This window comes from Idiotropiscis lumnitzeri, chromosome 9 (genome assembly GCF_059441095.1).
Source record: "Idiotropiscis lumnitzeri isolate Australia: NSW breed Sydney's pygmy pipehorse chromosome 9, RoL_Ilum_1.0, whole genome shotgun sequence".
Lineage (NCBI taxonomy): Eukaryota > Metazoa > Chordata > Actinopteri > Syngnathiformes > Syngnathidae > Idiotropiscis > Idiotropiscis lumnitzeri.
Window position 1 is genome coordinate 9,721,439 of NC_142399.1, and position 142,619 is coordinate 9,864,057.

Here is a 142,619-nt window from a genome sequence, read left to right on the forward strand (position 1 = left end):
ATAAATAGAATAGGTAAATGAAAACATGCAGTGTTAATGAAAAAATGTACGTTTGTTTTACAAATTGTATAACCTGAAGTAAGTGAAAGGGAGCAGATGCAGTATTTATATGCTAGAAAGTGATCTGAAATTCAGAGGAACAACAACCACATAGCTTTGCTTTAGATAAGTCTTTTTAGCCTAATGCAAACAAAGATAAACGATGGGCTACTGAATAGCTTTGTTGTTATGGTGTTAGAAAATAGAAGATATTCAAGCACAAATGGTGGAGCAAAACTTTTAGACAGCAGACAAAACAATATTAACAAGAATATATTCTTTAGGATAGATATTTTTTTTTAACTCAAACAATTCTTGAAAAAACAGAAATAAACCCCCAATAAGCATTTTCCATGAAAAATGGGGGTTTCCCCCCCAAAAATATTTAAAAAATATAAGAACCACCACAAATAGGTGAATCTGCATTATCCAGGAGTCCACTGTGTTTGTACCCTTAAAAAAAGTCAAATAAAAACCAGTACACTTGATAGGTAGAATTTGTTGTGGTAGTGAACTTTTCAATGATTGTAAATCAAAGTGTATAGGTTGTTAACAACTGTAATTGAAGTCAGTAAATTGAGTGTCTTTCATATTAATTTGTGGTTTATTGCATTTATTTTAGCATAAGCCTCAAATATTAAGACCAAAACATTTTTATCTAATTATAATTGAATATTGTTTATTGTAGTACAGATTTATTTATCGCTTGTGTTTGTTTTAAAAAAAAAATGCAGGGGAAGAGGTCCACGATTAAAGAATTGCTTGTTAAATCGCAATTACAATATTCAGGCGGGAAAAAAAAAAACTCAATTAGATTGTTTTTCACAGCCCTTCCGCTTTTTTCCTGCTGTATTTTTTTTCAGGCGTTGTCTTTACAACACAAGAAAATGCACTTATTATGAAAGTTAAAAACTGGTCGACCGTGTGAATAGTCTTAAATAATTCTGGCCTTCATCAGACGCATTGATTAGAAAGGCACGCGCTGCATCGGCGTTGAGCACGTGGGCCTTCTGGCTCCAGCTCCATAAGTCTATTTTTGTTGCTCCTCGGGTAGGTTAGCGTGACTTTTGATTTTATTTATTTCAAAGCGGCCAGATATTGATTATTTCGCAGAGAGGTGGGGAAAAAAAATGACAAATGGCAGCGGCGAATGACACGGTCAGCAGGTTCTATTAGAGAAATGATAGTGTTGCCGGCGCTTTGTTAAAAGCTCCAGTTTAGCTACTTTATGGGTTTACATCCATCACGCTCTAATGACCTGTTTGATGAAAAACACGCGCTTGGCTGACATCGGCCGCATGCAGCCAACTTTGCAGTGTAATTGCCCCCATATTAAATATAGATTTTTGTTTTGATATCTTGTGAGAATTCCTTCTGTGGGTGATGGGAAAAAATGTGGCTAAAGCTTGAGAAGGAGAAAAGTGGAGAGTATGATTTTCATATAACGGAACAATAGGAGTGTTGAATTTTAGCATGACTAGAGCAGAAAGTATTCAAATGCATTAAAAAAAAAAGATCGCTATTATTTATTTTTGGTCCTATAGAAAAAAAAAAGAAAAATATAAGTCAGACCCAAATGTTGTTGCGCAATACAACATCAAATATAATAATAATATAAGGATAATCTATCCACGGTAGATATAAAAAGTCTACACACCCCCTGTTCAAATGACAGGTTTTAGCAATATTAAAAACCAAAAATTCTTAATGTGACCTATAACCTGTAGAACACAATTATAACAAATTTTCGATAGACAAATTAAAAATAACTGAGACCCGAGACAACACACCCTCTCATAAATGTGGATGTGGCTATATTCTCAAATAACTGATGACTTTCAAGCTTATGTTGAAAAGGAGTCAGAACACGCCTGCCATAGTGGTTCTAGTAGGCTTTTGCTGACATTTTTGTAGTTCTTTTTTTTTAATCAGAAATTGTATAGCTCAAAACAAAAGTAACAGCAAGGTTTGCAATGAAATCTCTCAAAGAACACTTTTTTTTTTAAATTAAAGGCAGCTTCTTTTACCAGGTGCATCCATATCATAGGGTCAGAATGTCTTTGTGCTCTCGTAGACAGTCAGTAAAGTTGACAAAAATGGCCGCTTCCTCAGTGGCTGCAACATCGATTGCAAAAAGCCACGCGCCCCCTTTGTCCTTCTTGCACTTTTAACTGGGCCACTCCAGTCGGGACGAGCCATTAAACCCATGAAGGCCACGCGGAGATTGCTTCGATTTAAGTATTGCATTTAACTTGTAAAGGAATTGGTGGCCCTCCGCTGACCCGGCGCGCTTTAATTGGGATTTTGCGCCTATCGATTGCCGAGTGGCCGAGCGAATCTTGAATTACGGCCCGATTAGCTTTTACCTCGGCATCTCGCGCCGGCCAGTCGAAGGAGTTCGATGTCTTGTAGGGCTGAAACGCTTCAGCTTGATTGCAGGAAATCGGGTTATTTCCTGTGGAAACAGCAGAACGAGGATTTAAGCGGCGAGGCATGAGGCTAATGTGTTCAAAAGTGCTGTCTTGAAATATTATTCAATGACAATGAAACCCTTCTCGCTTGCTCTTGTCGTGGTTCCATTTTAGCTATCGATAACTGATCCATTGATTCTAAAGAATCTGATTGATCGTGTGGACTTGATCGCGTTTTGAAGCAGTTGAAAAATGAAGCGCAAAAGCAGAGACACTGTGAATTTAGTCTCACCTACTTTGCTTTATAAAGAAATCAAAATGATGCAGCATCATGCTTTGGAGCTGTTTTTTTATTTATTTATTTTTTTTTTTTAGCCTTAGTCAAGGTAGAGGGAATTATGAATAGGGTGAAATAGCATCAAAAATTAGCGCAAAACTCTTGCGCAAGATAGCATGAGGGGCGAGGATAGCAGGAAAAATTGATCAATCTGAAATTGACCCATTATTCCATTTATTGTAGTTTTAGCTTCTCTCAAAAATGAAAAATAAAAATTCAAATGAGTTGTACAGGTTATAAAGAACACATTTTATGGTGGGAAGTATTGAAAGGATTTATCTTGATCTTTTTTTCTTTTTTTTTTTAATATTTTGTAATTTGACCAGGGGTGTGTAGACTTTTTATATCAATGGTATGTGTGTGTAAATTAAATTGTAGCTGTCCTTCAAGTATTTTGCACATTTTGTGACTCCGGGTTGGCGCGTATCTGTGTGAAAACGTACACAGTCGCAGCAATATCCTGCGTTGCTGAGTTCTGTGTAAAAGGCAAAAACTATACTACTCAGATGTGGTGTGAAAAAAAAGTTCTTAACATCCACTTCTTCCGGCATCTTGCCCGCTTGTGTGATGAGAATAAACAAGCACAAATAAAGTCCCGATCAGCGTCGGACTGAGATCTAATCAAGAAACTGTCAAACGGGCCGGCGACCCAGCGCGCCATCAATAAAGCAATTTCTGGTGTCATAACAGCGCCACAGTTCCCCAAGCCAACCTTTCCAAAACTTTTCCCACTGCAAATCGCCGCTGCCCCGCCATCAGAGCCGCGCCTTGTGAATTTAATGGATTCTGTACAAATAATATTCCGCCATAATGGAAAAGGTTGAAGTCAGCGAAGACAGATGAAGCCATAAACACGTATAATTGAGAATCAAAGACCGATAAATTTTAAACTGCGAGCCATTCTCTCTTTTTAGATGATGATCTATGTTGCGGCGGCAGCAGGAAAATGGAAGAGATTATGGGGGGAAATTATAACAATAAATTTTCTAAACATACACCTTGATTATGCTTCGATTTTTCGGAGGGGAGGAGGGCGCAGGAGGGAAGACTGGGCCGGCTGATGGCTCGCTGGCAAAATGGCACCATAAAATAGGCCGGGCTGCTCTTTTGCCTGCAGAGCGTCGGCATGCCTGGAGGTGCAATGCCCCCCCCCCCCAACCCCTGCCCCTCCTAAATGGGGGAAATGAATTGTGTAATTTATTGCAAACGTGCACACAGTGAGATTAGATCAGCATATCCCATCAGAGGAACAACAATCAATCAGCCTCTAGTTAACAGCTTGAAACACATAAACCAGGGCACCTAATGGCTTTCCAATTTAACAGATTGATAGACTTATCCGCTCCTAAGGGATGAATTAAGAAAATCGAGTACTCTCACACAAGTAATGGCACTTTTGACAGGATCTTTTCACCCTTTTGGCACAGTTGCTATCTTTACTGCTTCATATGACGACAAGGCCAATCTGAAAATGACAAAAAAAAAAGTTGAGTTGGTTTTCCTTTTTTTTTTTTTTTTTTTTTTTTAATCTTTCAGTTTGAGAACGCGCTTGAAGAGCTGATTTGTGATTCAGATGAGGGCCGGGGTTGGAAGTGTGGCACATGTGCGGCGAGAATGGGCTCATTTTTAATGACCTGATTATCGCGGGTCATTTGGAAAGTGTGAAATCAAGGGAGCCATTGAAAGCCACTTAACAATATCAAATGTGACCGAGGGTGAGGTACTCAACCAAAAAGCTGAGTTGCGCGACAAAAAAAAAAAATGAACTTGTTAGTCTAATATCACTTGAAACACAACATTGATTTTAAACTAAATAAGCAACTAACAATTTGGAATGATGTTTCTCAACGCGTTGTATTTACACGTCAAGGCCTGCAAAAGCGGAATCTTTTGTGGTCTAAGCACTGTTGCGTATCAAAGTTTTGGGACTTGTGTCTACTTTATCAATTGCGTTATGAGAAGACTGCTTAAAAAAAAGTTTACAAAGTGGTACTTTAAAAGTTAGCAAAAGAAAAGTTTTTTGTTTCAGTTGAACCAGAATATTCCGTTCATTGTCGCCAAAGGTACAATCCGAGTGAGTTAATGCGCTTTTTGGTGCAGTAAATCCTTGTTGCGGTAGTTTCCATGACGACCGTCGTTGTTGATCTTATTCGTCTAAATGGGAGATATAATGTTGAGAAGCAATAAGCAATGCGAATTTAAGGTTAAGGAGGGAAAACGGTCAACTGATGGAAATCCCCCCCCCAAAAATATGCGTACTTCTCAACAGGGGATCTTTGGAAATACAAGCTGGAGCAAAATTCTTCAAATCAGCAAGTGTTCCTCCTTGCCAATGACTCCACATTGACACTTTCCTTCTCAAGCCCAACGCTCGTGTCGTCTCTGTCGACACAATATGAGCAATCCGATTGTTTTGGTCGGTGGGTGTCAAGTGCCCACCACCTTCACCGTGACAGACGTAATTGGCGTTTGTTTGTTGCGTTATCTCCATCTGTTTGGCCACACTATGGCTTGTCTCCCGACCTCGGCAGCTGTCAGAGCGGAACTGGGCCTCAGGCGATAGAGGCCCGTGCACGCACTCAATTACACACTCACACACACACACACACACACACACACATATATAAACAAGCACGCGTGATTTGTAATTCATTTGTTAAATATACGTCTAAATTTTGGCTTATAAGACTTTTTTATCCTCACTTTCTCTCTAAAAAAAGAGCCCAAAACAATTTACTGATTGAGACTTGTTCATTTTCAAGCTAGCAATATGGCGTTTGCTCATTTCCTTTCTTTTTTTTTTTTGGGGGGGGGGGTGTTATGAATGATCGGAGAGTTAAATGACTTCTAGTTATAACAAAAAAATTAAAATAAAAATGAAAAAAAAAAAATTCATTCATTCAATCATTCTTCAATAAGGGAAAAACAGGATCCTATAACAGGGACCAGCACAAAATCTAAAGGGGTCTCTCAAAACTGCTTTCTTAATAAATCAAGCATGGAGAGCAGAGCCGTGACAATTCTATCTTCCTCACATCTTAATGTCCTCAAAGGCCCGGAGGGCACGCAGGAAAATTAACCATCTAATAGCAATAAATAACCCGTTCTGACTCAAGGGGACTTTACATCAGTCGAGGGCGATCATATCAGCCACGCATATAAATAATCAAATAGCAGATGTGACACCAAAGGGCCCAATCGAATATTTTACGACTGAGTAACAATGCGATCGACATTTTCCAGCGATTAGCACAAAAAAACAACTTCCAACATTTAAGCCACCCTGCACAAAATTTTATCTTTTCTTTTCCATCAATGCCACGTTCATTGATGCCGTTCACTTCATTCTCAGTCCTCCCTCCCCCCTCCCCAATGATGTATTTGTCAAAAAGCAACATATTGATTATGTGTAAAAACATAAGTGCAAATCAAATCAACTCTGTTTTCCGATGCATGGGAGACTGCCTACCTGTACGCACGCAACGCAACGCGGGCACTTATTGACCAATTGACTCGATGTGAAGAAGGGGCATTCTTCTCCCTGCAGTGTAAAGACCGAGAACGTTAGGCTAGCGATCAGTGTCCAACTACAGTAGCTCTAATTCCCAACTCTATCAGCACTCAAGCGACCAGCGTATGGAAGTCTTCCATCAGTAACGCTCCATATTTGGTTTTCTACTTTCCGTTGATAGCGGCGAAACCTGCAATATCCGCTTTTACGCGCCCCCTGGCGCCATTAGAAAGCCTGCTGTCATGCTGGTTATTTATGAAAAACTATTTCCCGCTTACTTCCGCTGCCTGCTTATTTCTTCCCCCGTGACCTGCTGTAGATCCATTCCGGAAAGCCTTAAAGGTAAAGACATATTGTCAGTGTCCACAGGTCAGCCTTCGCAATTGAGCCTAGATTGAATACCAGTCTGGAGCGGGAAAGGCATGGTTTGGCCTTTATTGTGTCGGGAGAGAGGGAGTGCAGGAAGCGGTGGAAGGGCTCATTTCAGGATGATAAAGACTCGCGCAGAAAATAAGAAGTGATGCAGACTGTTCGGACGGAAATCGGGCCAAGAAGGAGTCAGCAAATTGGCAGCGTAAGCAACAACACAGAAAGTGAAATACAGTATCTCAAACCAGCTATGTTTCATATTTGTTCCACAAACACGTCAAATGCAATTGCCGGTAGGCTTTTGCTCTCCACTTTCCTGGCTGTTATAGAGTGGGGATACTCCAAAGTATCGGAACAATCCATCCCTTTTTTTTTTTCTGTACAACACAATTCCTCAACAAAGAAACTTGCGAGGCACACATGTTTTTTTGGCTCATTCATTATTACGAAGTTCAGAGTTGGGCACACCAAAACATATTTGTTGCATTATTTCTATGCATTCTTTGAATTCGGTTGGTTCACACTGCAGCTGAAGTGAACCAAACTGTTCCGGAATTTATCAAGAAGTGGACCGAGAATACGTCAGTCTGATTGTGCGCAGAAGAGCAAAAACTGCAGAATGTGATTTAACCAGAGTAAGCCACACGTCACTTCGAGGCTTGTTGGCTTTTCGGTCACAGAAAACAGATTTTCTAGAATAATGCAGTCAGGACGGAGGCTTTCAAAGAGGATTTTTTTTTTTGTCACTAATGGTTGTTTTTTTTCCTAAGGCCAGGTGTTGTCTGCTTTTCGCTCTTTTACTCAGTTGCGAACCTGCACAAGATAAACGATATAGAAAAATGTAGAGAAATTTCATAAGTACTGTTAGTTCCGATTTCTGAGATTTTTCTTAAAACTGTGTTGATGTTTGCTCACCCCAGAAAGTGGCAGCTATGCATTTTTAAAGATGCTTTTGATCCAAGCCCCTCATAAAGTGCGGCGTGGCCAGGCAGGTTTGTCACTGTCACAGGTAAATGATGTAATTAATGAGTGTGTGGCAGAGTGGACGTGCACCAGGGCGTTAGCTTTTAAACACCTCTCCAGCTGACTGCGTTTGGGGAGGCCCAGCTGGACGCGGCCAGCGGATCGATGGTGTGAGGGGTGGGGGGGGGGTCAAGGGTCAGTAAACCCTTCCATTATGGCCCCAGTAGCTCTCATCATCATCTGGCTAACGATGCCTGCGGGAGAGCCAGGCCTGTCTGGAACAACAACTGGGGTTAGTTTTAGTTTTAGTTTTAGTTTAGCTTTTTAAACAAATGACAGCATGTTTACTTTCTGTTTAAGAACCAGAACTCAACAATAGCTGAAGACAAAGACCTCGAAAACAATTCATGAATGAGCCAAGAATCCATAAAATGGCAAAAAAAAAATGGCTGCTGTCCTGTCCTGTCCTGTCATTTTGATACCACAGACTCAATAAGTGCTTGTACTGATCCATACAGAAAACATAGCTCATTTTCCAGCCTTTACACCGTGAGTGCTCCAAGGACATGGCAACATTTTTGTCTCGTGATGTTGATGCATTGCTAATATTACAGCAGGGGGGGGGAAGCCTGGGAAATCATTCCCGCTCAGATTGTGCTTGATCAATAATCTCGGGGGAACGGAGGCCTCATTAATCTCAAACTTTAACTCACATTAGCTCCACGGTGGATTTTTGTTCAATACATTCAAAATCTTTGCGTGATAATTAAAGGCATTCATCTCATACGATATGAAAGACGCGAAGGAGTTTACAGTATATGTGAAATGTTTGACTTGAATCAAATGCTAAGCGCTGTATGAATTACACATGTGCTAGTACTGAGTTTTAGTGTACGAAAAATATCTTGCTGGCATAAAATGGCGGATGAGTGTGTCTGTTTTTTGTCCCCAAACTTCCTATTTGGAACTGCCATCATCCATTAGGTCACGTCAGACCTGAGCATTCCGCACAAGACCGCCGTTCAATCAGCTGTAAGCTACGTGAAGCAGAACCACGTTGAAAACACGTGTTTGCAAAGTTAAGGCAGTGCGTTGTTGGTTGAACTTTTTTTTTTATGTATGTGTGACTTGTGAAGAATATTTGTCATGAAAATTAAGGAAATAAAACAAATTTACTGTTATCATATTTTACTTGTGGTGATCGTGTTTTAACATGCTGGACAGTTCTGAAAGTTACATTTTAGGCTCAAAATTTTATCATTTATCAATGGAACCTGCTGAGTAATACGTTTTAATGAAACATTTCAAAAGCAGAGTTCAAAGCAAACGTGGTGCATCAGTAGTTAGTGGTTATGCCGCACAAAAATGCAAATTACATTACATTACATTGTGAAGCACATTGAGTTATCTTCTGTACGAAGTGCGCTACATAAATAAAGCTGTCTTACGTTTCCATTTAAATATTCAGAGGCCAAGCTAAAACATGAAATTGCTATATATAACCCAACAATGTAAAAAAAAAAAAAAAAAAAAATTCTTGTTTGTTTTCGTGAAGCCGAAGAAAACACAACCCACATGAGAGTTGTTCACGTGATCACAACCCACTTCCGTGTGAGGATGGGCTCGTGGGCGCACTACATTCTCATCAGGACGACAGGCTCATCCATTCCGGGCCCTGTTGAGGGTGCAAGTGAAACGCCGGTATTAGGGCAACTGTGCGTTCACACGCATCAGTCAGGACAATGAGCTACAGCCACAGCGTGACAAGCGCTAGGGGGGGGGGGTCGTGCTGGGGGTGGGGGGGCGAAAAATGGCGCCACTTCTGCGGCCGTACAAATGACGTTTGACCGCCATAACTCACCGCCGGACACTTCATTTCGAGACGCTGAGCGGTCAATAGCGACGATGCCATCTTCTTTATTTGTAGCGGCCGCTTTTGGTTGCAGGGGCGTCGAATAAATACTCCTAAAATGCCACCGGGGGAAAAAATATTGGCCAATTCTATTTTTTTTTTTTCTTTTGGAGCACTGTGACTTGCTCCAGATTGCAACCTGTTTGTGGCGGCATAAAGCTTCTACAGTCAGCCGGACGCAAAAAGGCCATCAGTCATGCCGAGTGTGATTATGACTTGGATATTCCCATCCATCCATTTTCTGTAACGCTCGTTCACATTAGGGTGGCGGGTGAGCTGGAGTTTGTCGCTGCTGATTTGGGGTAGGAGGTGGTGCACATACAGAAAACAACTCACATTCACACTTTTAAGGCATTGAGGGAACCTAATGGGCATGTATTTGGAATGTAGAAGAAATCTCTGGAAGGCATTTTTTCATGAAATATTGGTTGCTGATTTAAGTTTACTCCACACTTGTTTGGTAGAATTTTGTGAAGTTGTCGTGGTGTTCAACTCTAATTTAAGTAAATAAATAAACTGTCCTTCATATTAATTTATCAGCTATTATTTTAACATAAGACTACCCTTCAAGACCGAAACTTTTACATGCAGCACGTCTGATATTGTTTATTGAAATACAGATTAATTTATTGCTTACATTTGTTTAAAAAATTACATGAGAAGAAAAATATTCAATAAAAAAAAAAAAATTAAATATTGACATATTAAATCTCAATCGCAATATTAAAGCTAAAAAAAGAATCGCAATTAGATTATTTTTCAAAATCATTCAGCCCTCCTCTCGTCTGTGATGCAGACGTGATAACCACGAGCCCAGCATGCTGCTGATTTGTGAGAATTAAAGAAAGAGGCTAATCGCAGCCTTTCTCTACGCTCATTGTAAAATGAATTGATTAGCAATCCATCACTAGGAAATGCCCCCCCCCCCAAAAAAAAAAGACTCGAACAAATGGCTATGAATCCATTTTAAGAATCTATGAGGAGTAATAGTATCATTTGTCACATGCGACGGTACACCTGATTGTTGACGATATTTCAACCATATGGGAAGGAATTGCTCCTGCGCGTGTGCGTGTGTGTGTGTGCGTGAGTTTGTTTGTCAAGTGGTGCTTGAACAGTGTAATAAGGCAGTCATAAGAACAGTTCCTGGGTGACAGCGGCTTTATCGCGCAATGCCTCATAAAGTATCTCATATCTATTCACCGCTGCTATTATCAAAATTGCTGTTTAGCACTCTTATGTCTTTGTGGTCGCCAACCAGTCAGTCGGCCTCGTCGAGGTGAGGAAATGCAGAAAGACGCTGTTCGTCCTCGACTTCTTACATGGAAAAATAAGACCCGTCTCGTGTCGCTTTACTCAAGTGGAACATTTCTCTCTGGGCCGCCTTAAGGACCAGACAGCTGTGGTCAAACTAAGGTCAATAAAATGTCCGTCTGTCCATCAAGAGATAAAAGTTTGGTCTCTCGGGGAGGGGACCCTCTTCTGCGAGACACTCAGGAAATTAATCAAGGAAATTGGGTTTTTGCTGCGCTTAGATCACATCTAATCTGTCCCTTTGTCCACATGTGGCAGGCTCCAAGCCCCGCCAATCAAGGGAGACACGCTGGCTTTATGAAAAGCCACTTGTTCCTCGCATAATTGGGGGAAGACGAGAGGAGGGGGCGTCGTCGCCGAGTTAAATGGGAGCTGGAGGTGGACGGAGGGGGCAGTCTTGTTTGCCCATGTAAAGTGCGATCCAGATAATAGCCTGCTCATCAAAGGCGCCAATTACATTCATGACAAAGCGGCCAGGCGCGCCTGCGAGGAAATTAAGTGGTGAGAGGAAAGAAAAGCTTCATATAGAACTCCTTTATGCTCGTTCACACACACACACACACACACAGACGCGCACACACGGCTCTTTTTCTAATGCTCCACGTGGAGACTTCCAAGAAAGAAACAGTCTCATGTCTAATCCCCCCTTCACCTTTTCCGCATGTCCGTCGTTACTACGGCCGCACTTGTGTGGGATTAAAAAGCTTTTACATGCGGATAATCTTCCAATGAGCCCAACAACAACAAAAAAAGGACGCCGTGCCTTAAGGAGGCCACTTCTCCATATTCAATTCCAATTTGAGGCGCAAATTAGAGCTGAACAATTAAATTGAACTCAAATCAACATTATAAGAGACTATGTTTTTTTTAAAAAAAAACAGTTGAATGTATTGCGTTTGTTTGTAAAAGAAAAAGTGCACAGGAAGAAGACTTTGAAAAAAATAATTGCACATTAAATCACAATGTTGAGCATGGGGGGTGGAAAAAGTGCAAATGAGACAAACAGCATGCAACTGAAGTGGTTTAAAAGATTTCACGGAACCTTTTCATTGCGGTCGTCCAAATGGGATAAAAGGCGAGTTCACCACAACGCAGCCTCCTTAAAGACAGGTGTGACACTCAGCTTGATTCATAGACGCACCTTTGCAAAATGGTACAAGTCATTTCAATCATGTCTGCACTACTTCTGAAATAAACAGTTGAGTTGACAAATAGCACATTTGAGTGCAGTGATGTCAGTACGAGATCCACGAGTGGTACGCGGGCTTGTTTGCAAGTGAATCAATGGCGCGATACAGTTCAGTTGTATTTCACTTTTTAAAGTTCATTACATTTAGCTACCGATTATTTTTTTCAACTTTTATGCAGGTTCACCATAAGAGGTGAAATACATTTGGGCTTTTTTACCCTATGTTTTCACTTTATTCTCATAAATTAAAAAGGTTTTTTATGGAATATAACAACTTTACTCTTCTTTATTTTTTTTCAATGACTTTGATAAATCACCAAATGCTAATTTCACTACTGTATCATCCAGTAAGTGATTATTCCCTTGTAGAAAGATATTACCACACCTTCCCCTTCCCTCTTCATTATTTGTCTATCAGGTATCATAGGATGAGTAGTTTTACTTTATTTTTGTTTTATTGTGTTATACTGCAAAGTAAGTGTTTATCATCTCTATACTTGCATGACTATAATTAAGCTTACTTAAAACAACAAAAAAGCAATTTAACATTACTTGCTATGGGAAAATTTGGTCAGTTATGAAGTTTGAAAACTTTGGAAGTCAAGCAACATCACAACACACACCATGTTTGACTTTGCAGGTCCCACTGTACGGCATATTAACAAATCCAGCAGTACAGCATATACTGCATATTGAACTAAATTAGAGCATGTTCCGTCTTTTCTAGCCAACAAATCATTTTGTCGGTGCGTTAATTATTCAACAGGATCCGGGGCCCGCTGGAAACCTGTGCATAATTAAATTGCAATAAAATAACATAAGTGCGGACAGGCTGTTGGGAGCTCATGCTAATTGGCTGCTAAGACGTCTCCTGCGAGCACGTGAATGTGCATGCTGGTGATGTGTGGGATATCATTGATCAATATTGATCATGTACCTTCCAAAGAGCTTCCTTTGCACATTGGGGATGGAATTCACATAAACGGATGTTTCATCATCAAGACATGTGCACCATCTTGTGTCCACTTGATGTAACTACATGAAAAGGTGAATATTTTTTTTATAGTGTGTTAATCTCCTGTCTTTGGACACATTCCCATTTGAACAATCCCAGTTATTATGCTGTAACACATTATTGGAGGATGCATTAACCACTCATGTAACACTGTTGGATGACATTACTGGACTGAACTGTAATACACTTGACCTGTTGTAATCCAGTAAAGGGATACAGTGCTCTCACTCCACTCGTGCCCATTTGTCATCTTCTCCTTGGCAGGTTTTCCTTTAACTTTGACTTTAACAAAGCAACGTGATCTTCTTCTTCTTGCGTGGCGCTGAATTATTGAAGGCGATGAAACCTGAATGAGACGATAACTTTTTGGAAGTGTTGTGCCTCGTTTGCTACTTGCGCCTAATGACATGAGGTACATGTTAAAAGTGTCTTATGTCATGATGGATGTGATTGGCTCAGTTAGCTAATTAGTCGGCGAGACGGGGAACGAGGTTTCACATATGAAGTTGTTTTAAATAAACAGCAAATCAAAGATAAACATAAAAATATGATAGATGACTCTTATTTTTAAATGTTTTCTTTAATTGTTGATAAGGGGAAAATGTAAATAATTCTGATTATCAGGCCGAATTTTTTAATGTTCATTTCCCATCCAATCTGTCTAAATCTGATAGTGAGCACTTTTCCTTTGTCACAGGTGTGGATATCAAAATGCCAGTTGGACAGCAAGATTAGCGCACAGGTGTGCCTCAGGCTGCCTATACATTAAAAGGCCATTCTAATATGGCCAGTTTTTTAGGGTGTGTATGTACAATTGGTATGCTGTCCAGATCTGTTTTGGACCTTAACACTAACACCATCAGGTGTTTCAATGACAAAAAAAAAAAAAACATTTCTTAAATGCACGCCAGCACTGAATGCACTGTTGTGTTTTGTGAGTGATTATTTTCCAACTGTGGAGAATTCATGGGCAGACAAAATAAAAATCAAGAAATCCCACTTAATGGCCTTTGTTACATGAAGCACATCCAAACTGCACAGTACAAACAATACAATACAGGCAATAATCAATCTTTATTTCTAAATAGAACAAGTCTGTGTGTAATGGAATGGAATACGGTTTTTCAATGCAGAGGTTTTCAATTCACTGCAGCATTGTTTTGTGCCAGTAGATGTCATTGTAACTACTGCTGCAATATATAAACCCTTTTCGAAACAATTGGTCCAAGTGGTTCAGTGCTTCACGAACGCTTAATCTGCCCATCACGACGATTCACGAACAACGAAACGTTTTTTTTTTTTACGTCAAGGACGATAAAGTGAAACATTTCACGTTTTGTGCTTTGTGTTTTACCGTAAAAATACTATTGCTATTTTAATACTATATGTTTTTTAAATACGATTGATTGTTATTTTGGGATTTTCGTCATTTTAATGAGTTGAACAGTCGGAACAGTTTCCTCGTGGGCCATTTGTGTGGCTGTCGGACCGTTTTCCCTGAGCACAACTCTGTGAACTTTCACCTCTCCCAATCAGTCGTATTGTTTTGCTTAAGCATTTTGGGCTTTAAATGTGAAATTCAGCGGAAGCGCTCACTCGTAAATACACGTGACGGCGAGGACAATTTCGCAGAAATCACCCGTACGCGAGAAAGAAAGGCGACAATGTCGCTGTCAAGACGAAACCGCCTCTCCCGCTGAAAAAAAAAGATGCTTGATGTAGCACGATGCTAACGTTAGCTGTCAATGTAGCGTACTCACCTTAGGTGTCAACATGGCGGTGACGAGAAGGGTTGTGTAGCATTCACCAACCAGACACACTGGATGTGTCCACATTTTGTTCTCATTACTGGCCTGGATTTTTCAAACAAGCATATAAAACGGATGTAAGTATATAAACTCGCAGGAGCTTGTATTGCACATTTTTCAAATGATTTAATTCATCTGTATTACTTGAGTCCTTTAAGTGCCAGATATTTCTTTCTGTTATGGCAATGTTTAGTGACCTTTTGAGCTTGATGAGACGTACTTTCTATGTGCCGTGACCTTCGCAGTGGGCACCACTATTAAACAAACCCTTCGAAACTATTTGATATGGCAGAATGATTGAGTAAACATGTCAGTGGCACGAATGATGCTTCTAGACATTATAAAATGGTCTATTATTTTGCAAATGTTGTTGCAGTGTTGGATTTTTCCATTCCTTGCTTCCAATGGGCGAGGAAAAGCCAGACACGCTGGACTTTGTGAAGGATTTCCAGGAGTATCTGAGCCAGCAAACCCAGCATGTCAACATGATATCAGGCTCCGTCAGCGGCGTCAAGGAAGCAGATGAACTACCGACCGGTAACGTTGACGTTTCTTCTGTTTTCTCAAGAGTCAAGCAATCATATAACAGTGAACCCTTGCTATTTGTGACGTGAGCGACCAAGAATACGGTAGTAAAAATTAGCGCACCATAATGCCCACTCGTTTCACGTTTTGCTCTTTACAAATTATCCTGTTTTTCGGTGGAACCTACCCTTAAAAAAAGCTTCTCTTCTGCTAGCATGGCGCATCGGAAGGAGCTATAAAATGGGCACAAAAATATGTCCAAGCTGTGAACACAGAAACATTTTCAAGTTGGCGAGCTTGCAAATGGATGACCATATATCCCTCCATGTTTAGACTGCAGTCAGAACGGGCTCGATCGCCCGGCGGTGGACATGTGCCTGGAGGACAGCTCTGGGTTTTTGATGGACGGTTTTGAGAGAACTTTCGACGGCAAACTCAAGTGCCTGTACTGCAGCTACGCCACCCGAGGCACAGCGAGACTCGTTGAGCATATTCGAATGCACACAGGTATGTTTTTACCGTTGGATTGCACTTCTACTTTATTTTACAGAGAATTTTAAGAGAATTTCCAGGTGTCTTAATGATATATTTGAGATTTGCTTTTGTGAAATTTCGCAAGGGATCAAAAATTATACCACATTTTTATGCCCTTTTGTCTTGCTGAAAGCACCTCGAAAAAAGACCCCTGTCCTGCACAAAATGATACAGAGTCAGTAAACACAGGAAAAAAATTACAGGTCAAAACTTACCAAATTTCTACATGAAAAATCACTCGATTGTTTATGTAATATAATTTCTTTCCATGGTAAACTAGTTTTTTTAAAGACAGTAAAAAATGTTCATCTATTATAAAAATTAAAAGCATCAAAGATTTTACTCTGCGTCCACAGGATTAAGGCAATTTTGCACGTGACAGCTGCTGTTGATTATTATTATTATTTTTTTTAGCTGCTGTAGATTAAATGTGACGCCAGGGATGTTTTTGCCTCTGACTCTGACAAGTTATCTAAAATTTTAATTAAGTAAATGTAGAACGTGACCCCCGAACCTATTTATAAGCTTGTGTTGCCTCCATCCACCAGGAGAGAAACCTCACCGCTGCCACCTGTGCCCGTTCGCCTCAGCCTACGAGCGTCACCTGGAGGCCCACATGCGCTCGCACACGGGCGAGAAGCCGTACAAGTGCGAGCTATGCTCCTTCCGCTGCAGCGACCGCAGCAACCTGTCGCACCACCGCCGGCGGCGGCACAAAGTGGTCCCGAAGAAGGACGCCCGCTCTCTGACACACAAGAAAATGCTGAGCGTGCTGCAGAAAAAAAACAGCCCGCTCAACTACGGCCGCCGCCTCCTCATCGCCACGTGCTCTTCTACCACGGCAACGCTGAGGGCCTGTGACGTGGACGACTGCTCCCGTGAGCTGCCACACGAGGCTTACGATGACGCCGTGGGCGAAGATCAGCCTCAAAGCCACCTTCCGTCCAACTTGATCATGGAGAACCCCCTCAACCAACTGTCCGTCCTGGCAGGACAGTGTGCCAGCCTCCCTCCTTCACTGCAGCCCGCCTCATCCCCAGGAGCACAATCTGTCGCAGACGAGAAGCCCCTCCTGATCCAACACACGCGCACCCCCTCCTCACCGGTCACCCCCGAACCGCGAGCCCCACCACAGCTCAGCAACTGCAGCCCGTTGGGGGGACCCTGCAGCGAGCACAGCGGGCGCACCAGCACCCCCAGCGCCACCAACAGCCAGCCCGGCACCCCGACTCCCGGCCAGACGGCCCCCCAACACGCTCTGCATCGCTGCCAGCACTGTGACATTTACTTCCCCGACAACATCCTCTACACCATTCACATGGGCTGCCACGGCTACGAGAACCCATTCCAGTGCAACATCTGTGGCCACAAGTGCCGGAGCAAGTACGATTTCGCCTGCCACTTTGCTTGTGGCCAGCACAAGTGACGGATTTTAAATGAATAACTTTGCAGGATCTTTATTTATTGATCATTTTTTTCTTCACCCACTGGCCTTGATGTAGCATTTAGCTTTCCAGGAAGATGTCAACATTCAGATGGATCCCTTGTCCACAATGCGGGGTAAGAAGTCCGAATTGTAGGAAGGAGTCATAGGGCCACATTTCGGAATTTAATTTCACATTTGTAAGTGAATAATTTGTACTTACACAAGTTTACGAGAAAATGCCGTCATTTTAAAAGTTGCAATATTACGCCAGTCAGCATAGCAATGAAATGAATGAATGTCATTTGGCTCGAAAAAAGTCACTCGTAGATTTCTCAGTCAAAATAGAAAAAAAAATATATTTATTTTATGAATAGTTGTGAATATATGTGGAAAAAATGTTGAATATTACAATTAAAAAAAGCTAGATATTTTACCAAGTCAAAATATAATTAAACGTGAAATTTTAAGAGAATAAATTACTGATATTGTGAGAAAAAGAAATGTAAATTAAATGAACTAAGAATCTCATACAGTATTTCAATAAAAGTTTGAATATTGTGGGAAATAATTTTACGAGAATGAAACTGTCATTCTACAAGAGAAAAGTGATTGCATAAAATGTAAAATAGTTGTAATAAAAATTTTTTTTTTTACAAAACTAAAGGTGTAATTTACAATAGGAAAGAATCAGAATGTCACATGATAAAATGAAACATTTCCGAAAATATGTCATCAATTTATGACCATAGTTACAGTATTGCAAAAATCTTTTTACAAGAATCTAGCTGTCATTCTATGAGAAGACAGAATTTTATGACCAACAATTATTTTAGGTGAGGGAGATTTTCTGAGAGAATATAACTTGGAAAACAAAGGTATAGTTTATTCTTTTTTTTTTTAAGAAAAAAATCTTGATGATAAAACCTCATAAAATGAGAATAAAGTAGTAATCCTCATATGAACATTTTATTTGTATTATACAAACTTGTTTTCTGGGGAAAATATGACTCTTGCCTTAATATTGCAACTTGTTTGAAAAATTATTGGAAAAAAAATTTGCCCAAATTTTTTTCCTCTCACCTTTTTTTCATGAATGTCCTTAATACTCCTTCATATAATTTGAACAATTCAACTCACAAGAATTTTTTTTTAAATATATATATATATATATAAAAGTATTTTTTAGCCTTGAGTCTTTTAGAACTAAACCTTGGCGGTTGCCTGAGTAACACAACATTGCTTCCAGTGATGTGGTGTTGAAATAATGCCAGTATTTCTTTGCAGTGCCTGACATTTTGACATTGTGAGTGAACTAGCAAAGTATCTCCTTTATTTTGCCAAAATCCTCCTTCATGAATGCTGCTACGATTCTTTGGAGTCACTTCCAGCTGCGCCGCAAAACGATGAACGCTGTGGCAATGTTTTTACAGCCCGGTCAGCCGTTGAGGTGTCAACTGGATTTTAACTTTTTGGTGTACTGTAGTTCCCCAACAAACCTCAACGGGGGCCCCCTGGGAACATTTCATTTTAGTAACCTAACACACTGAACTTTTTTGCTATTGTCTGAAGTCACTTTAAAAAGCGTTATTATCCCCGTGGCCTTACAACCTTGGTGATAAGCAATTCACAAAATGTATTTGCCCGGTGCTTTTTTTTTTTCCCCTCCTTGAATATTTACTTCATATTCTACGTGGTTGATTGGATGTTCTGTGTTTACAAAAACAAAAGAAGAATTAGTGCGGGGTATGACATACCTACTTTTTAAAAACATTTTTCAAATGTGAGAACTTTGTGTAGATTCTTAAGTCATCACAGTCATGGGCTTTTTTTTTTTGTGTGTGTCAAAATCGTGAAGTCTTTGGCTCGGCTTAACTCACCGTTTTACTGCACACTTTTGTTTTTTGCAATCATAAATATTGCACAAGTTGTCGGTACGTGTTTATCTCGCTAAAGTGTCCTACTTTAGCAAGTTTGTCCAATGAGTCAGCTACTGTTGTCTGTTGCAAAGTAGCGTGTGTACAAATGGTGACTTGCCTTTGTGCCGAGCAGCACAAGGAGAGATTGATGCCTTATGTCGTCACGCTGTTGTCACTTGTTGGCTATCGTTTATGTCAAAAAGCCCTCTCATCCTTTGGGATGCTAATTCGTGGAGATCATTTATAAGTAAAAGTGTTTTTCTAACTGAGATGGGTGTCATCTGATAAGTGTAAAGAAAAGTAACAGATTGTCTTTCTTGCAGTTTTTAATCAAAGGTAAGTATGGTTCATTAATGATTTGGATTACTAGTGCAAGTGGAGATGATCTTGTTAAACAGCATCCTCCTTTGCAGATCCTTTTTTCTTCCTGTCAGGGTCTAAGGACGTGAAAAGACAAGCACGGATAATGTCACGACTGAGTTCCTTCATCGGAATCAAACTTAAGTGCCACACACCGAAAAGCTGGATGGGACCCAGGACGAGAGTCTGGCTCTGGTGTTTGGCGCCCACGTCTCTGGTCCTGCGCTTGCGGCATCCGCGGCGGCATCGGGAGTTCCAGTCGTTGGCTTGACATATGAGGACCTTGCACTGGATGTAAACCTGCTCAGTGTGCCGCAGGAACTGGAAGGACTTGAAGGAGAACCGAGCGTAGCTGGTGGAGCCGCTGACGTACGACTGATATGTGTTATCTACGGCACACCTGCGTGGAGAAACGCAACATGTGACAGCTGAGCTACACCACGGGTGGCCCACCTAATGAGTAGAAGAAGAGCAGCGCAACAAATGGATGACCACGCCACTGTGCATTTAGATTTAGTTTTAGTAGAAAATCTGATAGGTGTCGCTGAGTTAGAATTATTGTTCATTGTGGTGCAGTTACGGGTGTGTAGACACAAGTGTTATTTTACATTTACAAGGGTGTCACGTCTTACCCATTGCGGAGCAGGTAGTAGGTTGTACTGTGGAAGTTGGAGGAGGATGGTGAGGCCACACAGGTATCAAGGAAAATGTGCAGATAGCCCCCACTGCTGCTCCTCAGGTCCACTTGGATGTAGATGTCCTGGTTGAGAGAAACCTTGTAGGGAAATTCAGTCACCTGCTGAAGGACAGATACTTTAACAACCTGTGTGGTTTTGAGTTTTCCTGTGAAAGTCTCGAGTTGTTCTGCCTTATAGTTGAAGCTGCTGCTAGTGTAGAAGTCCATGGAGGTGTTGAACGTTCCCGTGCCCGTGATGCTGGTGTTGTCGTGATTCTGCGCCAGGTACATAACTTGCGCCACCGAGTATTGATCCATCCGACACACCACATCGATTTTTAAGTTGGCCTTGCGAGTGATGTCTCCGTTGTCGGATGTGTAGCCACGCACCGTGTTGGTGTACACCACCTTGCCGTTCTCAAACTGAAACGTTAGTTTGCTGGTTTTCATTTCTTATTGTTAACGATCATCATCTCCCAGATGTGATGTCTACCTTTCGACTGGTGCCACATCTGTTGACGCGGAAGTTGAAGACCACCTCTTTTGTAAAAATTTGGGGTCGGCAGTACTGGTCGTTGAGGTAGAGACTGTGGCCGTCGTAGCCCAGCGAGTTCAAGTACTTGCGACCAATCACAATGTTCATGTCGTCCGAGGAGCAGTTGACTTTGCCTGGTCAAGATCAATTTTTTTTTTTTTTGCCGTTCTCACTGAAGAATGGTAAACAAGCAGCCCATCGTCCATCTTCTCATGTTAGTTTTACCTGAGTCCTGCGGTAGTGCGCTTGTGAATTCTGCACGGAATCCTCTCCCGACCACTGATCCGTCGCTCTGGAAAACCACGGTCATGTGGTTGGAGGTCGAATAGAAAAAATTGAAGCTGTCGTTGTTGCCATTGCACACTTTTCCCAAATATCGCGAGTTCACGGATGGACCGTCGTAGATTGAAATGTAGTCACAGCTGCAGCAGCTCTGCAATCTGCCCACAAGGAAATTAATCACGTAAGCAAACTTGACTTTAGGTTTTTCTCTCTAATAATTTCGAACTAACTGGGACTCTACTGGTTATGATTTTTAACTAAGGCATTTTTCAACTTTCTGAGCTCTCCAAGATATGTTATCCCCTTTTCACGTTATTGTCCTCTGTCCAAGCCTGAACTCCTTTGTTGGAATGATAGCCAAAAATAGGTAACTAAGATTAGAAATGAAATCACTTCATTTTATACGGATCAGGTCTCACATTTGAGTGGTTGAACCCAAACTCATACTCAAATTCTAATCCTAAAATTGAAACTTTACTGAAACCTAACCCTACCCACAATCCCGTCTTTAATCCTTACCCCACACTGTCTTATTCGATTCGACCTAAACGCACACACGATCCCTTACCCTCTCTGAGACAAACCCTAATGCTACTCAAACCCTAACGTCCATGATTCCCACCCGGACCACTTCTCTAACGGTTCTAAATCCTGACCTATCTCTACCCAAAACTTTACTTGAGCCCAAACCCTCTCCATAACCCTAGCATACCAGTCACCCTAATAAAAGTGCTTTGCATCCGACTACAGTCCATGCCGATTTGAATTATAGTACATGATCCAAATAGTTAATCGCTACGGATTTTTAACTGACTTTGTCCCAAAAAATATAATCCCAATATTCACACACTGCAGGTATGAGAACTCCAGCAAGACTCTTTGGTCGCGCAATGCTCGGAGGTGCCACACACAGTTGGCGTTGTCATGGTAGTAATCAGGATGTCTTGGACTGGAGAAGGCACCAGAACCAAACATGGAACCTCCGCAAGGCTCCTCTGAAAGTCACAGCAATTATGTACATTACGTTAGTTGGTTTAAATTGGGGTTGGCGTCCGTGGGCACGATCCTACCTGTGGTTGGCATGTCAGTTGTGGAGAAGCAGTGGGCTGTTTCAAAAACACACACACACACACGGAAATCAGCACTTTAGTGTGGGATTGTTATTTGGGGACGTCATACTCACAGTAGTAGTCAGGGCAACAGCTGCCGTAGTACTGGCACGAACTGGAGCAGGAACAGCTTCCCAAGTAACTGCCACAGTTGTAGCGACATGAAGGCAAGGCTGGACTAGACACTGGGAAGAATTTCACAGAATTACAAAAAATATCTCATTTTAGCGACTGATTTTGCCTAAATATGTCAGTGAAGAACCTGTGCTCCATGGTTGTGGAGTGGTGTTACTGCAGTAATCTGAAAGCAAGAGTTTTGACACTTCATGAGGAACAACACCAGAAGATGTCACGCAGACGAGCGGTAACGTCTGGCAACTGACTCACTGTGACGACGAAACGTAAAAGTTGCTTCTTCTTTGAAGTGAGATTGGATATATCACGATAATCTCACGGGACAATAATGGACGGCGGCACCGTTCTTAGGAATAACTGGTTTAGGGATGTCAACTTACAGTTGTAGTCATGGCAACAGTTGCCATAGTACTTGCACGAGCTGGAACAAGAACAGCTTCCTATGTGACTGCCGCAGTAGTAGCGGCATGAGGGCGGAGCTATTAGAAAAAATATTTTTTTAAATTGGCATCAATAAATGGCAAACATGACTGGAATATACCAAATGCAATTGAGCGGTAATCGGTCCATTTTTTTTGTCTGTCCCAACTGACTGTCGGTGGGAGGCGGGGCAGACCCGCAACTGGTTAGCCAAACAATCATTTACATTCACTTTTTTATTTACGTATAAAAGTTCCGTACCTGTAGTTCTGTACAACAAGGCATCATTGAGGTCACCATCACCTGATTATGAAAGAACAAACCCAAGTAAGTCTTAAATCCGTCCGCTGGAACACGCTTTAAAAAGGACAAACAAGCCATACCTTGCACACCGTGAATGACGACACCGCAGGCGAACAAGAGCGTCCACATAGTGACTGACTTAGTTCACCTTCCAACCTGCTTCACCGGAACCGCACGACTGTTTAAATAAGAACCCAAGCGCCTGCTTTGACCCGCCATAAATGATCCAAATGTCACATGGTCATTGTTCCGCATGAGAAACACACACTTGTGCGCCATCATAAAGCGGCAGCACAAGTTTGTTTTAAGGTGTTTGCTCGTCTACGTTAACGACATGAAACTTTTGGGGAAGTAAAATTAATCAAACACAATTTGTCAACTCTGACATTTTTATGGTGAGTGATTTTTTTTTTTAAGTGTACTCTTGCTGCTGTTTTGTTATTCTTATTCGAAGAGCATTCAAACATTTTCCCACACATTTTGGAGAGATTTTGTTATGGTCTAATGAAACCCCTTTTTTTTTCTTTTTTCTTTTTTTTTTTTTAAATCACAAAAACTTAGCTTTTGAACATAGTTGCGTAGACGTTTATGTCATCTACTTTCTATAAAATGTATGTTTAAATATTGAAATATCTGCATTTGTGATCATTTACAAGAAAAATAAAACAATGAGTTAAGTTGGCATTTGATAAAAGAAAACATTTCAAATATTCTTCGTTTTATATTCCATATTTGTGTATGAACACTTGGCAATGGATGAACTTCTTATTTTGTTAACGGTGTTTTAAAGAAAGTCGCCTGACTTGCGTGCAGGCAGCATTTATGGTGCTTTGGCAGCTGCAATCTATTCTTGAGGCTATGTTTGACTCGCCTCATAAAAAAATATATATACATAAAAAAATGACAATGTTCAATTTATGATGAGAATTTATAACGTGTGGGTGTGTGCTGACACAGATGCCGACCTATTCATACTCAAACCTCATAAACGAACATTTGCAAACTAGTTGCTCTTTTCTCAGGACAATGGAAGCAAGGCAACATTTCGTTTCATAATCGTTCATATTTATTTACAATTTACACTCTTCAATTAATCTTGTTTGTCTTGATTAGTTTTGGTGGATATCTGAAGAAAAATGAAAGATGCACCTGGACCTGGATGACTAAAATAAAATTTGAAATGTGGACAAAATATGTATTGGTCAGGCTTAAAATTAGTTTAGTTTTTATTTTTTTCAATGCTTCATTTTAATTTAGGTTTTAGTTTTAGTATTTTTTTAAATACATGGAATATTAGTTGAGTGCAAGAAAAAAAAAGTTGCTAAGTATTGTGGAATGAAGTAAACTACAGTTGTCGACTGTCCGACCTTCATTCTTCTGTATGGATGAACAGCAATACCAAAATAAATATCTAAAATGACTAAAAGGAAAAAAATGCAATAATGAAGGACATTTTTACTATAATTCTAATTCATTTAAATTAGTTTGATAAACGTTAGATGTAGTTTCATTTACTTTATATTTTTTTAGAAGTATTTTAGTTTTTATTTATTTCATTAACAAAAGGGTTTTAAATTTTTTTTATTTATTTATTATTCAAAATTAACGAATAAAATCTTCAATTTTTGTTCCCTATAATAGCCTTGTTGCCGAACCGCGAATAGAGAAAATCTGCGTATAATTCAAATGCATTTGGAAAACTGACTTTTCTTTATTTTTTTGTAAACCGCAACAATTCTTTAAAAATAATGATAAACAAACTCCAATATGTGCTTTACACCAAAAACTGGTGTTGTCTCCCCACAAAAAAAATCACCAAATTAATCAAAACAAAATCTATAAATTGAAAGAAATTGAAAAAATAAGCAAATAAACATGTTTGTAATCCCCACCAAAAAATTTTTGGAGAACAAAAAAAAATTCTTTCAACATTTTTTTATTGAACGAATTCAGGTGCCACGCAGTGTGGGCCGTTAGTTGCCCATGCGTGTCATAAAACATCAATCATCCAATCCAGCAAAGAACAGCAAACACCAGCAGAATACGTTGTTTTTGCATTGCTAGTTCAACATTTGCCACATATACTTGGTACTTTTCCATTTCCTTCCGACTCCGTGATTCATGTTTGTTTTTTGCGTCTTGTTTACTTGTTCTGGAACACTTTTCCCACGTCATGATTCAACATCTGTTTAACATTCCGCTGAATGGACCCTTTTCCGCTCTCTCCTTCCTATTGTGGCCGAGGCCGTTTGGGCCCCTTTTCAGGATGCACTTACATCATCGAGTCAACAAGTCAGGGGTGGAGGGGGCACATGAGAAGGGCCTCTGTCCGAGCCGTGATTGATCGCTATCAGGCTGTGAGTCAACCAGGCGTGTTAATCAGTAACCAGCACGGTGGTCTGCTTTAAAGTCAGGGGGGCAGAACAGCTGCAAGCTTCATTCGACAGCAGCCTGCACACGGTAAGGGTCAACTTCACCTCCTCTGTATTTTCACGTTAAGATGTTTGTCTCGAGGTTGAAATGAAATCGCAACCTGTTTCTGTGAACTGATCCAGGTTATCGCCGGAAGTGTGAAAATATGAAGTTTTAATATGTTGTGTCATGAAGTCAGGCGGTTGACGAGTGGGCGTCGAAGTTTGAGCATTGATCAGGGACCAAGGCCATGTCCTGCGGTCCATCCCAAGAGTGTTGTTTGCTCAACTCACACTCTCGACAGGGTTAAAGTCCTCCTTTTACGTGCACAAAATAACATTTGCCTTTTTGAATCAGACTTTTATTTTGGGAGGAACTCTTTCTCCATTAGGTCACAATTTCAATCCTTGACAGTTTGAGTACATCCAACTTCATTTTAAAGTAGTACTGAGCAGTGATTGTCCAAGGGCGATGCCTGCCTTCATTCAGCCGCAGCAGCACAAAGAAGGATCCATCCATCACTGACGCGTCGCCTTATCACCACTCTTCCAGCCTGTTTATGGTGATGGCGTGGGAGGCTAAAAAACAGATCCGACCAGATGTCGTCTCATTTCGGACCGTCAGTTGAATAAAAATTATAGATGAATGTTTTTAAATGTAGAGAGTAAAAGTAAAAAATGGTCAGAAAAATAAATTCGAAGGAAGTGAAGTAGAAACGTCTGAAACTTCTACACTAGTAACTTGACTTTGCAGTTTCATTTGTTCCGTAACCTGGTCTGATTGAAAAGCAACGGCTATAGCGCCCCCTGGTGGCATCCACCAGAAATTACAAACCTTTAACGTTACTGCAGGCGTTTGCTTTTTTGCGGCACTGTTTGGTCCTAACATTTCAATTGCAACTCTGAATTTCTACTTCCCATCATTGTGACAGTGTGTTTATGAAGTTTTCTTGTCCTCTCTCTAGTAAAAAATCCTAAATTGACCTCAGACAAAATGCCAAGTCTCCGCCCACCTCTCTTGGTCCTGCTGCTGTGGTGCTGCCTCCCCGAGAGCCAAGCCAATCGCGTCTACATCCACCCCTTCCACCTCTTCGCCGCGGATAATGTTAGCTGCGAGACCCTGCAGACCCAGCCGGCCGAGCACCTGCAGACCCTTCCCGTGGAGCGCCTGGACATGGCGGTCCTGACGCCGGACGCCCGGGATGCGTCCGAGCAGGACACTCAGAAGCAGAACGTCACGCAGAGGACGGCGGTGCTGGCCGAGCTGCTGAACTCGTTGGGTTTGAGGATGTACCAGGCGCTTAGCGGCAAGCAACGAGGCGCCAACACAATCCTGTCGCCCGTCAACACCTACGGGTCCCTGGTCACCTTCTACTTGGGCGCCTCCAAGAAGACGGCCAGCTCCTTCCAGGTATGGCCACCAGTGGGCGCTCTTGGTGTAAATTGGGGTTCTCTGACTTTTTGGGGCCAGGGAAGAGGTTGTTTCAAGCCTAATCCTAAAATTCTATACGTATGTATATATGTATGTAGAGTATATGTATACATACCCTTAGTGGCCAAAAAATATGAGGCTGTCTGTTCGTAATCATGTTGTCAGCGCACATGTCTGTGAAAGCACTCATGGGTCTTGCCCACCCTGTTTCCGTTTTCTGCTCGCCATGAAGCAGCACCAGCACTCTCAGTTCCAGTTGTTTAGTAATGTCTTCATTCTAAAAGTCCACGCGACTTTTCGTCAGTCTGTTTAAAATTCATTATTGCCTTGGCATTTGGGGGTGTCTTAGGTGGTGCTCGTATTATAAAGGTTTTTTTTTTCTTAATGTTAATTTTGTTAGGGGCTCCAAAAAGACTGAGAAACTCGGGTTTATCGGAAATGGATTTGTGGACTTGAGCAGTGTGTTCCTCACACCTTCCCTTCTTACCTTCCAGCTTCTTCTAGGCCTGAGCAGCGGCACCGACCGAGACGATTGCGTGTCCCTGGTGGACGGACACAAGGTCCTGAAGACCCTACACAACATCAACTCCCTCGTGGACGACGCACCCTCAGACGAGATTAGCACCCAGGTGTGGCTCTTCACGCATCCGCACGTTTTCCTGGCCGCCGACGTCGTTCAAGGCACCCGCGACTTCTCGGACTCGTCCTTCATCCGCGGAGTGGACTTCTCCCAATCTGAACTGGTGAACACTTTTGTGGACAAGACGTCCAACGGGAAAGTGAAGGATGCCTTCCCAGACGTGGACACGAACTCCAACCTTCTCTTTCTTTCGTTTTTCAACTTCCAAGGTTTGTCACTCGTTTGGGGGAGTTTGGCATTAAATGTCCCCTGATAAGAGACATTTTATTTGAAACTTATGATCAAACCTGTCCGTTTGTCCAGGCAACTGGGAGACAGCTTTCCAACCAGAGAAGACGTCCTTGCAAGAATTTTTTGTGGACGAAACCACCACGGTGAAGACTCCACTGATGACCCGCACGGGCCTTTACCACTACCTCAATGATAAGGTACCGAAATGCCGCGGAAGCTCTGTTGAAAACACTCACAATATACCTAAAAAGTCAGTTTTTACATTCATCTTCTGGCTAGTGAGCTAACCAACATTAAATCCTGAATTGGCAAAGACGTCATGGATATGCGTGTACATGTAATGTGTGTGCTTCATGTAGGCGAGGAAGTGCACGGTGGTGAAACTGTCGCTGAGTAAGCGCTCCTACATGTTGTTGGTGCTGCCACACGAGGGCGCCAACCTGCACGACATCGAAGCCAAATTGCGCACTGACGTCATGTCGGAGTGGGTCCAAAGCCTCCAGGAGGGGTCAGTCAGTTCATCCATCTGTCAATGTTCAATCGATAAACAAGATAAATGATAGCTTTCTGAATTAGGTGCAAGTGTGTCAAGTTCAATGACACTTTCCCATATCTCAAAATGAAATGAAATGACGTATGGTACTGTTCGTCACGCTCCGACGCAGGTTGCTGGAGTTGTCGCTGCCCAAGTTCTCGCTATCTCGTGCCAACGACCTGCGTGAGCTGTTGCGCAACATGGATGCAGAAGTGGAGGCCAAACTGTTGGGCTCGCAGGCCCAATTCAGTCAACTCGGCAACACCAACCAGTTCACCATTGATAAGGTAAGACGAGCAGAGACACAAGACAATTGAGCACCATGACAAGCTACCCACGACCACTAGGGGGCCCCCAAGAGCAATCAACAGACAACAGAGACTGATGTATTGACTCGGAACAAAATAACAAAAACAAAAAGTTCGGTGTTTGAATTCAGGTAGTTTATTTTTATGTTTCCCTTGTTTCAGCGCTGTACAGAGACGTAAATATTGAAATATTTACCTGACATTTTATTGTTTATTCTACTGATTCAGAATAGAGAATAGCAGGGGAACAAAATCCTTGAGTAATTGGCGCCCCCTCCTCTTGTCGATGCCCCAAGATGGTCGCAAAACACTTTTTTTTGTCAAATTGAAGGTCCTCAACTTACTTCAATATAGTTTTTGGCATCACGAGGATGGCAAAGCTCTGTGCTTGTTCAAAAGAAGCTCCTCAACTCACTTCCACATAGCTCCTTGGCACCAAGTTATCAGCAAAGCATTACTTTTGCCGAAAAAAGAAAAAAAAAAAAAGTAGAAAAAGTGCTTAATGTTCCTTGGTCAGTTGAATAATACAAATCTGAAATGAATTTTTAAATGTCGAAATGTTTTCCAACTGGCTGTGGTGTGATGTCTTCTTGTGGAAGGCGGTCAACAAGGTGTCGTTGGAGATGTCGGCGGAAGGCGCAACATCCCGGGACAAGGTGGAGGAGGTGGGCGTGGGCCTTAAGGTGTCGCTCAACCGGCCCTTCTTCTTCTCGGTGGTGGAGGAAGAGTCCAGTGCCATCCTCATTCTGGGCAAAATCACCAACCCCACGCTGTGAAAGTGCCAAATGCACCATGTCAGCGGCCAATCCTCGCCGCAGGATTGATGGAATCGGGACTTCCTCTTCCTCACTTTTCATTTCAACTTGAATCTTTGTGTCTTTTTTATTTCAGCAAATTGCTGGACAGTATTTTGTGGTTGTTCCAGTTCCTTGTATATTCTAACTAAAGATTTTATTTTTATTTGATGAATGCAATAAAATGCTTGTTCCCTAAATGATTTTGAATTCTTTATTTAAAACTAAAATACGTTTCGTTAATGCTAAAACGGGTGTCAAGGTTTCAAGCCAGTTTCAAATAAGTGCTGGGGTTTTAAAGTATGGTTTCAAATTATGATTAGCATTTCAGAGTAGGGTTTTAACTGGGATTAGGGTTTTAAATTAGGTTAAGGTTAACAAGGGTTTCAAAGTAGGTTTATGCTTTAAAAGTAGGGATTTAAATTTGGGTTAGGGTTTAAATCTAAGGTTAGGATTTAGAAGTTGGGTTTCAACCTCGGGTTGGGGTTTATAAATAAGTAGTGTTTTAAATTTTCAACAGTTTCATAGTTTTAACCTGGGATGAGGCAAATTTGGATTACAAAATAGGGCCCAGGTTTTCAATGACGGTTTCAAAATTAGGCTTATGGTTTGAAATTGTGGTTTGCAGCAAAGAAACAGGAAGCAGATGTCAAGTCTTAATTTCGACTTTATTGAAAAAGTTCATACTCTTGATCAATCAGGCAATGAAATACTGTAATAACAATAATTATAATAATAAAAAAAAGTCACTGAAAGGCACAGTGGACAGTCTGTCGTATGTCGTGTTATATTTCATGTCGTCCAATCGGAAGCGCAAAAAGCCCGACGTCACTCGGAGTCGACTACAAGTCGATGACGACAATACAACTGCAACTCGCAGCCGCTCACATTTTGGTCCGCCACAAACACACCAAAATGTCCTTTCGTGACTTGTTTCTTTTTTTTTTTTTGCCTTCATTTTGGTCCACTTGGCAGAAGCTCCGACGACCAAGGAAAAACAACGGAATGTTTGCTCGCGTGTTCAACGCACACACACAACACAGTATTGGGGGGCGGGAGCACGGGCCAGACTCAATTTATACAATTTGGGAATGTTGATGGGATTTATGCGAGAGAGGTGTTTGTGCCGTCCAACTAAATGAAGTTTGAGCTTTGGTGCTGCTGTTTTAGTTAGCAACAGACCTCCAAAACTGTTCATTTATTCACAACATCATTTTTACGAGAAATGGTTACAGTTCATTCTTTTGCGCCGATGGTAATTTATTTGAGGGAGGCGTTTTTGTCAAGTGGCACCTGATGACTAATTTGGACATGGGTATGTGCTGCATACCCAATTTCAAGGGGCTCTTAAATGCCAGTGTTTTCATACTGATGTGATGTGAATTAAAAACAATTGCTGTTCCCGTTTTTCCCTTTTGATGAGAACTTAATTGTGCTTTGTTTCCAGTGGTACCCGAAAACAAACTGGGGGCACGATGTTTTAATTATTAAGCCGTGCCCCCTTTTTGAGAAAATACAATCAGAGTACGCTGCACAGATTGGGGTACTGTAGTTAGCTTGCATGTGGAGGGGAAAGGATTCACATGGTCAAATCCATCACATTAAAGTGATTTCAGAATAAGTCCTATTTCCACACTTTCATTTGGGGACACCGTACAAAACACATCAGATCGTTTTTTAAAACAACAATGGCCTCAAAGGGGAATCAAGTTTGCAGATCGAGTCTGCATAGTTCCTCCTCAGAAAGGTGTGTGTAGATATGAAAATACAAAATGAAGCCCTTTAGTTGATCCTGAGGAAGCCATTTTAGTGGTGGCTATTAAAAATTCCACCGAGAAAAACAAAACCAAAAAAAAAGTAGAAAAGACTCACGGGGGTCTGGTGAGAGGGTTCGAAAGCAAAATGGAGGGTGGCCTGCGTGGGGAGCGGAGGTCACATGGCGCAGCGCACCGTGACGCCACAAAAATCATCGGGACTGCCTCGGAAAAGTCATAATCATGTTTCCAAAAAGATTCACAAACGGACACTTGTTTTCCTTGGGATTCCTTCATTGAACTGGTGCTTTTTCAACTTGCGCTTCCTTTCAATGCCTGAAGGTGGCGCTCTGGATGCCATCCAGCACGATGAGGCTGTCCTCTGCATCAGGACGCGCCACCCAGCGGCGTGGATGCACAGAAATATTTACATACTTGCCCCAATCAAGTGTGTGTGTGTGTGTGTGTGTGTGTGTGTTGGGAGTGGGAGGGGTCATTAATGCATGTACAGTACTGTTTGTCTTGCTATTAAATTATTGATAAAAAATAAGATATATAAATACAAGAATGTGTTGAGAACGCTGCAGCGGCGGTCAACGTTTAGCTGCAAAGATGACCACGTGTGGAACCTTCGGAATATTAAAAAAAAAAAAAAATGCGCTGGGGAGCAACGTCACAACGTTCACGAGCACAGGTATCAAACTGGTCAAGTCAAAGATCATGAAATGCAGGGTCCAGTTATGTAATCCAATTTGACTTGATGCACGTTTTATGATGCCCGCTATCCAGAAGCTGAGCTGCATTGTTTGTTTACGTCTCATGCAGGTTGAGAGGAAACAATTTTTTTTTACGTTTACATTTTAAGTTTAGTGCTCTTCCGTAACAGAGATATGTCCTGCATATGAAATACTCAGGGTGGAACAAAGGTTTTTTTGAGTTTTTTCATTTCAAGTGTCATTTGGACAGACATGAAGCATTTGACAGCTTAAGGTTGCTGCTTTTAGTACATTTGTCCTAAAACGGACAAAACATTCAATGTAGGATTCTTTGACCGGCCTCCTGCTGTTTAACGCGACACTTAAGACTTTTTTACGATTTTACATTGACATTGAAAAGTACAACTACAACCAAAAAATTCCACTTATCACATCTTCAGATTTTAGAAGACTTTTCAAGGATTGATTTAAGACATTTTCATGCCAATTAGGTCCTCACTTTCAGATTCATGATTTCAACGCTTTTGAAATAAGAGCGACAACCAAGTTTGAATACTGACGCACTAAACATGACTTAGACTTACTTAAGGCACCAACTATTGCAGGTCATTTAAGGAGAACAGTTTTACTTATGCTTTGATCATTGTTGTTTATGACGGCCACTTTTGGATGTGGTGTCAAAAACAGATTACGACGACTAAGTTCATGTATAACGCAACACTGTTTGCGTTCAGGGACAGGAAGTGAACGGCCAAAAATCCAGGGAAAACAAATACAGTGGAGCTCAGATTCTGGATCTTAAGGCAAGCAACATGCTTTTGTCTAGATAGTCACATTTGTTAACTCATTGGAAATCACATCACGATAATGTGGATTGGGAAAAAAAGTTGGGGGCATCGGGCTAAAATCCAACTTCCAGTGGAATTTAAAATCGCATTCTCAAGCTTCCCAGATGGAGGCACTGTTCAAACGGTGACTGTTGCGCTTGTCTGCATCGTTCATTTTCTAAACTATTTAAGATACTGTTGACTCATTTTAAACATCATAAAATCTGCTACCGACCATTTTTGCATTTTTTGAGACCTTTCTTTCCCCAATGTGAACGTATACGTAAATAGCACATTGTGATTCCAGGCATTGTAACGGAAAGGCTAGCCAATCAGAACCACAATTTTGCGCCTGACGATGACAAGTTTGACACCCATGCTTTGGACTAACCTTCTTCTAAAACTAGAGGCGGTGAGAACAGCATCTGTACGCCCCCCGTGCGCGAACGTGCGCTAGGAAAGGAACTCTTTCTCCAGCTCGTAGAGACTGGACCTGGCTGGCGAGCTCTGGATGCGGCACAGCGGCACGGTGCAGTCGCGATTCTGGCCCTCGGCATCCATGTCCAGCAGCGAGCAGGCCTGCGCCGCCTTCTCGCCCGAGTAGTGGCCCAGCGAGTAGCTCTTGCCCAGGTGGGCCACGAGGCCCCGGGCGTGCGGCTTGGCCCAGAAGGAGACGGGTCGCGTGTCCCTGGTCTTCTTGGGCGCGGCCGGGGGTGGCAGGCTTGGGAGGCCGTTAGCTGTGCGCAGACAAAAGAATTCATTTACACGGTCGCTACGTCTGAAGACTAAAAATATGAAATAAAAAAAATCCCGCTCAACGTCACCCCATGCCCACATTTCGTACCAGTGGTGTTTATACATGCAGGTGTTAAGAGGTAGCATTAAACTCACCATCATGGTTGTTGTACTTTTTCCTGCGGAGACGTGTCCCCGTGTTATGGTTCATAACCTCCGGCAGTTGACTTTTGGTTTGCGGTGCCGGAGTCTGCTTTTTTTCAGCGGGCGGCGGCGGCGGGGCAGGGCGAGGCTCGATGTGATGAGTGACGGGCACAAGGTCCACCTTGACGGGCGCGCACCGCGACACCTCCACCTCAGACTGCAGCAGACACTTGGTGGACTGACACTCCACGATGGCTGACATGGAGACCAGGTTGGCGTGCGGGTTAGGGGCGTGGCCCGGCGAGGTCTCGTCCTTACGGGGACGGCCGCCGCTCGGCGGGGAGGTGCTGCGGCGGAAGCGGGTGGCACGCTGGAACAGGCCCTCCTTCTTCTTTTTCTCCTCCCGTGGCGGCTCACCATCATCTTGCGCGTTCTTGAGCGCCTCGCGGATGTCGTAGCCGAGCACGACGGAGGCCAGCAGCGAGCCACAACCGTACAGCACGGAATCCGTCTTGCGGCGGGCCGATGTCCTCTTCAGACTGTTAGTGGGCGTGAGCTGCGGGGTGGTGGAAGCGGAGGAGGTGGATGTGGTGGTGTAGGGGTCCTCGAGACTCTCGGCCGGGCCACCCTGGGCCGCCGGCCCGGCCCCGCCCTCCCCACAGGGGCAGGAAGGCTGCTGTTCGTCCCGCCACAGAGGTAGATCCAGGTACACCTGGTTGGGAAACTTGAGCTGCTTTGGTTTGGAGCTGCTGTCAGGACACTCCTGAGGGAACGCCTCATCTTTAGCGCCTCCTGCTGGAGGTCAGATATAAGAACAAAATTCAAATGGAGACCAGAGAAATACAACCTTCAATTATTTGTACGGTAAACATTCACCGAAATATTAACGTGATTTTGGATCTGAATTTTTGTATATTTAATAAACTATTAAGGCAGGAGATTACCATATAAACATTTCTTGGGTTGCTTTGGCAGTTTTTTATTTGCCGTAACAGGGCTAAATCTCCAAACCCCTCATAAATCTGGATGGGTATTTTTCTTTTCATTTAAGATGGAATTCAAACGATAAGGAATTATTTTGGGATCATGCTTGGAGTATATGTTGGGTTTAAACTATGATCAAAATGTGTGTGTGTTGGGGGGGTTATCTATTCCTGGAAAGTCTTTACAATTCGCGTCAGGGCTTTGTCCCTAACCTCTAAGGTTCACTGTACACATTGGGAAAATTTGTTCGAGAGACCGAAGTAAATTTTAGTGCACATTTGGTTTGGCTAACTGCTAACGACACTACTATGCACAAAGTTGCCACCTACAGTATCGGTCAGCTGCACATTTTACATCAGCTTGATAATAATAATAATAATAAAAAAAAGTCTACGTTCTCAAAATGCAAGACTGAGATCCACTTTATGGCTGGGGTCCTGATTAAATTCCGTGTAGATGAGAATTACTGTTAAAACCTCATTACAAATATAACGATTGAACAAATTTAGATCCATTTCACTGGAAGGGGGAAAGAAAGAACGCACCTTGTTCAGCAAAGAGGGCGGCGAGGGGCACAGACTTCTGCGACTTCATCAGACTGGTGGACCAAGGATTGCTGCCATCTGAGAGGGGGCGTACTCTGGAGACAACACACGCACACACACACACGCACACGCACCCCCACACACACTTGTAAGAACCCGATTTAAAAAATAAATAAAAAGACAACACAAATAAAAGAGTTTACCTCTCTGTGGCAGCGGGTCTCTCCTTGCTCTGCACTGAACTGGGGCCCCATGTTCTCCCCTTCTTCTTGATGCCTCTCCTTACGTCATCAAACTCCTCCGGCCTTAAGGGGGCGCTGCGACCCCACGTGCGGTTGCTCTCGTCCTGCGTGACTATGGGCACACACACACACACAGACACAATTGTCAGTCGGTGACATTTTAAACCCTTAAAAAGAACCACAAAGGACAAGATAGTTTTTCGTTGGTTAAACCCGCTTATGAGTCACACCCGTCAAAGAAAAAGCCAAAAAGCTGCTGTTATTCAAGCCTCATGTGTGTTATGCATAGGGTTGGACGATTAATCAATTTTCCTGATTGATTTCCTGCTGCTTACACTAACGAAATGCCTGCGTTACATGCGCGTCAAGAAGTGTGAGAGGGGACCACCAACAGGCCAAAGAGATAATAATGTGATTACTGACACCCAAACATGAATGAATAAACAAATCAATTGAATTCGCACAAGTGATGAGACTGTTTTGAGGTTAAAAACATCCCCGCAAAAGCAGAGGTCTTGTTAGTGGGCAGCGCTTCCGGCCCTCACCGCCGAACCCCGACAGCTCGCTGGTCAGATCCACGTCCTGCTGGTAAACAAACAAAGTGTCCCTCTGCACAGGGTACGTCACTGAGGAGGGAAACAGTTCGATCATGTCTTCAATGGAAATGCAGACGTGCATGCGGAGGTTCACAATACCGTATAATAGCCTAATAGTAGAACTGCCAAAGTCATTTTTCACTTCCTGTCGGTATAGCAATAATAATGAAAAAATTGCCTGCCAAAATGTATTCATTTTTTTTTATGTCTGTGTTTATTCTCAGGCATCCTGGTCAATCGAATCAAAGCGATTTGATTCTTGTGAAATTTGTTGTTTCTTGTTTTCTGTGAATGTTCAAAAATAACGCCGGCAGTTCAACTATTAGGCTTGGGCTAATGATATTAAAAATGAATTTCTTTCTTCAAAGAGAAGTCAATTTACTGACTGGTACCACAGCGTCAAAGCATTCTGAGAAAAGGCCACACAGAAAGGAAACGCCTTTCACACGGAACATGGAATTGCCTGCCTTTTAGTCTGAACAAAGGTCACCAATGCTGAAGGGATCATCATTCTGCAACTACAGCTGTTAAATGTTTCAATATTGATCTAAAAAGAAGCCCATTTCTCGTATCCTGTGAAGGATTTGTATTTTACTGTGTTGCAGAATAGGAGGCTCAAGACTGTATTTATATGTATACGTCGCACCAGACGTTGCAGGCAAAGGTGGACGAATGCCAGCTCTTCTGTTAAGGCACTGATGCTGCCATTTTGTGGGATAACAGTGTAAAAGAGGCTTATGCTTCAGTTTCCACACGACATCAGTCCACAGAGTAGGCTGCTCCTATCAGCCTTAAATCAGTCAGGATACTCTCCATCTCCCATGATAAGCTCTTTTGGTCATGTCCTAAAATGCCACAATATGGCGCGTAGGCTAATACGTCGGTGGTGTTGTGAGGCCTTTCATTTTGCCATATGACCCTTGGAAACACAGCCAAACGTCTTGTAGTTGAATGAAAACTAGATGCAGAACTCTGCTCACAGTAGTGCACTACATGACTGCATTGTTCAGCGGCATTTGCTCGCATGGCTCAGTGTGGCTGGCTTTAAACACCTTAAATGTGATTGCTAATCCGTATAAAATGGATGTCCTCTTGAACAGACGGTACAGTTGGTGCTGCGGTGCTTTGCTCAACGGTGATCCATTTCGGGTGATGCTCGCCAAAATCTACTCTGGGCGCTCTGTGAGCACGTCAGAGCCGATCACTAGCGGTCAAGCGGAATTTGTTCCAGTTGTTGCATGACTGTTGGTGCGTGACTAACAACATTAGCAAACTCTTCAAACAACTGGCCTGGCCCGCTTTTGTTCACTTGCGCCTTGTCACCGCCAATGTTCCCCTCTTGCTTTTCCCCTTCGCCGACAGTCGACAGGCAGCATTGCACTACGTGCAGGTTCGACACTCGCTCTGAGTCGAACACGGCTGGGAAAAAGCGGGGGGGGGGGGGGGGAAGAAAAAAAAAAGAGAGGAAAAACTCACGCTGAATAGCTCGTAGGCGGGGGATGAGTGTGGGACTGCTGGGAGGAGAGGAGCTGGTGCTGTGAAGGCTCCGCCTCTTGTCCATGGAAGGCGACGCCTGCACTGTGATTTTGTGCTGGAAGTCTGCAGGAATGTGCGGAGAAGGAGAGACGGGCACTTGTTACAATGTCAAGAGCGGTACGGAGTGAGGTTACACATTAATATGCGCCATTCGTAAACTAACATACCTTGAAAGAGCTCTAACAAAGCTGATATAAGTAAACTGCACTAACTAGCTTTATCTACTACAGTTACTTTTTCACAGACTGCAAGCTGGTTGCCTTGAAGACCAAGTCATGACATCGGAGTGACGTGTGCACTACGAACCTGAGGGCAAGCTGATGCGATTGCCATCCTTGAGCTTGAGGCGGGAGCGTTTGAACTTGCCCTTTCGCTTCTTCACGTTGGGCTTGTCCTTGTTGAGCTGGAAAATGAGGATGTTGAGCTCTCGCTCCAGTACGTTGATCTCCCGCTCGGCCAGCTCCTGCTCGCGTCGCTTCAGGTGCTCCTCCTGGGACTTCTGCTGCAGGGCGGCCCGCGTCAACTCCTCTTCACGAGAACGCAGCTCCTGAGAACATGAGTTGGCATCGTCAATAAACACATTAAATAGACTTCATTTTTGCATTCATATCTTTAAAAAAAATCCAAAAAAAAAAATCACAGATACCAAATCCAGTGTTACTTTATTGGAGTGTTGACGCTCTCATCTGTCTGTCCATTTTTCCTTTAATTGCTCCAGGATGTGTTATAATCATAATTCTTACAGGAAGACTCATGGAAAGCAGCTTAGTGGCGAAACCCTTGTAGCCACCCACCAACTGTAGCCCAGATTAGTTGAGGAGGCTTACGGGAAATGTGCTGATGTTGCAGCTAATTCACTCAATGATCACACTGAGCCATTACAGGAACATGTCAGCACTCCGAGTTGATTGTGTAATTACATACAATTTTAGAACCACGCCGCCTGGCAAGTACTGTATGTCACAGCAGATGCGTGTATCTGATTGTAGAATGCCATGTAGCAAAAACATCACACCTTTGCTGGGTTCAGTTTCCTACGAGATAATTTGGGATTGTCTCCGCCATACCTTCTCTTTGGTCCTGAGTTCGTCAAACATCTCCTGGATCTCCACACGCCAGTCGTCCTGCATGATGTGGAAGGAGTCCTGCGGCATGGTGGCCATCACTGCCTCTTCGATGGCCGACAGCTGCTCCAGGATGCAGGAGAAAGAGGGGCGCACGTGTGGGTTCTGGTCCCAACACTCTGCAAAATTATCAACAAACAGATGTAGCAAATATTATGGCTGAATGAGCACAGATCTGTTTTTGATTTAGTTTTTTTTTTTATTTACCTTCCATGAGCCGAGCGAAGGGTTCGGGGCAGGTAGAGGGGATTGGTAATGTTAATTTATTGACGGCAACACCGTAAGCAACAGCCAGGCCGTCTATTCCTCTGTAAGGCACCTCCCCTGTTAACAATTCCCACAGCAAGATGCCATAGCTGGGGGAACAAAAAATAGCATTAAGGAAGGAGAACATGCGTTTAAAATGGAGTCCGACTGATATGGAATTTTTGGCGCCAATATCAATTACTAAACAAAAACAAAAAAAAAATAAAAAACGATACTGGATATGAACACAAATATGTATAATACCCAGAACATGACTCAAGACAAACAAGCAGACGGCAATTAATTCACAAAAATATTTTAGCAATATCAATTAGTCATTGAGGCAATTGGAAAATTCCATTTGCAGCCACTAGGTATTTGCAAACAGCTCGGCGCAAAAGCTAAAAGGTGACAGCCCCCGCCCCCCAAAAAAAATAAATAATAATAAATAGAATTAAAAATAAAGTCGGCGAGGTCAGACAGTGGAGGAGATGACATTGTCACTATCAATTACATATAGACCAGTGATGATCAATTGGCGAACCGTTCTCACCAGCTTCAATTTAAATCATAGGTTAGTGTGGGGGAACCTTACCCCAAAAATGTCTTACCTCCAAACGTCACTGCCTTTGGAAAAGAGAGACATCCTGATGACCTCGGGGGCCATCCAGGAGTAGGTGCCCGCCGCTGACATCTTCGTGGTCTTGTGCCACTCCCGAGCCAGGCCGAAGTCTGTGATCTTCAATGTCTTCCTCCCGATGTCGTCGTTCTCTATCGTTTCAAGTAACAGAACTGAAGGTGGAGAGACAGAGGAAACACAGTCATTATTATATTATTATCATTACTAATAATAATAGATCATAATTAAATGTAAACACAAAATTCAATTGCTGAACTGATCATTCACGTTTCAATGACACAGTTGTTGCGACTTTTGGCTTTTTGCACCATGAATTGCCACATCGAGTTGCTTCCATAATTTGTTTGAAACATATTTTAACACCAGTGCCTGTTCTGGCAAGACCCAGTAACCACTGACCACACATTTCTTTACCCCACTGGCTGGGAATTAAATCCACGGCGTTTGCATGAAAGGGACGTTATCAATTAGGGAAATTACGATATCCAAATGTCACAATATGAACCTTATGATACGGTAATTATCATGGTATTGTGGGGAGGTAGGCAATATATTAAAAAAAAAAATCAAAAAAAAAAAAATTATATATATATATATATATATATATATATATATACACGCACTAACAACAGTGCAAAGTATGATGGTATATGTAGATCACAACATACAAAGTGTTACTCTTTTCATATTTTCAATTGAAGATAGGTATACTGTTACATCATAACAATTAGATTGGAGACTTCAAGAAAATAAAAGAAAACTCTAAGGTAGTGGCTACTATGAAGTTGGCATCAAGAACTTTCGTGAAAACTAATTACATTTCAAATGGCCCATTTTTAGTCCAACTTATCTAGAACAGTTAGAACAACAAGTAAAAAAAAAAAATCTCTTGACTGTAAACTCAAAGTGTTCTGGTGAAAGAAAGACGAGTGCAGAAAAGGCGCTGAGGTGAAAGCAATGTTGGCAAGACTAGAAAGACGCAGTGTGGGTAAGGAAATGATAGGTGATATTCAACGTGGCCAAGAGCAGTGTGCGGGTCATTTGTTACAGTAAAAGCAGAGACCTGACAGCACCACAATGCGCCTGTCCCCAGGCCCGAAAACTGTTAAGACACATTAAAGTCGGAGGGGACCCTGAAAACCCGCCTGGAATTCGACACCTGGCCTTGCGTGACAAGTGCAGACTACACAGCCTACGCCAGCGGTACGATGTTGAATACCAACACGGAGACAAATTTGTTTTCTATGGAGTCTTGAGGAGGCGACTTTTCCTTTGTCAGTCCAAAACTGCGCCAAGTGAACCATGATCGGGTGTTATGCTCAAAACTATTCAGTTGATGACTATGGAAGCCTCAGTGCTCAGTTGCTGTTCTCGATACTTGTCGCTTGTACTACGCTCCAGTTTAAACTGAACTGACCCATTTAGAATGTTTTCGCAAGGTCACCATACAGGAAAGGAAACATGCTTCAGAAACTACAACATTTCAGATTTTTCACAGCAAAGCACTGAACTTAAATAGCCAGGTGACAAAGGAACGCTTGATCCTCAATTTCATAAATATCATAAGCCTGGCTCAAGATACATTGCAAAAATACTCAACCTCAAAGGTTCAGAGTCCAGGATCACCCAAAAAAAAACACTCAATACATAAAAATAATATCATGAATTCACTGAACCAATGAGGTCTAATGATTTCTGACCAATACTGGTCAATTTGAAGACAAGTTCATCCTCAACTATCTATTGCGGGGACAATGTTGCCACGGGAAAATTAGTTCATGGTTTGTTACAACCTCAAATGTACAGTATACACCAAAAACCACACAATAAGATAAGGCCTATGCGTGTATCAATCACAGCCGGTGGAGGAGGAAGTCCAAGGTCAGCCCAAGCAAGATAACACCGCAAAAACGTGCTCACGCGGACATCTTCCCAACCTTTTTTTTTTTTTTAAAAACCTTATTCCATCAGTAAGCATTGTGACCATCACATTGCAAGTCCATGCACTTGCGTGTGCGTGTATGTGTGTGCGCCGACAAATTCAAACAAGCTGATGACGAATCCTGTCAAGTGTTTGCTCTTGTTATCACTGCAAACATTATGTGCACGGACATGGCGGCACAATTGCCAGGTCAAGCCTCACGCAACACAAGCGAACGTGTCGATGAGCTTGTGATTATGTCAAAGGTGAAGCTTGTGTAAATGGAAATACATCGCGCCCGAGTGCCAATAAACTGTGCAATCGTGAAAGCGGCGCGTAAATGTTTACGATTTTCGATTGCTAAATTAAGACAATAATACTCTGCAAATGGATTTAATGTTTGTAAAGATTGATGCTTCTGCAGGGCATTTTTGAATGACATGTTCGGGAACTAATTATATTTTTAAAAAAATGAAATTTCATATTCAGATGCAAAAACCTTCGAGATTATTGTATAGAATCGGAAGTTGTCACCAAGCTGCAAATTGGCAATGCTGTTTTGGTGCTCCTTCTGTTGGGAATAATGAGAGTACGTATTGGTACGATTACCTGCCCCTGGGCATGTTGGGGATCCTCTACCTACACCTCGAACAAAGGGAATTTCATTACAAACAGGTTTCACTGGAGCCATGCTAGATACCTACTTCCCGTTTTCAAGTTCTCATCCCATGCATCCGACAGGTTGTGTAGATCCAAATGATTTATGGTGGCTTGGTTACGCAACCCAGGAGAGGAGTCGATGGGATAGCATGCAAGAGGCTTCCTTCGTCACATTGCAACATGTTGCCTCAGTGGACCATTCTTAATGCTGACGTTATTCTGGAGTTTGAGGTCCACAAATCAAAGTTCGTATAGCGAGAGCATTAGGTAGATGTCAAATCTTGCTAGCGGCCTTGGCTTGTGCTGAGAAAGTAGTGCAAAGTGTCCCTGCTGGCACAATCCCGAAACTAACTGTGTCAGCGTCCCCTAATTGCTATTTATATTAGTGTGGGCCTCTGTCACTCCAAAAAGCCTCCAAAACACACACCGAGATGGAATATGGCAATACATGGACGCATATACAGCGCCACCTCAGACTTCACCCTTAAAACAAAGACTAAAGCACTTTTTTTCCAGCAAGAATATATTATATGTGTCAGTAAAAGTCACCTGTGGGCAATATCATCCTCCGCAGTTGACTGAAATTAACGTCACCACAAGGGATAAATTGATTATCCGCCGGGCCGATTATCAGCGGCCTCTTTTTAAAAATCTGATTGCAAATAAATTAATTTAAAACTATGTTAATTTCAAGGAACTAATTATTTAAACTATTCACCTTAAAAAAGATTCTACTGGCCCTGGGAACATTGCACATCGAACCATTCATTTAGGGAGTTATTGTTCAAGTTTTCATTGAACTTTTTAAGACAACCCGATGACCTTGGAGCTCCATGGATTAGAATTTTGTCAAAAAGTTATATTTAAAAAATATAATAATAATCAACAGCATGCAAATCTGAAAACGTGTTCAATAAACATATGCTTAAAGACATTTCAACAGAGTTTAGAATTCTATTTTTTTTGGCAATATTTTCCTTTTCACTGAAAAATAATAATCAGTATCAGCTCTGGAAAAGACATATTGGTCTACACTGTCAAGCTTTAGTTCTGCTTTGTGCGGACCATCACACAACCAAACCTGTAAAACAGGGTAGGAGACTCCCAGCATAATGACAGGTTAGTGTCATGATGGTTTGAAATCAAACATGCTCAAATTTGGTTCAAACCATCACGTCATCAAACTTGGTCAGGTCGCTTGTGGTTCCTTCTCGTCTCAGGCAGAGCGTTCGCAATGTCCAATCCCTAGAATGTAATGTAAATAATTATTGGACATGAACCACTTTTATAACACGGATCACCAACGCAACACCATTCACTTCAAAAATCTGAACAAATTGGTTTGTATACAAGTAAAAAGGTTGTCTTCCATTCCGGTGGTTTCAATTTATGACCAAGAAAGAAAAAAAATCTCCCACGCTTTTTCCTCACACCACTGCCCAGTTGTGCCAGTCATGATTTTTATGTATCCAAGCAACTGGATGTAAATGTAGAGTGAGGGAAAAGCAAATACACCTTAGCTCTCTACTGTAACGGTAGTCAATTTGCCAAACGCCATAAAACATTTTAAGAAGAACAAAACGAAACAGAGCAAAGTTCAGATGTCCGAAAGACCAAACGACAGTTGCCTAAGTGACATTACATGCATTGACAACACAGCAAAATGGCTTTCATTTACTCTGAAAAAGCAGTTCCAGTGACCATAGTACACAATGGCCAATGTCTGGAAACCTGTTAAAAAACGTTAACAAAGAATACAAGTAAGGTTCTAACGCAGCGTCAACTTAGTCTAAACTTTCTCACTCCGGGGGATAAAAAAAAAAAAAGAAAGAAAATGTATTGAAGTAGACAAGAGTAAATGCAACTGGAGATGGACATGCCCCTGAGGCGAACCCCACCCTCCATATAATTCCCCCCCTTCCAACAGGGATCTTCAGGCAGAGCCATCACTCATGGTGGGCTAGTGGAAATATCACAAGCTGAGGTGCTGCCTTCAAAGTAGCTCCCACGCTTCTTCTCATTGCTTCAGCCCCTCAAGGTAAAAAAAAAAAAAAAAAAAAAAAAAAAAAAAAGAAAAAAAGGTAGTTGGTGGGGGGCACTTTTGAAAACAAATAAAATTAAATGAATAGCAACTTTTGGAGACCATCTATAACAAGGCCACCCAAATGAATGCCATCTAAAAGAATATTTGTTTACATCCACGTTTAAAGAGGAATTAACGGGAGAATATTAATATATATTTTTTTTATCATTTTAGTGGCCATCAAATATAGTTGTGAGTGAAAAACTGAACAAAAACAATAACAAAAAAACAAAAAAAACAATGTGGGCAAGAAGTATTTTCAAAAGCAAGTATTTTCTTGAGGACGTTGCCATTTTCCAACGCTCCCGCTTTTTTGGCTATCTTCATCACCGACAGCTCTTCATTTCCAACATAACCCGGCGAAGGCTTCTTGTGTATTTAGCGGCATAGCTGAGCACTGATGCAACGCGGGCCCTGTAAAAACTCAGACCGCTGCGCGCTAACTTGACGTGGCGCTATTTTGCTAACTGTGCCAACACACTTAAGCTTGAGTGCACGGGGCTTCCTGTCGTAAGCACAAATAAGGCTGCTGAACATTCCCCGACTGGTGGGAAAAGGATCAGGCCTAGTGGCCGCCTAAATCCATCTATCACGGTCACTTGCGCTTGTGCTTTGTCTGTCCTCCAACCCGCCTGGCTTGCTTGCAACATAAAGCACAAATTAACCCGTAACCGGGCTAATTATAGCCTCACAAACATAAGAGGTATGAGGCTGGTACCTTTTGGATTCAGAAGCATCTACATTTGCCTGAAAGTGGGTGCGTGTGTATTGGGGTGGGGGGCTATAGTTCTGATTGGTTGTTTGGGAGGGCAGCTCATGTCAGCTGTGGGCCCTTTTCCTTTTCAGCCTGCACGGCAACAATAGGTGCAGTCAGGGAGAGGTCGTAAAAGACAGAGAAAGCATCTCCACTCCTCCTCTCTCCCCTCTGCCTCATTCTCTTGTCACAGAAAAGACAGTAACTGTGTCACCGGGGGAGTTGTGGGAAAAATTGCCCGTCTACACCTAGCACCCCCTCCTTCCGTAACTTTCCCACTGAGGCAGTGTACACACCCGCACGTACGCAGGTATTTTGATGAAAACATTTGGTTTGTGGTGTTAGGGCTGAATATCATTCTGGTCTAAACTTGACATTTATAATGCCACTTACTGTGGGTCAGCCTTTTTTTTTTTAAATGTTTTTAACCTAGACATGGGTAAAAAGAAAAAGTCTAATCAGAGCCAATAAAAGGCATTATTATTAAAATGTGATGAAACATGGGTGGGGCAGCTTAACACAATCATTCACATACAAAGAAAGAAGAGTTTCACAACTAAGTGACTATGTAAACAACAGTAAATTTTAATTGCATTCCATACAGTAGAATATATGCCCGTGTACATCTATATTGTATGTCTACATGTGTTACTCCATCGTTGGTGTTCAAATATCCATCTCTTAAAACGTAACAGCAACACACGGGAGCTATTCGCTAGACTGTTGTTTATGGCATTGTGCAATGTGTATTAGCATGAAGCGTTCTTGAGAATATGTCACGATGCGTTAAAGAAGTGAGCTGAGTTGATTTTGTTGTTACTATCTAATACAGGTATTTTTTTTTTTATTTGTAAGCCAAATCATAAAATAGTGGAAGTACACATATTTTGTATATTGAGGAGGATATTGATCATCAATGTTGTCTTGCCCCCCCCCTGTTAATCACTTTTTGCTTAGTCCTTTGAACAAACTGTTATTTTCCAGGAATTGAAAAAGCATTTGGAATGCCTATAAAACGCTAAGATGTTTTGCATTTGTGTTACATGCATTCTACCTTCAAAATCAAAACTATTCAGCGGCGAGTCTCTCTCGGTCTTATTTTGCTTCCCCATACCTCATCTCTGAAGAGATATGTACAACAAGGAAAACATGACCGTGATCTGGCCAATCAGATATGGGCAACCGGTATGTGTGTGAAAAATGTAGAGTATGTGAATAGCTTCTTTGTGATGTCATAAACCACTTGTTATTGTCTGATTCAAATTGCATCTCTATCCATCTTATATCTCGGTACCTCATATCTTGTAAAACCCAAATCACAACAACTCCCCGCAGAGGTTTTACACATGCAAGTGGCCAAGTAAACATGGACAAATGACTGGAATCAAAGTTAAGCACTGGTTCCGCGCGATGGCTCTGAGCCAGGTTTCAGTCTTTCGTTTGTGGTTCTTATCTGCTGAGACACAAATACCAGCACTCCTTGACGAGTGCCCAAGCATGAGGAAGGTAGCAACACATGCAGAGTTTTGGATCTTGCTCGAGCTCAGTTCAGTGAGCATTAAAGGGTGATCACTGCTTTGCGTTTTAGCGGCGTTTAAGGAGCTATGTCAGGTGTGTGTGTGATGTTTTGCAGAGGTTGAACTAAATCGGTGTAGTAATTTGCTAGGTCTGTATTTTGTTTGTTTCTGTTACTTTTCGCCCATTTCTTACGTACTGTAGTTTATATGCAGGCATGCTGTTTAGTTCAGTTGTCTATTCTATACGAGAAGCCACGTGAGTTGCAATAAAGTACACTTTGAAAATGAAAGCGTTTAGCTTCGAAAATGAAAGCGTTTAGTTTTGAAAATGAAAGTGTTTAGTTATTTTCTTTAGAGCAATACAAAATGGGTTGCTAGGAGAATTCACATTTATTTATTATTATTTTTTTAATAAACACATACTAAACAATCACAATTATTATCATTCATTCCGTTTTATTTTCTTTTGTAATGCAGGATTTATCGTTCGTGTGGTCAAGTTGTAATGACAAGTTGTTACTCTAAGAAGTGCTAAATTTGGGTAAAATGTGCCATGTTGACTTTCGTTAAAATGATGACGAGGGTGGAGCTACAAAAATGCAGACACCTTTTCTGAAAGGCTAATTGTGAAAAAAGGTTTACCTGATTGCGCAATTTCACACTTGATGGTTGGGTGAGCAGAGGCTATTCGTATACAAGGGATTTAAATTGTCCATTTTCTATTTTATGTCATCTAACAAGAGTAAAAGTAAAATAAAAAATATATACTTTTATGATAGTTGACAGTTTAACTGTGGAATGTAAGATTTGCTTTTCTGCATTGGACGCTCTAGGTTTTCAGTGTAAATCTAAGTGCACCTGCTCGAGCGCTTGCTATTGGGTGACATTTTACACTCACTTCAAAGTACAAAGCAGCAAATTCTTCCAATTTCACGTTCAGTTGAAAACAAACAATGCCATCATTGTTAGCAAACTAAACTCACTTTTAAGGTCGCAATGGGAACATTGAAACTTTTTTTTGCTTTCTGCGAAATCAACAAAGTCTTTCAAACAGAGCCTCGGCCAAAAAGCAGACGGAGGGAAATAATAAAGGGGTAAAGGGGAGGGGAGGAATGGCAAGGAAAGGAGAAAAATAAGCGAGTAAGGAGGCTAACCCCCCTCTAGTTTGTGGCAATAAAAGAGTACCACTGCTCTCTGGGAGATTAAATATGAACGGAACAAAACAAAACGAGGGCTTTGGGACCCTCCGAGTCCTCGCCATTCTTTGGGCCGCAGTAGCCTAGCAACCGCTGCTTGACCAGTCCATTGTGCAAACGTATGTTAAGCTTTTATCCCTCATTAGCAACATTCCTCCCCGCGGGCCGGGATTTTACAGATTAGCTGGAAAAACACAAAAGGAGATTGGGCAAATCTTGCTGACTTCCAACATATTACTTTACAGGCTAATCATTGATCAAATAGCGACATGTTTGTCTGCCGTGCAGATGTATACACGGGGAGTTGATCAAATGACAGACTGAGCAAGTGGAGGGAGGCGGGCCTTTCCGCACATCTCGTCCACACTTGAAAATATACCAAACGATAGATCCCAGGAACTTGGCCAAGTTAAATTATTCCCGCTTTTTTTGCTGGGAAAAAACACCCGACACACCACAGGGCGCGCTGGGGTGGGTAAAAGAGAATTGTTCAACTCAACTCGGCCTCAACCAATTTATTTCAAAGTCATATTCTTGGACTGTCGCGCAACAACTACAAGTCAGTGGAACTCAAGAATGACAGCACAAAGCTTGATGTCACCCTTATACAGTATTTGCACACCCTTGGTGAAATATCAGATTTTTATAATGTCAAAATAATGATGAAATCTTTTTTTTTTTTTTTTTACAGCGTTTCAAAAATTGTCAGAAAAATGCACCACACAACTAGGGCTGCAGATAAGAAATATTCTTAGAATCAATTATGCTAATGACAATCCCATCAATCATCAGCAAAAATTGCATTTGCGTATTTAAACAACAAAATGGGCATGAGGCGCAGTCCACTTGGAGTTGCTGTCCTTGCGTTCGACTCAACACTTTGAGTGTGTGCGGCTTTTAAGTTGTTTTTTTTCCCCGTTTGTTAAACAAAGCCATTAAAATTGCACCTGCAACGGCATCTATCCTTGACTACTTGTGGGGACAATACAATACATTCAAACTAGTGACAGTTGGCTAAAATCAACTAGCTAGGATTGATATGTTACCTAGCCTTGGCTGCTAAAGAATAATATAGATTAATATATAATATAGACCAAAAGAAATCGGCCCCGACAAATCAACTCAAATAAATCCAAATAATCTAACTACGTCGCTAACTGCCTTCCTCTACAATCACGTTGTTGTTCTCGCTACCGTTACTCAATTTGTGTCTGTGAGGCGTGTTCAAAGGGTGAATGAGTAGTTTTACTTTATTTTAATTTCATCACATGCTGATACAGACAGAACTTCTCAAAGCTTGCTTAAAACAGTGAACGTACAGGTAATAATGCCTGAGATGAATCAATTTCCAAAAAGAGGGTTGTGTTCACTTTCTACATTCAAACTTCAATGGATGCAGCTGTTCGTTCCACCGAGCTTGTTGGCTTGCTGGAGGTCGCGGTGGAGTGGCAGGACAAACACATTGACTTGTGTGTTAGCAGCTCACCGTCCGCTCAAGGAGGCGGGGGCGGAGCGGGGGTTTGTTTATATTCGCCCAACACCCGATTAGCCGCAACCGTTTAAGTCTTTTCTCTCCATCTGGCCTCTAATTAACGCAAGCCCTTCACATCTTGAAGGTCTACACTGGCAGAAAGCGATGGCAAAAAGCATCTTGCTCTAAAATTAAATTATGACTGCTAAATGTATTATTCCATAGTTATTATTTAGAATTAGTCAATTCATTGTTCCACAACAATGTATTTCTTTTATGCACGTCAAATAAAGTTGCCTTGAAATCAACTTTAGCTGTCAGTAAATGACCTGCTTTGACGCTTTAGCGCAACATATTTTTCCTCTAAAGCCACGGAGACCATCCTGCCTCGGGGGCTGATAAGACACAGTGAAAAGGGTCCGTTTGGAATCATATTACACAAACCAGCAACTAGCTACAAGGAGTTGAACTCTCCATTTATTATTCAGCCTGGGAACGGGAGTTTTTTTTTTTTCAACCTGTTACAATGGTTGACCAAGTCTCTTAGGTTTTCAAGCAGTGCTCATTAATACCTCCATTGTACTTTCTCTGGACTAAATCAGTCCAATCGTGTGACATCTCCCTCATCGCTTATGGGTCAGAGGGACAGGCAGGCAAACGGGATGAACACTTCGTATAAGAACAAGTTCAATAAATGCAACAGAAATTAGCACAAGGAAGACATCCTGCAATCAGACGATGTGCTGGTTTCACTTGCTCACTACCTGGAGTTATGTCACAATCATGCGGGCTTGATTGAGTCAAAAGGTAAATGGTCTTTCCCTTTTATAGCGTGTTTGCACCTATTAAGGCACTCAAAGCGCTTTACACTGATGTCACATCTATCGACTGATGACATCCCATCCGAGGATCGAACCGACATCCTCTAAGTTGGGAAAAGACCACTCTACCATTGAGCCAGGCTTAAGAAGAGCTCCAATTCTATTCAATATTTCATTAAATCAATTTAATGGGTGCCAAATAACTTACCACAGCCAAACCAAATCAAACCCAAGTTATTCTGAAAGCATCCTATCAACTTTGCCCTCATACCGTGTTCCCACCTGATCAAACAAGAGGTGATCACAAAGTCAAAGTTCAATTAAAATGTGCGAAACAGTGCGAGTTAGGAAATTACTCTTCGTTTAATTGACAAGATGCTCATTAATAATAGCACACTCAGAGTTAATTAATTGCCCTGCACTTTAACTGGTCTTAAAAAGCTCTCACATTGCCTTCGGAACCCGCAGAATCCACTCAGCTCATGTGGCAGGAACACACGTGTGTTGATGTTTGTCCAATCACTGCCTGTATTTGAACAACATTTTCAAGTTGGAATGGAGAGAGTGGGGGGGAAGGGGGTGGGGGTCTGGGAAGGTGTGCTTGACTGAGTGTGTGTGCTAAGCGATAAGGGTGGGGGAGCCTCCCAGCTGTGCAAACTAACTTCTTTTCACATCCTCTCGAGGACGCTCACAAACTTCAAGTGCACCCATACCTAATGCCCCTAAATGGGAAAACATACAATTTCCACAAATAAATTCACAAACTAGTTTATTTTACTTCAGATTTCAAAACGAGACGTTTCTTGAGTATACTGTAGGTAATAATACGATGATTATAAGTCATACGTTATGCAAGTCTGTGAATAAGTTGAGTCGAAAGTGAGGCGTGACTAACATTGCAAAGGTGTGGCAAATGCCTGCGAATTTGAATAACATTTTTGCTACATTTTCATGGGAAGTTAAGATGAAGAATTTTGGAAATTTTTCAAATTGAAGTGGACCAAAATTGAAAAGTAAAACTTTTTACCAGATTTGCTATGGATTAGTTTGCAACAAATCTATTAATCGTTGCATCCCATACTAAAATAACCAATTTTGGACATCAATTTTGTTTCATTTACTCCCATGGAGACTTACATTTTTAAAATTCCATGAAATTTTACAACCAAAACCTTGTGACTTTTCCAATGTAAAACATGTGCCTTGACTCAATGTGGTTGAGAAACACTGATGACCATTTATGTGCCGCGCTTATTTAAATTATTTAAATAAGGCCTACATGTGTGTTGAGAAACTGAATCAACACGTGTTCTTACTGTTGCTGGACTTGAGGTCTCGGTGGATGACCACAGCCTCCTCGTGCAGGTAGTGCATCCCGCGCGCAATCTGCACGGCCCAGTTGACGAGGATGTGAGGCGGGATTCGCCTCCCGGTTAGCGCCCGGTTCAGCGTGCCCCCTCGGGCGTACTCCATCACCAGGCACAGGTTAGGCTCGTCCAAGCATACACCCTCCAGCTTGATGATGTTGGGGTGCTGCAGCATGGAGAACAGCTTGGCCTCCTGCTTGACGCTGGCCGCCGTGGCGTTAATGTCCTCGTCAGGGTCCTGCCGGGCCGCCTTCACGGCCACTTCCTGGCCCTTCCACGTGCCGCGGTACACTTTGCCGAAACCCCCCACGCCTATTATCTCCTCCAGCACCAGCTCGGTGAAGGGGATCTGGACAGGCGAAGCCGGGACCCGCTCCCTCACGCTGGCGACAGGCAGACGGTAAATGGCCGGCTGGTAGGTGACATAGTTGGAGGGGAAGATGCCCACGCGGTGGTTGATCTTGCCCGTCCACCAGCCCTCGTCGCCGGAGATGGCCGCGTCCTTGGACAGGACTTCCACCACGTCGCCGCGGCACAGGCTGAGCTCGTCTTCGCCGCTCGCTTCGTAGTCGTACGCGGCCGTCCACAGCGACCGAGTCGGGCACAACGGGGCCGAGTGAGCCCACGCGTGCGTGGCACAATCAGTCCAGGCATGTGCCCTACTCCCTCCTCCTCCGCCACCGCCATCACCGTCGCCCGGCCGCCCTTCACCGTTTGGGAAAGCGGCCTGCGAGACATCCATTTCTCGGAAGCCGTAATGGCACCATAGGGTGCGGGGCGTAAGAAGCTAAATTAAAAAAGCAAAAGTTGACTTTTGGAGCTCCGCATGTTGTTGCATGTAGTGCTTGAAAAGGAGGGGAATTCCCCGCCTGGGCTCATGACACTGACCAAAGTCCCTCGGCGAAGAGCGTCCCACACGGGACTGTAACTTTATCCCACTCCACTACGTTGACACCCAAATACAAGTGGCTGGCCTAACAATCACTTTAAATTGACTGAATGCCTCCTAGCCTAGTTGACATGAGTTTCTCAACGTAACAATGTGTATTCTCGGCGTTAAACAGTTCAAAAGTCGACGGGGAAAACATTCTCAAAGTGTCCCACTTGTGCTCAATGCTAAAGCTAAAGCTAGCAACGCCGACTCCGCCGAGGCTTCGTCACAGGTGCCGCGGGGAGGAGGTGCACCTGCCCACGGGAATAAAGATGCGGCCACCGAACCACGACTTTTTCGCTCTCAAAATCGACGTTTAATGTCACCCAGCCGCCGTCCGGCCATAACGCGGCTCAGTGTGGAGGCTTGCTCCTCTTTCAGTCGGCGACGTTGAGAAGAAATTTCCACGGCATTCCACACACGCGCGGCTAATGACTTAGCTTGGTTAGCGTGTTTGCTGGGTCAGGAGCGATTCGGTCGGTGGTCAAAAGTTGCTCCTCTCGGCTTTACAAAACCCGGGAAGTGCTCGTCGGTGGGCGGAGGGTGAGCTCTGAAGATCCCATCGAACATCCTCGGCGTCAAAGTAACAGAGTGGGAATGTTTGATTAAAAAAATGAAAAGGAGAGGGGGGGGGGGTATCAAAACAACCCCCCTCCGTGGAAGTTTGTCGCTTGTCGGAGTTTGGAGGACGAAATGCGGCGGCGTCACAACGGATGAGAGAGGGACGCCGGGTGGGGGGCGGATACCGTGCTGGTTTCGGCGCTCTGATTGGCGGATTTGCTAGCACGTGACCAACACAACAGCAGGGGGAGGGGGGGGGAGCCAACAGAGGAATGTGAGTGGAGCGCGCCGAACTCATGGAAATGTTGGGAAGAATGGAGCGCATAATTATGCACGTTTCCCATTTAAATAGAAATCGCAATATAGTATTAGCACAGGTGTCAACATCAAAACCCGCCTGCCACATCGTTTTATGTGGCTCACTAAAACAAATCATGTGCATTTGTATGTATTTCTGTTGCTAAAATGAGTCCCAAAATGTCAAATAGTCGTCACTTCCAACAGGGTTGATTTATTTCCAGCATTTTTTGCAAACTTGGGACTTCAAAACCATAATTTTTCTTTGTATATGATGATAGTTTTTTATGATGGAGTCACTGATGCTGTACTGGCACACTCACTTCACTTGTGTGCGGGCAGTGTCGGTTCCCGGTAAGTGACGGTGTCTGACCAGTTCAGGATGTAGTCCACCTTTAACCCGAAGTCCTCTATAATTGGCTCCCCAGCGTCCAGGTTCAGGATTAGCGGTATAAGAATGACACATTTAGATGAATTTTCAGTCAGTTTTGACACCACTGTGGACACTATTGTTTGACATTGTCAAATGTGTATTAAATAAACAATATAGTTATTATTGGATAGATTGAGTTAATGTGCCCTGCACAGGTGTCAACCTCAAGGCTTATGGGCCAAGTTTTGCCCTCCACATTGTTTTTGGTGGCCTGTGAAAGATTTCTACAATTTATTAAAAATTATAATCCAATGCAAAGGCAATCATAATAGATATTAAGTAAAGGACTAGTGCAGTAGCCCCAACACTAGTCCATAAACAAACACAGTGCAACGCAGCCTCTGGGTGAAAATGTAACTTCCAGCAGAATTTAAACAGTCGGCAAACTTGTGATGTTGCACATTCCAAAAAAGGAAACATTTAAACTGTTGATATTTCATTTTAATTAAAAAAAATAAAGAATTACGATGCCTCCACGAAAAAAAAAGAACTAAAGCACTCTGTCTACAAGATGAATAACTTAAAGGGCCAAGAGAAAATAAAAATTAAACTAATTATAACTATATAAATATATACATCAATAAAATATATATATATTTTAAGTAAGTATATTTAAATAAACTAAAAATAAATTGTGCAAAACATTCAGCCGCCGTCCTGCCACTGGTTCTTTCTTATAATGGCTAATGACATTGATATGATATTAAATATAAATGGGCCAGTGATGAGACATTTTGGGTCCCCCGCCCCACAGTTTGTAAAACCATGCTTTGCAAGAAAGACAGGCATCCGACTATATTATGACTTGATATATTGTACAAAGTATAAGTGCGTGAAATGTACATGCTTTCATGCAAGCCATTATGTGAAGGTGAGAATCACATAATAGGAGAGGAGAGAGGGAGGAGGGACGAATGGGAAGGGGAAGGGAGACAGGGAATGAGGGGGGAGGAGGCGCTCAAATCAGCGCATCTGTCGAGCCAGCGAGGAAGAGGAGCCAGAGAGGGAGCGAATGAGGAAGGCGAGCCGAGCAGCATGAGGACAACCGCGCTGTGGATGATTCACCCGTCGATGCCGGGATGGGAGACGCCAGAACCGCCACGAGCCGGAGCGACGAGCCGTGAGGGAGGAGCCTCGGCGCGGAGGCGACATGGAGGCGCGTAGCACCCGCTGAGAGAGAGAGAGAGCCTCGTTATTGTAGCCTAGCAGCATCATCAGCACCATTCGTCCGACCGACCTGAGCGGGGAGGAAGAGGAGGTGGAGGAGGAAGAGGACGAGGAGGAGGAGGACGAGGAGGAGGTGGAGAGGGAGGCAGAGATGGGCTCCCACGTTGCTCAGACCCTGCGTCAGGGTGTGTGGGCGTCCCTGACCGGGGGCTGGTACCACGACCCAGAGCAGAAGAAATTCAACAACTCCTGCCACCTCTATCTGTGGATCTTCCTGCTCATGCTGCCGTTGTCTCTACATCTGGTGAGTTGGGGCCTTTTGTTGTTTTTTTTTTTTTTTGTTTTTTTTACGACCGTGAGGTGCCCGTGATAGCTTTCTGACATCCTCCATTGTGTGAGAAAAGGAAGGCGGCATTGTCGCAGTGTGTTGTCCTCTCGGTGCGTGCAGTGACTAGACGCATAGCTGCTCCCGCATGTGACGGCATAAATAAACTGCTGCCATCACTGTGCACGCATGCTCATTGTGTGTGAGTCATGTAAATATTTAGCAGGGATTCTCAATCTGTGGTGGTGAATGCTTGAGAGATCTTTTTTAGAAAATTTAAAAAATTTAAATGCATTCCCTAAGAGAGTACACCTCCTATTTGCCTGATATGGTTACCAAAAAACAGTGACTGTCATGATCGCAGTTCATAGATGCTATCCTTCACACATGGACGGGTGAGCACGTTGGAAATCTGTTGCTAACCCAAAATAGCAGCACCAACCAGTGTAAGTACATCAACAAACTTGTGTGGAGTCTAACCCCATGTTCCCTGAATGTTGATTTTTATGGAGATGGTGTCTTTAGCAACGATTGGCGCTCCCATATGTCCACTTATGACAAATAAACCCTCCATTCAAATAGAAGTCACATATTTCCTGTCAGGAACATAAAACAGTTTTGAAAGGTAGCTACCTCGGTTCGTAAACGCTATTGCTCATACACGGATTGCTGTTGCTAATCAAAGGTGTAGGATATTAACAATCTCTGTCGATTACAGTATGTCCCTGAGCAGTTATGTGGGGACGGCGTCTTTAACAGCGATTAGCGTTCCATCTGTGATTGCTCAACAATGTTGTGTGCGTCCACTTGAGAAAACGAAATGCCTCCCTCAAGAAGACGTCACCAAATATGACGAGTCAATTTTACGTAACATGCACACCGCATATTGAACAACGCTCAGAATTCCAGTTGACTCTGAGATCCATGCTCCAAATTGCTGCGTAAATCCTAAAAGGAAAGCGTAGAAATTTAACTAATGAAGAGGAATTTAAGCATCCAGAAACAAGATGGAGACTATAATAGAAAAAAGTAATAGAAATAATTGTCATAAACCATGTTCTCATATTCTGAGACTGGCCAGTGCTGAGTGACTTCTAAACTTAACTAATCAGTAAAGTAACTAAGTTACTTTTTCATGGTAACCATGGCAACCCTAGCTTTGATTTGACAAAGTTAACCACTAGCGTCCACGCATGCAGGCCTTGCCTCCGACCACCATGGCCCTGAGCATCTACTGCGCCTCCGTCACCGTCTTCTTCGTGCTGGTCAAGACGGCCAACTACCGTCTGCACGTGCTGTTCGACGAGGGCGAGGCGGTGGTCCGCAGCAGCCTCTCGGACCTCAGCAGGGCCGCCGACAAGAAGAGCAACGCCGCATCTGACGCCTGCCTGCCCGCCAACATCAGGTGACTATAAATAGAAGTGACACACAAATCAGATTTGATTTATGGCAGCCGTTTTAAGCAAATTCCAAAACTCACATTTTGACAAACTCACTCAACTGACGTTTTGCTAGTCGGCGCACATGATGTCAAAATGTGATCATTTTGAGGATTCACATTGAAAATTAGGGCGCAGGGGGGCGGTCGCTGCTGCTGTCAAGTTTCTAACATTTGACCTCTCATATAGTTGGTTATATTTAAGGAACAATTCACAGAATGATGACGGCTCGGCTGAACGTCTCGGGTTAAGCGTTAATAAGGCCTGACAGCTCCTCTTTGGGAACTATTTTCGGCACTTGGGTCTATTTTTTCCTCCCATTTCTGCCCTCGTTTGAGATCAAATTGTGTATTTGTGATCAAGTGAATAAGAATGCCACTCAAATTCCTTCCTCTTCATTTCAAACAATCTTGATACAAAAAATGTCTAAAAAAGATATATTAAGCATTTTCTTCAGAGTTTAATTTAATTTTTGTTTATTGAAGCTCGACAATGTTGGCTCTTCACCCAACCCATCTGTCAAGTCATGTGTTTCTGAAAAAAGTCAAATTATGATGTCACAAATAGAAATTCAGAGCAACACTATTTTGATAAAGGGAGCTAACAAAACATTAATATTTGGTTGATTCATTTCACACTTGATGGGTGGGAAAGCACCCCAGTTCCCCTAAAATTGAAATACAAACAATTAAGTGAATTTCTCTAAGTCAGTACCTCACTTTTGTCCAACAGGAAGAGCAGCACTGTACCAGATAGCGTTGCCATGACAATGCTGGCTCGCAAGCGTTCCAGTCAGGTGATTCAGGTGACCGTCAAGCAGACGGAAACCGATGCGGGACTGATCGGTGTGGTGAGTGGTGGTCGCCATGCATACGGTTGATGAACGCCTGCTCATACGAAGCCGCCATGCACTTACATACGAATTTCAAAGTGATGTTTCTCATCCATGCAGGAGTGTTCCAAATCAGATGAGGGGAAGACTGTAGAAGGTAATGTCTGACTGATGATCAATCAGAGACTCTTCATTGCCACCTAATTTTTGCGTCTCTATTATTTCAACAATTGCAGTGGCCTGCAATGCCGAATGCACCACAGAGGAGAAGCCTGGAGAGGCAGGCCCCCACGCGAGCCCGGAGACCACCATGGGGGAACCCCCTGACAAGGATGCCCCTCTGCTGCAGGCTCAGCAGAAGCCCCCATCCCTATGTGAAAGACATGACTCTCCATCTGTGGAAATAATCAATGAAAACAAGGAGCTGCCAAAAGAAGAAAGACAAGAGGGGAACACCAGCACGGAGAACCAGGAAGCCTGTGAACAAACATCTGAAGGTCTTCCTCCCCACAAAGCTGATGAAGATGACGGTGTTGAAAAGGAGAGCGAGGAGCACAAGGAGCCATCAGATGCCAATAATAATTCACTGGAGACATCCCCGGAGTGTCCTCGCGACCTCAATGACATAGCAGAACCAGCTACACAGGTGTTGCACACATAACGGACATCATACTGTATGTATTGTTTGAACACAGACCTCATCGGTAAAAGTGAAACACAATGACGAGAAAAGCCTCTCCTAAGTGTTCGTCAAGGAGACACCATTTAATGGCTTCTTGTTTTAAGTTTCATGGAAATTACTGATTCGCTGACTAACTAACTAACTAACTAATTGACTGACTGTGGCAAATCAACTCGACAAGCTAACTAACCGACCGACTAATTAACCAACCAACCAACCAACCAACCAACCAACATGGGCCACTAACTGAGTGACTGACTGGCTGTCTGGATAGCCAGCCGACTAATTAAGTAGAAAACTCACTATGGTATTGCGAACAAACTAACTGGGTGACTAGCTGTGTAATTGACTGCCAATTTACTAGCGAACTAACTAATCGACTGTCTGACTGACTGACTAGATATCTTACTAACTGACTAACAAACTAACTTACCAACTAACTAACTGGGTGACTAGCTAACTAGCTAATTAACTAACCAGCTGACTGACTGACTGAACACACATTTTTTTTGTCCATTTGTGAGGTAAGAGGAGTTACTAACAAGTGATTTTGTATCGTACCAGGACGAGCAAGGGGAGGAGACATACTGCTCGGATGAAATCGAAGTGGTCCTCACGGACAGTTCCGTTCCGGCGAAGTCGTCTCCGCCTCATCACGTGGACGGTGACGCAGATAGTGATGGGGTCAAGATCGTCATCACCATGAGCTGCGACACTCGCACCGCCACCCAGCTGGAAGAGAGCTTCAAGCAGTGTCTCCTGGAGAATGCACAGGTGCGATAAATGTCAGCGGGTTGAAGTGTCCTGTGCATTATTTATTTTCATGGCAGCACTGAAATGTAGTGTTTACGTACTGTATGTGTCTCAGGCCCAAAAGGATGCTGGCGAATGTCACATCAAGATCCCGGTCATCACCTTCGACATGCCCGAGGACGACAAGCAGGAAGTGGAAGAAGAAGCGCAAGAAAAAGAAGCGCAGCTATCAAAGGATGAGCCCACACTAAGACAGATGGCGAGCCAAAGCGAGGAGTTCTACCTATGCAGGGACACAATCAGCTCACAGTCAGCCACTTCGAGGTGTCCCCTTTCGGGTGGGGAGCAGGACCTTTCCAGCCCGTCGCAGACCAACAACAACGCCTCGTCCGGTGTGAACGTCCACTCCAACTTCCACTCTGATGACATGGACCCTCCGCTTTCCAGCGCGGATCCTCAAGGTTTTCTGCGTCTGCCACCCGCTTTAGGGCGCTTCGGTCCTGGGGGAAGGGCGCACTTACGTGGGTTGAGCATGGACAGTGGGAAAGATGCCGTGCTGCTTTCAGACCGCTCCCAAAACACAGTATGTTGTCACAATACACTTTGTTGTAGACATTCACTTTTCCTCTTAAATGAATGGAGGTGCCTGTAATCCGTTCCTGTGTCCCCAAAAAGCCTAACAAACATTATGTGTTTTTTTTTAATCCAGACAGATATAAGCACACTATTATATTGTTATTACACTATTATTACAAAGTACATCAATAGAATGTGATGTAACGTATTATTGAGTTAATGCGATCACGGTTCAATTCATTGTGCTGCTACTTTTGCCCGCATTAGCCACCGGGGGGAAGTATAATACAGGCACAAACAAGAGTCACCGCTACCGCTACGCTCAATGACTCAATAAGGCGCAATAATATTGGTCATTTATAGCAGATGACAAAGAATATATGATCGAATGAACTGTTATGCTCCCTGTATAGAGCTACACAATAGGTGTCAAACTCAAGGACCTGGGGGCCAAATTTGGCCGGTCATTTCATTGTATGTGGCCATTGAAGACAAACTATCCAAATTGCTCATTGTCTTCACATTTAATAATGTTGACATTTTGCAAGCAAATCTTTATTACAATCTTCCTTAAAATAAATTCAGAAATAGTTGAGCTTTTCTTTTTTTTTCCTTACTGGCTTCATTTTTTTTTATCTATCAATTTCTTATGTATATAGTATGTAGTAATATGAGGAGATTAAATTACATTTATTTGGGCTCAGTCATAATGGCCTTTCAGGGGAAAAACATAACTAAGATGTGGCCAGTGAAAAAAATAGTTTGACACCCCTCATCAACACAGTTCAAATCTGCTTATAACACTGCCACATAGATGCTATTTGTTGTTACTCATCAGACGTTAGCATTATACTATTCATATTTTCTAAATACACAAAGTGTAGTTCTATTTGTTTTTTGTTTAATTTCTCGCAAGTCACACCACTTCTATCTAAAGTCACCACTGTATTTGATACCAAACAAACCTCTTTTGTCTCAATGCCAGACCACCATGACCACCTCCAAGTCAGACCTGGAGGCAAAGGAGGGCCAGATTCCCAACGAATCCAACTTCTTGGAATTTGTCTCCCTGTTGGAGTCTCTCAGTGCCCGGGGGAGCTCTAAGGAAAAAGAAGGACCAGAGCCACAGCCGCAAGTGGGAACCTCCGTGGAGATGGAAAAGCAACACATAGGTTCGTTACCATATCTTTTCTGTCTTGAACCCTTAAGCTATTGTTCATTTGCCATGATTTAAGATGTATGTACATGAAATTATCATAATTATTGTTCTATCATAGTTGTGGAATGTTTAGACATATTTTGTAGAGGATGGCTTCCTAAATGGTCAAATCTGTATTTTTCTTACCTTTAATCCTGAATAACAAACATAACGGCATGAACCGCGTTGCAGAGAATGCAAGCTCCTCTTCCAGAGCAGATGACCCCAAACAGACCAAAACTCACAGCAGAGCGGGGCGACCCAAACCGCCCACCAGTCTAGCTCCCGACAAGTCTGTTCTGCCTATACACATTCCTATCGTCTCACCAGACAGGTACCATCAAACACCTTTTATACATTATACACCAAGGCCAGACCAATCTGGATTTTTGACGGCAATTTCAGAGAATTGTCACGAGTTGGACGGTTATTTATTTATTTATTTTTTTGGGTGTGGGGTGTTTGAATGTCATTATCTTTGTCTTAATGTGCCCAAAAAATTGATAGATAATTGTCTATCTAAAAGAGATTAATCGGTCGGGCCCTATTATATGCACTTTTGAGCATCACTATCTTGTGATTGTATTCCACCCCCAGTCCGCAGACGGAAAAAGATCCCGACTATGACTCCCTGCCTTCCCAAACATCGCAGTCAGAAAGCTCCATGCTACAGGTCATCTGTCGGCCGGAGGCTACGAGCAAGGAGGAAGCGTATACCTTCCACACTGTGCACCGTAAGCCGCTAACCATCTCAGATTTGAATATGGAAATGAGCATTTTTGATTCTAAGATGTGTTTGTTATCTCAGGAGAGAGGCCACGGAAGCTGTACGCGGAGCGAGCCCTCAACCTGCCGCTGGGAGCTGAGCTGATCACTGGCAACATGTGGTACGACTCGCCATGCTACTAGCATGGGAACAGTTATTTCACATTTTAAAATTATTCCAAGGTGTCCTAAAGGTGCCTTTCCGTCAAAATCCACTTTTTTCCCCTATTTTATGCATGTGTCAAAATGAGTCGATGACCTGCTTTATAAGTGATATCTTTGCAATATTTACAATACTGTTGCAACCCAAGCATTAATATTTTGTGTGTGTGTGTGTGTGTGTGTGTTCAGTGACCTGCTGTCCACTTCGTCCAACTCAGAGTGCCAAGACAGCATGGCGGGCGGTCATGCCGACTGTCCTTTCCAGCGGCGCATCATTCCTTCGCACCGACTTCGCCCCCGAAGGACACACCCGGAGATCTTCCAAGTGTGCATCTACAAATCCCATCTAAAAAAAAAAACAACCCAAAAGATAGTATGAAGTAATCAAAGGATGTACAAATATTTGCCGCTTTTGCAACTTTTTTACCACCTCAAAAAAAGAAGTAAAAAGGCCAAAGTGTTCAAGAAAAAACGCTTCATACCTAAATGTGTATATTTATTATTAACAACTAACATTCTGCACAGTTTTAACATTAATGCGCTTAATTAAATATCGGAAACTAAAATAATTTACTTAAATCATGATTAAATTAAATTGCGTGGACATAAGCGACATAAAAAAAAAAACATTCCTAAATATTTTTTGGAAAACATACAGTTCTGATTAAATGCAGTTGTATTGTGCTGAAAAGTTAAATACAACTGGACTGCCCTGAGCACATCTGCACTGGATTACAGAAAAAGAAGTTAAACATTATAAAGTGTCATTTTGTTTGCTGAACTCACACTGTACGTCACATCTTTTTCAGGAGGAAGATTCTTTAGACGACTCGTCAGAGACCTCCACTCAGGACAAGCCCACCAGAAAGATTTACTACAAGCTCAAGTTATTTCCGGGCAAGTGGGTGGACATTTTATACGACCGGCTCACTTTGCTCGCCCTACTTGACAGGTAAATTCTCGTTGACAGACCATATAAAAAAGAAACAGTTTTGTTTGTAAAGGTTAATCCTGAAAATATCCCTCTCAATACATTCAAACCCACTATTTAAGCACATTTCAGTACCCAAAATATTTTTAGGGGGAAGTGATTGTAATGTGAAGGTTTCGGTCTATGTAGGAACCAAGATGTTCTGGAGAACCTGGTGGCGGTTTTCATGGCCTTCCTGGTTTCCTTCCTCGGCTTTCTGTTGCTCAACGACGGCTGCTTCAAAGACTTCTGGGTCTTCCAGTTCTGTCTGGTCATCGCCAGCTGCCAGTACTCCTTACTGAAGGTAGAACAGCAACCATCAGTCACAACTTAACAATAATTGTCAAATTCATCAAAGTGTCTATGGAAGATTTATACTGTAATATTACCTCTGTTTTGTACAAATTGTAATTTCTCGCCTTGTGCTTTTGCTTTGCAGAGTGTTCAACCAGATGCAGCTTCACCAACACATGTGAGTTATTTACTTATGGTTTAAAATAATAGTAAAAAAAATTATATATAAGTTGTTTTTTTGGGTTACAGGACTTATTTTGACCCAAAATGTGAAGGGAAAAAAAAAAGCATAAAAACTGGGAGGAAATCTGGTGCGGAGATGATGACATTTTGACTAGTTCAGCATCATCAAAGACTGTCCTTAGTAAAGTGAATGTTGAGAGTAAAGATCAGCCTGGAATAAAATACGAATGTACTTGAAATGGGGCGGCACGGTGGACGACTGGTTATCATGTTGGCCTCACAGTGCAGAGGTCGTGGGTTCGATTCTGGCTCCGGCCTTCTGTGTGGAGTTTGCATGTTCTCCCCGTGCCTGCGTGGGTTTTCTCCGGGTATTCCGGTTTCCTCCCATATTCCAAAAAACATGCATGGCAGGTTGATTGGACACTCTAAATTGCCCCTGGGTATGAGTGTGAGCGCGGATGGTTGTTGGTCTCTGTGTGCCCTACGATTGGCTGGCAACCAGTTCAGGCTGTACCCCGCCTCCTGCCCGAAGATAGCTGGGATAGGCTCCAGCGACCCTTGTGAGGACAAGCGGTACAGATAATGGATGGATGGATGTACTTAATATACTAGATGGAAAATCAGCTAGAAAATGTTTTTTTTACTTTTTTACCTGTGCACGATCATATTTTTCCGTCTATGTGCAGGGTCACAACCAGCTGGTGGCCTACAGCCGCGCGGCTTACTTCTGCATCTTCTGCTCGCTCATCTGGACGCTGGAGCAGCTGCTACGTCGGAAGGACCTCCCCGTGTCCACTTTGTACGGCGTCACCATCGTGTGCCGTGACGCGCTACGTTTCGTGCGGAACCTGCTCGTGGGTACGGACAGACCGAGGCGGAGATGTTTCAGACTTGAGCCATTTGTCTTTAGATCGAGTTGTTGATGGATTTCCAAAACAGGTTTCACTCACTGCTTTCCCATCACGTTCCTGGTGGGCCTTTTCCCGCAAGTCAACACCTTCACCATCTACCTGCTGGAACAGATTGACATTCACTTTTTCGGAGGAACAGGTCAGCCAAGCCATATTCAATTATTCAGTATGTACACCAGCACAAAATCTGTTTACAGGATACATCGCTGGCCAATTTCAGTTTTTAGGAAAACTAAACGCTATTAACGTTAAATAAGCTACTAAGCGCAAGACATTTAAACACTTCAGATTGATCAATCGTTTGTCAAAACAACAGACGCGCGTGTAGAATGACTAATAGTATCGATCTGTGTGAACCAAATTTGCACAAAAAAGCGTTGGGCCTGACAGTGACAAAATGTTTTTCTTGGAGGCAGGCTAAGTGTTTTCTTCGCTGTCATTCCAGCGGCTACAAGTCTGATCTCGGCGGTGTACAGCATCTTCCGCAGCCTGGCTGCTTTGACTCTGCTCTACGGTTTCTGTTTTGGAGCTCTCAAGGTAGACGCCGCCAACGTCCAAAGCCACCTGGAGGCGCTTTAAAATCTTTTATATGTGTGTGTTGCAGGAGCCGTGGGACGAGCAGCACACGCCGGCCTTGTTCTCTGGTTTCTGCGGCCTTCTGGTGGTCTTCTGCTACCACCTCAGTCGGCAAAGCAGTGACCCTTCAGTGATGATGTGATGAACATTTCGACATTCTTAATTTAACAAGTATTCTAAAGGCAATGAAAGTGCCACTGAAGTCCAAAATCACAACATTGCTAGCTTTTGACAGCCTTAATAAATAAGTTAAGTGCTCCTAACCCAAACCGCAAATGATATAAAACTATTTCTCTTGTATGTCCTAACTATAAAATTATTTATTTTTATTTTTATTTTTAAGAACAGAAAATAACTAGCCTACAGTAATGTTCATTTTTTTAATAAAACATTTTTAAGATTAAGTTAAATTGCCCATTTCTGTAAATTTGAAATACATTTAATTACATTTAAAAATAAGTGTTTTCAATTTTTGTCTTACAATTCTTTCAAAAGTTGTACCAATGAAAAAAAATAAAATATGCCTGTTATTTCTAGTCCACAGATTTCACTTATTGCAGAAGTGGTCTGGAAAAAAATGATTTACACATATTTGTCCTGTCTATTTTCTTGCAGATCGCTGATCAAGTCAAAAGTGATGCCCGCCTTGATAGAGGGTGACGAAGACGAGGGCCAAGACGCTGACATTGAAGACCCTCTGCCCAAGAAGCTGCAGAATTCAATGGTGAGCAACAACAATTAATTTGCGATCAAGCCTGCATTAAGCATTTCTACAATTAGACTGCCCAAACTGTGCTCCCAGGAGCATATGAATTCTAAACGAGATTAATTATGCCAAATGACATATGTCCCACAGAAGGAGATTCTTCTGTCGGACGTGATTGTGTGTTCGCTCGCCTACATCCTGACCTTCGCCATCACCGCCAGCACCGTCTTCCTGTCGCTCAAGGTGAGATTTGCTCTGACGGGGGGCAACAGGGTACGAGACTTTTCAAGTGATGCTAACATGCATGTGGGAGGACGAAAAGAAAGCCCAGATTCAAACGTAAATCTCTTTCGCTCAAGGCAGACATGCTAAACACTAGGTTAATCCACTAACTCATATTAATAGTTTTTTTTTTTTTTGGTGGGGGCTGTCAGCCCTTCGTGACCATCGTGCTGTACGCGCTAGCTGGGACGGTGGGCTTGGTGACGCACTATGTGATCCCCCAGCTGAGGAAGCATCACCCCTGGCTGTGGATATCGCACCCGCTGCTCAAGACCAAAGAGTACCACCAGTTCGAGCCCAGAGGTCAGACATCTCCACAGCACATTAATGGCATCAGGGACCCTGCGCGACATGCCTCACTGCTAGGAATAAGTAGAACTGCTTGATTTTTCAATTATAATGACGATTTATGTCCATATTTTTCTACAAATTTTATCAAAAAGAAATAACACTTTTTTAATTGATGTTAAAAAAAGATGTCTGAAGGCAAATAACCCCCATATGGTCATATTAACCCAACACAATAATTCAAAGTAAATTAGTTATTTAAAAATGTTGTCATTTGAATTTCCTAAAAAAAAATTAAAAATTTTTTTTCACAATTTTTAAAAATAATTTGATTAATTAAAAATAAATCATTTAATATAAAATGAATGACATTATTTTAAAATTACTTTATAATTGCATGTCATTAAATTCAAATTGCAATTTTAATTTTAAATTAAAAAATGATTTTATTCATTTGGATCAGTGAGTTTAGAATGTCATTTTATTTTTCAATTACAATTTTAATATGATTACATAGCATTTAATTTTTAAAACATACTTAAGTTCATTTAAATTAAAGCACAATATTTTGTTTACAATTTGTCATTTATTCTAATATTTGTAGAATAAAATGTTTTCAAATAAAAATCTGCTAATTGCATATTTTTTTCTCAGTATTTATTCTCTTAATTAAAAATAACACCTATAAAATTTCAATAAACCCTTTTCACACCGCCCAAATTAGTAACAATTCTAATTTCAAATAAGTAAAAAAGTTAGGGAAAAGCCTCTTGTAGATATGCAATATATTTACTATGTGGAGCGTTTCAACTTTCAACCAAACAAATCAGGGCTTCTTGCAGCCATTATTAGCCATAGTTATTCTTTTTTTGAACAAAAGGAAGCAATTTAACATGTTTTTGTGATGTGTGTGAAAGAGGACGCAGTGCTGATGTGGTTCGAGCGTCTGTATGTGTGCCTGCTTTGCTTGGAGAAGTATGTGGTGTACCCCGCCATCGTCCTGAGTGCGCTTACCAACGATGGCTTTGCCCTGAGTCACCGCAAGAGGCTGGGCATCCAGTAAGTTGCGCCTTACCTCCACGGTCCACTGGGGGGGCCGCTCCCTTTGACGTGTCTTTTTTCTCCCCTTCACTTCCACACAGCTGCGACGTTATGCTGACCACCGTGGCCGGAATGAAGCTCCTGCGCTCGTCCTTCTGCGACCCCAGCTTCCAGTTCGTCACTTTGCTCTTCACGTTGCTCTTCTTCCACTTTGACTGCCCACGCGCTTCTGAAAGCTTCCTCCTCGACTTCTTCCTCATGTCCATCCTCTTCCACAAGGTGAGCGCTCGCACCTGGAAGCAAATTGGACACTAAACACGATATGTTACTTGGTAGGCCGACGATCATTCAACAGTTTTACATCAACTTTTTTAGATGAGAAGATACGTTCTAAAAATCAATTCTCATCCTTTCCCCACGTTCACAGGTGTGCACCGGGGCTCTATCCTGGGGCATTGCAATATAGCTAAATTATTTTTTATCAAATAAAAGCTTGTTCTTAAAAACCAGTGGAACTTCATTAAAAATTAAAAATAAAAATAAATCATAATGATATTAAATAAAATAATTAGTAAAAACCGCTGCATCATTATTTCAAATTGAATGTCAGTTTTTACAATATTTCTGGTGATCTATGATCATTTAGGAAGTTGAATGATGCAAATCTTTCAGAAATAAATACATACAAATTTGGCATTTAACATGTCAAATCATGTTTATTGACTTTAACTCAATATTAAAGTATATTCAGGATCAACCAAACATTTTCATAGATTTCTGCAAGCAACTCTTTTCCACTTGAATGAGAAATACATAACAGCCTTGTTATATGCAAGTTCTGTCAGTATAGTACATAGCCAAATAAGGTAACCAAAATATTTGAAAATGGAGTTCGTATAATTTTTGAATATTCGCTGGTCAAGTGAACCTAATGAAGTGTCTTTTCGATTGCAGATGCGCGAGCTGCTGCTGAAGCTTCACTTCATCCTGGTCTACATCGCACCCTGGCAGATCGCCTGGGGCAGCGCCTTCCATGCCTTCGCCCAACCCTTTGCCGTGCCTCGTATCCTTACTGGACTTTAACGTATGTGTGTGTGTGCGCGCGCTTGTTAGCTCACCGTGAGCTCCACAGGTTAGTTCTTGACTGGTGTGCGCTCAGACTCGGCCATGCTGCTGCTGCAGACGCTAATCACAACTGTCTTCTACACCCCGCTGGCCCCATTCCTGGGCAGCGCCATTTTCATCTCCTCGTACCCGCGACCCATCAAGTTCTGGGAGAGAAACTACAAGTAAGGCAAATTGAAGTTACAGCATTTGAAACTTTGCACAGATTGGAAGGATGAGAGTTTTTATTAAAAATGTATTCGGAAATTGCAATTTTATTTTAATTAAATGGCCTCTTAAATCACATTTGTAAAGAAATTAAACAAAATACACTGGCCATAATCAACAATATACAGTATAATAAATAAAATAAGTTAACAGATTTTGAAGTTTGATGAATAAATACTTCTTTTCACTATTTTTTAAAAAAGCAGAAATATCATAACAAAATTATAGATATTGTGTAATATATATATATAATTATTATTATTATCATAAATTATTTATTTATGCTGCACTGACATTTACATGGGCATGATACCGTTTCAAACAAGTAAATAACATTGTCCCAAAACAATGAAGTCCACTAGTCAGAGGCTGTGCTGCACTGCGATTGTTTACGACGTAGTAAAGGTGTGGTTACCCATACTTCCTGTCCCTTACTTAATATGTTCCACTTGGGAAAATTCTGAATAGCTCCATCAACACATTTACCTTTCCAGTTATGGTTGTGAGTCACTTGAGATGAGATGGTAGTAAAACTAAAAAAACAACATGTCGCCTGCAGCACAAAGCGCATCGACAATTCCAACAGTCGCCTGGTGTCTCAAGTTGATAAAGAGACGGGTGAGTTCTCGGCCACTTTTTACGATGTTGTTAAAGCTCTCCATCCAGTGATTCTGAATAAGTCTTTCTCCGGGGACGCCGGTTGTGCTCCTTTTACGACCATCTTCCGCCAGGCTGCGACGACAACAACCTCAACTCCATCTTCTATGAATACCTGACGCGCTCGCTGCAACACTCTCTCTGCGGCGATCTCATACTGGGACGCTGGGGCAACTACAGCGCTGGCGACTGCTTCATCCTGGCATCGGACTACCTCAACGCTCTGGTGCACCTCATCGAGATTGGTAACGGCCTGGTTACCTTCCAGCTCCGAGGACTGGAGTTCAGAGGTACGGAGTTGTCGTTGTATCGTAATGCAGCCCCAGAATAGAAATTATCTGCATTCTACCTTTGGCCACTGATTCAAATGTTCTTCCCGTCCTTGCGTGGGTTTCCTCCGGGTACTCCGGTTTTCTCCCATATTCCAAAAACATTCATGGCAGATCGATAGAACACTCTAAATTGTCCCTAGGTGTGAGTGTGAGCGTGGATAGTTGTTCGTCTTTATGTGCCCTGCGATTGGCCGGCAACCAGTCCAGGGTGTACCCCGTCTACTGCGGGAAGATTGCTGGAATAGGCTCAAGCACGCCCGATACCCTCGTGAGGAGAAGCGACTCAGATAACGGGATGGATGAGGATCAAAACTACCACCTGTATTCTGACTACTTCTTTTACTGACCCATCTCGCTAAAATATTAATGTCTCACCAGCAAAACAGAAATTCTACTTCACCCGTACCAAGTCCACACCAGCAAACACTGACAGCTTTTCACATTTTTACAGCTTTTACTTGACTGAAAGAGTTTTTGGCCTTCTTACCAGGAACATACTGCCAGCAGCGTGAGGTGGAGGCCATCACGGAGGGTGTGGAGGAGGACGACGCCTGTTGCTGCTGCGAGCCGGGCCACTTGCCCCACATGCTGTCATGCAACGCCGCCTTCAACTTGCGCTGGCTGGCGTGGGAGGTGACGGCCACCAAGTATCTGCTGGAGGGCTACAGCATCAGCGAGAACAACGCTGCCACCATGCTACAGGTCTACGACCTCCGCAAGCTTCTCATCACCTACTACCTTAAGGTACTTGTCCAAACAAGAAGACTCATCTCTAGGAAATCTCTCGTTCAGCCATCTCGTCCTCCTTCTAGAGTGTTATATACTACCTGGTGCGCTCCCCCAAGCTGATCACCTGGCTCAAGGATGCCTCCATCCATGAGGCGCTGCAGTCCTACACCAAGTGGCACCACATCGAGCGAGACCCTCAGGTGTTTAGCGTCAAGATCGACGAGGACTACGTGCACTGCCTGCAGGGGGTGACAAGAGCCAGCTACTGTAACGTGTATCTGGAGTGGATCCAGTATTGTGCTGGCAAGATGGAGACGGTATGGAAGATTTGGGGATTCAAGAGGGGTCTGCACTGTGGTAGGATCAAAGACAAATCCATAAAATCAGGATGGATAAGAAGAAAAAAACACAACGATAAAATGACAACCCAAGTAGAATCCCAAAAAAAAAGCCTGGTGAAAATAAGCAATAGTATATTTGATGAAAAGAGCAATGAACAATATTGTTTTCAATCTAAATTTAAATATGCCAGCAGTCTGAAGAGATCTCAAGTCTTCAGGAAATTTGTTCCACAGTTGAGGAGCAGAAACCAAACTCAGAGTTCTTGTTGTGGAAACACGCAACCTAAAGGGTCTGGAAGTCTCACAGGGAAGTAAAACGTCTTGAATATATTTCGATCCAAGAGCCGATCAAGAACACAATAATTCCACGTAAATATGGATACAAACTGTATTGTTTTGATCCGTTAGCCACAAGAAAAATATGTTCTGGGGCTTGAAAGTGCTCCAGCATCAGGAGTAAGCACTGAAAATGATCGTCTGTTCCTGATCGAGTTGCTTTACTGACGTTGCATAAGTTACATTTTAAACAAAGACATAGGCTATTCAATAGACAATATTGACAAGACTCAGGGTCATACCTAGTCCTTTGTTGCAAAGTGACCCCAACTACTGTTTCACTTACAGATCAGAACCAGGTTCCTAGGTGCCAACAACCAACTGTTCTTCTTTCATCCTCATGTTTGTTTGTTTGTCCAGCCTGTCGACAGCGATGAAGACTCCCCTCTGGTGACTTTATCATACGCCCTGTCAGTCCTCGGAAGGCGATCACTAGGAACGGCGTCCCATAACATGTCCAACAGGTAGGTCACTTCACTTTTTCTTTCTTGCCCTTTAGTCATTCTAGTCCGTTTAGTCATCCAGATCATGGTGATCGTAAAAGCTGGGTTGGCGAGAATGTTTCACCTTCAATCCAAATGTCTTCAGTTTTGACAAATCGAATGGAGGGTGTCTAGTACTGAGTTCATTAGACCGTTCAGGTGCTTGTCAAGAGCTCAAGAATCCCTAAAGACTTAGAAATGTCTAGTTTCATTTTTTTTGGGGGGGGCGAGTCTGTTCAACTTTTCATCATCTATAGCGCTTGTCCTCATTAGGGTCATGGCTTTAACCTTTCCTAGACGATTTTGGTTGGGATACAGAGTAGAACGTGAACAGGTCACCAGTCAATCACAGTGCACATAAAGATAATGATTCATACTCACATTGTCACCACAAATTGCAATTTTCCTACCCTATCAAGCCTGGAATCCTTCCTGTACGGTTTCAACACACTGTTCAAAGGCGATTTCCGCATTGCTACCAAGGACGAATGGGTGTTCGCCGATCTGGACCTCTTGCAGAAGGTTGTGGCGCCCGCTGTCAGAATGAGTCTGAAGCTGCATCAGGTATGGGCAAACTGCAGTTACTCACAATCCATTGTGGTACATCCTTCAAGAAAATCTTCGTCAGTCCGCTGATTCTTCCTGCTACCAGGACCACTTCACATGTCTGGAGGAAACAGAGGAGGCATCCATCTTGTATGAGGCCATCACAAATTATCGTAGTAGCCTGGTCATTTGCCACGAGAGCGACCCGGCCTGGCGCAAAGCGGTGCTGTCCAGCCGCGACACGCTGCTCACGTTGCGCCACATGGTGGATGACGGCACGGACGAGTACAAGATCATCATGCTCTACAAGCGCCACCTCAGCTTCAAAGTCATCAAGGTGACAACAGAAACTTTCCATGGGATGTCTCGGTGTGCATTTTGTGTATCACAGATTTTCACCTATGGCAGTTGGGTCTGGAAATGTATTCTCATCGAGACACGGACGTCACTGCACTACTTCCTAAATTCTCCTATAGATCAACAAAGAGTGCGTGCGAGGCCTGTGGGCGGGCCAGCAGCAAGAACTGATCTTCTTACGCAACCGCAACCCGGAGCGCGGCAGCATCCAGAACTCCAAGCAAGCGCTGAGGAATATGGTCAACTCGTCGTGTGACCAGCCGCTGGGCTACCCCATGTAAGTGCGGCTTGAAAGTCGAAGAGAAATGGGATATGTTCCGGCGTTTGATGTCCGTTGTTTTGTGGTGTCAATCCAGGTATGTGTCGCCGCTGACGACGTCCTACGCGGGAACGCACCGGACGCTGCGCACCATCGGGGGAGGGGCTTCCAGCTTGGACGCCATTCGTTCCTGGCTGTGCTCCAAATGGCTCAGGTTCAGCAGAACTTCACTTACATGACAGATGCAGTTTCTGCCAGTTTTGTCAACCTGAACCCTCGGAGCTCTATGATGGCTATCTTTGTCCGTCACACTTGGTCTGTTTTTTTTTCTTGTTTTAACTATTTTAGTTGTCTTAATGCAAATGTCATATAACTTGCTAGGGGTGGGTATTTTTCTCCTCTTTCCAACTCAAATTCTACCTTTTGGCTCTATCTTGGCCACTTTGGGCCAATTGAAACATGAAAACTACACATCTGGATTGAATAGAATGGTTTTCATTCTTGACTCAAATATGGAACGTTTTAGTTTTGTGTTTCCTGCTCAATTATATCATTTCACAATTTTAGGATGAGGGAGCATTTTTGTGAATTAATTTTAATTTCCGAAAAGACGTTTAGAGGCTTATTACACTCCAATTGGCCATATGAATGAAGCAATTATAACTGTTAGAAGAGGAGATAATCTGTTTACCATGGATAACAATTCAATTTTAATTTTAGAACTGGAACCATTCTCTTCTGGCTGTAGAAAGATTATTATTAGCAGTCTAAGAAAAAAAAACAGTGGTGCTGTGAAAACAGTACAAGCAGTCCTCAGGTTACAAACAAGTTCCGTTCCTACTCTGGCGATATCGCCTGAATTTTTGTATTAATCGGATTGAACACTTTAATATCCTTTAAACTTGCATATTGTACAAAAAATGGTACTTGAAGGGTTGAAAAATAAAAATGAATGAAGTCTTTAGTAATTATGATACCTGATATTAGATGAAAACTTTACAGTCAAACAAGGCTGGGTGTTAAGTGAAAACCTACTTGTCTGAGCACATCAAACTCATTTTGGTATGTCACATCTGCCGACAGAGTGCGCAAGGACAACCTGAACAGCTGCAACAGTGGCGTGAACATGGATGACGGCGACTGTGGTGCCGGCGGGTCGTCATCTCTGAGCCACAACCGGCCGTCCTCGGGCACCTCCAACAGTCTGAGTGTTTACCAACAGAGAGCCCCCCGGACCACACGAAGCCACCGACACCATAGCTCAGGTAGAAGAACTAAAACTGGGAGGGGAGCGCCATGGACAAACTACACAAAATTTTAAACAATAAATAAATACTTCTGTTCTATATTAAATTAATACAGCATTATTATATTGACCATAATAAACTGTAATGATTAACGATTAAACATTAAAGAAAATTATAACAGTAATCTAAAAACAATTTTAACGTATGTTCATAGCGTTACCTTTGAAGAGTTCAACTTTCGTTCTTCCAACCTTCAGGTTTTTTTTCTGTTAATCAAGGCAAGGACTGCTTAGTGTCAAAAATTTTAGTTCTATTGATTTTTGCTCTTTGCACATTCCTGTTGTGTGCAGCCAGGAGGGAGTATCGCAGCAGGTCAGTGCAGCCTCAGACCCAGCGGCCGCCGGTCAGCAGCCAATCGGGTCCAATCGTGGATTCGGCCTCCAACCACGGCCTGGTCCAGCGTCTGTCCAACAGCCAGCTGTCCTTTAATACTTCCATAGCATCCATCTTCTCCCAGGTTAACACACCACTAATGACTCACGGTTAGCTTTAGATTTCTGGCTAACGAGGCACTTTTTTCCTCAGGTCCCTCGTCTCTCTGGAACTGGTGGGATCAGCTCGCAGCTCCAGGCGGCGCCGAATCAGCAGCGTTCCAGCCAGGTAGGAATTTGCAACACGTCTTTTGTATCAGCACTCTTTCAACACGGAGCAGTTTTTTCTTCACGTTGAAATAAAAAAGTCCATTCCAAATTCCATTAAATAAATAGAAATATCATCAAATACAAATGCCATGAAATCATTAAATGTTGATCAATAATGTCAAAAATATCACAAAATAAGAATCAGCCCTGAAATAAACTATTAATTAGGATCAACAGAATTTTTTTAAATTTCACAATGTGGTTGAATTTCCATGGACTTGGATTACGGCACATTGTTGTGCATGTGCATGTTTCTCAACAGGTGTCGTCATCATCGTCCACCCTGAGTTTGCTGTTCGGCAAGCGCAGTTTCTCCAGCGGCCTGGTAATCTCTGGACTGTCAGCCGCCGAGGGGGGCAATACAACAGACACGCAGTCGTCGTCCAGTGTCAACATCGCCTTGGGACCCTCGCACCGGTCGGCCAGCAGGGCCACACAGGTACAACAAAAGAGCAATTTTTAATTAATTTTATTTTTACAGTAGACAGTAAACCTCCAAATCTTTGGCATCATCTAGTGGCAAATCGATGCAAAGGACATATGGTGGTGTGAGTTGAGTTTAATTCAGACAAAAGTAGGGCTTTGCTGAACTCTTGGTGCCAAGTAAGTAGTTGAGGGGAGAGAGGTGAGGCGGCGATTTTTCCTTGCGTTGAGATTTCAATTCCCACTTTTTCCTTGAACAAATACTTTTTTATCCATTACTTATATTTTAAAATAACAGTAAATTTTGTCCGTTTCCATGTACTGTACCTTACATAATCCTTATTGTCTATAAACCTCCATACAATGAATGTCCTAGTCCAAATATTTTAGCTTTTTTAACATAAAAAAAAACATTTTGTTTTCTACATTTTGAGGGTTTTTTTTTCCATTAATTTTTTTAAAGAGAAGGAGCAAACTGCTAGCTCGTGCTACATATCTTATGCTAACAGCCAATGTAGAACTTTTTTAATAAGCATGCTAAGCTATATTCATGAGCTTGGAGACTTACTAGTGTCTATTAGCGTAGTAATAACTTCCCATTCCTTGCCTTTCATCAGTGGACGTCCGAACCGTACGAGAGCATCGACGAAACTGTTCCCAACGCGACCATCCGGCAGTCACGTGACCCGAGCGTCAGCCAGGGATTGGACAAGACCCCCTCGGAGGACGGCCCCTCAACAGCTCCTAACTTGACCGATCAAAAGACTGCGTGAGAACGCACTTGTTCACATTTACAGAGAGGACTGTACAATTTATTCATGTCCGTGAAGAGAGCCACCGAAATGCACACCGACCTGCCTCCACATCACACTCAGCATGTGCTCTCACCTTGTTCTCTGAATGTACTGTCAACTCCATCATGGATACTGTCAACGAAATAAAAACAAACGTGTTTTTAACTGAAGTCCTTTTGTGATCTTCACATACGCGAAGGGGACTGCAGATTCTTGCAGAAATTAGAAGTTTGGCATCCTGAGACTTGATGACATACAATTGACATTCTTAAACAAATGTGACTTTTCTTGTGACGCCCCCCCCCCAAAAAAAAACCTTGTAATATTACTACTGCTTAAAATAGAAACCTTGAAAAATGTTTCATGGTATGTCACATTATATGCATTAGCTAGATACAGTTACATTTTGATTTCATAGTATTACAACTGAATTCGCCTCTAATGAGAGAAAAATTCTGACTCCTAGCGCATTTTCGGAGCGAAACAAACTTTACTTTAACAAAATCCCCGTACTATTTTGTTCTTGGAAATTCTCTGTTCTTTTTTATGTATTTTATAAAGTTTCTGTTTCAAAACAAATTTCATCATTGTAATTATTTCCCAGTCGAAACCCAAGAAAGACACCATGACATTTGTGAAAAATTCTAATAAGTATTTATTGTAAGTTGTTACACTCTCTAGCAGCACTATGCAAATGACAAGATATTCAAGGGCAGTTACAACAGATTGGCCTTTTGTCTTAACGCAAAGATAGTGTGTCGTTTTTCGTGTAAACAAAGACAAGCCCGAGAACCGCAGATCAAAATGGACCACAGCTTTCGTACAGCAGGTGAGACTCATTGACAGGCTTCTCACGCCCTTTCAGAGAAATGAGAAAGAAGCCCCATTTTTTTAGACAAATGAACAAACGCAAAATAATGCTGAACATAGTGTTTTGTTTTGTTGTTTTTTTTGCGGGCGATAAAGTTACAATTTCAGTTGTGACAAAATAGCTCTTATTTTTCCATAATCAACCACCAATAGACGTTATCACCCTTTTACAAAATCATCATGTGTGGATATTGCATGGTATAGTTTTATGAAGACAAACTGAGAATCGATAAACATTTCTGGAATGAAAGGAACACTTGACCAGGTTAATAGTCCGACTGTATGACAATGACACATTTTTGCCACATTGTTTATTATTTTTTTTTAATGTGTTGGTATTAATTGATAAAAAAAAAAAAAAAGGTAAAAAGTACTGTTGTTGTGTTTTATCCGATTTGAACCGTCATGCAAGGACTTGCCGTAAGCAACACCATAAATTATCAAAAGTCAGTCACAATGTACACATTTGCCAACGCTTTCTTGAGGTACGCAATTACACAGCGAGATGAGAGCGTGGGTCCGCGACAACATTCGGACGCGCTGGATGCTACACTTGGTGGGCTTCCCGCATCTCACGGCACTTTGGACAGCAAGTGCTCAACATCGGTCAGATTCCTTATGATCAAAACGCAAAGACGGCGAGGGCCCGCGGTTGTTCTACACTACCAAATGTTAACTGGCTGCTCTTTCACTTCCTGAAATCCCCAAAACAAGGACAAGATTAAAGAAAGACATTAAAGCCACTGTTGGGTTGACTTTGTTGACATTGTGGTTGGGGGGAAAAAAGTCGGCGTTTTCAGTAAGAGGTTGTTTTGCGTCCCACATGTTGTTGCCTGCAGTTTGACTTTGTTATAACAAAGTATTTATTGGGAAAAAGTCGGTGTTTGTCTGACTTTGTTGGCGTCGTCTTTGTGAAAGAATTCCTTTTCTGACTGACATTGTTAAAGAAGTCAAAAAGAAGTCTTGGTGTGTGGTTAGAAGTCAATGTTGTTAACAGACATTGTTAAAGAAGTCTGAGGTTGTTGCTATTGGTTGGACGTTATTGAATAAGTCCATTTGTAAAGAAATTGCCGTTTGTCTGACTGGTCAAGTCGTCACACGTCAAAAGTTGTTTTGTGCGTCCAACATTAAACGTTAAAGAAGTCATTGAAAAAAAGTAGTCGTCCTCAGGAAGTAGTCAGTGTTTAACCAACTTTGTTATAGTCGTCGTTGAAAAGATGTTATTTGGTGTATGACGTCTTAAAAAAAGTAGCTGGCAAGTCGTCTGTGTCATTAGTAAGAAGTCACATTGTTACTTAATTTTCTGACCAAGATCGTTCAAGAAACCGTTGTCGGTTTGGGGTTGCTGTTGGCCCGACATTGTTGTCGGTCTGACTTCAAGAAGTTTTAGGTGAGCACAGGTTAAAATATTATCCAAAAGTTGGTTTGTCGTTCTGATGTCCTTGTCGGTCGTACGCTGTTCAAGGATTTAGTAATTCAACTTTTTAACCAGTAGATAAACTCATGCTAACGGACCAACCGCTGACCTTCGCAAAGAGGCTCAATGTTGTCACGTGACACTCAAGAATCAAGTATGCTTCAGTGAGAAAAATACGAACCCCTCAAAAGAGTTTTCTTTTTTAAATTGTCTGCATACTGCAGTACTTGAATACATACTCATACAGTATCGTTTGTAGCAAATAACTGAATTATTTCATTTATTTAGCAAAAAGCATGCTCAATAGAAAAAAGAACATTTTCCCATCAGCTAAATGTTTTAATACCCCATTTCCGCCTGCGCTTTTTCCATCATCTCCTGACCTTGAGGCTTAGGCATCGAAATCAATAAAGAGAAAAGTGATCGCCTAAAATCCGTTTGTCGCACACCAGCCACGCGAGGACGTCAAAACTGCAAAGACGGCGAAATGTCGCCGCCCTGCCCGCGAATGGTGGTATTGCGTGTCACTGAGAGAGGAAGCCAGAGCACGAGAAATAAAAGCGACGGATTTTGAGGGTTTCTTGGGAAAGCAAAAACGAGGCATCGTATACCGATGTCGAGGAATCGAATGTTGCTATAATCGATAAAACCTTCTGGTGGAAAGATCTCTGAAAAAGCCCAAAAATCGAACCTCATGGCAAATGTTTTTAAAAAGTGGCTGAAACTAGCTGTGTGAATGATTTCCATCAGTGACGCATTTTAACGACTTGTTGGAGTAAAAATGGAAAAAAAAATAAAAAGAAGCCCACTTTGGATGGATGCGCTCCCTCAGCAACGCTACTGTATTCAACACAGTGATTGTTGGCGAGGATGTGGCTACAAAAGCGAGATGTTTGATGGTAGGAAATCGAAGATGACATGTTAGGTAAAGTTAGTTTAGGTAAAAAACAAACCCATTTTTTCACAAGCACAAAATCAAAACGTTCACAGGGAGTTGATTTTTACAAGCTTGTTGTTAGCAAGTTTCAGCCCTTCAAACCTTCCATGGATGTAAAGATGACTAAAAGACGGGCTGGGGACGGTCACTAAAAATGTTTTGATTTGTTTTTACAAATAAAACCCCTCCATTGGTAAATCGTACACAAGGCTAGCTACTTTTCTTCGCAAGACGCCAGCACACAGCCACATAATGTCAGACAACATTTATTTGTATCATCACGAAGGCATATACTCTTTTCTCTGTATATTCCTATATATATATATATATATATATATATATATATATATATATAAATATATATATACATATGGGTGTATATATGTATATGTTTGTGTGTGTGTCAATATATAGAAACAAAAATTATAAGCGTACATTTTTGCCGAGTGAGATTGAAGGACTTCAGCAAAGGGCAATGTAAACCATGGTCCATCTTTTATCGGGTGCATGTGGAACCTCGCCCTTTCCCAGCAACACATTTGCATAGGCAAAAATGGGATTAGCCCTTAGACAGTTGTTTCCTGAATTATTTATATAGATGCAAAAATTCTAGTTCAAAATCAAAACAAAATCAGACAAACAATAAAGTAATGTCTATGCTAAGCTCTCTTGAACATAACGCCGTCCCACAAGCCGCCGGCCGCTCTTATACATTTTTTGTCTGTGCACATTTTGTAGTTTACAGTGTTAGGCTTCAAGTAGATCTACAAAAACGAAAACAAAAACAAAATATAACCCTGACAACTAGATGTGAAATAAGTTACCACATGAGAGGTAGTGAAAAGCCTACGGAGACGCTTGTTGTTTTCATCAAAGGAGAAATGATCATATTCATAATAACCATAATCATAACGATAATAATAATAAATGTGTCAGTAAGGCCAAAGCTTCGGAAGCCTTATCCTTCCCATCAGGACACTTCAGCTCTTAAAAAAATAAAATAAAATAAAGTGGAAAAGGCTGAGCGCCGCCGCATTGCTTCACATGATCATTGCTTGTAAATTCCACAGTTATTCAACACAAAACAAGCGCCTTGGCCGTGTAAAACAATAAATGGAACGGGGGCGGGCTAACTTGGGCGGGAAAACGCCAGGACACGTCGTGCTCCCGGTGAAACTCGCCCAAGTCTCGAACCTTCCAGCTCGTCTCCCAAATGCTTTGAATACGGCACCACCAAGCACAAACTCACTGTTTATTTATAAATGTAAACTTGATTTTAACTGCACCATGACGTTTACTTTTATTATTTTTTTTATCAGCTTAGTGGTGAAACATTCTCATTTTAAATTGCATTTCAAAAAATCTTTTTTCCTAAAAATGTGGGAAAAGAAAAATTGTGATTCAACTGGGCGCATGCATCCACAGCGAAGCAAAATCTGTCACTAATGTCGCCGCCTGCATGTACTGCCAAAGGTTAAATATGTTCTAGTTCTAGAGGAACTCATAAGCCATAAAAAGGCTTTTTTTTTTCCATTTGACTCACGATTTAAAAACATTAGCTTTTGTCGTCAAGTTTCTTTTGTTCAATCTCAAAAACATTGTTTCTGTTGATTCCGCTGATTGATAACGTATGATGACTACGTTTGAATGTTCAGCGGAACCTCCAAAGCGTAACTCAATCTGTCCAAATCAATTTTCCAAATAATGTAATTTCTTCCATGATCACAAAGCTTCAGGCTGTGATTTAAGGAACAATTTAAAATTCTGTCATACAGAAGATGTTAACCACTGCAAAAGGGTGGTTGAACCTTTGGAGGTTCCACTGCAACGGATTACGTAACAAACGTATTTTGAGTCGGGATGGACATAATTTGTGCATTGAACCTTATGGTGGTGCGGAGTTGGAAAATTGTCTCTGGCAGAGGCGCTTTCTCTTCACTCACAACTAGTTTGCAGTGTAAAGAAAGTGAACAATAAAAACGAGACAGCAGCTACAACAACTCGGAACTCTGCTCAATTCGACAGTTAAGGAAGCAGGAGTTCAGAACATTCACAGAGCGATTCTCCTGTCCCATGACTAAGATGTAAAAAAAAAAAAAAAGCAAATACATGATCACCGTAGTGGATCAAGGAAATTTAGTGGTCATCTCTAGTTGTAAATCCTTTCGGCAGTTTAAAATCTAGCATAGCAAGATAGAGACACAATTGCTAACTAGGCTAACTACAATACAGTACATCCAATTGCACTTTTTTTTTTTTTTTTGCTAGCCTGCTCTCGACCAAAACTTGGCACATCAACGTCAGGTAGTTAGATATCTCTCATGTATCAACGACTGGTGGCACAGTTTTTGCTAACACTTTAGGACTTGATAGATATATCATCATCATCATCTATCAATATCATCAAAGTTAATTTGACAACAAACAAAAAAATGATAGCATAATACTTCAGTCATGCACTTTCTACTGCATATCAACAGGCTGGGCGGGCCGCAAAAAATGAGTTACCGGGACATTTGGCAAGACCCCGCCCCTCCATTTTGTCCTCTAAATTCTTTAAAGCGACACATTATCATGCGTTCAAAGTCATATATTTTTTTTAATCTTTTTAATGTTATTATTATTATTTTTTTTTTTAGAAAAGTAGACCAAAGAGAGTGTGTGGAGCGCAAAGGCATGCTAACCTAGCAAGCGGCTCTCGCGCCCACGGGGGAGTGTTAGCATTGTCGCTAACCAAAAGTTTGCTGGCTAGAACCTAGTTGTCTCCTCCTTAGCGCTGTTGACATCATGTTTGGCACCCGCTTCACCTCACAGAAAAAAGGCTGGGAGCTTGTTATCCCAACCGCGTCAGTGCCTGAATGTAGAAGACGACTACTGCTGTGTTATTATTATTATTTATTTTTTACCTGTGCTTGTCAGGCTATGAGGGCACAAATGAGAAGCCGGAGGAGGGAATAAAGAAGGGTCGGGATTAACTGCGGTTGCTTTCTAAGGGGGGAACCTACTGCAGCGTCACTTGTGCTGCCTTTATTTATTTATTTTTTTGTCTTTTCAAAACACACGTGAAGGCATTGTTGAGTTACATTTAGCTGCCCAACCACAAGTCTAGCCCTTACTTCTCCCACGTTAAGAAGGAAAGTGCTCAAATGGGTGGATGGAAACACGGACGGTTGCTGCTTCTTCAACGTGGATGCCTCCCCTCGAATAAAACAGTTTGTTTTCCCTTCCCGGAAAGCCTATTCCAAAACAAAAATCTTAAAAAAAAACAAAAACAAAAAACGGTTGCAGTCGTCAGTGTGAGACAGCATTCTTCTCATTAGCTCAGAATGATATGGGGAAAAATGGGTTTGAAATTAAGTGTCATTATTACAGTACAGGAATAGTTGGCATGTCTATTCTCGCTCTCACGTTCTTGCGCTTACTTCCTGGTCCTGAGGAGTCCACAGTCTTATGTGACCATCGAGACATCTGCACTTGCGAAAACAATCAGCGGCCGGCGAAGGCGGCCTCGTCAAATTTGACCTAAAAGCAACCAGCAAACTCACGTCACTGGCTAGAAATTGCTTGAAAAATATAAATAAGAACAATAACCAGCTATCTCGGATGTCATTCTGTCTATTTGCAATCAAGAAAGAGTTTGTTTTATCCAAACCGGACTTCTGGCACCATAGTTGACGGAGTCGTCTCAATGGAGGGCGTCGAGGGTAAGGTGGGCAGCGGGTCTTTAGCTGTCGAGGCAAGTGCGCCTCCTGTTGGCGAGGAGGTCTCTGTAAACGGTGGAGTTGAGAAAGCGGGGGAAGGAGTCTCGATGCATCAGCGTGTAGATTTGGAGCTGCGCCTCCTCGTACATCAGGCTGCTGGGCTCGGCTAGGCTCTGGTTGATGCCCTCACGTACCCGCGAGTCCAGACTCACCTGCCGCAGATGAGAGAAAGAAAATGGCTGACAGGGTGGTTGGGATTCATCTTAAGTAGTAACTCCAATGGCATGCAGGCTCCCTCCAATGGTAGGGGAAAAAATCACTGGCTGAGCGCTCCTATCACATTTTTTGGATTACAATTTGGACTTTCTTTTATAGTTTGGCTGGTCCAGTGATTTATACGCTGATGCCACCTACGTATATTAAAATTAAAGCTCAAACTTGCACCCCCGTTCCCTAATTGTGTTGATGGGAGCAAACGAGTTCCGTCGTTCTAATAAATTTAGTGTATAAAAAAGACGTCAGTAGAGATGTGCACATAAATTTTGGTGATCGCATTTTTCGGATGTCGACCTTTGTATAGACCTATTTTGGAGGCTCGCAAGCTGGCCGATTTTGCCAGCCACTGCTAATGTAATCCCCCCCCCATCTAGCTAGCTATCTGGCTAAATAATGGCAATACGTGACGACACGATACTTCACTTTTATATGAAAATGGACAAATGAGCAATGTCATGTTACAGCACGCTGCACAAAAATGGCCAAGAAGGCCAGCCTTTGACAAAAAAAAAAAAAAAAGTCCAAACCTCTTTCGGCGACAGTATGGACACATAATCTTCGTATATGATCCTGGCCTTCTCGTCCACCACAGTGGGATCCGTCTCCTTTTTCAGCTCGTCGCAGGCCAACCAGAAGAGGAGGTTGTCCTCGCTGTACTCCGACCTCAGGAACTCCCGGAAGATCTCCCGGCCCTCCAGCGAGCGCAGCATCATCTCGAAGCTCCGAGACCACGACAGCACCTCGTCAAGGCTGGGGTGTCTGCGGCGGCGATGGGACACGCTAGAGATCAAGGCAACGCTGTCGTCACAAGGCAAAGCCAAGGTCGATGGGGTTAGGACTTACTGTTCTTCTGTAGCTTCAATACTGTCCATCTTGGTGCAGGTCTGGCGTTCACTTCTCTCCATCCTGTCTTCACTCCTGCATGGGAGGCAAGAGGAAGACGTTTACTTAAAGTAAAATCCACAAAAACCCCGCTCCTCTCTTATGCACATTTACAACGAAACAAAAGTTGTCAAAATGTCTCATTTTATGAAGTTTCAAGAAGTGGTGTTTTTCGCAATAAAGTTGTCATTTTTAAGTTTAAGGTTGTATTTTAAAACTGTCAGATTATTTTGAGGAAAAAAATGGTTATTTTCACATCAATATAAAAAGAATCTCATGAGAGTAATATATTATTTCGGAAAAAAAAATAGCGGTATTTTTTAAAAAAAAAAGTAAGAATCTTTCAAGTTCAAAGCTGCATTTTGAAATAAAATGCTGCAATACAAAGATACATTGTACTGAAATTATAGTCTGCAAAAATTCAATTATTTCTTAAGTTAAAAAAATGCATTCATAGAAACATGAAAAAAAATAATACGGAAGTCATTTCCAGAGCATACAGCTGCAATCTTGCAATAATAAATCAAGATTACACATTTCTTTGAAGAAAAAAAGTCACAATGTTTGGGCAATAAAAATGTTCCCTTTTTTAAGTCTTATGGAAATAAAGTTGCAAACTTAAAAGAATAATAATAATATAATAATAATAAAAACGGAACATTACAAGAATTATTTAATTTTCCGAGAACCAAGAGACTCGTCATGTTAAAAACATACTATTTTAACATAAACATGAGACTTGTTTTCAATTTCTTTTCCCATTAGGTCACATTTTATTTTATTTTTTTTCTAGATTTTCCTGATTTTAGCAAATGTGTCATCTCCATTTCCCATCTTTCTTTAGTAGCATGCTAAGGACAAGCACGTAAATGGGTTCCTGCACATTGAGTATAGTTCTGGAAATGTGCAAAGACAAGTCAGTCCGTTAGCTTGTGATCAAGGCAACAACAACGCTTGCATTATTCGTTGCTTGCCATTAATGCTAGCGCACAATGCTAGCATTCAGACTTAAATTTCATGGTAGTTTAACAAATAAAAAAGTCAAAAGAAAAAGAGCTATCCTAATATCTTATCTGTGCATTTATAGAGCATGGCACGGCACATTTGTCAAATTATTTTTAAAAAATGTAAAAAAATGTCCTCATCTGAGTCTGATCATTTCTTTGTTGTTTTTGTTGTTGTTTTTGTTGTTGTTTTTGTCCACGTGACAAACCTTCGCGTGACACAAATGGAGAGAGGCAGGCTGTGTTTCAACTCTTGACAGAAAGGATAAATGGTGGGGTTCAAAGTCTTTTTTTTGTTCACAATCAAAGATCAAATACAAATACTGCCATAAAATGTGCCCACAATATAAAAATCTGAAATGTTGGCGACATGTAATTCATGGTTTGTATAAGGCAGCTATTAATCAAGCTGTGAAAGATGCGTGTGAGCCTCAAGTGAGCAAGACAATCGACAGTAAACATTGCCACACATCCAGTGAACAATGGCCTCCTGTCAACGCGCTAAACACACATGCTAGCTTCCCTCGGTCCACCGTGGCTTTGTCACACTCGCTCTGGTCCATAATGCAACAGACACTGCGCCGTCTATTTTTGTCCCACCATGGAGGATCGCTGCTTCCTCTCTCCGGCTCTTGTCAAAGTCCCCATTGTGCTGCCTCTAATAGGGTAAGCGGGCCACAGCCCCCGGGCGCCCTCACAATACGGCTAAATATACAGGCTGTTCTTCACAGCTGTTTTGCATGTGATGAGAGGATGGAAATAGAAGGGTATTGTATGATCGCGGGTGAGGACCGGGTTAGAGGGGATGAGCGAGGAGGGGCGAAGAGAGATGGGGGAGTTTGATATAACAGCAAAAAAAAAAACAGATCCGCATGGAAGTCATTGAAACGCTGGCTTGTGGGGAGACTCCTTCCAGGCCTGACAATCTGCCAGCCTGCCACCTCTTCAGATGGAGTGCTGTGACAGAGGCGACGCATTCACCATTCACTGGCTTACAACGAACATTCATTCACGGCCTTCTTGGCCAAACGTGCGGCCGAGTGAGGCAAGTGCAGGAGCCACATGCCGCTTATTGGCAGTGCTTGCTGCCGAGCTAAGGCGCAACCCGATGAGGCGGGTGTTCGTGCATCTTGGGCTGGATATCAAATGATTTTCGCCCCATGTGGACCAGTTCAGATACACGGTGCATCTGAAATTGTTGTACAATGTGGAGATTAATCGATAGTGTTCGCATCGATAAATCAGTTTTTCCCCCTTTAGCAGCCGCCATAGCCTGCTGATGCTCGCTAAAGACATGGTGGTGAAGACAAGGGAGCTAGTTTATTAAAAAGGAGGGCCCCGACTGGATAAAAAGAGGGGCGATTTAATCGGCTTGTATTAGCGCTTTTAAAATCGTCTGATGTTTGGCGATTGTTTTGTTGTTGTTTTTTTTACACATTACAATATAAGGCAAAAATTCAAGACAACATTCTAATGAACCCTTCATAGGGAATAAATAAATAAATAAAATGGTCTGCCTTTAACTAATGTCTTTTGTCTACGTAAATAATTATTTTATATTTTACATATATTTTTACTTAATTCGACGATTAATTCATTATTGGAATTGTAATCTGTCAAATACCGAAATTGGTTTAAAAAAAAAAAATCCTTTCAGTTGTTTCAACTAAGGTTTTCGGGAATTGGGTCTGCAGCAAAGTAAAGCATGCAAGAAAATTGAATGTAAATTATTATTACTGTATGTTATGAACTGCTATACTGAGGAGTGCTATTTTTATTATTAAAAAAAACCACATTTGTGTTGGTGAGGCTGAACACATTAAAATCATTGTCATTCATTTCAAAGGGGAAAGTTGATTTGTGATACGGTTGCTTTTTGGGTATTAGACTTTGAAGTTAAAGCTCCAATGTATACTAAAATGCGACTTATAAAACTATTTCTAGTCGTCACTCTTTCAAAACCACCCCGCAGAAATTTGAAATTAGACTTTCAGGTTGATTGATGAGTCATAGAAATGTCACCACTGACCTATCCTTTCACTCCGTTCATTTAAATACTCATCCCAGCATTAGCGATGTTTCTTTAGTACAAGTCTTGTTATTGTCCCCACCATCTATCCAATGATGTCTCCCTAACAGCTGCCAGATTAAATGAAAGCCCCCATCCACGTGCTTAAAATAGTTGCTCGCGTGTCCAGCTAGCATTGGGTTCTTTTAAACCCAGATGTACTTTAAAAACACTTTTCTTGAGGAAACAAGACAGCAATCCCACGTCTTTATCCAGCGTGGTTGTTGAAGCTGAAGACCTACCAGAGACACTTGCAGCAGCCGCACCAGCAGAGGCAGCAGGTGTTGGGTCGGGGCTGTCCGGGGACCTGTGGTGGGGCCTCGATGTGCGCCGCCTGCCTTTTTCTCATCTCCACTCCACTCACACTCCGGGGCTTTGGCCCACACAAAGAAACACACAAAACAGAGAAAAGCTCACAATGAGCACGGATGACCGTACACAGCAAAAACTTGAATAATCTAATGAGAAATTGCATGATTGGTACATGATCTCTCACCTGTATCACAGAATATTACTGAATGAAAAGTGGACACACTTTTACCTTCAAAATTGCAGCCTTTGCGACATATTATCATGTCCATTTGAATTTGATTAATTGCACAGCTCCGGTAAATACAACTTAAAACATTACCACTGCGGTTAATAAAGGGTTCATGATGAAAACAATTGAAGCCACTAACAGATTTGTGCACTTGGCATTATTTCCACGGTGAAAAAAAAAAACCCTGGAGGTCAAGCAATCTAATGTTCAAGGATGATTTGGGTGCACGCCGTTTTCCACCTTGTAGACGTTGTGGAGCCCTGCCACGGTCGCTTGGGGGTTTCCCCTGACATTTCACATGCTTGGAAGGTGGATGTGAGCGAGGCCTTGGGTAAGAAGTGTGGGGGCGAGAGGGGGAGGGGTGCAGATGGAAGTGGAGGGGGAAGGCGTCGAGAGAGCCACTTGAACATCACACTGCAGCCTTTCTTTACGGACCGGATTGCAGCGAGCACTGCGGGCTAATCTAAATAAAATGCCTCTCTCTAAGAAGTCATTTAAAGTGCCTCAGACAATAACGCACAGTGCGGCCTTGTAATTTGATTTCTTAAGCGCCCGGTGAGCGAGGCGGCCAGCTGGCGGGCTCGCAGCAAGTTAAACGGACCTGGGAAAGCCTCCTCCCGCTGATGAGCAAAAGACGCTCTCACAGTTCCGGGCTGTTACATCACAACGCCTGACATGAATCTCATAGAGGAGGTGAATTCTAGTTGAATTTCATCAAAGCTGCACTTAATTAAAAAAAAAATTTGAGAGAGAGTGCCTACCTGCTAATATTAAACCCTTCATGAACACCGCAGACGTAAAAAAGAGTAGCAGAGAGTGTCGCAAATTTCTTCTTCGCGGATCATCTCGTCTCGTCCGTCCCACTCCACCTGCTCTGCATATGGACGCACGGCGGATGGGAAACTAAGGCGACGGGCTGTCTGATATGCAAATGCAGTCGCCTGACCATTGGAAAGTGCATCAGTTATTCAGCAACCAGGCAACGTGCCCGAGTACGAAAAAATAAAACGGTCCCGCTGGATGCAAATGGCATCTTTGTTGTGAAGGTGGAAAGGCGAGGCTGCATTGACAGCACTCACAAATACTGTACTGAAAATACAAATGCGGCAGCAGGAACATGAAAGCGACACTTGTGGAAGGTTTCTGGTGCTTCAGGAAGGTGCCACATGCAAATCACTGGAGGACTCAACCATTTTAGGAAAATATGATTTTTCTGGATGATATTGCGATTTCCATGCAATTGACAATTTTCGACAAAACAAACGTCAGAGCAATATATACGATAGTAGCATTTACAAAGATGAGAGGAAGTGACATCAAACCATCCAAACCTTAAAAGCTATTACCCTAATAATGCACGGACACTCAAGAGGCTGTGTGAGGGAGTCAGTCCTATTTCAAGGTTTTTAAAATGGTTCAATAAAACCAGACCGACTGCTTGCCATCAATAATTTTTACGAATGTACATAAAAATACATATTTTTCACCATTTAAAAAAAATACATATTGTACAAGTTTAGCCTTTGGTGATGACGGTACTTGTTAGAAGTGTCACTTATTTGCCACCACGGAAGAGCGGACTAGTTACTGAGAAGTAAGCTTAGCACATAGCGTTCATGAGCAGCCGGGAAAGGCCACTGGTGGAGGATGGATGACTGTGTGAACACAATGTTTTTATCTTTATTTTTTTTTAAAAAACAGGTCAGAAAAGAGATTGTTCAGTGTGTCCTGTTCACGAGTAGCATGGCGCTTGGAATTTGTGAACATTGGGGGGTAGAGCGCTTAAAAAAAAAAAAAATGCAGCCTTGACGATCATAAAAAAAAGTTGTTTGAGACTATGTTTTCAATACCAAAATGATAAATCGTTCAACCGTACAAGCCAGCGTAATATACATAAAATAGGGATAAACAATGAATCAAATTCAAATTGACATCGCAATGTATTAAAATGCTGTTTTCTAACCGCAAAATCTTCAATTTAAAAAAAAATAAATAAAATCATTAATTTCGTTTGGGCGGTAGGCTTTATTAATTTTATTTTTTTTTCATATAGTGTCTGAAGGAATTCAGTGCTTAAGAATGCAGTTCACAAGTTTACACTGTTTCATGAAACATGAAAAGTTGACATGATCAAGCCAATATATAAAAATAATTATTATTAGCCGACTGCACTAGCAAATTATTGAGGGCAATAAACTTCTACACCGACTTAAGTTTAGCCTCTTAAGTGACTGCCACTGTTGGTAAAAGCCGGTCGGAAATACAGTAAATACGACAAGTAGCATACTTTTTGTATTTGAACTACAGAAAATAGGTTCATGCTTTTACTCAAGACGAAAATCCGCTCCATATAACAGTTATCGACCTTCTTGTCAACTAATAATAAATATCTGTGCTGATTTTTTTTTTGTTCATTTCTAGACTATAGACCCAATTTATCTGGATAGCAGCAATTGAAAAGGACATTTTCCATATTATGCCCCCAAAATCATCTCGAGTAGTGTAGCCACACAAATATGTGGCATGATTGGTGCCAAAAACTAAAGCTGACTCTCAAAAGGTAGGCATAACAAATTTTGACCCACAGACTTGAGACAAGCATGGTTGACATTTCATCCACATTGGTGTCTAAAAATATGGATGCCACGACACCAAAGAAATCTGGTTTCACAGCAGAGCTTACCATGAATTAGTGAGTACTTGAAAGCAGGTCAGACAGAGTGGTCATGGTGTGAGGTAATCGGTTTGCTGGACGATAGTGGGGCCGCTCTGCGGAGCGTCTGATATTGGCTAATGGACTGCCTTGGTAGCTGGAGGGAGGCTCGGGGCAAGGCGAGGTGGTCTTTTTTTACCGACGGCAGCAGCGGTTTGTGGTTTCACCATCCCTGACCTGAGATGGTCACCGAAATTTTCGCCCAGTTCACAATCGCCCCTTCGGTTTCTCTCGCCGGCTAGCCCTCAGGGCTTCCTCCGATTTCAGCGAATGGGTCGTTTGTGGACTTGAAAGTACAGCATCTGAGGGGAGGAAAAACACATGAGCAAAATCATATTTGACAACCAATACGGGCTTATCAGACAAGGCAATCAAATGCAGTATAATTGAGAGACTTGTAACTAGATTTAGGCCAATCTGTTGCACAACCAACACGGTTACTTTGTCATGGCTGCTTGTTTGTTCAAATGCAAAAACTCGTGAACAGATTTCCACAAAAAGTATGTTCACACTTGGTGGGTTTCGTTCAGTAAGGTGATATTGTAACTGCGCTAATGCTAACATCTGAGATTAATTACAAATAAACTCAGGAGTGGTACTACCAATAACAAAGGACAATCAGTTTACTTGCTCTACACTTATAAGTGGCCAGAGAACTGTCGTAACATCTAAATAAACAATTTCAATAGAACATCCAAATTTTGAACTCAATTGTACTCACTATAGAATGAGAAATTGTAAAATTAACACTATTTTAACAATGTTTGATATATAATAGATATACTGTATACAATAGTAATTTTTTTACGATCGCACCAATTTTGTAATTGTTGAATGTAATATTCGTAATTGAATTTCAATTAATTGAGCCCCAAAACTCTGGCAAACATTCAAAAACGGAAAATGTTGGGCTATAATCACCCACCACTTGTCAGCGCAATGATTTCATGTTTGGATGGCAATAGCAATTTAATGGTGACATCAAATTATCATCGCCTAAAGTTAACTGCTTTGGTCTTGGACCAGCAAAACAAATTACACAGTGTGAATGAAGCATTGTAAACACTACCCCTTGGGGCAAGTTTATCAGGGTAGTTTATTGTCACTCCACGCATTTTCACAGGCTTTTTTTTTTGTTTTGTGTTTTTTTTAAACCAAGTAGGAACTTTTGTGTCAAATCACACGTCCACCGCTAATAGGGCATAAAAACATCAAAAGGTAGTGACCGTCCAACCACTGATGTGACGTTAAATGGTCAATGGAATTCGAAGAGCTTTCTTTACTGAGCACTCAGGGCAAACATTAAAATCCAACCAACCAAATCAGGAAATAAGTCAACAGGTTTTTTTTTTTTCAACGAGATTATGAAAAATAACCCAGCCCGACTTTCGCTGCTTCAGCCAAACGCCACATCACACACACACAGTCAGTCAAGATGCCATTTTGCTTCATTTTCTCCCCGGAAAGGAAACTGACTAAGCGTGAAACGGCCTCCCAGCCTGCCTCCCCAGTGTTTTGATTTGGGAAATTGTCTTTTCCACCAGAATCTGAAACAGACTGCTCGTGAAAGTGGAAGAGGAAAACCTAAAAAAGACAGCGGCCAAGTGCTTTACATACGGATGAAGAAGTTAAGTTCAGTAAAAATTAAGGACACAGGGGGTCCTCAGTTCCCAAAAAAAGCCGAACAATTTTGAAAAATCGAATTGCAAATTTTTCCACCGATTGCGATTTACTATGCAATATTTTTTTCAAGGTCCTGAACTACAATAAACAATATCAGATTTATTGTACATAAATGTTTTGGTGCTATAGTATAGGCTTAGGTTAAAATAAATTTTATTTGTCAACTACAATTAGAGGCATTAACTTACTTAACATTTTGACGTGCAGTCTTTTAAGCATTCACCACAACTACTTCACAAAATCCAACCAAACTAGTGTGATGTAAATACGCCAGTAAATCATAAATCAGATTAAAACAAAAATGCAAACAAATCTATTTCCACGATTTTCATGGAAAACATTGAATGTTTATTTTTTTTTTTTTTTGGAAGAATTGTTTGGGTTTCATTTCGCCCCTCTATTCAAGGCCCCTTCCACGAAACACAGTTTTCAGTGTAACTGTTTTGACGCCATGAGCATGTGATTGTTATGCCACAATTCTGAGAGTGACTGTTTTGATGACATAAACATGCAATGTTATGCCACACATTGATTTGAGAGTGGATGTTTTAACCACACAAGCGCATGATTGTTGTGGCCACATACAACGAACCAATCATTATAACCAGTGCCACGAGTAACCTCGAAACGACGTATTTTATACAGTTGTAAAACGAGGAATAGCCTCTAAGTATTACAGTAAAGAAAAAAAAAATTTAAAAGCTGCTAACTGAAAAAATGCAAAGGTTTTGTGGCAGAGAAAATTTGACCCTGGTAGAGATGTTTTCCATTATTTATCATTCCTGCATTGAGTTTCCTGACTTGGCATCTTACATCCACAAACTGCTTATTTGGGGGTGGCTTTCATCATATGACACAGCATGCCAGAACGATACTGTTGTGACTATACAACCATTCCTTCTGAACTTCAAATACATCCACTGGCGCAAGATTAAACCAAAAAAATGCAAGCCCTCCTTGTATGGGGAAACCGTCCATGAAGAAGTATTTTACACTTGGGAAAAAGCGCACCCCAGCTATCCTCGAGCAGTAGGCGGGATACACCCTGAACTGGTTGCCAGCCAATCGCAGGGCACACAAAGACAAACATCCGCGCTCACAAACATACATCGGGGCAATTTAGAGTGTCCAATCAACCTGCCATGCATGTTTTTGGAATGTGGCAGGAAACCGCAGTACCCGGAGGAAACCCACACAGCCACGGGGAGAACATGCAAAGTCCACGCAGGACGGCCGGAGCCGGAATCGAACCCTGCACCTCTTAAATGTAAGGCATTTCCGCTAACCAGTCGTTAGCATTTAAAAGGAAAAAAGTCTGATGACTAAAGCACATTAATTCTACTGCCCTCACTGCACTTTTTTACAAATGTTCTATTTGCACTCTTTAATTTGAAGCGTCACAGTAATTCTGACGCGTCGACTTGGAGAACCACTGGGATTTTTGTGCCTTTAAGAGTTTATTGGTGGATATTTTTAACAGAAACATGTCCAGCAATCAGGGAAATAATTATGTTATAATGTTTTACTTGAATTTAGTTTTTCATTTTGTATCGGATTTTATATCGACAATATCACACTAAAACTTGGCTAAACAATTTCTCTGGAACATATCATCCAATTTTCAAAATTCTTGCAGCGTTGCACTCAGGTTCAAGTGACCATTCCAAAAACATTTTCAGTCAAATGTTTACTGACTCTTCTTGGTGCAATTCTTTTGGGGCATTATTGTGTATATATATATATAATCTCGACGTAAATTGTAAAAGGCAATAAGTGAAAGAGAGCAGGAAGTATGATTCGAACCTCAGCCAGGGAAGTCCGGTGACACAATGCGGAGGAGGAGGGGGGGGGTCACCCGAGCATCTTAAAATTGGACGTTCTTCGCTCTAGAAAAGAGTTTGAGGAGGATATGTTGCATGTGCCTCAAGGCCCCTTTTCTCTTGAACCTGCTCTCATCGGGAAACTACAATTACTATTAGCTCCACTGGCTAGCTGACCCTACCAACCCATCCGAGAGCAGCCGCCACCCGAACCCAAACCCCGTCAGTGCGGGCAGATACGGATCTCAAAAGAACGACAGCACCATCTTTTGTGGCTCGCGAGCTGCCCGAAAGCCGCTATCTTCGGGAGGAGGCGGCGAGAGCAGAGTGTGAGCGGGCGACCTAGCTGCCAAGCTAACCGCCGAGCTAGCTTCTCCTCCTCCGCCGCCGCCGCCGGTGTGTGCTCGTGTGTATGCGTGTGCGTGTGTGAGCGTGCCCCAGGATTCCGAGCGCGCCCGGATAAAGCGTCGTCTTACCGCTTTGTGTCGGACTGTCAGTGTCCCAGGGTGGTGTGTGCGAACGCGACGGTGTCCCGACGCCTCTCGGAGGGCATCGTTAATGGGGATTTGGCCGCGGAACGTCCACCGCCGCCGTTTTTCCGTCCATCCGCCCCACTTCAGCACCGAACGCCGCCGAGCCCCTGGATGCACTGCGCATGCGTGCTGCTCTCTGGCTCTGCAACCCATCATCATGAGGACTCGTCCCAGATGTTCCAGCCCGGCACCCTCGCAACTCAAATAGTTTGGATGGTGCGTCGAAAGGCTTTTATACAGGACATGACAAAAATGGCAAGTCAGTACGGCGGGAAAACCCCGCGTACTCGCGTTTCGGCACCCGCTAATCCACCTACATACAAAATGAATAGATATGCATGTATGTATTTTTATTTTTTTTTTTTTTGTTTTTTGGTAGCCACCCCAGGTTTTTCCGTGGAGAACACTTATTGGAAGAAAAAAGTATTTCATTATTTATTAATTTATCTGAACAAAGTTGTATTATATTCTTTATACAGGGGGCGGGCAAAAGTAGGTATACAGTTATATATAAAAAGAAAACATACGAGAAAAATATTTATTTTTATTATATAAAGAAAAACAGAAAAACACACGACTGTTGTATACATACCTACTTTTGCACCCTACACATGTTTATGCATTTATAATGGGCGTCAATTGTGTGGATTTTTGCTCACATCTGTAAGGATACGGATGTTTTACCACGTACACTTTTTTTTCAACACCTAAACTTTTCATCACACCCACAGGGGATTCCCAATTTCCCCTGTGAAACGTTCCATCACCCAAGATTTTTGGGGGGGACCATGAGCATGCGGGTGTTTGAACAGCCACACTTCTCCCCATGAAAGTGTTCAATACCTACATTTGTCGTTGTACCTGCGTCGAACAGTTTCGACATCCATACGCTCTACCAAATTAATAGTTATTAAATATGTATTCATTTAAAATGACGGACGAGTTTTTGTTCTTTTTTTAATTGTCAATTAAACGCAGACTTTCGCTATACTCGGGCCGGCCCGGTCCATATCTGCCGCGAATAGCGGTCGTCCCCTGCATTTTATATAAAGCAAGGTTACGTTAACTCAAACTATGGTGCTAAAATTCAAAAGGTGTCAGATCCAGGTCCCGTAAGTAAAATCAACCGCCACAGTTTGGCTTTAGCCAAAGGAGCTTCTACATTAGAAGTTATTTTACCTGCAGGTTGAGTAGCGTCAGATAAACGAACCCATGAACTAAATTTACTAAAATGCAGTCAAGTGAGTTCATTGGAGCTGTGGTCTGATGCTGACTGTTTTCAGCAGTAGCACAAGGGGGCACTAAAGCCCTGCTCTGTCCATTCCAAGTACACTCGCATAAATACACGCCTGCCATCTTTCATTCGAGGCAGAAAACCTCTACTTGTATGGCAAAAAACATCCCTGGGAAACCAACGTTATGAGGCAGATTTGAAGCACAATGATGTGTCAGTCTCTTGGCGGGGTGTACACTGGTGAGGATAGTGAAAAGGTCACCATGCAAAGTGATCGGGTTGTGCCTCATTAATAAGGAGTTCAAGTGGACTCGCACGGCGCATCTTGTCTTGACGTGCGACGGAGAATTGCGTGTGAAAAGGTCGAGACTTGCCAAATAATACCCTCGAAAAGCTCCTGCAGAGTCACATATTTGCAGATTTCTTTAAATATTTTTAAATGTTTTTAAATACTGTGCGTTTAACATGAAGAAAAACAATGCACTCTACTAATGCTTGTGCTTCAGACAAATTTCGAGAAAGACTTACTGAAAATAAGGCTAAAATGGCTGCTGAAAACCGAAAGGGTCCTCTTCCTTTGTCTTTTTGGCCATGGGTTCTCAAGACTTTTTTGTGGGTCTACTCATGATAGACATGACCACCAAACTTCATATTGTTTGCTAAAACACAATTTTCCTTTCAAAATGCGGGTGTTTCAATATGTTCACTTTGCCTGGTGAAAGGTTCTTGCACCCACAGTTTATAAGACACTTGCAGTGGATGTGATACTTTCCTGTTTCCCCCACACCGGTGAAAACGTTGAGCATCCACCCGTTTCTGCATACCCTTGGAGAAGAAATGTCCATCTTAATTCCTGGGGGGCCACTTTGCTGTTTCTGTATCTCTCGCTGCTGCAACATACCTGACTCAAATGATCAGGATTGTTATCAGGCTGCGTCAGAGCTTGCTGATGAGCTGATCATTTGAATCAGCTGTGTTGCAACAAATGGAAAACACGCAGGAAAGTTTGACACCTATGCCTTGGAGGTATTTGTGTTTCAACACCCACACCTTTCCAGCTGAAAGGGTTCATCACCCACACTTTCGGTGTGTCTTATGGTGATCAGATTTTTCCCCACGCGTTTCCAGTTTCAACATCCACAAAGGTCAGAGACGTGGGTGCTTGAGCACCCACACTTTTCCCGGTGAATTGGTTCAACACACACACTTTTCCTGATAAAATCAACACTTTTCATCGTGCTCGGGCGATGTGGGTGTCTCAATACTCAGCATTTTGTTGGGGAATGTTTTTTTTTTTGCCTGACCAATTAATTGGCCGGCCGACTTCATTAGCCGTTCTGAAACATTTGAAAATTGACAAAAGTTGGCCAATTTATTTATTTATTTTTTTACACATGAACACTGTACAACGTAAGATTTAGGTAATGACTTTGAAACATTATTCCCTCCTAAAAAAATATATTTTTTTAATCAATTGGCCAATTAATTGAATCAGAATCTTATACTGCCAAATATTGGAACGCCATTATCGTCCCTATTTCTCACACTGAGATTTTTCCTCATTTTTATTGCTCAACAAATAACATTTCTGCTAGACCATCAAAATTAACTTGAAAACAGTACGATATTTTGCACAGCTCGCTTGGCCTTTGCTTAATAAGCTAAATTTTGAATCCCCTAATAAAGCTGTACTATAAGGTCTTGTGCGCAGTTAATGATAATTCTGCTGCAGGTCACTGTAATCTCGAGTGTAAATTGGAGATGATTAGGTCCCCCAGCAGTTATCCGTGCCGAGACAGCTAGACCTTACCACGAAGAGCCTGTTTTTTTCCATGAGGAGCTATTTTCCATCATCATAACACATTGTATATGTCTGGCGCCAATCCGCGCGTGACTGATGCTGATGGCGTCAGGGAGGTGAGCGACAAATATGACTGACATATAGACAAGATGGCGCCACTAGTCATCCTTAAAGGCGGCACCGTGCTTGTCTGCAAGAGAGATTGCACAGGCATGAGAACATTTACAAGTACGTGGCAATCAATAATCCTTGAAAACTGCGTGTGTGGATTCTATTTTTGGGTTAAAACAAATATCAAAGGTTCATTCATATTGTTTGATTCAACACACTGGATTAGACCTTGCCAAGTTGTAAAAAAAAATCAGTCAATACTAAAATTAGTAAACAAGTCTACTATTTTTATATTTTTGCCGGTTTGGCTTATTTCAATCATGGCTATGCAAAAAGTCAAAATAAACAAAGTAAAATTAGGTAAAAGTAAGTATTTAATTGTACTTAAGTAAGATTACGATGTCCTGCCCAAAAATATAACCACTTAGTTTATCCAGTCATTTTAAGGGCAAAGAATGCTGGGTTTAAAGCCTGTTAAAGCGAATTTTGTTTCTAAATACATGTAAACATGCTTGAAGATATTTGCTGAAAACATGCAAAGACTGTGTCGCACTTATTTGTGGACATTTGCCGTTAAATTGCTTTTCACCATTTCATTATTGCTGATTTTTTTTGGTCATGGCTAAAACACCAACGCGTGATACATAAAAACTAAGCGCCTTCGTTAGCGCTAGTGGTTATCTATCTATTGCGGGTTGCCCATTTCTGCCACTTTAGGATGCAGTTAGCTAACTAGTTATGCCTATGCCGCAAAAATGCTTCTTGAACAGGTTGATGGTTTTATTTAAATTCCCAAGAAGCAAGGAGGTGACGCCCAGGCCGAGAGTAGACCGGGAGGCCTGTTAGCTCGCAAGCTAGCAGGTGGCTAGTACCCCTTGCCACAGCGTGGAAAGCTAAAGTTCGATTCCATCCCCTGGAGGCTTTAAGAGTCCATAGTATGTATTTCAGTCACAGTTAAGACCTTCTAAGGACCTGAAGACTCACTGAGAAAACACACCAGACATTGAAATATAGTTTTACATTCACTTCTACACTGTTTTGCTGAGTAATTCACAAGCGATATGTTCTCATATTTTTCTTTGTAATTGAAAATGGGAGGGAATAAGTAAACAGAATGAGTCAGCCATTGAATTAGTTGCAAAATCTATTGCGGGAGATCGGGGTTCATTCAGTGCAGCGGGTTTCTATCGAAGGTCTCGACAGCAACTGCGGTTGAACTTGGAATGTTCAATCAGAAGCTACGCTACAGCGACTCTGTAAAAACACAAGTCACCAGCTCATGGGGTTCTCAGTAACCAAAACAAAACGAAACATATTTTCGTAAAAAAAAAAAAAATGTTCTATTAAAGACAAATTGATGGCAACCATTGAATCCATGATATCGTACTTATTTTTTTTTCGCAGTTAAAGGGTTCAACACTCATATTTTCATCAAATTAGGGGATTTCAACACGGTTGCACCCACATTTTTTGTCTGCGGGTTGGGTGTGTGTTTACTCAAAGCATGGGGGCAATTTCAATGTCAACAACATCAAGACATTTAGAGTAGTGGTGCATTTTAATGGTCTGCCTTGGTCGCACCTGTCCAAATACAAGTCAGTTATTATATAAGGGTTCAATAATGAACAAGTATGCAATTATTCACCTTCCACATTGGACTGTTGACGTTACAGCAACACACTGAGCTACGGTCAGGTAGTAAAGGGCATACATGGCTGACAGAATGTTATTCTTTGTGAATTATATCGTTCTCCATCCTCTCATATGCCCATTAAGATGCAACGTCTGTGAGTATATAGATGTTGTTTCGGTTTATGTTCTTGCTTGGGGTGCATTATTCGTTTTGAAATGAGCTCCCTTTTTAGTTGAACTCTCTCACTGCACATCATATATTCCAAATACAACTCTGCCAAAGTTTTTGCATGCTTTTGTACATAATAAATAAATAAATACTAAAGCATTGTAAAATAGCCAGTTTTACATGATATACCAGTTATTTTTTCTGTTTTAATTATTTTAGTTTTTTGGGGATTGTATAGATAGTTGCTTGTGAACAAAATCTAAATCATACATCACTTTCACAGTCGTGCATCGCATAACAATCACAAGCTTGTGTCACCGAAACAATCACTTTAAAAGCTATACGTGGCACAATCATTTAAAAAAAAAAAAAAATACACTTTTGGCTCTTTCCTTCCTAACAATCACATGATCCTGTTAAAATAATCCAAAATAACTAAATCAACTGTGTGTGGTATAATAATTGCATGGTCGTATAACCAAAACAATCGCTCACATATTTGCGTTGCATAACAGTCAAGTGCTTTGCTCGTCAAAATAATCCCCCTAATGGCTGTGTATGGTATAAAAATCACATCTGTTTTGTAAGAAAAATCTCAAATGAAATCTCAAAGCTCTGCGTGGCATAACAATCACATTCTAGAGTTGTCAAAACAATCAACCTCACATAACTATCACATGCATGTGTTGCCCAAAAAATTGCTCTCAAAGCTCCAACAACAACAAAATGGGCTTGTCAAAACAATCACTCTTGAAATCAGGAGTGGGCAAACTTTTTGATTGGTGGGGCACAATGGGTTCTAAAATTTGACAGTTGGGCGGGACCAGGAGCACCTCATCGGAGAAAAAAAATACATGTAATTTTAAATGAAAGTGAACAAAAGCATTACAACAAAATATCTCTTTGACACACCAGGGTATTTAGAAAATAAAACATTCATTAACAAGGTTTGTTAATTTCATTTTTTTCAAGTTTGGCGGGCCGCATTAAAACGTTTAGCGGGCCGCATGTGGCCCGCGGGCCGTAGTTTGCCCACACCCAAGTCTTTCATTGTTTACAGTGAGAATCTGCATTCTTATTTGTACATCAGGTGTATATAGTGTAAATTATATGAGCAATGGGCGAGATGCGGCGAAACGCTCGATGTTGCACCTTTTCTTTTGTCTTGCTTTGTTTCAGCATGAGGAAGGAGGCTGCAATGAAATGCAGCAAGAGGTCGTAATGATGTAAGCGGCCTACTGGGTATATTTTGAGAGAAGAAGGGATTTGAAGGGTAGATGAACAGGGACATTGGATAATAAAACAACCCCGATGTTGCTCCTATAGCTTCTCCGGGGGGGTTTACAGGCTCTCACGCAAAGTGTGAGTACAATATTTAGAGGCTGAGATTACTTCCGTTTTTTCTTCTTGGCTTCGAATCTGTTCGTTTAATACGAGCAAATGAGTCGACTGTGCATTCGGCACCCTGAGTGGGCGTGCCATTGGAATAATTAACTCACAGGTATACAAGTGCTTAGCGGGTGGCATACCTTAATGGTTGAACAGATGAAACAGAAACAAAGGGGCATTAAAAGGCTGACAAATACACCATAGAAGCACATTTGTACAGCCCACAATAATTAATTACGAGAAAAGGTTCTTCTGTGCATGTCAAATTTTTCAATGGGTAAAATGGTCATTAATTTACGCGGCTCGTCTAAACATATTTTGAAATATTTTTATCGTATACATCTTTTTTATTAGTTTATTTCTCCTCAAAGCAGATAATGTGCTGACCACCGTCAGTGATGGGGCGGCGCCCAGGCACTCCTATTGACCATCTGCCACCGTTTCAACAAAATATTGAGCAATTGTTATAAAACGGCGTTATGAAATAGTTTTTTTATTGGTTGTTTGGCGACATATTGTATGTAGAGTACGTAGGAGACCACGATGAATGTCATTATGCTGTGGAAGTGGAGACACGAGGCTGTCACTGGACTGTTCTGATAAAACTGCTGGCATGGCAACATACATTCTCATCTCTTTAGGGTCCGCCATTGTTGACAAACTTGCTTCTTACTTTAGTGACTCCCACCTTTGCTTGTCATAATCTCTACTGCAGCTCGACAGAAAAATGATTGATTACTGTATCAAATTGCAGACATCTGCCTCGCCAATGTGAGCGTCTGACAAAACCACTTTTGTTACATTAGAATATTTTTAAAATGGATTGATGAGCACATCAGGAGTCGAGATAGCGAATGCAAACTAGTATGCTTATTTAATCCTGCGGCAGGGCTTCGCATCAATGCCATGGCAAGTTTGACATTTTACAGATTATTGGTTGATGACAGATGACAAGCAGGGAAAAACACAAAAGAAGAAATGTTGCCGTTGTTAAAGCAAAAATTTCCCGGCTGCTAAATGTCAACTTGTCAAGAACCCACAACCGAGAGACAGAACCTCGGGAAAACACACAATTAATTGTCAGAGAGAACAAAAGTCTTGGGTGTTGCTTGTGCAGACTACATTTAAAGTTCTTCACAGTGATGTTGGTGGGCGAAAAACATGAAATTGTGAAGCTGAAAGACGATAGAAAATCAATCACAGCCATTGCACAAACGTGAATAACGTTTTGGGAGGAATTTGGCCTCACTGTTCCTTTGTTATATACAAGGTTGTAAGTAAAAAACAAAGGATGAGTGTATTTGTTTATTTTCCATAATTATCAAACCGTAGCTCTGTCAACAGGTGAAAAACAGACAATTGTGCAGCTGCGAGAAGATGGAAAATAAATCTGAGCCAAAATGAACAATTAGTGTCTGTCTATCGGTAGAAAACAAGCAATTGTGAGCGAGGGACAACCAAACTGAGGCAGTAAACGAATATCAGTCATCTCTTTTGATTTCAAATGAAAAGATCTGGCTTCACCATTTTAATATTTTTGAAGGGGGGGGGGGGTTAATGTGTCTTTTCCCTGCAAAACTGCAAATCAGAGGGCTGTCAATGGGTGAAAAACAAAAAAATGTGAAGCTTAGATGAGAAGGAAAATAAAATAGGAGCCATTGCACAAACATCATCCATATTACTGGACAATTTGGCCTCTCTGTTGCGATATTTTTGAAGGGGAGTGTAGCTTTGCCAACGTGAAAAGCAGCGAAAGCATATAGGTGAAAAACAAGCAATTGTGAAGTTAAGAAAAGTCAAATCAGTAAGATCCAATTGTAAAGAAGAGGGAATACGGCAAATAAGTGTGAGTGCCATTGCACACACTTTGCTCAACTTTTCAGAGAAATTGGCCTCACTATTCCGATACTTTAGAAATGAAGTATACTGTACGCGTCTTTTGCCCATGAAAAGGACACTGGAAGGATTTTGCTTTCCAGTCTAACACAAGCTCGATGAGGCAAAACACGGGCGTCCTTCAGGGGCATCGTTGGCTTCCATGCCACCACTTGTCAAGACCATTGTTTGTAATATTCATGGTATTCCGTTCGGAGAGCGCTCGCTCAGAATCACAGAGATGCCGTTTACATAATTCAGCGTCACCGCCGCCGCTGCACTTGAAATTCATCCTCAGTCGACTGCCAAAAAGTCTCTCGGGAGTCAATCAGGTTTTCGAGTCAGTGAGTCCTTGTGACAGTATTTTCTAGACTGTATTAGTTTTGCTAAGTCCATTTGAAGAATCTGTGTATTCAATTTTATTTATTTATTTATTTATTAATTTATTAAAAATATCTTTTATCCTAAAATGATTTACTTGTCAGTTCTGCAGAATTTGGACCGAGATGCAGACTTGACATGTAAAAGTCTTGAGAACACAAAAATAGAAAGTCACAACAAAAAGCAGGGCTAGACGCAGATGGCATGGAAGAAAGCTCGACATTCTGAGAACGTGTCACTGAGCAACTGGAGCTTGACAAAATAACGGTGAGAAAATGAAGGACAGTAGCAACTGACATGTCAAGGACCCAACCCAAAAGACAACCAGTTGTAACATTTCTCTATAAAAATTTATTAGAACTTTGAGGACAAATCTGTGGTGTGACAACGGCCAATGTTTGTGCAAGGGCTCCGCCTGCTTTTGCATTTTGCTCGGCTTCACAAGTTTTTCACTGTATTACAAAGACTCCTTCAGTGTTGGATAAATCCTATTCATCATGTTCTGAGCTTAGGTATGCATGATGTAATAAAGTTCTTTTTGATAAAACTGCTGTTTTATTCACTGACTCCTCCTCATCCTGGCTTTCTTTCATTTTAAATAAGCCTTTCTCTAATTTTTTTTCTGCTTCCCTATTCATCTGCAAAGCTGATAATGCGATGCGACGCGATGCGACGCGATGCGACACGGTACGGTACAGTACGATACGATACGATACGATACGATGCGCTGCGATGCGATGCGATACGATGCGATGCGACGCGACGCGTCGTATCGTAACGCGACGCGCCGATGATCATATCATATATCGCATCATATTGTTACATATAACATGGCATCCCGTATCATATCGTATGGTATCGTATGGTATCGTATCGCATCGTATTGTATCGTGTCGCGACGCGACGCGACACGGTACGATACGATGCGATATGCCATGTTATGATATGATACAATATGGTGCGATATATGATATGATATGATACGATACAATACAGTGCGGTACGATGCGATATGAAATTATTTCATCTGCTGGCAAAAACGATGCACTGGGATTTTCTGCCTGTTTCTTTTCAAGCATGGCTGCTGGAGAATTTCTTTGTTCGTCTCCTCACCTTTGCCATGAATACCAATTTTCATGCTGCTAGGTGAAACTGGATTTGTGGTGTGAATTTCCAAAAGAACTTGAATTCAAAAGACTCACTGAAAGATACTCACCAATGCTAAGATGTAGCTGTCACATCTCTTCTCAAGCCTCCTCCGCTTGAGAAGCGTCTCTTGTCCATGATTAAAAACGACTAATTACGCAGAGGCGGCATTTCCACGTGTCCACTCGGAGGGAGGACGTTCACTGCGTGACTGACTGACGTGCCGCTGGGAGTTCACACAAGTCCAGAGCTGCCACCGCAGTTTCATTCAGTTGATGGCACGTTAAGAAAGGGCTCGGTAAGGCACACGCATGGTATTTGGAGAGCTGCTGTTAAAAGGCCACTCATGATGAGCAAAAAGGTATTTGGAGCTGTTGGGTGCCTCTGCATTCGATCCCCCAAAGGCTTGCCGTCATAAAAAGTGTACTTCAGCCGACCTTAATCAACCTCACACAAGAAACATCAGCAGGCAATAATGAATCTTTTTAGAGAAGGCACCAGCTACTTGCAGACAAAATCCTTTTTTATGAGCTCTTATTTATTGAGATGCCCATGTAATCCTCAAACAAAACCAGCAATGCTATTTATGCTTTCCCCTGACTTGAACCCTACTGAGAACATGTGGGGCATCCTAAGAAGAAAGTGCCATGATGCAAGCTGTACTGTGCAAAAATAGCATTTTGGTTGTTGTGCTTGCATAATAATGTGGAACAATGTGATTTTGACTAACTTTGTAAAACGGAAAGAACAATGTAATAAACGCTGTAAATTAGATGACTAATTAAGAAAACAAACAAAAACAGCACAATCTTAATCATTTAGAATATGCTTAAATAAGAATTGTTCATCCAAACATTCACAGTCAGTCAGCCAAAAAGCTAACAATAAAAATAAGAACCATACCTTGCTCTATATGTTCCTTCAATAACTGTTTCACAAGAAAAACGGCTTCCTGGAAATGGAAGGACATTTTCCGTAATGTTTCTGAGAAGGATCGATCTCATATGAGACATATTTTTGTCCGTTTCTCATACCCCAGATGGTCATTGTTGCTCTTGTCTTCGATGGACTTTTTATAGAACGAGGCAGGGTACACAGGTTCAGGAACAAGATGCAATTCAGTTTGTTAATGGCGATGTAATGTTGTGACTTTCTTCTTTTGATAATAACGTTCAGTAAATTTTTCTTGTCGCATCCCTCACTGGCCTCGCTGCCCACCGGAACAAACCTATGCCACTGTCAAATGCACACCTGCCTCTTCTCCGATGATGAAAAACAAAAGAGATTAAAAAAAAAAAAAAATTAAAATACACTGACTCAAGTTAGTGGACACACAGACTTAAGTGATTTGGTTTACTGAGTTAGAAATAATTCAGTGGAAAATCCTTTCGTTTGAATCTATTCATTGTTCTGAGCTGACTCACTGGAAACAAGTCAGACTCAGATGATTTGGTTGAACCGATTCACTAAGTCAAGTCAGCTGTCGCACCGGAAAATACTGCCGAGTCAGAGGAATCATTCGAATTGGTTCACTGAGAACACAGGAGATTCAGTTCAATTGGTTAACTCACTGACTCAAGTTAGCTGACTCGACGCACGTACGTTGTAATTGGGTGAAATTGAAAGAAAGCTGGTGTACTTCACCGAAATCACTGCAAACAGATCATTTGGTTGTCGGGCTTGAGTTGGCAGACCAATCCGAAACAGAACAGACTGATAAGATTCGTTTGAATCGGTTAACTGACTCACTCACCGGAAACACTTCAGATTTGATTCAGTTAGTGGCCTCACGGGAAGCACGGTGGGAATCAGATAAATCGCACCATTGACTCGGGTTGTCAGAAACCGTTCGGACTTAGATGATTTTGTTCTCTAACTAGAGTGACAGAAGATTCACAGGAAACGTAGCAAATGCAGCTGCTTAGCTTGAAACTGTTCACTGACTCGAGTTAGTGAACTGCAGGCTGATTCAAACGAATCGGTGGACTTGAAGCAGTAACTCAAAGTAACCAAAGGCCAGTAATGAAACATTTTTGCTTGCAAAGAAAAGCATTTAATTGAAGCACACGATAGAAACATTGGCAGTTGCACTTGAGTTTGATTTGGAGGCCTAATTGTCATTGTTTGCATCAGTCAAGTGTCTGATTCATGCAGTGCAGTGCAACATGCAATGTTATGAGTGCGACAAAGGCACAGCAAATGCTTTCCTTCTTCATCCTCATCATCGTCATCATCATCATCATCACTGTTGATGAATGCCTTCAAAATACTCATCGAAAAGAAATCACGGTTAACCTTCACAAAACAAGTAAATATTCAAATGTTTGTGTTGCACACACTTTTTGAAGACCTTGAGGAGAAAATATTTTTATTCCACAAGTCGGGAAGGACTCGTTTATTCTACATCATCTATCCAAATCCATTCTCTGTCCCACTTGTGTCAAGGACGAGGCCGAATTGGAAAAAAAACAGAAGAGCATCTTAGACGTGCTGGACAGTTTGTTATGGTTCATTTATATTGCATTTTGACTTTTGTTTTGCAAACTCAGATAGTTTTAATTGGTTTTCAGAGTTTTATTATAAAAATAAATTCAGAAAGGCTTTGTTTAATTTGAGTTTTTATTAGTATTAGTTTTACTATTTTTTTAATATCTGGGGTATTTGTCAAGTGCAGGATAAAAAAAATAATAAAAAAAGACATACAGCAACCCCCAAATAAATAGTTCTTTAAATATTATGATATTAAATACTATGATATTAACTGACAAATACAAATAAGAAGCATATTTTTGCACTAATTCTAATAAGTTTTAGTTTGTTTTCAAATTTTGTATTATCATTCACTTGTATTTGAAATGATGTACTTTCACTGTCTTATTGAATTATTGCTGATTGAATAATTGCTAATTATTTGTTCTACTCCATATTAAGCGCTTTGTTTTAGCTGCAGCTGTACTGAAATGAGCTATACAAATCAAGATGTATTGTATGGTATGTAAGATGTAGTTTCAGTTAGTTGTTTTTTTTTAAGGATTTTCAATTTTATTTTCATTTTATTATTACTACATGTTATTTCATCAACTTTCGTTGCCTTTAATAACCTCGAATCAGCAGCATTCACGACCACAATGGCGCAAAACGCCCATTTTTAACTGTGCCAAAATTCCAAAACCCAGTCTAGCCCGCCCCTGCGAAGATTTTTACCACTCCACACTCGAGACTTGCACTGCAGGTCACAAAGTTCTGAAAGTCATAAAATTGTTATGATGGTGGGAGCAAACTCCCAATAAAGATCAAGCATCCATCTGAAAACATTTTACATATTCATTGAGCTGATGGTGAGCTACCGCTGGGAATGTATGACAAACTTGGCCGGTGCAATTTATAAATTGTTTATGACGATGTTGGCGATACACTCAAACTGATATAAAAAAAAAAAAACAGCTTCCAGCCTGCCGACCGCCCACGGCATGCCATGTTTTTCTCTCCAAAACAATTAGTTTTTTCTGCAGATGAATCATACCACTTGAGATTGACAAGCAGCTCACCATGTCACAATGTGCCTTGTGTTCAAGTGACATGACAATCAAGGCTTTGAGTCCGAAGCAAATCAACACACGGTGGCTCAGTTTGTGTTCGGGCTGAGTGCAATTTGTTGCGATTGAGAAACGTATGGCGATTTTTTATTTATTTTTTTTGTTCTTCACATTTCAACACGGGACTGAGGTTTCTTAATAAAAGGTCCGTGACATTCTTCTGAGAAATACACAAAGGAGAAAGCATTATAGCACACTCTTTTGGGGGCTGTTTTTGTCTCTTGTGAATGCTCAGTAAGGCGTTGCAATGAAGCTGTAAAATTACAATAATGGTTGAATTATTCATTTAGAAAAAGTCACAGATTTATTTTAACTAATTCACGACCAGCCGAGTAAAAAAAAAGGGATATTTGACGTCTTTAGCCGTCAATGGCAATAAATGAGTTAATAGCAATATATCCAAGAAAATAGTAGTAATTTTGTAGACTTTCCAAAATGAGCAATTTGGCTCATTGTATGGTTTAGAAAATGTCTTATATAGCCAACAATAAAGTCATAATATTTTCCAAGAACAAAGTCACAATATTAAATAAGAGCTAAGAGAATAAAGTTGATTTAAAAAGCCATCATTTCCTGAGAAATACTAGTAAGTAATTTTAACAGTCATATTTTAGACAGCAGGAGCCGGGCCACATGACCCTAATCATTTTCCATCCTTTAATTTGGAACCTGTTTGTCCTTATTAGATGAAAAGTGTGTTTAATCACGTCGCAAATGAAAAGCAAGGTCCGGAACGTGCTGATATATTAATTACGAGCATCCTTCCTGCTCGTCGGCACATGCGGCCACAACACACACAAAAATCCCAAAAGGTCAGTCAAGACGGAATTAAGTGATATTAACAGGATGCAAGCTTGTCAGTCCTCTTTTGTGCGTGCAGGAACAGGATGTGAAAAAATAATAAACATATCCATGATGGGTAAATTTGACGTTCAACAGATTTTCCATTTCAAAGGCTATAAAAAGATATTAGAGATTAAAGACGACTATAATGGCTCATCTCCCTCGAGGAGAATAATGAAACGCAGACGTTGCATGCAAGTACATTGTGGGGGTTCGGTTTAGGGGGCCTGCCAAGCTTTTTCCCTTTTCCCTAGGTTCCGGCTGTTTTCCGCCAGGCACGCCTCCGACCGGAGAGGGCGTCGGCTCCTGCGCACCTGCTGCCCATCATCAGCAATCACCGCGGGGGTTTAAAGCTCAGCGCTGCCAGGAGCCAGACGCCGGATTATTCCGTTACCTACTTCGGTACCCGGTCCACGTCGACGTTCGCCTCGTGCACGTCCGCGCCTTTGTTATGAAACCCGAGTTAACCATTGTCTTTCCTCGCTCTCCCTCCAGCCGCCCAGCGCCAGCCCGAGCCCGATCCTCCGCCGCCAGCCGCCGAGCCCCGGAGCGTCGATCGCACCTCGTACGCCCGTACGCCGCCTGCCTGCCCTTCTCAGCCTCCGCCGGCTCGCCGCCGCCTTCGCCTCCACGCCGCTCTCCGCGCCCGCGTTCCTCCCGCCACAGCGCCGGTGCACACTCAGCGCGCCGTCTCCGCTGCACCTCCGCGAGCGCACATCTCGCCACCCCAGCGAGCACCCCGGCGCTGACTCGCCGCTCCTCCACCTGTCCTCCTGCCCTGCTCCCGGCACCCGTTCCTCTCCCCCCGAACACATCAATAAATCCTCCTCAACCATCCTCGCTTGCTCTTGGGTCCAGTTTTCCTTTATCACGGTTCCCTGAACCGTTACAGAATAATCCGGCCTCTATGGACCCAGCGAGCTCGGATTCCCTCCAAGAGGCCCTCTCCCACCAAGGCAGACAGCTGGGAAGACACGAGAGGATGATGCAGGAGTTCATGGACTCCGTCCAGGCTCTCCACCACCAACTCGCACTCCTTTCGAAGCAGGTCAGCTCTCTTCCCTCTGCTTCCGGCCTCCCGGAGGGCACCTCCCCGGTCCCTTCTCCCCCTCCTCCGCCCGCCGTGTTCTCTTCGAGCGGCAGGGAACCCCATGTCCCCACTCCCGAGCCGTTTTCCGGTGATCTGGGCTCTTGTAGCCAGTTCATATTGAGCACCTCGTTGGTGTTCGATCTCCAACCCCAAAGTTACCCGACCGATCGAGCTCGCATCGCCTACATGGTGAACCTGCTCCGCGGCCGCGCCGCGAAATGGGCCACCGCTTTGTGGGAGGCATCGGCCCCGGCGATGGCCTCCTACTCCCACTTCTGCCAAGAGTTGCGGCGGGTATTCGACCATCCCGTCAAGGGGCGCGAGGCCACCCGCCGATTGCTCGCACTCCGGCAGGGTTCCCGCTCCGCCGCCGACTTTTCGGTGGAGTTCCGCATTCTCGCCCACGAGTGCGGGTGGAACGAGCCCGCCCTTCGGGGAGTGTTCCTCAACGGGCTGACGGACCAGCTCAAGGATGAGCTGGCCGTTCGGGATGAGACCGCCTCTCTCGAAGACCTCATTGCCCTGGCTATTAAGGTAGACAACCGGTTGCGGGAGCGGCAGTCCGAGCGGACGCGTAGGTCGCCCCGTCCGGCGGCACGCGCTCCCGCACCTCCCGTCGACTTCCCTCCGCGACTACCGGTTACGCCTCCCGTCGGACAGGAGGAGCCCATGCAGCTGGGGAGAACCCGCCTGGATCCTCAGGAACGCCAGAGGCGCCTCTCGAGCCACCTATGCCTCTATTGTGGCAACCCCGGTCACTACATCGCCGCTTGCCACGTGAAGCCAAAAGAGGGGGCTCGCCGCTGATCAGGAGTCCCGCGGCGAGCCATAACGTGTCAGCTACGGGCTCCTCTTCACGCATGTCCATCCCAGCCCGCCTCCTCTGGCAGACCCAATCCCTCTCGGTCGCCGTACTGGTGGACTCCGGAGCGGATGGGAACTTCCTGGACCTGGCTCTGGCTCGCCGGCTGGGTGTCCCCCTGGAGCCTCTCCCTTCCCCACGGCGCGTGGTGGCTCTGGATGGACGCCTCATCTCCCAGGTCTTCCATCAAACGGGACCCCTAACCCTTATTGTTTCCGGTAACCACCGGGAGACCATCCAGCTCCTCCTAATCCACTCGCCACAAGTCCCCCTGGTCCTGGGTTTCCCGTGGCTCCAGCTACACAACCCCGCGATAGACTGGAGGAGATGTGCAATCACCGGGTGGAGCGAGCTTTGCCACTCACAGTGCCTTCTGTCCGCCGACCCCGCTCCCCGATCGGTTCCTCGCTCCCCGGCTCCACCCGACCTGGCGTCCGTCCCCACGGACTACCATGACCTGGCCCAGGTTTTTTGCAAAGACCTCGCCCGCACCCTTCCTCCCCATCGGCCCTATGACTGCGCCATAGACCTCTTTCCCGGAGCTCCGCTGCCCAGCTCCCGGCTGTACAACATCTCCCGTCCCGAGAAGGAGGCCCTCGAGACCTACATCCGCGACTCCCTGGCGGCCGGTCTGATTCGGCCCTCTTCCTCGCCCCTGGGAGCGGGTTTCTTTTTTGTCAAGAAGAAAGACTCCTCCCTTCGCCCTTGCATTGATTTCAAGGCTCTCAACGGCATCACAGTCAAAAATAAGACCTCTCTGCCCCTCATAGACCCCTCGTTCGAGCCCCTCTGCGAAGCCCAGGTCTTCTCCAAGCTCGATCTCCGGAACGCCTACCATTTGGTCCGCATCCGCGAGGGCGATGAATGGAAGACGGCCTTCAATACCCCCCTTGGACATTTTGAGTATCTCGTCATGCCCTTCGGCCTCACCAACGCCCCCGCCGTTTTTCAAGCTCTCATGACCGACATTCTCCGGGATATGCTCAACCGTTTCGTCTTTATTTACCTGGATGACATCCTCATCTTCTCCCGATCCCTCGAGGACCACCGCCGCCACGTCCGATCAGTCCTCCAGCGCCTGCTGGAAAACCGCCTGTTCGTGAAACCGGAGAAATGCGAGTTCCACGTCCCATCGATCCATTTCCTGGGCTACGTCATCGCCCAGGGTCAACTCCAGCCGGATCCCGCCAAGATCCAGGCGGTGGTGGAGTGGCCTACTCCCACTAATCGCAAGGAACTCCAACGCTTCCTGGGGTTCGCTAATTTCTACCGTCGATTCATCCGCAATTACAGCAAGGTTGCTAGTCCTCTCACGGCCCTCACCTCCACCCTCACCCCCTTTCAGTGGACTTCGGGAGCGGCTCAAGCTTTCGGGCATCTAAAGGAAGCCTTCACCAGCGCTCCGGTCCTCAGACACCCCGATCCCGCACTCCAGTTCGTGGTGGAGGTGGATGCTTCCGACACGGGGGCGGGAGCGGTGCTCTCCCAGCGGGACCCCGACACCCAGAAGACTCATCCATGCGCCTTCTTCTCCCGACGCCTGTCCCCCGCCGAGAAGAACTATGACGTCGGCAATCGGGAGTTGCTGGCAGTCGTCTGGGCTCTCCAGGAGTGGCGGCACTGGCTGGAGGGCACCGCCGTCCCCTTCCTCGTCTGGACCGACCACAAAAATCTGGCCTACCTGCAGTCAGCCAAGCGGATGAACCCCCGTCAAGCCCGTTGGCACCTCTTCTTGAGCCGATTCAACTTCACCCTTTCCTTCCGTCCCGGGTCGAACAACGGCAAGGCGGACGCCCTCTCCCGGATGTTCGCTCCGCCTGCCAGTCCAGAGACCACACAGACCATTCTCCCGTCCTCCTGTCTCCTGGGGGCGGCCTCCTGGGAGATCGAGCGCACGGTTCGCGAGGCGCAGAAAACCCAACCCGATCCCCGACCTGACCCCTCGGACCTCCTCTTCGTCCCCGATGCCGCACGCTCCCAGGTCCTCCAGTGGGGGCACTCCTCCTCGCTCACCTGCCACCCTGGCGTCACGCGCACCCTTCGCTTCCTCCAAGCGCACTTCTGGTGGCCCAGTATGACAAAAGACACGCGAGAATTCGTGCTGGCCTGCTCGGTTTGCGCCCGCGGAAAGGCCTCACACTCGGCTCCGGCCGGTCTTCTCCACCCTCTGCCTATCCCGAGCCGTCCCTGGTCCCACATCGCTGTGGACTTCGTCACGGGTCTTCCTTCGTCCAAAGGACACACAGTTATCCTCACCATTATCGACCGCTTCTCCAAGAGCGTCCACTTCGTTCCCCTTCCCAAGCTACCCACCGCCTTGGAGACAGCCACACTCCTGACCCAGCACGTTTTCCGGCTCCATGGCCTCCCGCAAGACATCGTCTCCGACCGGGGCCCCCAGTTCTCTTCCCAGGTCTGGAGGGAGTTCTGTAAGGCAGTGGGCGCCACTGCCAGCCTTTCCTCCGGTTACCACCCGCAGACCAACGGGCAGACCGAGCGGGCCAATCAACACCTGGAGGCAGCGCTGCGGTGCGTGGTGGCCCGGAACCCCGAGACATGGAGCGAGGCTCTCGCATGGATCGAGTACGCCCACAACTCCCTCTCCTGCGCCTCGACAGGTATGTCGCCGTTCATGGCCTGTCTTGGCTACCAACCTCCCCTTTTTGCGGAGCAGGAGCGTGCAGTGGCGGTTCCCTCGGTGGAGGAACACATCAGTCGGGCCAAGGCCGTCTGGGCAGAGGTCAAGGCCTCCCTCACCCGCTCGGCGCAACGCAACAAGCGCCTGGCGGACCGTCGTCGAACCCCAGCTCCCGACTACCAGCCCGGTCAGCAGGTCTGGCTCTCGACCCGCGACCTTCCCCTCCAGACCGATTCACGTAAGCTGTCTCCGCGCTACATTGGTCCCTTTCCCATCACCAAGATCATTAACCCCTGTTCTGTCAGACTAAAGCTCCCCGATTCCCTCAAGATCCACCCCACCTTCCACGTTTCTCTCCTCAAGCCGGTCTCTTCCAGCGTCCTAAGCCCTCCGACCATCTCCCCTCCACCCCCCCTGATGATCGACGACCACCCAGCCTTCACGGTCTCCAAAGTGTTGGACGTTAGACGTCGGGGGAGGGGGTTTCAGTTCCTCGTGGACTGGGAGGGTTACGGTCCGGAGGAACGTTCTTGGATCTCCCGCAAGCTCTTCATTGACGACTCCCCGATCCGGGAGTTTTACGCCACACACCCGGACAAACCAGGAAGGACGCCAGGAGGCGTCCGTTGAGGGGGGGGTACTGTGGGGGTTCGGTTTAGGGGGCCTGCCAAGCTTTTTCCCTTTTCCCTAGGTTCCGGCTGTTTTCCGCCAGGCACGCCTCCGACCGGAGAGGGCGTCGGCTCCTGCGCACCTGCTGCCCATCATCAGCAATCACCGCGGGGGTTTAAAGCTCAGCGCTGCCAGGAGCCAGACGCCGGATTATTCCGTTACCTACTTCGGTACCCGGTCCACGTCGACGTTCGCCTCGTGCACGTCCGCGCCTTTGTTATGAAACCCGAGTTAACCATTGTCTTTCCTCGCTCTCCCTCCAGCCGCCCAGCGCCAGCCCGAGCCCGATCCTCCGCCGCCAGCCGCCGAGCCCCGGAGCGTCGATCGCACCTCGTACGCCCGTACGCCGCCTGCCTGCCCTTCTCAGCCTCCGCCGGCTCGCCGCCGCCTTCGCCTCCACGCCGCTCTCCGCGCCCGCGTTCCTCCCGCCACAGCGCCGGTGCACACTCAGCGCGCCGTCTCCGCTGCACCTCCGCGAGCGCACATCTCGCCACCCCAGCGAGCACCCCGGCGCTGACTCGCCGCTCCTCCACCTGTCCTCCTGCCCTGCTCCCGGCACCCGTTCCTCTCCCCCCGAACACATCAATAAATCCTCCTCAACCATCCTCGCTTGCTCTTGGGTCCAGTTTTCCTTTATCACGGTTCCCTGAACCGTTACATACATGACAGTGTAATTACTTGATGAAACTCTCACGCCTTGCATGCATCATCCTCATCAGCCAGCCATTTATTGGATGTGCCAAAGCAATGATGTGCAATACTTACACGGTCATTATTAGTTTGTCAAAGGTGAGGCCGTGTCTACGGAAGCCAAAGCGGATACAAATACGTTCTTCTCTAAAAATGTTGACATTTTGTAACCTTGTCATCTTGAAACCCCGTCATGTGGATTTATGAACTTCTGGCGCATGTGTAACGTGCACACACATGCACGTTTAAGCTCTTTCTGTGGCCGCTTGGCCTTGGCTCCTTGAACACGACGGCCACTCCATTGTTGCGAGGTGCGTGCGTGAATACACATGAAAAGGGGGCAGGGAGAGCGGGAGGTGGTTGGGTTGGGGTGTCATCAAAAACCAGAATGCATCGTATGAGGTTTTTACTTGCCGCGTCCCAAGGACAATGCACAATCTCTTTGAACCCTACTTTGAAACCCCAACCAAATCCTCACCCATGCTTGAAACTTTGAAGCTTTAATTCTGTCATATATTTGAAACTCGCACCCCAGGCTTGATACCGTGATTGGAATCCATGTACGGATGTTTGAGTGTCTCTTCCACTTATGACAGTTGCTTCTTGCTGTCATCTTAACACGTTTGTGCCAGTTTCATCTGCTCACTTTTTGCACGTTTTGAGAGATGGCTTCACACACGCACACGCACGCATGCACACACATCCCCCACTAAGCGCCCATTCATCATATTGAATGAATATAAACAACTTCTCTTGTGTACTTACGGACGACTTTGACAAAATGCTGCAAGGCCGTCAGCGGAATTGCAAGTGATGCATGCGCGTGTTGGTGTGCGAGTGTGAGCGTGTGTGTGTGTGTGTGTTTGTGAGAGTGCGAGTGCTATCAGCACGGAACATGCGGCTCGGAATATTTTCCGACGCTTTGACTCATTCGTCACAAACTGCTATTTTGTCTTTCTCCAGATGCCCAACTTCCCTTATTGCTGTCACAGGAATAAATTGTTGACTATGGGATCATTATTACTTCATGCAAGTGTTATTATTATCCACATTACAACAAGAATTTGTATTGGTATCAACAATTAGATTAGCATTAGAGGTCTGTACAAGCATTTGTGTTATTGTATTATCGTGTGTAAGTATCAAAATATTTCTTGGTGAATATATATATATATATATATATATATATAGCATCGTTAGCATGATTGCTGTGATTTCATTAGCATAACTAAAATGTGAATTATTAAATGCAAGAGTAGAGATGTTTGTTTTTCTGTTATTATAAACATCAGTAGGCATACGGTGGGCTGTACTGAATAAATGGAAAACCTACAACGGAACATTATAGTTGGTATTATTAGAATGTATACAGATTTGTAGCAGCAGTGTTTTCAGTCGCTGAAAAAACAAAAACAATTATTCTGATTCATTCACACTTACAGAACAGGATGTATTTGCACGACCAAATATGAATTATGAACAAGAGCTATAATTAACACAGATTTTCCGTCATTGTGGTAAATTACAGCTGAGCATAACCATCGTGGCAACATGAAATGCCGAGCGAGAAAGGAAACTTTGCGAGGATGACAAAGCAGGATGAAATCAAGGAGTGTTCCGTTCCGACTTGAGAATGTGCAGGGAATGCAAATCCATCGTTTGCCGTATTATGTTGTTACCAATGCGCGTGACGAGATATGTTCAAGACCCATGTGAGGTGTGCAAGATAGAAAACGTATTGAAAAAATTGTTAAAGCAAAATTAAAAATCTAACCCTATCCCTAAAACCCTAACCTCCCCAGCCCTAACCGTAAACCTTGCCCATACTGTTCAAACCGAGCACACGAAATTACACAATTCTAGAGACTTGCTCCGATGGGTGCTGCTGTTTTGGTTAACTATTTATCAACATTATGGGAGCAATAGCGCAGACAAACTTGAATGATATCTACCAATTTTTCTGGACAACGCACACATGTTTGACATTTTATTGAGATATTTGTCACAGAAATTGTCCTTTTTTTGAACAAGTACGTAGCCAGCCACAAGTGTAAATTATTGAATTATTAGTTCAAAACGGTGCTTCCCTGATGAATATTGTTCTTGCGCTGTAAGTGCTTTTAGTAAGTTTAGCAAACTTTTTATTTTTATACTTTGCTTTTAAATGTATACAGATATTTTGTTTGTAAATACATTTGAAATGTTTTACGTTGAATTATGTGAAGCACATGGAGTTGTTTATTTTTGAAAATGTTTTTCTGAGAATAGTTGATCTTCAAATGTTTTATTTGGCTTTGGCACAAAAATAATCAGTCCGCTCTCATGAAGAACTACAAAAAATTGGAAAATACTTATAGTCCCGAAGTTGAATTTCCAAAGAAAAAAAAGTATCCAAACAAATAATTGTTAAAAATAATTAGAATCATTTTACAATCAATAACTTGTTGATTAATGGATTAATTGTTGCACATCTAAACCCCCCCTTGAGCACATCACAAAGCACGACATGACGCCAATCAGCTGATTAACCTGATCTCGCATTATCACACTCAATTCGACAAACTGGATTCTTTTACTCCTGATTGTGATTAATTATCAGGCAGACAATGAGCTGAATGATAGCGGACTGGGAAAACCACAAATGGTGACTATTAAGAGTTAACAGGCTCCGTGCGACATGACACACACACACACACACACACACGACTGCACCTGTGGAGCGCGTGTTGCTGCTAATACAGTAGACGTCGCCATGGCAACAAGATGAAGCCCTTTCACCCCCTCGTGGAATGGAACGCTTCCACTTGATCCAAATTAACATTGCTGTGCTTTCTCCTTTTGTCCTAAAATGATAAAACTGTTCTTAATGAATATAGTTCATCATAAATAAGTGCAGCGGCGTGCGGCCGACGGTGATGGTCGTCGAAGCCCTTGTCCTAATACAGTCTTCTCTTTGATTAAAAGCTCTAAATCTGCCCCAAATCACCCAACCGCGACAGGCCAGGAGCTCATCCGTCCCGCTAAAATGGAGCCTCATGCGCTCGCAGGCTTCAATAAATCAAGCGGCTAGCTTCCAAAAGCTATTTATTAGCTCAAATCCCACAAGTCAAGGTAGCTTTAAAAAAAAAAAAAGAAATGAACAAATCTATAGCAATGAAAAGGTCATCTGTTCTTGTTCACTGGGAGTGGCGAGAGACCAACGAGAGTCTCTTTGGATTTGGTCGATTTCAGCGGCCGTGCACAACATTCAGTACAAATGGGAAGAAAATAAAGCAAGTGCTTCTGGTCGACTTTGCAGAAACTTTGGAAACTAGTTCTTCTACAAAATCTTTCAAACAGACTTCATAACAGTTAAAAATAAAATGCAGAAAAGAACTTTTTTTTTTTCGAGAATTGAGGATATTTTTTTTTTCAAATATTTGTTTATTTTTGTAAACGATCATTGCATTTATTCATAATGTTTAAGGTAGAATTTTACATTTTCAGTTCAGTATGTTTGAACTTTTGTTTGAAATTGTTAGGTATACTGCATTTCTATTATTTATTTTGCATATGTTATACTCTTTTTCATCTTTTTTTGTCAAATTTGTGAATATATATATATATATATATATATATATATATATATATATATATATATATATATTTAAATATATATATATATTTTTTGGAGTGTCGTTACTTTGTGTAGTGTAACCAGCGCTTTTGTATTATTGTGCGATTGTAGTTCCACCCTGTCAGCCATTTCACTGCACCTCCATCCCTAACCATTGTACCATCGTATTAGTATTCACTTCATCAAGTACCTTTGCATTGTTGTATACTAATTCAAGTGAGCTTGTTTAAAAGAAAAGCTTCCTTAGAAGGACACACGGCGAGGACAATTCAAATCCATGCTGCTGCATTGATTTCTCCCTCCGAAATCGATCAACTTTGCTGTTTTGCTTGTCGGATTTTGTTGATGAGATGGAGCGCAAATGTGCGCCAATGTCAGCGAGGCCTGGCGCCGCTTGTCGGTGTGAGTGCATACATGCCTGCGGCACATTTAATAAGCCCTCTCTTCACCACTTTTGGGACTCTCGCGGACTATAATGAGACAAGGAGGGACATTATCTTGATTAAAATCGATCCCGATTGGATTACACTACAGGCGAGGTTCCCTCACTCGTTGTGTGTGGGCCATCGCAGAGCAAACGCCCCATAAGATATCGACATATATCGATATAATACTACATACTACATCATAAGCGCTGCAAATTAATCCATGATATGTGTTCAGTCATAGGACTTCACATGTTTTAGTTCATGTTGCGGGCAAATGCAAAATATTGATCAGATCCAGATTAAACTTTGATCCTAAATACGCAAAGCCAATTTAGTTTGTTTTGTTCATCAAAGTGTGGATGAATGTCTACATCCTTCAAATGGGTATTGCAATTGCAGCCAAATGAAATCTGGATCGAATCGGGATTCATGTTTGTTTTACAATTTTCTATCTAAATTTACTTCAAGTAAATTTGGTTTGACACAAATATTTTGCCCATCGTAAATAATATCTTGAAACCTATATGAAGATTTGTAAAGAAAGAAAATCTCTTTGGAAGTGGAAATTCACATTAAAGCCAAATTTAATCTGGACCTGATCCAGATTGAATTGGGTTTGACAGCTTCTGACTGCAAACACACAAGTAGCCAAATTGGTTCATTTGGCTCACTAATGTCAGGATAAGGACAAACACTCTTTGAAAGAGAAATGCAAATGGTAGTGAAATGCAATCTGGGTCTGATCTAGATTAAATTTAGTTTAACAGTTTCGATCTTAAATAGATTTACAGCAAATTTGGTTTGACACATTTTTCTCATTGTAAACAATATCTGGGTGAATAAAGCCAACATTCTCGCCGTCTGAGAGGTTAAGTGCAGCCAAATACAATCTGGATCTGATATGGATTGAATTTGGTTTGACAGATTCTGATTCTAACCATACTGCCAGTTTGATTTGTATTGCTCATCAATGTGTGGATAAATACATCTTTTGAATGGGGGGGTGTAATTGCAGCCAAATACAATCTAGATTTGAGGCATTTGAGACTGTTTCTAAATTTAAAGACACTTCAAGTAATTTTGGTTTGACCATAGTTTGCTCAGTATAAACAATATCTTGACATCATGATAATGATGATGATGTGTTAATAAAAAAGAACCTCTTCAGAATTCAAATTGCAGCAAAATTTAATGTGGACCCAATCTGGATTGATTTTAGTAAAACTGTTTACTTATTTATTTTTGGCAATGCTTGTTTGTCAGAACAGGACCTCAGTTCAGTGAGCACCAACCTGCTTCTGCTTCATTTTCTTTGGCTTTCTTGTGCCACTTATTCTTCTCTACAACACCTTTTATTCAAGTGTTCGTCACATTGATTTTTTTCTTTTTTCTTTTTGGGAGGCCCAAATAACATCACACCTGGTTACTGCTCGTTGGTCGAGGTAACAAAAAACGGTAAAAAAAAAAAATCGCACAAAAGAATTAAGGCTGGTGATGTATCGGAATTGTGAAGAATAAGGTGAGCATGAAAGCGAGGATGGGAGCTGGAGGACGCGGTGTAAAGAAAAGGGAGGGAGGAAGCAAAAGGAGTGTCTCTCTCTCTCTCTCTCTCTCTCTTTTTTTTTTCCCTTTCTTTCGTTTTTCCCCCTTGTCCCGTACCCGCCTCACTCCAACTCGCTTTAGTGCCTCGCAGCTTCCACTTCGGACCGCAAGCACTTTCCCCTTCCTCTGCTTCTTCTTTTTTTCCCCCTCTCTCTTTTTTAAGAAAACAGAAGGCAACCTCTCGGACGCGGATTACCGGAGCCAAATGGCCGCTTTTTACAACAGCAGCAGCGGCTGGTGCTCCAACGGCAGCGGGTGCGACGGGGAGCGCGCCCGGGGCGACGAAGCCGACTACGGGGACGCGAACCCGGTCATCATCGCCATCGTCATCACGGCGGTTTACTCCATCGTGAGCGTGGTGGGACTGGTGGGCAACGTGCTCGTCATGTACATCATAGTCAGGTACGCGCACGCACGCACGCACGCGCGCCGTTTACTACACAAACATGTGCGTTTTTTGTTTGTTTGCTGCGGTGTCAGCAGACGCTAGTGCGTAAAAACTCGCCGGGAGTTGCGCGCCCACGAGGAGGATGTGAACGTCTTTTCGACTGGTTATTGGACTCGCGGGGCGTCCTGCAAACGCGTTTAAATTGGACGTTTTAAAGCAGTGCGAACAGGCCGACCTCCGCCAAGGCGTAACTGACTACGGTGGAACCTTCAAAGTCCAAATGTGTGAGGTTAAAAACTAGCGAGTGTCGTCACGGGGTGAAGTTCAGCTTTTCCCCCCCGTTTTTACGACAATTACTCCAATAACAGATAACAAGCATAAACATTTTGGACTTTTTCCGTTGTGGGGACACTTATTCATGGTTGACGTCATGTCAAGAACCCATCGTTCCTCGCTTGACCTCTGTTCAGGGAGCATTATCGGTTGGTCTTTTTCTTTGACCTTTTATTTGCAAAACTAATATTGTGCATAATTTATATAAGACTTCACAAAACTTCCAAGATTTGGCTTTTTTTAAACTTATTTTTACAACTCTTATTCTTTCATGGTGTCACATGAGACCTCAGCGTATCGCACAAGACCTCAGTTCAGCGAGCATCAACCTGTTTTGGTTTTTTTTCTTAATGTTTTTTTTTTTGGTAAACTAGAAACCAAGATATTGCTTGTATTTCACACAACCTCATCCCAATGAGAATCAAGTTGTTTGGCTTTTTCTTTGGCTTTTTTGGCGACACATTCCGATCAAAGATGACGTCCCTTCCACAAGCATATTATTTCCTATTATTGCTTTTCTTTGGCTTTTTTCAACTATCATAAAGGACCTCTATTGTGTGTGATGTCACTCAAGACCACAGCATACGTCACTAGACTGTGTAATTATCGCATTATGACATGATATTAAACTTTTTTTTTCCTTCTGTGTAACAGTAATACACTTCCATAGCAAACTCCCTCTTAAGCAATGATTAAAGCTTTTCACACCCATATGATAATTACGACAATTCAAATGTTCCTTAAAACCCTGCCTCTGCAGTTAAAGTCAAAATGTGGAAGATTTTTTTTCAATGTCAATACAGTTTGCATGTGGGTGTTCCATTGTTTTATTCCACTTGGATGCCATTTGAATGTTTATAGCTTCATTCGCTAGGTTATTAAGTTAGCAGACAGTTTTTACGCTGTCATAAAAACTCTTCAGCATGCATCTGCACACACACACACACACACACACCCCTACATACGGTTGTCTATTGGAATCGTCGTCAATGCTTATTTCATTACTGCGGTGGGGACGTCAAGTCACAGGTGGGCAATCTCGAGTGAGTTGCCACAACACACTTGAGTGATGGCCTCCTAAAAGTCCTCCTTCCTCATCCATCAGCTGTTTTGCTGAGCTTCGCATCAAGAAGGAGACTTAACAAGCTTCTCCACCTCATGTGTTGCTATGCAGCGGGGGGCGAACATACAGCGAATGTACCGTATGCTCTCTTTATCTCAAAACGGCTTGTCACTTTGCTTGCTCTGTATCATGACGCCTCACTTGCGCGGCTAAAAAGTATGAATAAAGGATCAGAAATGAGAGAGAGCGCGAGAGAGAGAGAGAGAGAGCGTGAGAGAGCGAGAGAGAGAGGACCTCCACCAAGGCATAACCACATGTATAATCGAGAAATTATTCTCTGTGTCGCTTAGCAACAATAACAAACTTGATAGAGATCTTTATGTATCGATGACCACGTTATTGTAATTTTTCCTTTTAGTTACAAAACACCGTGGAGAAATCACACGTATAAGTCGTTGCATGAGTTCAGTATACTGAGATGACACACACAACACTGTGGAGCAATCACGGCAGTCTACAGAACATATAAAGTCTACACACCCCTGACAAGGCAATTTTTTGCGATAAATAGACAAGATCGATCATTTAATCACTACACCATTAATCTATTACCTGTCCAACACAACTCTTTTCAAGAGGTTAAGTGGACTCGATTACAGTGTCTGTTGCCACGGCGACAAAATGCAATGACAATGCTCCAGTCACACACTGATCGTGCGTCTGTGAAATTATCAACACTCAGTGTAATCTGCTTTTAGGCAGATTTACGCCACGTACCCTGCCAGATTTGCACCAGCTGGAAAATAGAGCTCACAGTCCAAAAAGTTGGGCACACACGTCAAGTTGTAAGTGCACAGAACCTAAATATGAATGCATAAACCGGTTTAGTCATCAAAACAGGTTCCCGATCCGCTAGAGTACTCGATAATTAAAGCCTGTGCACTGTGAGACACAACTTCCTTTCCGTCTTTCTCACTCACTCTCTTCCACAATCAATGTTAACAGCCATTTAGCTGACGGTGCATTTACAACATGTCCTGGGAATAAAAATAAAAAAAAATGTGCTCTTCATCCTCACTTTTACCTTGGCAGTTTCGGATGCAATTTTGCCAGATTAAATAGAGACAGAGGCGAGTGAGTAAGGCGTTCCCTTGGCAACGCTTCAGGTCATAAAGAGTAACGACTGCCCTCTTGCTCTTCATCTCCTCGTCCGCAAACCTTCTCGTTAGCGATCATCGAGTGAGTAAAAAAAAAACCATAAAAAATCCATCAGATTTAGATGGACAGGAAGCGCTGGCTTGGAGTGGGGCTTTTTGTTGCCATGGAAACAGTGGAAAGTGTTTTAAAAGCGTGCAAATAGATGCAACGTCATCTTTTCTGTCCCAACAGCCCCGGTAGAGCTTTCTAGTAGTTCTTGAAAATGGTCCAGCGAGTTACACACGCGAGTCTCCATCTAGTTAAAATACAATGCAAACAACATTGTGGAAGAAGCACATGTGAGACGAAGGCTTCATAACGTGAAGATAGATACACAACATAGCTAGACTCTAGAGTTGAAAGAACATGAACATAGACGCACAATACTGTGGAGCGATCACATGTGGCAACATAAACAGAACATCAAATTGAGCATGCATTACAGTACTGTGGATCAATCACAATTCAAAGTCTGAGTTTATAGTAGAATATAAACACACAACATTGAGGAACAGTCACATGTGAGCTTAAGTCATCAAAACAGAATCATAGACAACAGTGTGGAGTGATCACATTTTAGAAATGAGGTCAACAGAATGCGGAGTGATCACGTCAGTGTCCAAAATATGGACGCGCACAACATTGTGGAGTGATCACATCTAAATTTAAAAGTGAAAAAAATCATTGTGATGCGATCACGTGCCAGAATCTAAGTCAACAGCGCAAAAAAAAAAAAAAATGGACAGAGCAATATCAAGTTTGGGTCACAACATTGTGGAGCGATCATGTGAGACAAAGCTTCAAAATGGAAACATGGGCACAACATTGTGGAGCATTCACGTCAAACTCGGAAAAAATAAAATACTGCACACAACATGACTGAAAAAAAAAACAATGCGCACAACGTTGTGGAGCGATCACATGTGCCGACAATTATAACCTGGATGCACAAACATTGTGGTGGAGTCACGTGTTGGAGTGCAAATGTAAGTCAGTGTAAGGCTGGCAAGACAAATGTTTCCCTCTTTGGAGGGGTGGGGGCTTCCAGGGGGGCTACCGTAACTTCTTGGAAAGAAGATCACATTTCCATGATGACTATTCCATTCATAATCTCATTTGAAAGTTCCAAATACACGCAGGGAGTAAGACAAAGTCACTGTCACTGGTCTTCGTTCTTTGGAGAGCCGCCCAATAAACAAAAGCGCAGATGTTGGGAAGACATCCAAACTGATCTAGTGTGCTACGTTGTTGCCAAAGCTCTAATGGAAGTGCTATTAACTTGTTTATATGTCTACCGTGAGCAGGATCTAAAACAATTGAGTAGAACCAGTCCAGGTCAGGGTCTGAAATATAGATGCGCAACATTGTGGAGCGATCAAATGTCTGAGCCTCGGTTTAAATCACCCACACACCCACATCACCGTGGAGCGATCAAAGTTCATACTCCAAGTCTACAGAACATAAAGACACAACACTGTGGAGAAAACAACACATTATAGTCCAATTATATTCACGGACACACACACACACACACAACATTGTGGAGCAATCACATCATATTCGAAATCTAAACCATGGAATCGCACTAAGACTAGGGCCAAAGCACAGATGCACACAACATTGTGGAATTAACAGGTCTCAGACTACAAAACACAAACATTGACACTCAACGCTGTGGAGCAATTCGCTGTCTCACTCAAAGTCTACTCAGAATAAATATGAAAGCACGCAATCTTGTGGAGCGATCACAACATAGTCCAAGTGTAAAACATGGGCGTACACAACATTGTGGAGTGATCACATGTCAGACACTTGGGCCAAAGCATGGACGCACACAACGATGTGACGCGATAACAAACCTAAACAAGGACACGCAACATATTTAGATCGAATAAATATGACTGCACTCAATATTGTGGTGCGATCACAACATGAACACATGAACATACAACATTGTGATGCAGTCACATATCAGAGTCTAAAAAATACACATGGTCACCAACATCAACGTGACGCAATCACAAATCAGCGTCAAACTCTAGTTGACAGAACCCAAACATTGACACACACACACACACACACACACACAGACACACCCCCACACGTTGTGGAGCCGGCACGCTGTCAAAACAATATCGGAAGCTTGCCGGTGACTGAATATCAAATATCTTCATCGCGTGGATGAAATGTGAGACGCGTGAAAGATGGAAATTGAAGTGCTCCGTGAGTGCGTGTGATGTGATTCCACAAATTCTAGCCTTCATCCCCGCTTTGGTGTCACAGACTCGTGAACGTGTCAACACATAACGTAGTCAGTGATGTAGATATGCAAAGTGATCCTCCGGTGCTATGCAGATATGTTTTTTTTTTTTCCTTGGGTGTCATCAATCATTGGAGGTACCTACAGGCATTCAAATTGATCTTTCCTCTTTATGAATATGTAATTCAGAACAGTATTTCAAATGTGAAATGACATTTTTGCTTGTTTTAGGTGTCACTTATTTATGGGGGTGTTATGTGGCTGTTATAATTGTGCCCTATCAATCCTGCCTAGCAACAAGTGACACAGGCAGGAGAAAGGAATTCGGTTGGGCAAAGGAGATATGGATGTCGAATATTTTAAATGTTCATATAAGCAATTGTCTAAATTAATAAAAAAAAAAAAAGAAATGAACAATCCATTCTGTGATGATTTTTTTAAATATACAATCAATTTTTTTTAAAAAGCAAGCAATTTTAATTTAAAACAAATGTCAAGGTTCCTCACATAAAATTTATTCTGTGATGCTTGTTGACATTTAAAAAATAAAAAAAATCATAGAAAAAATAAAATACAACTTAGAAAATGACATTTCTAAAAGTAAATCTAACAAAATTCATTCAGTGATGCTAAATATATTTGTAGTTAAAAATATATACAAAATGTAACACATACAAAAAAATATTTTGCAGGTTTCTGAATCAAGCATAATCCAATATGTGATGCTTGGAGCAATTTATAATAAAAATTAATGCAATGATTTAAAACAAATTAATATAAAATGAATAACTATTGGAGTGACAAAAAATCCAATCAATTATTTTAATAATGCATATCATTAGGGCCAGACCGATTAATCTGCCAGACAATTTAAATCTGCCAAATATGAGCTTTTTTTAAAAAAAATCAGCATAAAGTGTTTTAAGTACAAGCAGTTCAGGTGATGTTTTGATGGATGGAAGGTTATCACAGTGGCGGGCTTTGCATTTATTCCAACTTCAGCGAGGGATTTACTTGACTCAAACCACCTCTTAATTTTCTCACTATTAGGACTCTATAAACGAACCATCAATAATGTAAAAAATAAATAAATAAATAAATAAATGGAATACAAGAGCAGGCAAGCGTGCCACGTACGTCACCTGGAGCAGTTCTGAATCCATATTTGTCCCATAACGTGACAAAAATATCTTTGCTTCAATTGATCAGAAAACGAGCATGCAGGAAAATGACGGAGGTAATCGGGAGAATAGTTCAAGGGAGATTTTGTTATGAGAGCAAGATTACATTTGGAATAGTTTGAAAAAGCTGTCATTGTTAGCACAACGCAAATAAATGGCAGGAAAAGCCTACTCGAACTTCCGAAATACATTCAGGGACTTTAAGTGACGACTGATGCTTACTGGCGTTTTAGACGAGTTTGAATTTTGAATGTGATTGGGTACGTCTGAACACTAGCCAAATCCTCAGTCATGAGGGTGTGCGCAATTACGCAAACACATGATCTAAGTTGTTTTTATACAACCCTTAAAAAGATTTATAGATTTTTTTAATTCAATAAACAGGATCATTTTTTTTTCCGTTTCTCTTTGGCTTTTGACTCAGAATGAGCATTTTTTTGTCTTTTATTGTGTTTATATAAATCTCATTTATTGTTGTGTTTTTATGTCTGATTTTTACTTTATGTCAAGCACTTTGTATGCTGATGAGCTTATTTTCAAAAGTGCTCTATAAATATAGTTGAGTTGAGTCACAAGGTCACCTGACACGACTAAACGAACTACAATTTAAAAATTGCCAAAAGAGGACTTGAAAACAGCTGAGCATTATAAAACACAAGGACAAATGAAATACAAAACAAATATACTCATAAACGAACCAGTTTACGAGTGATCGTATTTATTTCAGAATTTGTTTATGCCTCTCCTTTTTTTTTTAAATTTATTTATTTTTTCATAATTGATGATTGAGTGTTGGGTTTTAGGGCTGCGGTAATTGAGATTGATGCTGCCAGTGAATAGAGAAATTTCCTCCCGGATCAGTAATGTATCAACCTCACATTGCTAATTTAATTCAAACGTTTCAATTGTGGATTTGTTCAGATGGAGGCATTAAATGCGGTTCTTTGAACTATTATCTGGCGGCTCTTCATTTTGAAAGGCATTGTGGCGTTTCACCTTGAGCCACTGCGGGGGGAATATTTAATAACCCCATATCGAGCTTGTTGCATAATCACGTGTTACTTGTTGATGGATGCTGTCGCTAAACGTGTTTGTCGGAAACAAAGGACACAACAAAAACAAGTCAACCGCATCGTCAATTTTCTTAATTGGGTGAATTGTTGACATAGAAAAAAAACCAGAAGGGGAACTTTGTAAACTACATGGAGGCATTGAAGGCAGCGTTATGCATCAGACGTGTAAAGGTAGCGCCAGTAGAAGCAAATGGAGCCGCTGCGGCTTAGCACATTCAGATGATTAGATGCGGAATAACGTCAAAGGTGTCGCGCGGGTATTAAAGGTGACATATTACGAAAAAGTTACTTTAATGACTAGCGTACAAATAGTTGTGCGCACATCAAGTGTGAAATTAAACAACCAAGTACCGTCAATCTTTTACTTGCCCTTTACTAAAAATGTGTCTTTGAGGGACCTCCCTCCCCCCAAAACGGTTTAATTATTTAGAGCTGGTAGAAAAACACTTTTTTGCTACTAGACAAGGCGAAACAAGCTCCTCCCCTCAAGTCAATACAGTCGCTTGGCATCAAGATGCCACAAGATGGCGCCATTTTGGATGGTGTGATAATGACTTCTCGGCCATGTTGGTTGTTTGCTATGGCGTGAAAGTATTTTTTCTTTAAAAACAGATGAATGCATGTTTTTGTTCAAATAAGCAATGAAGAGAAATTTGGGAATGAACAAGGGTGGCCATAACCCGCCCTGGCCACTCCCTCAACAACATTTTGTCAAGAGCAACATTTAGGCTCCACCTCTGATCGTCATGTTAACTAAAGCCAGACTCAGCGTCAGCCCAGTAAGGTGAGCAGTAGTTTATTTGCAATTGTACAAATTCTAGATTTCGTATATATCCACATTAACAAACTTTACATGTTGGCCGCATTTTGGGGAACATTTTGAAATACAGCCTGAACAAAATGGAGGCTGACCAGCCGGTTTCGTGCGCGTGGGTGCTCGAGTGCTTTTTTTCCCCCCACCAGATTGCAATCACATGATAAATGACACGAGCTTAGGGCTAACGGGACGACAAATAGCTTTTCACAATGCATTCAGGCTCCAGCGCGTGGGACACTTTTGAGTCTGTTGAGTCTTTGATTAGATTCCTCGGACCTGTGCAGAAAGTACTGGCACTGAACACACATTCCTTCAAGTTATGCTTCTAAATATTGAACAAAATGAAAGCTACGGGGATGGCTCGCGGCTTGCAGACCTCCACAGTCTGTCGGAGCGTCTCAGGGTGTATGGAAAGTGTTACCGGCGGGGAGAAAATGTCAAAACAGCAGCAGCACTTTCACACGTTCATGACAAATGATGTTTAGTGATCTGCACAACAGTAGTCCAGTAGATTAATGGCGCGCCGCTTGCAAGATGTTGTGCTCAAGCGCACGATGGCTTTGTTGGAATTACGGAATCGTGGCAGGCGTGTCAAAGTTTTGAAGGCTTTGAGGGGACTTTTTTGTTCCTCAAGGTGTTGCGGCAATTTTTTTTTTATGTACTATCATTATGAAGGCTACAAAGGAAGTTTTTCGGAAGGTTCTTTCCCTCTCCATCATGTTTGTCAAAAGGTGAGTGGTGGCACTGTACTTTTGTTTAACTACAAGCTTTTTTTTCTTTTTTTTGACAACGAGATGCTAAAAGTTATTTGGTTTTTGTTTGAATGAATCCCAGCGGGCTTGTCATGGTTTTAGAGGCTTCAAAGGGAGTTTGCTTTATGTTTTTTTTTTTATGGTCCTCAAAGTGCTGCAAAAAGCTCAAGAGGTTACTGCAAAAAAATGTTTTACATTTTTTTTTTTTTAACAATTATACATTCAATCATTCCCTTCTGATTATTTGAGGTTGCTGAAGCAGGCAAGCCCAGACTTTTCTATCTCCAGCGTGTCCTGGGTCCTCCTCGGACCCTCCTCCCAGTGGGACATGCCCGGAACACCTCACTCACCACGGAGACGTCCAGGTGGCATCCTAACAAGATGCCCGAGCCACCTTATCTGGCTCCTCTCAATGCGGAGGAGCAGCGGCTCGACTCGGAGTTGCTCCCAGATGGCCGAGCTTCCCACTTTATCTCTTGGGAAAGCTTCGACACCCTGCGGAGGAAACTCATTTCGTCCGCTTGTATTTTGGATCTTATTATTTCGGTCGCGACCCACAGCTCCCGACCAGTTTTAATTATACAATACATCTTTATTAATGTAGCGCTTTCACAACAGCTGCAGCTCGAACAAAGCGCTTGGCAGAATATTTCTAATATCAGCATCATGGAGGCTACAAAGGGAGTTTTTTTTTTTGTTAAGGTTCCCAAATTGCTGCAAAAGCTGAGGAGGTTAATGAAATGTTCTTTGATTTGTTGCACGCATTTGACTTACAGTTCTTTTTTTTTCTACGATTGTAAGTGTGAAGAATGAATGATGGCAGGATTGTTGCAGTTCTGAAGGCTTCAAAGGGAGTTTTTTTCCCCCTCTTGTTCTCTGTTAAATGTGCTGTCACCTATCTTTGGAAGAGTAAGTTAGTTTACGGTGTTAGTTTTTTTTTTTTAGTCTTTTTTTTTTGAGCACTTGTGGTCATGGAGGCTTCAAAGGGAGATTTTTTTTTTTTTTAGGTCCTCAAAAGTGCTGCAGCAGTTATGGAAGCGAATGATGAAAGAGAATACTTTTTCTTCAACACTTCATTTTTTTAATGATGTGGTATCACCCTAATGGAGGCAACAAATGGATTTTTTTTGTGCTTTTACGTGCCTGTCAAAGGATGAGAAGATTTACTATTTTAGTTTTCCTTGACTGATGATGAATCGTGACAGGCTTGTCGCAACAAAAGAGATGCAAAACCGTTCTTTCCAATGGGAACATGTTTCAAAGTCAACCATGGTGCTCCACTGCAAAACTGTATCCTTCTCAAAAGTGCATGAGGCTCATCTTTCAGTCATCTAGCATGGAAATGTAATCACCCTCGATTGGAGTTGACGTGTAACAGCTGATAGGCCCTCCCCTTAGCGAATTGCGGGCTTCCAGTAACGATCATTATTAGCGCCTTGGCTTTCATTAGTGTGCGAGTGTTCCTAATATTTTGACTTGTGCCGCCCCGTTAGCAAATCCCGGATGTATATTTCTTTTCGCAATATCGTGGCAATGCTCGTAACGTCATCATTTGCCGCACGGTAGTCGTGATGTGAATTTTTCATAGCATCTTCACTCCGAGGTATTAACGATATGTTTGTTATTGCGGTTTTCGTCTGCCTTATTAACGAATACCTCCGAGCATTAATATCTTATCGTTTGCTCTAGATGGCAACAAGACAAACTCTAATAGACTTTTATTTGCATTTGGACAGTCTTGCTTAAATTATTTCCTTATTTGCTAGTTTGTCTTAAACTACACACGCGTAGCTCACTGTTGCCCCCGGCTCAAGAATTAATGTCACGCATGAGGAATTATTAATGTACCAGCTTTCCGAAGTAAATAAGCATTTTGGAGCCACGTTGGCCACTCAAGATGTGCACAACTGCTCGAAGCACCAAAACAAATCAAATACCTGCTGCTAGAGACGCCACTTGTTCACTCTGTTTAAGAAAATGATACACAATACAATATGCAATTTACTGGAAGACCTGTATTTGCTGGATAATGGTTGAAAACGGCATCAACAGCGTTCAAAACAAAACCTGTTGAGCAAGTGGGGGGAAATTGTAAAACAAACGCCCCTTCTGCCGCTCCGTACCACGTGACACGCTATCGCCTCCGCTAACCGTCCCCAGACCAATAAAGCTGGGAAATAACACGCCTGGCAAGCTGTCAAGTGTTTGAGTTAATTAGAAATTAATGAGCAAACATGTCATCATGGACACTTGTTAAGAGGATTTGAGATTATTGAGGGTATTAAAAAAAAAAAAAAAAAGAAGAAGCCGACGGTGAGGGAACCAAATTGGGCTGCTGCCGTGCGTCTCTGTTAGCTTGCGCCACTTTTCATCAACATGAGGACGTGTCCAAGGATGAAGGGATGGGAAAATCAAGTGAAAGGAAGGCTTTGGGATTTTAGCCAATAAATGCTCAAATGGTTTCATTGAGCCGTTTATTTATTTGGTGCCTTTGAGGTCCAAAATAGCGCTGTCGCTAATGTGCATCAAATGAGACGTCCTTTTGAGATGAGCATGCTCTAGTGCGTCAGATGAAATTAGTTTTTCAAACCCCCAATATTCTCTTTATAATATGTTGTGCACCCCCACTAGTCTAAACACTACATTCTGATTAATATTTAATTTGCCGAATGTAAATTAAAAAGTCAAATCCACCTCGCTTTATCCATCTTAGTGGCGGCCATTTTGCCACTTCTGTCGACTGAAAATGACATCACAGCTGATCAGGGGCTCAGCTGAAGACCAATGAAGGCTAAGTTTGCGAATGTCACATGACCTACCTCAGAAAACAGCTGAGCCGTGATCGGTCCTTACCTGAGCCCCGAGCAACAGTGATTTCATTTTCGGTCAACAAAATGGCCGCCTCTGAGATGGTTAAAAGCGGGTGGATTTTTTTGGCCTAATTGACTTCCCTCAAAGGCAATATCAATCAAAATGTCATGTTTAGACGAGAGTGGCCACATAGAATATATTATAAAGCAGAGATGTGTAGAAATTGAAAACTGCATCATCCCTCAAACACACGCCGAAGCTGAATGGATACTTTAGGGAATTTTGCCCTCCTCCTCCTCCAAGTCTCGCACTTTTCATAATTTTGCACAGAAATCATCACGGAATGGCAAGAGGAACTTGAGTGTTTTTCACCTCACAGAATTTGTGATCTCACCATCAAAGACTGGAGCTGCAGCAGAGAGATTTGGAGTGCACTTTAAAGCGGTTGTTGAGGGAAATTGTTTCCTTGCTGGTTCACTGAAACTGGAAATTCAGGCTCAATGCAGACTTTTTTTTTTAAACCAAAATTCTTGTATTATTATTATTATTATTAGTTTTTCTTTATTTTCTGTTCTTGTAAATTAAGATTTTTATCTTGATTTTCTTTTCCCCCTTAATTTCCCAATTGTTCGTTCATTTCAATGCTGATATGTGATAATGATAAACGGAATTGCCTGAATCAAACCTCAGAGAGAGAGTAAATCATCAATTTTGTTTGCGGGCAGGTACACCAAAATGAAGACAGCCACCAACATTTACATCTTCAACCTTGCCCTGGCCGACGCGCTGGTCACCAGCACGCTGCCCTTCCAGAGCGTCAACTACCTAATGGGCACGTGGCCCTTTGGCGACATCCTGTGCAAGATGGTCATGTCCATCGACTATTACAACATGTTCACGTCCATCTTCACGCTCACCACCATGAGCATCGACCGCTACGTGGCCGTGTGCCACCCGGTCAAGGCTCTGGACTTCAGGACGCCGCGCAACGCTAAGATCGTCAACGTCTGCAACTGGATCCTGTCGTCCGCCATCGGCCTGCCCGTCATGTTCATGGCCTCCACCGTTGTCGCTCGTGAGTCTGCCAAGATGCTGTCTTAACTATCTAACGATATCTTACTATAAATCACTCCACAAAAATGTTTATCACAATGAAGCAGCAAGCAGCAGATCATGCACTGTCTTGACTAAATCATTTCCAAAAGTATAGCTATCATGACATGGCGGCAAAGAGCATATCGTGCATGGTCTTCGTAAAAATTATTACAATTATGAAATTTTTGATCCATTGATCAAAGTCAACTTTGCATCAAAAATGACACTTGATGATATCTGTCATAAGGATTCATTCGTGTTCATGACAGGTGTCATGTCATGATTATAGCAGTCTTATGAACAAACTTCAAATAGTCTTCCCGGATTTTTAATCAAAATTCATTCATCCAAAGTGTGCAATTTATCATTTGTTCATATCATATGGAACTAAAAAAAAAAAAATACACTACAATACAACTTTTTTTACATAGCGCATTCCACAACAGCTGCAGCTCTAACAAAGTGCTTCATAGAATGCTCGGATTCCCATGCAGAATTTCAAATCTTCTGTTTGTAGCAAAGTGATTTAAAACGCACCATTTCACCCATTGAGACAGAGCAACACACCGGACACACCTCACACTACTGTCCTGAGTAGAGAACAAATCCAAAACATTCAGGTTAAATGTGTCATCTGTTCATCATTTGAAGCGTTCCGTGCCGACTGACTCCCTTGCGCTTAAACCTCCGAAAAGCTGCTGCAGCCGAATAACGCTTGGCTAGCGTAATTGGCCGTTCCCTCTCCATTACCTCCGCAGTTAAGCCGACAATGCCAGCGACTTATATAAATGAGTCACAGGGAAGCCTTTCGCTGGAGAACAGGTAGTAAATAGTGCTCCTTACAAAAGACCTCAAGCAAGCCTGTTGGGGTGTTCGTTACACTTTCATTTGCTTGAATTATGTTGATGTGGAGGGAAGTCAGGCCCACGATCCATTTCATATTTGTGTTTATATGATACACAGCCTCCTTTTGGATTAGTCGTGAAACAGCAAAACAACAGAAGGACACAAGGCGCCAAACACGAGGCGCAGTGCGGACAAAACGACTGCATTCGCGTTTGATTGACGGGAAGAACACATGTAAATGTTTATTGAACAGATTTTCAGATTGGCAATATGTTGATTTTTTTTTTTCTTAGACAACTTGTAACTTTGTTTTCAAATGCTAAAAAATGTTCTTTGGAGGAATATAACCGAGGAGGCTGGCATGTTATGTGTGTGCAGTACTGCCACCTGCTGTTGACTGAAATTGATATCAAAGTGCCCGCGTGCAGACTTTTTTTTTTTTGTCTGATTATAGTCTTTTTTTCTGAATAATTGTAATAATCTGTAGAATAAGAAAAAATTGGCATTAATGAGATTATAGTCTTTTTTTAATCCAATTTTTTTATGGTCTTGATTTTATCTTGAAATATGACTTATTCTTCTTTTCTTTCTTGAAAAAGTAAGACTTTATTCTCCTTATAATACTTTATTTTCTCAAAAAGTAAGTTTTTAAAGTTTATTTTCAAACAAATTTATACGGCAATAAAATTAAAGAACATTTTATCATGAGATAACATGATGTTATTCCCGTCGGTTTATGATTTCTTTGTAATAATAAATTTTCCTGAAAATATTTTTATAAATTTTATATCAAAAAAATATAAATAAATACTCCAACACTATAGAAAAACATTTCACTTTTTCTTACATTTGTCGATGATAAGACTTTATTCTCACCGCAAAACTTTTTTTTTTCTCTTGGAAAGTATGACATTTTGTCTAGGAAAAAAATTCCAATTTTATTCTTGTAAAATTACAACTTTAACCCGAAATAGAAAAAAGACTTTTCATTTATGAACAATAGCTATTATCATGTGATCTAGCGCTTCGGCCCGTATTCCCTCACAGCCTCGGGCATCGTGGACTGCAAGCTGATCTTCCCGCACCCGTCATGGTACTGGGACATCCTCCTGAAGATCTGCGTCTTCATCTTCGCCTTCATCATGCCCGTGCTCATCATCACTGTGTGCTACGGCCTGATGGTCCTACGCCTCAAAAGTGTGCGCATGCTGTCGGGCTCACAGGTTAACCGGCTGCTCGTTTTTTGATCAAAATAAAGTTGCCTTGTATTATATTCTGCACCATTCTGTGGAACGGACACCAAATGGCAATGCAATGGCCAAATAATGGCCACCGTGCGAGGAATTAACACGCAAATCATGAACTGGAGTTCTAATTGATTTTTACCTCTTGATTTAAAGGAGCTTGAAAAGTCCTGTGCTCCATTGCCCTCGAGAAAAAAGGCTGAATAGAATTAACTGCAGCTCGAGGAGACGACCGACTTCATTAATAAATCACCTAATCTTTTTGCACTGATTACATAAAAAAAAAATATGACGGGAATGTTTAACGACAGTTAATTACGTTGGGAAGCAAATGGCAAATCAATGTGAGCTAATTGCTGTCGTTTGGCGCCAGGAGAAGGACCGAAACCTGCGTCGCATCACGCGCATGGTGCTGGTGGTGGTGGCCGTCTTCATCGTGTGCTGGACGCCCATCCACATCTTCGTCATCATCATCGCCCTGATCAACATCTCCAGCTCCACACTGCAGACCGTCACTTGGCACTTCTGCATCGCCTTGGGCTACACCAACAGGTGCGAGCTCGCCACTAAAAACACCCAACGATTCCAATGCCACGCCGCTATTTCGAAGAAAATCGAATGAAAGTTGGAAATGCTAAAAGTGACGACAAAATATAGATTTTCTATAAAGTTTTTTTTTTTACTCTTTAAATCAAGACAGTGCATGCTATGCTGCTTTCCACATGATTACAAAGGTTTGAATTTTTCCACTTTATTTATTCATGATAAACCACTCGCTGTTCCGTACTGACGGGCTTATATTGCGCACCTGCAGCAGTCTGAACCCGGTGCTTTACGGCTACCTGGACGAGAACTTCAAGCGCTGTTTCCGGGAGTTCTGCTCATCAGGGACCTCGCTACTGGAGATGCAAAACTCCACTCGAGTGGGCGCGGTAGGACGCAAGGCCCCACAGCGCGAGCCCAACAGCGCACAGACGGGAGACAGATCCAATCAGCAGGTATGCTGGAGATGGGAACGCTCCCCCTACTCTAAAGAAGCCTAATTGACCTTCATGCTAACAACAATGCTAACGGAAAACGACAAGGCTGGAAACTAAAGAGGCTAATTTAATGAATTTACACGCTAAATGCCAAAGGAGGGTGTCAGTCACAAATGTGAAAATCACACGTTCGTCTCACTTCTTAAGATTTAAGAAAGTCTTAAATTACATTCATGTGGAGTCGAGTCCTTCACACACCTAGCTCTTATGCTAATGCTAGCACAACATGACCGGTGTCCTCACTGCTCCGCTACTATGATACACCACTAAAGTTGTGGACGCAGTGTTGCCAAAACTATGAAAGACACATCATTAACATAGCCACATTTTTTTTTTTTTTTTTAAAGGCGCCGTTACTTTTAATTCGCTTGAAACCATTTCGTGTCTCTCGGCAGGTATGACTAGCCGTGGAGGAGTCGTCAGTTGACTCTCGCTGTCGAGGCGGCGGCGCCAACGATGACCTCAACTCGGAAGTCACTCAAGTCACCACGGGGCTCTAGTTACTCATGCACGCTAACACACATGCATTTGAAACGCGACACAGGGATTGTGACACAGAAGGTTGCAAGTCAGCAAATGGCACAGGACCAATTGGAAACTAACGTGTGGGAAACAGCATGGAACAATAAATACAAAGACGCTGACCATCATCATCATCATCATTATTATTAATAATAATATTAATATCATCATTATTAATAATAATATTAATAATAATAATAATAATAATAAGTATTATTATTATTATTAACCTCTGCCCTTCATGATCCTCGCTCCTTACAGACTACATTAGGTACACCTGCAGATTCAAGTCAACCGTGGAGTCAATCAACAAACATGTTTAAGAACAAAGCCTAAAAACAAATGAAGAATCAGTAAAGAACCACATTAAATACCAATTGAACAAGTCGAGTTGAGTGCCAAGTCAAAAAGTACGACTGGAATCATTCGAAGAACCACATCAAAATCAGTCCGAACTCAGCCAGGAATTGGGCCTGAAAATGGGCCCAAAACCACAAAAAGAACCAAGTCAGGAACTACAGAAAACCTAAGCAAAGAATTAAGTCAAGAAGAAATTTAAAAAATGAAGAATCAAGAACCAAGTTCAGACAATTTAACCAACCTTAAATTGGATCTCAAGGATCTGGATTAAATTGTAATTGATAAATCGTTTGCACGGCGGCAGCTTCCAGGATGTTTTTTTTTTTTTTTTCTCTTGCGCAGACATTGACAAACTGTGACATTTCCAACCTGTGCCTGGACTGTGACGACAGACGAGACCTGCACATCGTCTCTGGACTTAAAAGGGGAAACAGGGGGGTGGGGTCCCACCATGTGTGTTTATGATACAGGAACTCCGCCGCCTGACGCATCAGCGCGCTTGTGTTTACGCATTTCAACGACACGGGCGTGTGTGCGTACTGGATGGCGCCCACGTCGGAGGCTCACTTGATGTATTTTCAACAAGGGAATGTACTGTGTTGTATGTGTGTCGTCCGTGTTGCTGCAGCTTTGGTGTGTGTCGTACGCTTTCTTGTTTTTTCACTGCCTGGCCGACGTGAAAACGAGTTCTGTGTGGGACCATATTTGGTAAGCAAAGAAAATTTGGAGGTACACTTTAGATGAAGGTGGTTGATGACAAAACAAGGAGACAAGGAGAGTAGTATCTCCGCAACAAAAGTCACGTTTTCGACCCCGAAGCGTTAACTCCCTCCTTTGAAGTTCCTGAAGAAGGTCTGTCCCAAGTGGGTCACCATAAAGGACTTAATTATGCTTTAAAACTTGAATTTGAAACCCTACCCTTTACTTTTGACCCTACTTTGAAAAGCTAATCATTGTTCGAAGCCCCAAACCCACAAAATCTGAATTTAGGTTTCAAAATTTAATTTCTAAGTATGGCTTTAAACCGACTTTGAAAGCCTAACCTAAGCTTGAAGCTTTAATTTGAAACCCTAACTCCGGTTCACATTATTTTCTTCACAATATATTTTTTTGAATCATCGGGCGACGATTCAAGCGAGGCGTGGCCCAGCAGCGTTACGGCTCTTTTACTATTTTCGGTAGACGTGCAGTGGAAAAGGGATGATTGCTTTTGATTGTAACATTAATATTTATTTTTCAACTTGTACGACAGGAAAGAATGTGAATATGAACACAGCTACCCTAATGTGGACAAGAATTATATAAAAAAAAATGATAGATGGATAAAAAAATTGCCTGTGCACTTAACGGCGGTCCTCAGATGACTATGAAAACATGTAAAGATAAAGATGTCCTTTATTAGTCCCACAATGGGGAAATTTGAAGTGTTACAGCAGCAAAGATATAGATCACACAGAGTCGGCGGCGTGTATCACACCAACCATTATTTCCAATGGGCAAAATCAACTTGCGGGTCGCAAGAGGCACTATTTTCGATTGACTTTATAGAGAATTTCCTATTTCAGATGTGTCACCATTGGAAGCGACATCTTGCAAACGAATGTGACTGTAGGGAAATAAATGTTTCTGACATTGCACACAGGCTTAATGAAACAACGCCACGGCGCTATCGTCGGATCATGTTACGAGTGTATGCGACTTGATTGGATTTAAGGGCCAGACAGTGCGCTCGCCAGCTGCCTTTTTCACCGTTGCCGTAAAATGTAGTATTACTTGTGCCACTTTTTTTCCCACAATATAAATACTAATTGCGCCATTGAGACCTAGCATGGGCTAACTCCGTCGTTTCATATCGTTCTGGAAATATTATTAGCGTTGGGGGGGGATTGATGGGACTTGGCTCACTGTTGCATTTTTTTGTCTGACTAATTATGAATAAAGTTATTGTATATAAATATTCTGAAATAAAAAAATATATAATTTGCAAAATGCCAGAATCCCCATTGATTTTATTGCAGCCATAAAACTTTCAATTGCTCTCTTGAAAATGATACAAATGGAGCTAGCTAGTCCACTCTAGTTCTCGTGGCTCATTATATATGCACACACACACACGCACTCACAACAATTTGTTTTACAAGCTATAAAATAAAAAAAAACTGGTCTATAATGATGGTGGATTGTGCTAATGTGTTCATATTGAATCTGAAGTTTTATTTAAAAATGTACAATAATAAAGCATATGTATGCAGTAATCTTGTATATATTGTACATTATTGTCCTTGCTGTTATTATATCTGACCATTGTCCTAGTGTACATACTGTATACAACCCACTGGTGTTGTGTTACTGCACATACATTTCAACTACAGTAAATGTTTGTTGGATGCTGCTTTGTACGCATGCACAAATATTAAACGTTGACTAGACATTAAATTTACGATAACAGGACGCCCGATTCAGTGTTGGGTTTCAAGTATTTCCGTGAAAAAAAGAAACGTTATGGAAATTCATTTCAATTGTATGACCATCAAATTCAACTCTCATTTCATTTAATACAATTCCACTCATTAGTATGAAAAAAGTTCAGTTTTCCAATTTTGTACTTTTGAATGTATTTTGCCACAGATTCATCATTAGCATGTGCAGCTAAGTATTTAACTGACAAAAATTGCCTTCTGTGTGCTGAAAAAGTGCCGCTGGGTTCCAAAAATACACGCTTTCAATCAAGTGCATTGAGCACAAAAAGGAATGCACGGCAGGCTTTTGATGAACACAATCTAGGAAATGGCTTCCAATTTCATCAACTGCAGTGCTGAGCAGCTTTGTTCTCCTCGAGTGAACATGACGTGAAGGGATGCGCCGTCCACCTTTGATTTGGTTGACATGAAAAATAAAATGTCCCCTTGCCTTCTGCTATAATGCTGTGTCATACTTTGCTGTTATATGGAGAACACAAACACACTAACAGGTAAAGGCACAAAACAAACAAGCACACACAAGCGGTGAAGGCTACAGGATTTCTTTCTCACTCCTGGGGCTAACAAAATTTACCGATGAATAGTGGGTCTGAAAAAATCATTTACTAATGTATTTTATACTGAAAAACACGTCAAACACTTACACACACATACGTGTTTATAGGACTTTTCGGGACGCATGACAAAAATGTCACAAATGGGTACATCCCTTTCCCGTGGTCATAACACACTCACGTTAACAAACACAGAAAGACACAAACTCGCAAACATGTGTACATGAACACTCTATAGACGCGAACTAAAATAAACACAGGAACTCACTGATAAACCAAATACGAACACACACGTGCACAAGCACGCACACTAACACACAGAAACACAAAAAATATGTACACTCACACTGACACAGTGACACACACGCGCGGTCCCAGTTGAACATGCGCTAAAAACACTCACTGACATGAACAGACACATAAACACACTCGCACAACAACACACAGACATAAAAACACACACAAACATGTACACAAGTTTCGACTTGAACGCACGCACATGAACACGCACACAATCAAATGCAAAGACACTCAGTCACACACCCATGAACACAAACACACACCGACCCACGTACACAACAAGTAGCTGTGTATGCCCTGTATACATTTTCAGCAACAAAATAGAAAAATAAAAATAATAATAATAAAATAAATAAATAAATAAACGTGATTAGTGAAACTCACTAAGGTGGAGGTCAACTTGTTGAATTTAACACGAGACGAGGCCCAAAACAGTAAAGTCAATTTTCCATCCCTTTAATGGTCAAATGTTCCTCACAAGATGGCGTGTAGCTCTAATTCCGATTTTACGATGATGGCCGGGAACCAATTCATTCACCAAGCAGGTTGTTTTCCACTTTGGCAATTCCACTGTAATAATAATTATAATAGGATCCTGCGCATTAAATAGGACGGGATTCCCTCGTGGCAATTCCGCTAAACGGCGATCGCATGCCGTGAGATGAACGGCTCAAACTCTGCAGTAATTATGAAAGGCGCTGAAGACTTCGTCAGTTCCTCACTGTCTTTTTATAGCTTTGAGCAACCATACGAGCGTGAGGTGACCGCCGTTCAAACTTAACGCAGCAGTTCTTCATTTACGAAGGTAGGCCATCTGCATTTGATTTCCCGCCATTTGGGAAGATTTTTAAATAATTTAGCATGTTCGTTTAACAGACTTGCTTTAGGCCAGGAAATATTTTTATTGCAAAAGTTGTGAATGACTCGTTATTCATCCATCCATTCTCTGCACTGCTTGCGGCGATTTTAAAGGTGAACCAGAGCATGGTCGTTATAGTTTGGGATTTTTATTTCATTCTGACTTTAGTTTTGTAATTTTAGTTAGATTTAATTAGATTCTAAAGCAGCTTATTAGAGTTTATGTTTTAGAAAATGCTTTGTTTTAGTTTAGTTTTTTATTAGATTTAGCTTTTTCATATGGAGTATTTTTTGGGTGCAAGGTAAAAAAAAAAAAAAAAAAAATCACCAAGTATCGCGTAATAAAGTTCTCAAATGACTGACCTTCTTTACGGACGTTCTTCAATATTGAGATCAATCTAAAATGAACTCCGAAAGCTCACGCATGATTTTGATTAACAGAGATGAGAATAAATTGCATTTAGGCTTTAATTAAGGTTTGAGTTAGTTTCCTAAACGTAAGAGTTAACCCAGTTAGCAGTCAGTTTTTTTTTTTGTTCGTTTTAATTGATTTTGTTCACAAAAAAATATTTGTTGTAGCTTTTTCGTTAGTTGTCATTGATAATAACCTTGCATTGCAGTACTAGATTTGTCAATGCAAAGTAGAAACTGTTGCACTTGGTTTGGAAGTAGAGAATAAACAATGCAAAATTCCGACGTTAAGATTCATATCAGAAACTTTTCTAGTGACGTGAGAGGCGGATTTACAGACCCAAAGCATCCTATGGGATTTGCCATTTCCCGTGACTGAGATAGACTTCATATCAAGGTCACATGATTGCAGAGCTTGAGATTGCACCCTGATTTATTCTATAAAATATTTACCTTGCGGGGAAAAAGGTGTCCTCCTGCTGTAAAGCGATAAGAAGACAATTAACGTGTTGCTATTGTGGCAAAAGGGCGCCAGTTCAAACAGAGAGCGAAGGTCACACGGGAATATTTTTCCCGCCTGTAAATCCCTGATATGAAACATTCACATATTCATTTGAGTGCAAAATAAAAACATTTGCAAAACTTTACATATATGCGATCGCGATCTCACTCTCACTCTCACTCTCACTCACACGCTCTCTCTCTCTCTCTCTCTCACTCTCTCTCTCTCACTCTCTCACTCTCTCACTCTGGGTTGAAAACAATGCACATGGGTTGTTATTTCCATAGATTACACCCTCGTGCACCACCGATTGTACGCCGGGGATTCCCAATCTCACTCTAGTAGTAATTTAAGCAGCGGAGGGTAACAAAATGTTTGGCATAAATGAGTATAAAGTTGAAACTGCCGAAACTCAGCAGCTTGCCTTAATGTCCATTGCTGTCATGCATCGCCACTTACTGCAAAGCTTTTATCAGGGTGTGAATGTTCTTCAGCATAAGGTCAATTAAATGACAATTTTTTTTTTTTAATTCTGTCATTCTTTTGTCTTTCTAAAATGTCCACAACAGAACTGAGAAACATTCCCAATTTTGACATGAAAAGAACAAAAATGTAAATGAACATAGATGTTTTCCAAATTGAAATTATCTTTCTTTATTTTCCATTTATTTGTTTTTATTCAAACCATTACAATTTAAAATTATTCAGCTCATTTGAGACGTCTAGGAAATAATTTTTTCAATTGTGCATTTTTTAGTATTTTATATTTCCTGTAACAAAATGCCCAAATTAATTAATAAAAACATAATAAAATTCTTGAATGTTGACTTTTTAAATATTTCCCCCTGATCATTTCACTTTTTCACACCGATTTGCCATTCCAACTTCAAAATATTCAGCTCATTCAGGACATCTCAGGAACTATTTTTCCAAGTCCAATAATTCCCATGCGATCTTTACATTGAAAATTCCCAAATTAAGAAACATTTGGCATGTTTCCAACCTCATCCTACATTTCTCTACCGATTTGAACCTTTTAAACTTTAAAATATTAAGTCTGTTCAATATATCTGCGGAACAACTTTTCA

At 42.3% G+C, this 142,619-nt stretch overlaps 7 protein-coding genes and 1 long non-coding RNA gene across 20 annotated transcripts; 4 read left to right on the forward strand and 4 right to left on the reverse strand.

The window, feature by feature from the left end:
* Positions 1-14,544: 14,544 nt before the first annotated feature.
* On the forward strand, positions 14,545-23,799 carry ikzf5 (IKAROS family zinc finger 5). 3 transcript variants are annotated; one of them, XR_015845072.1, is made up of 6 exons: positions 14,545-14,945; positions 15,245-15,405; positions 15,727-15,900; positions 16,476-17,310; positions 17,430-17,487; positions 18,638-23,799. XR_015845072.1 is itself a non-coding variant. In XM_088304731.1 (5 exons), exons 1-5 carry the CDS (start codon positions 14,884-14,886, stop codon positions 17,434-17,436), a joined length of 1,239 nt encoding a protein of 412 aa, XP_088160857.1. In that variant the 5' UTR covers positions 14,545-14,883; the 3' UTR covers positions 17,437-23,799. The 3 variants fall into 3 exon arrangements, 2 of the variants coding, with proteins under 2 accessions (XP_088160857.1, XP_088160856.1); XM_088304731.1 differs by having other exon boundaries at positions 17,430-23,799; XM_088304730.1 differs by having other exon boundaries at positions 16,476-23,799.
* Positions 19,630-23,232, reverse strand: cuzd1.1 (CUB and zona pellucida-like domains 1, tandem duplicate 1). The gene is given in 13 exon segments (XM_088304732.1): positions 19,630-19,706; positions 19,785-20,029; positions 20,262-20,425; positions 20,498-20,728; positions 20,799-20,974; positions 21,066-21,280; positions 21,973-22,117; positions 22,193-22,228; positions 22,306-22,410; positions 22,413-22,532; positions 22,747-22,845; positions 23,048-23,089; positions 23,170-23,232. Coding segments are annotated over 13 exon segments (1,674 nt in total). The 5' UTR covers positions 23,219-23,232; the 3' UTR covers positions 19,630-19,659.
* A 1,584-nt stretch (positions 23,800-25,383) lies between the features above and the next one.
* agt (angiotensinogen) lies at positions 25,384-29,640 on the forward strand. The gene is made up of 7 exons (XM_088304729.1): positions 25,384-25,549; positions 26,466-26,904; positions 27,420-27,781; positions 27,876-28,000; positions 28,163-28,311; positions 28,469-28,625; positions 29,246-29,640. Exons 2-7 carry the CDS (start codon positions 26,495-26,497, stop codon positions 29,420-29,422), a joined length of 1,380 nt encoding a protein of 459 aa, XP_088160855.1. The 5' UTR covers positions 25,384-25,549; positions 26,466-26,494; the 3' UTR covers positions 29,423-29,640.
* A 449-nt stretch (positions 29,641-30,089) lies between these two features.
* Positions 30,090-52,983, reverse strand: map3k21 (mitogen-activated protein kinase kinase kinase 21). 4 transcript variants are annotated; one of them, XM_088304726.1, is made up of 11 exons: positions 51,269-52,983; positions 39,501-39,681; positions 38,851-38,999; positions 38,587-38,762; positions 37,826-38,066; positions 37,460-37,582; positions 35,933-36,013; positions 35,349-35,499; positions 35,146-35,240; positions 33,629-34,408; positions 30,090-33,474 (listed from the first exon to the last, which is right to left on the reverse strand). In XM_088304726.1, the coding sequence occupies exons 1-11, from the start codon at positions 52,059-52,061 to the stop codon at positions 33,191-33,193; spliced, it is 3,054 nt and encodes a 1,017-aa protein (XP_088160852.1). In that variant the 5' UTR covers positions 52,062-52,983; the 3' UTR covers positions 30,090-33,190. The 4 variants fall into 4 exon arrangements, with proteins under 4 accessions (XP_088160852.1, XP_088160851.1, XP_088160854.1 ...); XM_088304725.1 differs by having other exon boundaries at positions 33,629-34,411; positions 51,269-52,982; XM_088304728.1 differs by lacking the exon at positions 35,933-36,013 and having other exon boundaries at positions 51,269-52,981.
* A 1,515-nt stretch (positions 52,984-54,498) lies between these two features.
* On the forward strand, positions 54,499-75,711 carry pcnx2 (pecanex 2). Its single transcript, XM_088304724.1, has 40 exons — positions 54,499-55,012; positions 56,233-56,438; positions 57,205-57,322; positions 57,425-57,461; positions 57,541-57,950; positions 58,551-58,760; positions 58,855-59,322; positions 60,301-60,487; positions 60,706-60,847; positions 61,111-61,247; positions 61,322-61,400; positions 61,630-61,765; positions 62,250-62,392; positions 62,561-62,714; positions 62,850-62,882; positions 63,574-63,745; positions 63,827-63,937; positions 64,244-64,335; positions 64,403-64,512; positions 64,990-65,098; positions 65,231-65,323; positions 65,515-65,665; positions 66,568-66,709; positions 66,793-66,970; positions 67,646-67,754; positions 67,851-67,980; positions 68,583-68,641; positions 68,755-68,970; positions 69,503-69,756; positions 69,825-70,058; positions 70,779-70,882; positions 71,320-71,464; positions 71,553-71,783; positions 71,923-72,080; positions 72,160-72,276; positions 73,146-73,327; positions 73,660-73,826; positions 73,895-73,969; positions 74,273-74,449; positions 75,051-75,711. The coding sequence occupies exons 1-40, from the start codon at positions 54,860-54,862 to the stop codon at positions 75,204-75,206; spliced, it is 6,285 nt and encodes a 2,094-aa protein (XP_088160850.1). The 5' UTR covers positions 54,499-54,859; the 3' UTR covers positions 75,207-75,711.
* Positions 58,254-67,958, reverse strand: LOC148330170 (uncharacterized). Of its 2 annotated transcripts, none has more exons than XR_015845074.1 (11): positions 67,810-67,958; positions 66,726-66,984; positions 63,838-63,900; positions 63,540-63,735; positions 63,121-63,444; positions 62,227-62,708; positions 61,634-61,786; positions 60,281-60,415; positions 59,023-59,239; positions 58,841-58,901; positions 58,254-58,745 (listed from the first exon to the last, which is right to left on the reverse strand). It is a non-coding gene; the product is annotated as an uncharacterized LOC148330170 (long non-coding RNA). The 2 variants fall into 2 exon arrangements; XR_015845073.1 differs by having other exon boundaries at positions 66,726-67,002.
* Positions 75,712-81,432: 5,721 nt separating the features above from the next.
* On the reverse strand, positions 81,433-93,871 carry rgs17 (regulator of G protein signaling 17). 5 transcript variants are annotated; one of them, XR_015845114.1, is made up of 7 exons: positions 93,616-93,871; positions 89,607-89,938; positions 86,625-86,755; positions 83,272-83,346; positions 82,956-83,208; positions 82,104-82,364; positions 81,433-81,973 (listed from the first exon to the last, which is right to left on the reverse strand). XR_015845114.1 is itself a non-coding variant. In XM_088305249.1 (6 exons), the coding sequence occupies exons 2-6, from the start codon at positions 89,607-89,609 to the stop codon at positions 82,176-82,178; spliced, it is 630 nt and encodes a 209-aa protein (XP_088161375.1). In that variant the 5' UTR covers positions 89,610-89,938; positions 93,616-93,871; the 3' UTR covers positions 81,433-82,175. The 5 variants fall into 5 exon arrangements, 4 of the variants coding, with proteins under 4 accessions (XP_088161375.1, XP_088161373.1, XP_088161374.1 ...); XM_088305249.1 differs by having other exon boundaries at positions 81,433-82,364; positions 82,956-83,187; XM_088305247.1 differs by having other exon boundaries at positions 81,433-82,364.
* Positions 93,872-119,509: 25,638 nt separating this feature from the next.
* oprm1 (opioid receptor, mu 1) lies at positions 119,510-136,241 on the forward strand. 3 transcript variants are annotated; one of them, XM_088305067.1, is made up of 6 exons: positions 119,510-119,846; positions 132,045-132,394; positions 134,308-134,483; positions 134,878-135,056; positions 135,319-135,502; positions 135,940-136,241. In XM_088305067.1, the coding sequence occupies exons 1-6, from the start codon at positions 119,650-119,652 to the stop codon at positions 135,943-135,945; spliced, it is 1,092 nt and encodes a 363-aa protein (XP_088161193.1). In that variant the 5' UTR covers positions 119,510-119,649; the 3' UTR covers positions 135,946-136,241. The 3 variants fall into 3 exon arrangements, with proteins under 3 accessions (XP_088161193.1, XP_088161196.1, XP_088161195.1); XM_088305070.1 differs by lacking the exon at positions 119,510-119,846 and adding an exon at positions 127,526-127,723; XM_088305069.1 differs by lacking the exon at positions 119,510-119,846 and adding an exon at positions 128,409-128,487.
* Positions 136,242-142,619: the final 6,378 nt, after the last annotated feature.

What these genes read in the sequence shown, in the direction of transcription:
- ikzf5 (XM_088304730.1), top strand. Translation starts at nt 14,884, where the DNA reads ATGTGTCCACATTTTGTTCTCATTACTGGCCTGGATTTTTCAAACAAG. An exon ending in AACAAGCATATAAAACGGAT is followed by an intron (nt 14,946 to 15,244) that starts GTAAGTATATAA and finishes ATGTTGTTGCAG; the next exon opens with TGTTGGATTTTTCCATTCCT. An exon ending in AGCAGATGAACTACCGACCG is followed by an intron (nt 15,406 to 15,726) that starts GTAACGTTGACG and finishes CTCCATGTTTAG; the next exon opens with ACTGCAGTCAGAACGGGCTC.
- agt (XM_088304729.1), top strand. Translation starts at nt 26,495, where the DNA reads ATGCCAAGTCTCCGCCCACCTCTCTTGGTCCTGCTGCTGTGGTGCTGC. An exon ending in TTCGTTTTTCAACTTCCAAG is followed by an intron (nt 27,782 to 27,875) that starts GTTTGTCACTCG and finishes CCGTTTGTCCAG; the next exon opens with GCAACTGGGAGACAGCTTTC. An exon ending in ACCAGTTCACCATTGATAAG is followed by an intron (nt 28,626 to 29,245) that starts GTAAGACGAGCA and finishes TTCTTGTGGAAG; the next exon opens with GCGGTCAACAAGGTGTCGTT.
- map3k21 (XM_088304725.1), bottom strand. Translation starts at nt 52,061, where the DNA reads ATGGATGTCTCGCAGGCCGCTTTCCCAAACGGTGAAGGGCGGCCGGGC. An exon ending in CTTCGCTCGGCTCATGGAAG is followed by an intron (nt 38,763 to 38,850) that starts GTAAATAAAAAA and finishes ATAATTTTGCAG; the next exon opens with AGTGTTGGGACCAGAACCCA. An exon ending in CGCCCTCTTTGCTGAACAAG is followed by an intron (nt 34,412 to 35,145) that starts GTGCGTTCTTTC and finishes TCTGACCTCCAG; the next exon opens with CAGGAGGCGCTAAAGATGAG.
- pcnx2 (XM_088304724.1), top strand. Translation starts at nt 54,860, where the DNA reads ATGGGCTCCCACGTTGCTCAGACCCTGCGTCAGGGTGTGTGGGCGTCC. An exon ending in TCCCATAACATGTCCAACAG is followed by an intron (nt 70,883 to 71,319) that starts GTAGGTCACTTC and finishes TACCCTATCAAG; the next exon opens with CCTGGAATCCTTCCTGTACG. An exon ending in CGGCCAGCAGGGCCACACAG is followed by an intron (nt 74,450 to 75,050) that starts GTACAACAAAAG and finishes GCCTTTCATCAG; the next exon opens with TGGACGTCCGAACCGTACGA.
- rgs17 (XM_088305247.1), bottom strand. An exon ending in ATTGAAGCTACAGAAGAACA is followed by an intron (nt 83,209 to 83,271) that starts GTAAGTCCTAAC and finishes CTTGATCTCTAG; the next exon opens with CGTGTCCCATCGCCGCCGCA. An exon ending in CCATACTGTCGCCGAAAGAG is followed by an intron (nt 82,365 to 82,955) that starts GTTTGGACTTTT and finishes CATCTGCGGCAG; the next exon opens with GTGAGTCTGGACTCGCGGGT.
- oprm1 (XM_088305067.1), top strand. Translation starts at nt 119,650, where the DNA reads ATGGCCGCTTTTTACAACAGCAGCAGCGGCTGGTGCTCCAACGGCAGC. An exon ending in GTCATGTACATCATAGTCAG is followed by an intron (nt 119,847 to 132,044) that starts GTACGCGCACGC and finishes GTTTGCGGGCAG; the next exon opens with GTACACCAAAATGAAGACAG. An exon ending in GCATGCTGTCGGGCTCACAG is followed by an intron (nt 134,484 to 134,877) that starts GTTAACCGGCTG and finishes GTTTGGCGCCAG; the next exon opens with GAGAAGGACCGAAACCTGCG.